The sequence below is a fragment of the Aulonocara sp. 'chitande type north' Nkhata Bay genome, linkage group LG18, assembly GCF_057382095.1.
Source record: "Aulonocara sp. 'chitande type north' Nkhata Bay isolate Kocher_YH1m ecotype deep benthic linkage group LG18, A_spYH_male_GT1.1, whole genome shotgun sequence".
NCBI lineage: Eukaryota > Metazoa > Chordata > Actinopteri > Cichliformes > Cichlidae > Aulonocara > Aulonocara sp. 'chitande type north' Nkhata Bay.
The window spans coordinates 5,646,864-5,761,425 of NC_141361.1; the positions used below are offsets into that span (position 1 = coordinate 5,646,864).

Sequence of the window (114,562 nt, forward strand, 5' to 3'; positions counted from 1 at the left end):
AGTAACTGGAGTAACAGACTCACTGATTCCTCCCCACCTGCTGGACATGAACCAGCTGACTGACACTTGTTTTCATTTTCTCATTCATAAAGTTGCTACCAGTTCAATTCATTTATATTTATATATAGTGCCAAAAAACAACAGTTGCCTCAAGGTGCTTTATATTGTAAGGTAAAGAATGTAAAAACCTCCACAATTGAACAAGCTGAAAAGAGCAAATGCTTGGCAGCAGTGGCAGAAACAGGCTTTCTGTCGTAATCACTGTAAAACACTAATCACTGGTCAGTCATTTGTTCTACAAATTCTACATTTGGATTTCTGATTATTATTTCTGGCTGATTTTCATTAGATCGACCTGAGTAGGGCAGCGACAGATGTGTGCGGTCCAGAAGTAGAAGAAGAAGAAAGAGGAGAGCAGAAATGATGACATTCTAGGCTCGCTTTTCACCTTTGATGTACTCTTAGCAGGAAGACTTTGGTTTGGTGATGTGTTAGAGATAATTTAGTGGTTGAAGCTACTGTGGACTGACCAGATCTGCCATCAGCTCAGAGTGCTGGATATCACCGCAAACCTGAGACAAAGTCATACAGAACAGGTGTGTAAAACTGTGATGGTCACTGTGATGGGTGCATGCAACCACACAACTGAGACACTTAGTAATATTCATTTGGTCTTTTGTCTTATGTTTACGTTATGCTTTAAAGTTTCTGTGATCATAAGTTAACTAATTTGACGTTTTGAGGTTACCTGTAGTGATGTGACGTTCTGTATCGAGGCTTCGGAGCGTGTGTCGGGTAATTGAGGGGGCGTTTCCACGATGCGCGTATCGAGGCTTGCTTCATTTATGGGAGGAGCTGAAAATGATGACGTCCGAAGCCTCGCTGCCCGGCTGTACCACGTGACTGGTTCATGAAGTGGTTCGAACTTTGCCGCGAGATATGACAGCGATATAAACCCTCAGACTTCATTCAAAATGTGGGTGTTTGATGGAGAGTTGCGGTTAGTGAGAGTTTGGAGAGAGTTTGGAGGTTTATGAGAGTGAGGAGAGAAAGTCAGGAGAGAATGGAGCCAGCTAAGAAGAGGAGGATGTCCTCCCCTGTGTGGGAACATTGTGATTTTATTCCTCCCAACAAGGTATGTAAATTTCTACAGAAGATGTATTTTCATAATACTGATGCTGCAATACAATTTATGTTAAGCTGTCTTGACTTTTGTACAAGGTGAAGTGTTTGCTATGTGCCAGGGAGCTGGGATATAACAGCAACACCTCATCCATGCTTAGGCACTACAGAGCTTTGCATGAGAATAAGGGGAACACCGATTGTGGAGCAAGACCAGGTGAGCCATCAAATGCCATGATAATATAGCATGCAGTAATGTTACTAAATGATATAACAATATTATACAACTGTAATAAGTTACATGTGTGATATTTATATTTGTGCTTTGTCTTTATTGTCTTTCCTCAGGAGAACAATCTCAAATAGATGAAGACCTGGTCAGCATGGTGATTGAGGACTCCCAGCCATTTAGCATTGTGGAGGACAAAGGATTCAAAAGATTTGTTAAATCATTAAATCCTAGCTATGTTCTCCCCACTAAAAAGGACGTAAAAGCAGTGAAAATTTAGTTTTTACAGAATAAAATGTGAACAGGCAGGACTGTGTAGCTGTCCATACCTCAACGTTACAACCGCACAACCACTGTCCACACCCCAACCACACCTCACCTCACAGTAAATGATCATTTGCATTTTAAGCATTTCCAAATAATCATTTTCCATACTGCCAGTATAAATATACACAGTATACTGCCATCACTACAATATACATGTTTTACACACTCCTTTTGTTGTTGACATTTACAGGCTGTGTGCAAAAGGCCACACTCTTCAAATTCATGCCAGCTATTATTTTTACGTCCAGTAGGTGTCCTACTAGAGCAAATGAAGCTTCAAGAAGCTTTGCGCTGGGGTGAACCAATTGGATGAAAAGCTTCAGTGCTTCACGAAGCTTCATCTGCCCATCACTAGCATAGACTTTGCTTTGCATTGTTTGTTATTTTATATAGGTATGTTATATTGATTATATTTCTGCTCTTTCTCAGTTACCTGACCTCCGCTCCAGTCCTTCCTGGTTTGGCTGAAAGAGGAGGCTGAGGGTGGAGCTGGTTTAAATGCAGAAGCCAATAAAGTGGACTGGACCATCTATTGTGATCATGCAGGGGGAATGGGGTTCTTCTTGAATGATGGTTATCTGTTATCCCTTTAGTTTTCACCTTTGGTTTATATAATGGTTTATTCATTTGCTATATAACTGGAGCTGTTTCTCATTTGGGCAGGTCAGTTTGAGTTATGTTTTTGTTAAGTGATTTTTGAGTAGCGGTCTGTTAAGGTAACCTCTTTTATGGGCCCACTTGGTTCTTACAAACTTTATTTTTTGTTATTTTGAATTTTTGTAATCATTTTGTCCTTTTTGGGGTATAATAAAACCCATTTTTTTGAAGATTACATTTGTGCCTGTGTGTTCCTGGCGGCTTGGATCATGACAATTGGTGGCAGCAGTGGGATTCAGCCAGTGTAAAAGAAAAAATACACACACAAAAAAGGCACAGGTTTTTTTTGTTTTTTTTTCTCTTTCCCCCCCACTCCTTATCAAACCATGCAGAGGAGCACGGAGTGCGAGAGCAGTCCGAGGAGATGTACCAAGCCAGCAAATGGGCTCAGAAGGACAAGTCGATGGAGAACAGGAGGAGAATGGAACTTCTGGAGGGGTAGACAGCACTGAGGGCCGAGGTAGGGAACCAACGATATCGGATCTGATCTCTCTTCTCCGTTCACATATGGGGCAGCAGGAGGCCAGAGAGGTTAAACAGAAGGAGGAAAGTGCAAAGCAAGAAGAACATTTTAAAGCACTTCAACACCAGTTTCAGTTGTTACAGGTAGAAGTACAAGCCCGCACTTCTCCAGTGCCTGAAGGTCAGGCAGCTGAATCACCTGATCCAGAATCTCTAGATGACGACATTGTTCCTCAAGCTGGTCCTAGTATATCAGCTACTGGTTTATCAGGTCAGTCCCATTTTCTGGAGCCTAAGTTGCAAAAACTTACCAACGAGGATGATATTGAACATTTTTTGATTACCTTCGAACGCATTGCACTGGCCTGTCGGTGGCGGAGACATGATTGGGTTTTTCACCTTGTACCGCTGCTTACGGGCAAAGCAAGAGGTGCATATGTACATATGGATGTTGATGATTCTTTGGATTATGATAAGGTTAAGGCAGCTATTCTTTATAAACATGATATCAATCCTGAGACCTATAGGCAGAGATTTCGATCTCTTGATGTAAACCCTGCAGAAAGCCCTAAAGAGTTGTATGCACGGCTGAAGGAGCTTTATGTAAAATGGGTCCACCCTGAAGATAAAACCGTTCAGGACATTGGGGAAATCATCATTCTTGAGCAATATTTACGAATGCTATCTCCTGAGTTGCAGGTGTGGATAAAAGAGCATAATCCACCCTCTGCTGCAGAGGCTGCAAAGCTGGCTGATGTTTTTGTGGCGGCACGGAAAAAGGGACAGCCTTGGAGCTTTATGACTTGGAAAACGAAGGACAGCCGGAAATCACTCCCGCAGAGACGAGCTGCCAATGTGAGTAGGGCTTCATATAGCCATTCACCCGATGGGTCTTTGAAGTCCCCGGCCAAAACCTTGGTATGCTATCTTTGTGGTATGGAAGGTCATACAAAGCCCATGTGCCCTGAAAACTCAGCTAAATTAACCCAAATGTGCTTTGTGCCCCGAAGCCATGATAACTCTGAGATAAAATTAGACAGAGGGTTAAAGATGACATCAGTTGAGATTAATGGTGATACATTAAAGGCACTAATTGATACAGGTAGTACACAGACTCTTGTACACAGACAGTTTGTCCCCTTAAATAGTATTAATATGACTGAAACGATTCCTGTTTGTTGTGTTCATGGAGATGAAAAGCCTTATCCAACAGCGGATCTATACATCAAGGTGCAAGGACAGGTTTATCTCCTGAATATTGGGGTTGCGGATAATTTGCCATTCCCTGTTATATTAGGCCGAGATCTACCTGTGCTGTTTGACCTTTTGGATTATAGCCACACATGCAATGTTGCAGTAACTAGGGCTCAAGCTAGGAAGCCAGCAGATGCCACTCAGACCCTTAGTGCTCTGCCATTTTATGAGGCAGAATTAGAGACGGCACCCGGGAAATTGCGCAAGTCCCGCAGGGAGAGGAGGCGAGAGAAGTTTCATCATACTATTGTGAAAGCATCTCCCGTCTGTGAACCTGAGATGCCTTTGGACTTTAAAGTCCCAGCTAATATCACTGAGATGCAACACAATGATCCAGTATTAGCACCCTTTTTTCAGAAAGCCAAAAAACAAGGACATGAGATGGAACCAGATATTAACAGCAGTGAGGAATTTTTTCTGAAAGATGGCATTCTTTATCGCCGGCAAAGATCACAGGTACAGCTGATGGTTCCTAGTGGAGTCAGGGAGGTGGTACTGAATTTGGGGCACTCTGTGCCGTGGGCAGGACATTTAGGGAAGCATAAAACCATGGCTCGCATTAGGAAGTATTTCCACTGGCCGGGCCTGCGTGCTGACGTGGCCCAATTTTGTAAAAGCTGCCCTCAGTGCCAAAAGACTTCCATCAAAACCCCCTCCAGGGCTCCACTTCAGCCTTTGCCAGTTATTAGCACCCCATTTGAACGGTTGGGGATGGATGTTGTCGGACCTGTTGAGAAAAGCAGGGCAGGGAACCGTTACATGCTGGTAATAACTGATTATGCCACAAAGTACCCTGAAGTTTTTCCTCTGAAATCTGTAAAGGCCAAGTCTGTGGCTTTTTGTCTGGTGCAATTTTTCTCAAGGGTGGGATTCCCTCGTGAGATCCTGACAGACCGTGGGACTAATTTTATGTCAACTTTATTAAAGCAGGTCCACCAGCTTCTTGGCATCAAAGGGCTAAGGACTACTCCATACCATCCTCAAACGGATGGCCTGACGGAGCGCTTTAACCAGACCCTGAAGCAGATGTTGCGCAAGTTTGTGAATGACACTGGTACTGACTGGGATCAGTGGCTGCCTTATCTGCTCTTTGCGTATAGAGAAGTACCCCAAGCTTCTACTGGCTTCTCACCTTTTGAACTGTTATATGGTCACGAAGTAAGGGGGCCCCTCTCTTTGCTGAAAGAAATGTGGGAGGGTGACCGAAGTGGGGCAGGGGCTACTAATGTCATCTCATATGTTATACAGATGAGGGAGCGACTTGAGAAGATGACTGAGCTAGCCCAAGCTCATATGGGAGCTGCCCAGCAACATCAGAAGGTCTGGTATGATCGGTCAGCTCGGGAGAGGTCATTTGAACCTGGACAAAAGGTACTTGTACTCCTTCCGAGTGATGACCGTAAGCTGTTAGCTAAATGGCAGGGACCTTTTCAGATTCAGCAGAAACCACCTATCGGCTGGCAACTCCGGGTCACTCTCGCTCCAGTAGAGTTTTGCATGTAAATCTCCTGAAGGAGTGGGTGGAGAGGCCAAAGAGAGCAGAAGTTCTTTTGATAAGGGAGATTCATGAGGAGGAAGAGGTAGAGGAGCAGTATCTTCCTTCAGGGGTGCTCCAGCAGGTGGACCTTAATCACCTTTCAGAAGAAAAACAGCTTCAGGTGAAAGAGTTATGCAGCTCTGGGGTGTTTCAGGAGAATCCTGGGGGGACGGATGTTATTGAACATGACATTATATTAAAGGATGGAGCGTCTGTGAGACGTATGAGTTATAGGATTCCAGAGCGGCTGTTAACATCTTTGAGGAAGGAGGTGGATTTAATGTTGTCTCTAGGGATCATTGAACCATCTAAGAGCGAGTGGTGCAACCCAGTGGTTTTGGTCCCAAAGAAGGATAGTAGCCTGCGGTTTTGTATTGATTTCAAGTACTTGAATGCCATCTCAAAGTTCGATTCATACCCTACACCTAGGGTTGATGATCTGATTGAGCGACTTGGGAAAGCCCAGTACCTGACGACTCTGGATCTCTGCAAAGGCTATTGGCAGGTGCCACTTACTCAGCGCTCAAGGGAACTGACTGCCTTCCGGACACCATGGGGGCTATTCCAATTCACAGTCCTGCCTTTTGGTTTGCATGGAGCCCCTGCAACCTTTCAGAGGCTGATGGATCGGGTACTGTGTGGTTTGTCAGAGTTCGCGGCAGCATATCTGGACGATATTGTGATTTACAGCCAAACCTGGGAGGAGCACCTCAAACATCTAGAAAAGGTACTAGAGCGTCTCAGAGAAGCTGGGCTGACTGCTAAGTCGGCAAAATGTGTTTTTGCCAAGGCTGAAACTGAATACCTGGGATTTGTCATAGGTAATGGGGTGATAAAACCACAAGTGAGCAAAATCAGCGCCATTGAATCCTGCAGTTTGCCACAGACAAGGAAACAACTTAGATCATTTCTTGGCATGGCAGGGTTCTACCACAGATTTATCCCTCATTTCTCTGCCAGGGCGTCTCCCCTCACTGATCTAACAGGTTCTAGGTGCCCTAACCAGATTCAGTGGACGGAGGAGGCTGAGGCAGCTTTCCAGGACATCAGGCAATCCCTCAGTAAGACTCCAGTCTTGTATACCCCAGATTTTGAGAAACCTTTTATTCTTCAAACTGATGCTTCTGACAGGGGTCTGGGGGCTGTTCTTCTACAGGGACCACCCAATGAGCGACACCCAGTGGCTTTCATTAGCCGTAAAATGTTCCCAAGAGAGACGAGATACTCGACGGTGGAAAAGGAGGCTTTAGCAATCAAGTGGGCACTTGATTCCCTCAAGTATTACCTCCTAGGCCGGGAATTTACACTGGAAACTGACCACAAGGCGCTCCAGTGGTTGGAGAAAATGAAGGATACGAATGGACGAATTACCAGATGGTACCTTGCGATGCAGCCATTCCGTTTTACCATTCAGCATATCGCAGGCAGGAACAACTGCACAGCGGACTATCTCTCTCGCTGTTCCAGCTCACTGCTGAAGGGGGGGAGTGTGTGATGGGTGCATGCAACCACACAACTGAGACACTTAGGTAATATTCATTTGGTCTTTTGTCTTATGTTTACGTTATGCTTTAAAGTTTCTGTGATCATAAGTTAACTAATTTGATATTTTGAGGTTACCTGTAATGCATGACAGCACTAAACTATAGCCCAAATGGTGGCATAGACTTTGCTTTGCATTGTTTGTTATTTTATATAGGTATGTTATATTGATTATATTTCTGCTCTTTCTCAGTTACCTGACCTCCGCTCCAGTCCTTCCTGGTTTGGCTGAAAGAGGAGGCTGAGGGTGGAGCTGGTTTAAATGCAGAAGCCAATAAAGTGGACTGGACCATCTATTGTGATCATGCAGGGGGAATGGGGTTCTTCTTGAATGATGGTTATCTGTTATCCCTTTAGTTTTCACCTTTGGTTTATATAATGGTTTATTCATTTGCTATATAACTGGAGCTGTTTCTCATTTGGGCAGGTCAGTTTGAGTTATGTTTTTGTTAAGTGATTTTTGAGTAGCGGTCTGTTAAGGTAACCTCTTTTATGGGCCCACTTGGTTCTTACAAACTTTATTTTTTGTTATTTTGAATTTTTGTAATCATTTTGTCCTTTTTGGGGTATAATAAAACCCTTTTTTTTTTTAAAGATTACATTTGTGCCTGTGTGTTCCTGGCGGCTTGGATCATGACAGTCTCAGTGAAATAACACTGACTCATGCAGGACTCTGATAAAAACTCAGCTTGTGGGCTAACAGACTAAAATCAAAGAATGCTTCTCTTTTTCTCTTTTGTTTAAAAACGTTGAACATCCAGTGAGACACAGAGTAAAGTGACTTTCCGAGATTGTTTCTTCTTCTACAGATTCAGATAAATGATGTCATTTTGAGCCAGAAAGAACATTTCCATCATAAAGTAGAAGACTTTTATATTCTTTATTTATTTATCTGGTAAAAAGTCTCATTGACTTTAAAATGTCTTTTTCAAAAGAGATCTGGCCAAGACCAGAAGCTCCAGTTTTTTCCGTTTGCAGCAGAGCAAAAAGGACAGAGAGCAAGGGACGAGAGAAGACACGAGACAAAGACATGAACGGGACCAAATACTAACCAAGACAACCTAAACAACAAATACTGAATAAATTCAAGAGCGTAAGCCCTTGAATTCTGATTTAATAAAGTAAATCAGAATACTTTATTAATCCTGAAGGATTAATAAAGTATTCTGATTCTGATAACTAGGAAACATAAGATACACAGAGAACAGAATAATGATTAAACAAGACTCAAAAAACCACAAACACAAAACACTGGGTCAACGACCCAGGTACCCTAACAGCCGAGGGAAAAGATGACCTCCTATTCACATCAGTATGGTATATTTTACTCCCATATCACTACTCAAAGATCATATTTTATTGTTGTAGGTTGTGGAGGTGACACACACACAAGCTGTAGTTCAACAATGACTTCATTCCTCTATTGACCTATAAAGAGGTCTTGTTACATAAGATTAAAGCTGGAAACTGACACACATAAGCCCAAACACATTGTGTTATTGTGGACGTTGAAGTCACTGCATGTGTTTTTCATGAAGATTAAACTTTCCTGTGCTGTTGGTTCTTTGTTTAATTCTGTTGGTTCTTACTTTTTTGTTCCTAAAGTTTAAACTAAACTCTTGTTGGATACCAGGTGTTCATTTAATAAAGCTGCAGGTTCAAACTTCTAACTGCATGAAAATGTAATGTGTAATGTCATGTGTTTCTAAGTACCATCATTGATTTTGGTCATCAAATCAGCCATTACTCATTTAATTTGATGTAAATTTCCCCTAATTTGCATATTCAGATTCAGTATTCAGTACCACATGTGAAAGTGACCCAGATCAGATTTGAAAATATTGGATTTGTGCCGTTCACACTGTCATAGCATGATCGGATATAGGGTCGCATAGGGTCAAAAAAATCGGATTTAATGCGCTTTCGCCTGCAGTGTGAACGTAGCCTTAGTTAGTTCTTAGAGTTTGGTTTCTGTGTTCCCCTCTATTTAGTGTCTGTACCGTGTCTCTGTGCATTTCCTGTTTTATTGTGAAGGTCCATGTCTTATGTTAGTGTGTTCCGCTCACATTTCCCCTGTCTCGTGTAGTCAATTAGGATCAGCTGTGTCTTTGCCATTCCATGTCTCCCCCTGTGTGTATTTATACTATGTGTCCTCGTGTGCTCCTCGCCGGTTCATCTGTGTTTTTTCCTGCATCATTCTGTGTCGTCTCCCTGCATCTCCATTTTAGGTTTCAGTTCTGTGTTGTGTTAGTTTTTTCCAGTTTAGGTTTCACCTCCTGCTGGCCTCCTTCGCCCGTTCCTAGATGCCCCTGGTCTCATATCGCACTGGACTTCATCACTGGTCTCCCACCATCCTCAGGTAACAGTTATTCTGACCATCATCGATCGGTTCTCCAAAGCTGTGCATTTCATTGCTCTGCCTAAGGGGATTAGGTGCAAGAGTTGTTAAAATGTATAATTAAATAATAGATGGATTCAATAGCAAACTGTGCCTCGTTCTCAGATGGACAGCAAGTGGAATGTGATAGATGAGATGAGGAGATGGAAGGAAGAAGAGAGGCAAAGAGTGATTCACAGGCAGAGCTTAGTTTATTTCCCAGTTTTGTTGCCTTATGGTTCCAAGCGCCGTGACCAATCTTTGCGTTTTATTATTATCTCATAACACTTGTTTAATCAGCTACCCTCTCTCCTGTGGACTGTTTAATCTCTACAGTCTCAGATCAACACAGCCCTGCCCTCCAGCACTATCAGCAGCAAGAGCAGAAGCAACCCCCCAAACAGCAACATTGTACCCCATCAGGTAAAAAATAGGCTACGTTTGCTTTGCATTGTGCCCACCTGATGACAGTGATGTAGTGTGATGTGATTCCATATTAGATTCTTGATGAATGTGGGTTGTTGTTCTTCAGCCTGCTTCTATGTGCCCTTTTTAACTGTGAGCACCCGCCCCTTTAAACATCTCTGCACTGCCCTGACTAAATGTATATATAAACTGTCTCTATGGTTTACAGTCTGAGTCTGACAAGCTGTCAGCTGTTCATTTCTGCTATTTGAATTGTTAAAAGAAACAAACTATTCATTTAGCAGATTAACAAAAAGAATAGAGAGGCATCCAGTTATTGACATTTATATTATTTAGTTAAAGGTTTGAACAAAAAACAATTAAACACAGAGCCTCTTCCTGCTTTCTGGAATGAATCACAGCATGAAAGCCCTTCCTCTTCTTCCTGCTCTCTAGCTCAGCACCTCCTGTCTGTCCATATCGTTCTGTGTTCCCTCCCCTTTAGATCTACATTATGAAGATGGGTGTAACCAACGTGTGTTAGAGCTGGCAGGCCCCATTCACAGCAGCAACACTTGTTGTTCAGATCAGACCAGTTTCTATAATAAGGAAGTGAAACTTACACAGTCACTGACACTGAGAGGAGAAATGGCGCAGAAAAGTGTTCAGCTGGATCGAGAAACCTTCTCTTGTTCGATCTGTTTGGATCTACTGAAGAATCCGGTGACTATTCCCTGTGGACACAGCTACTGCATGAAGTGTATTGAAAGCTTCTGGGATGAAGAGGAAAAGAAGAAAATCTACAGCTGCCCTCAGTGCAGACAGACTTTCACAGCGAGGCCTGTCCTGGTGAAAAGCACCATGTTAGCAGTTTTAGTGGAGCAGCTGAAGAAGACTGGACTCCAAGCTGCTCCTGCTGATCACTGCTATGCTGGACCTGAAGATGTGGCCTGTGATGTCTGCACTGGAAGAAAAATGAAAGCCTTCAAGTCCTGTTTAGTCTGTCTGGCATCTTACTGTGAGAAACACCTTCAGACTCATTATGATTCACCTACATTCAAGAAACACAAGCTGGTGGAGCCCTCCAAGAAGCTCCAGGAGAACATCTGCTCTCGTCATGATGAGGTGATGAAGATGTTCTGCCGTACTGATCAGCAGAGTATCTGTTATCTCTGCTCTGTGGATGAACATAAAGGCCACGACACAGTCTCAGCTGCAGCAGAAAGGACTGAGAGGCAGAGAGAGCTGGAGGTGAGTCGACAAAACATCCAGCAGAGAATCCAGGACAGAGAGAAAGATGTGAAGCTGCTTCAACAGGAGGTGGAGGCCATCAATCAGTCTGCTGATCAAACAGTGGAGCACAGTGAGAAGATCTTCACTGAGCTGATCCATCTCATCCAGAAAAGAAGCTCTGATGTGAAGCAGCAGATCAGATCCCAGCAGGAAACTGAAGTGAGTCGAGTCAAAGAGCTTCAGGAGAAGCTGGAGCAGGAGATCACTGAGCTGAAGAGGAAAGATGCTGAGCTGAAGCAGCTCTCACACACAGAGGATCACATCCAGTTTCTACACAACTACCCCTCACTGTCAGCACTCAGTGAGTCTACAGACTCATCCAGCATCAATATCCGTCCTCTGAGCTACTTTGAGGATGTGACAGCAGCTGTGTCAGAGGTCAGAGATAAACTACAGGACATTCTGAGAGAGGAATGGACAAACATCTCACTGACAGTCACTGAAGTGGATGTTTTACTGTCAGATCCACCAGAGCCAAAGACCAGAGCTGGATTCTTAAAATATTCATGTGAAATCACACTGGATCCAAACACAGCGTACAAAGAGCTGTTATTATCAGAGGGGAACAGAAAAGCAACATTTATGAATCAACAACAGTCTTATTCTGATCATCCAGACAGATTCACTGACAGGTTGCAGGTCCTGAGTAGAGAGAGTCTGACTGGACGTTGTTACTGGGAGGTGGAGTGGAGAGGGAGAGGGAGAGGTGATGTAGCAGTCGCATACAAGAATATCAGCAGAAAAGGAGGTGAATCCCAATTTGGATGGAATGACAAATCTTGGTCATTAGATTGTTACAACAACAGTTTTACATTTCGGTACAACAACATCCAAACTCGTGTCTCAGGTCCTCGTTCCTCCAGAGTAGGAGTGTACCTGGATCACAGAGCAGGTATTTTGTCCTTCTACAGCGTCTCTGAAACCATGACTCTCCTCCACAGAGTCCAGACCACATTCACTCAGCCGCTCTATGCTGGACTGAGGCTTTACTGTAATTATGGAGACACTGCTGAGTTGATTAAAGTGAAATAGACTGAAGTCTTTCATATTGTTGTAAGTTTAAATCTGTATTTTAGTTCCCTTTTAGTTTCTCTCCATCATTATTGTGGTATTTATGTGCTGCACATAAATCAGATGTCAGTCAAACATTATGGGCAGTACCTCGACATCTTCAACATGTTGTCTTGATGTTTTTACGTTTTATAGGTGGAGCTCTTTCCTGTGTCTGTTCAGCCATGGAGACTATCAATGCTTATGGATATTTTTATTTGAAAAATTTCTCCACATGACAACATAAACTTCTCTATCTTCTAAATGTTTACTGAATATTTTTCTTAGGTATTTGTATGTTGTTGTTTCTCTTCACTGATCTTAACAGAGAAGTCTACAGACCTTCCTTTATCACACAGATTTTATTCTCATTTGTACATTTATAAAGAAAACAATTAATTACAGAGCAATAAGAAATTTTAAGAAAGTGCACTATATCATAATTTATAGTAAAGTGTATTAAAGCATCGTTAGTTAGTCACTTATTTAGTTTGGAGCTGTATCATCTGACACTGTAGAAACATTTCCTCCAGCTTCAGCACAGAATGTTAAAAACAGAACTATTAATGAGAACAAACAGTAGGAACACAGTATCAGCAAACATCATGGCTTAAAATGGAGAGTAAAAATCTAAAAAGAAATAAACAAATTAGTAAAAAGGATTTCCTGTTGACATGTTATTGGTCCTATCTTGTCTGCAGCACCTCCAGGATGCTTCTTATATGTTTCTGGTTATTTTTGCACCAATTTTAGTTTTTGTCAGTAGGAAGTTCAAGTTCAACTCAGTGTGTTTGTTTGTTTGTTTTTTTCAAACTGATGCCTGACCTTGAACACCAAACATCTGTCAATAAAGCAATGATATAAAATGCTTATATTAGTACTGAAAAACTGCATATCCACTTTACAAATATAAATAATGATATAAATCCACAGCTGAACTGGAGGAGCAGCTGATCTAGTTCACTCATGTGTTTCTGGACTAAGAGTTGGAGCAAATACCTTATGATTCAGTGATGTTTGTTTTTGTTCAATATTTTGTAGATCCAAGAGTGAGTTTGACTCATGATGATGATGTTCCGAATTAAACAAAGTTGGTCACAAATTCTTCAAAGCTGTTTATTAAGAATATATTCACTTGGACTCATGAGACAGGCTTGTGATCCAAGGGAGCCATCAACTGGACAATTACTGACATGACAACAAAAAAGCTAAGTACAGAGGGGGGAACAGAGGTGAAAATACTTGCTTTAAAGGATTGTAATGTTTCCTTTTAAAATAAGTCTCTAAGGTCAGACAAAGGGACAGAAACTCATAGCTTTCTACCAGCCCAATGACAAAACTATAAGTTGTTTTTTAACATCTACTTTTTCATCTATTTGGCAGTCACAGTGAAAAGTATAAACATTGGCACGCTTTGTCTTGTGATTCTGCTGTTCGTAAAAAATGACCATGCGCAAAGTACCAGACTTTAAGGCTTTGACTTGATGCCAATGGCCTGAGGAGGACAGTATTACCCTTGGACATGTGTAGTCTGCCGTCTACTCAATAGAAGAAGAAGAAGCGCGGAAATGGCACAACTGTCTTCAGTTTCTGGGAGAGTTTAACAATGAGAGACTGATGATGCAGAAGAAATCTCCGTGGTTAAAAACATTAAAAACAGTCGTCCAGGATGATGAGATCCGCCACTGGCTCAGACTGCTGTATATCAGCCGGAGACCCGAGATGAAGTCACGCAGCAGGTATGTAAAACTGTGATGTTCTCAATGAACTAACACAGGAACGATCTGAGCTCAGTCTGTAAGCTAACAGGCTAAAATCAGAGAGCAGCTAATCAAACAAGTGCGTCCGTTTTTTTTAAAGGTCAACTTTTAACAATAGACTTTCATGAGACACATCAAAACCAAACAGGGAGGGAAAGCTTCGGTTTTCTGCACTGTGCCACAGTTCGCTGTCTGCTTCGGTTCACGACGCCTCACTCCGGGGCTACAGACAGTTCTCTGCCGCCTGTGGTGCTCCTCACCTCCGTCTGCACCCACAGACTTCCCGAGGTGGAGGCAGGCCGGCAGGGACTTTGAGAGATGGGCTTTACTTTTAAAAATAGCCCTTAATCAGGGTCTAACTCACTAAAAGATGGCCACATGTCTCTCTCCAACTTAATCTCTTTCTTTTAAGTAATTGTTTTTCATTGAAATGAAATTAATTGTTCAATAAAATGATTACATTTATAATTTAATTAAAGTTAAATGAATCAAGGTGATTTTGACTTTGCTAGTTAACAGGAAGAGAAACAAACTTACACAGGATAAAATGAAATTTGGAGCCAGCAGAAAAAGTCAGATCACAGACAAACAGAAACATTCCTCTTTGGCTAAAATAAAATGCAGATTATTGCTCATCTGCAGTTTTAATCATGGTGAATAATTTATGATTCAGCCAAGTAAGATTCTTCTGTGTGGAGGTTTTTCCCCTGTCAAAAGGCATTGACCATTACCTTCATCTAAACATGGAATTTAAGTCATGTAGTTGCCGTTGTTTGTTTTTAAAGAGGTCATAATATTTTTGTGATGGTAGAAATTTATCTTCAAAGTAATAGTTATAAAGTGAATTAATAAGACTTTCCAACAAAGAGAGGGAGTCACATGGTGCTTCTGAAACATTTGTACAAACCTCTCTCACATATGTGAGCAACATGCTCACAGTGTACAGCCCTGCTGACTGAGGCTGCACCTTTACCTGTCTAATCTTTTTCTTTTTACTTTGTTCCTCAAGTCCCACATCAACATGAAGTGTAAGGAGGAGGAAGATCTGGCTGGCCAGCAGGTCTGGAAGCAGGAGAGGAACTTCAATCTGGACCAGGAGGACACAGATCCCCCACAGATCAAAGAGGAACAGGAGGAACTCTGCATCAGTCAAGAGGGAGAACAGCTTGTAGTGAAACACGAGGATGAAGGCATCGTCGTCTGGAGCGGGGAAGAGCGGCTCAGACAGCTGCATAACATCTGGAAACCTGAGAAAGATTTACAGACCAGCGGTAAAACTGTAATCGCTTTTCTGAAGTGTTAACATTAATATTAAACCTACAGTTTGTATCAGTCAGATCTATTTAATGTGTATTCGTGAAAACATGACAGGGAGTTTTAAATGGACTGGTTCTTATATAGCGCTTTTCTACTCAATCTTGAGCACTCAAAGCGCTTTACAAAACTTGTGCATTCACCCACTCACTCCCATTCGCACAAGCACATTTTTCTTAGTGCTTTCTACCAACATTCAGACACACATTCCACAGATCAAAGAGCAACTTGAGGCAACTTGGAGTTAGTATCTTGCCCAAGGATATTTGAAATGCAGACTAGGTGAAGCCGGGAATCGAACCGATCAGTAGATGATCTGCTCTACCGCCTGAGCTACAGCCACCCCCAATAGTGAAGATTATTTTGAAAAATATCAAGATGTAGATCAGTTTCGAGATCAACTCCAAAATAGATCATCAGTCAGTCAGTAATAAGTGAGTTCTTTTTTGTTTGAAAGGTTTTTTTTACTCTTAATGTTGCTGAAAAATGTCAGAACTCAAGTTCTCATTTGCATCAGAGTGCACAAATAACTTCATTTTTACACACTTTTAATTTCACCTGCAAATGTGAGCAACATGCCCTCATTACAGACTTTAACTAAAACTTTATCTTCTCAGAAGTGTTTTTCTATAATTACATTTTTTTTATTGTTCGTTTAGACCTCCACCAGCAAACTGCCTGTAAGGAGGAGGAGTTTGTCGCCAATCAGCAGGAGAGGAACTCAAGTCTGGACCAGGAGGACCCAGATCCTCCACAGATTAAAGAGGAACAGGAGGAACTCTGCACCAGTCAGGAGCTGGAGGAGATTGTACTGAAGCAGGAGATCAATAGTTTTATGGTGACTTCTAGTTTTGAGGAAAGTGACCTCAGTGAATCAGAACCAAACGATGACCAGCTCCTTGCTCTTAACTTTCCTGAACCAGAGCTTGAGGAACAGGAAGAAAACCAGCATGTGGACTCGGGATCAACTAGAAATGCGGAGCTGAAGAAAAGGAGACGTCACAAAAACCGAACAGATAAGTCTCGGAGTGAAACTGATACAAGTAAAAAATCTGTAAGCTGTGACACTTGTGGAAAAACTTTTCAGTGTAAATCCAACCTGACGAGACACATGAGAGTTCACACAAGTGAGAAGCCACATTCTTGTAGCACCTGTGGGAAAAGATTCATTTGGAAATCAGGATTGGAAACTCACGTAAGGATCCACACAGGCGAGAAGCCATATTTTTGCATCACCTGTGGGAAAAGATTTAATAAGAAATCCGGATTTGAAAGTCACGTGAGAATCCACACAGGCGAGAAGCCGTATTTCTGTAGCACATGTGGGAAAAGATTTGGTAAGAAATCAGGACTAGAAACTCATTTGAGAATCCACACCGGTGAGAAAGCGTATTCTTGCAACGTCTGTAGGAAAGAGTTTAGAGACTTGTCGACTATGAAAAGTCACAGAAGGATCCACACAGGTGAGAAACCATATATTTGTAGCTCCTGTGGGGAAAGATTCAGTTGGAAATCAGGACTGAATTTTCATCTAAGGATCCACCTGAGTGACAAACCAAATCACTGCAGCACCCGAGGTAGAAAATGACCTCATGCTCCAAGTCACGGTACATTTCCTGTCCACAGCAGTGAAGGGCACTCTATGTTGTTTGTTCCAGCCCTGACTTTATGTTTCTCTAAGCTTGATATTTTTTTTATTGGTCTTTAAAGGTGACACAAATATTTATTGAACATGGATGCTCTTTTAATATTTACCACAGAAACTTGTATTTCTTCTTCAGTATAGAAGAAAACAAACATGAAAATGAGTTTCATCACTTGTTCCTTGTAACAACCATGATGTGATTCCTTTTTATCAGCCAATAAATAAGTTTTGATACACAGGACTAAAGATTTAAAAAAGTTCAAGACAAGTATACAATTTTTATTTAAATTAGAGCTGGGCGATAGAACGATAACGATATGTATCGCGATATAACTTTTACTCGATAGAGAAATTAAGCTATCGCGATAGACCTCGCCGCTCTTGTCCTCAAAGAAAAAAAAAAAAAAAGGTCAGCCAATCCAAATTAAGTAGCGCAGAGCCGAACCAATCACAGCCGCAGCGTCACGTCGCGTGGCTTGTTACGTACAGCACAAGTGCCAAGCCGCACGTGTGTTTGTTTGGGAAGTAGCCAGCGGGTAATGGAGGAAATGAGTGTGCCAACTAGAAAAATCAACCGAGCGTGACCGAAGAGAAAAAAGATGATGGTTCCAATGCCGGAGAGATTGTCAAACGGAAGAGCCATAGAAGTTCCGTAGTGTGAAGGTATTTCGGCTATTTCAAGTCTGACAAAAAATAGAGTAGCGTGCACTGTAAATTGTGCCGAAAGCAAGTCTGGAAATACAATAAACTGGAGCATGCGTCACACTGTGCGCCACGTTATTGTTTCGGTGAAATGAATTTCTACAATACTGTTACTGTTAATTCTACTCTCTGCAGTGTTTAAATGCTTACATATACACACAGTTACTGTCCCTCCACACATACAACTCGGTTCTGCTTCTATGCCCCAGCTTTGTTTACTTTTTCCCACCGAGGCTTCTAGACTTCTGATTGGCCAACATTTCGGCACGGTTAGGAATCTAGCGCCACCTGCTGCTTTGGCATGTTCATAGCAGCGTTTTCCTTCATTTCTGCCTTTATGTGTGGACGGGATTATTTTTTAAAACGAAAACGGAAAATCTCAGTTTTCAAAAATACCCGTGTACGTGTGGACGTAGCCTCAGTCTCTGACTGGAAGCGCTAATTCGTCATTCGGCTTTTGTCAGACTAAAGTAACTGTTAAAACTGTTTGAAAAGCTAAGCTATACAACAAGGAGAGATTGAGAATTTCCTTTTAGTGCTCAGTTTATTTGATATTGACAAAAGTTAGTCAGTTTTGTCTGTTCTTCTGTAAAACAAACTAAGATTTATTTTTAGAATTAATATTTTGTTTCTAAGTGGAATTGACAATTTAGTCTGTTTCATTTGTTCTATTTTGAAACTTAAACGCTTTAGCGGCTGCCTTTTGTGTAGTTTGCAATATTTGCCTTTATTTATCTGAAAAAGTCTCATGTTCCATAAGTACATCTACCCTGTTGAACTTATTATGGGAAATAAATATTTAAACAAAAACAAGCTGCTGATTATTTCACATTTTACTTGTGAGCAACGGCACATTTAAATCTTACAAATATAGTTATTTGGCTTATATCGTGATAGATATCGTTATCGCCTGAAATGAAAAAAACATATCGTGATATGAAAAAATCTCATATCGCCCAGCTCTAATTTAAATATGTTTTCTTTGTGATTTATGTTAATGAAGGTTATACTTCAGCATGGCTTTGACCTGGTTATCCTGGTTCTTCTTAGCAACATGTTGCAAGATTTGATTAAAAATGTTTGTGACTAATTTTGTGTATTGTGTAATCCCTGCTAAATAAAAGCAGTTAAATGTGCTATATTGGCTCATGATAAGTGTTTATATCATTTTGCCTAAATGCAAGTAAACTCAATGTTTGCCAACTCTGTGTGTGCAGTTTGCTTCATAAGTACAGTAACAGAACTTGAACTACATGGAGCCTATTTTGATTACATCATTACAGATGTAGATATTATTCATAGTTCATATTTCACAGTGTGCTGCAATCTTCTCCACAGACCTGCATTGCTCTCTGTTCAGACCCGTCATCTTCAAGATGTCCACTAGATGTCGTCAGAGTTCCCCCACTTTCCTCATCTATTGTGTTGCCATTACCTGAGCCTGCTTAAAACCTACAGTCCTTTACATATGGGTTCATTCAGGGTCATGTTTAGTGGGCAGGTTTAGTGCGATGAAGGAAACTCGTTTTCTTTAACTTTACCTCTGAGTAAGTAACTGGAGTAACAGACTCACTGATTCCTCCCCACCTGCTGGACATGAACCAGCTGACTGACACTTGTTTTCATTTTCTCATTCATAAAGTTGCTACCAGTTCAATTCATTTATATTTATATATAGTGCCAAAAAACAACAGTTGCCTCAAGGTGCTTTATATTGTAAGGTAAAGAATGTAAAAACCTCCACAATTGAACAAGCTGAAAAGAGCAAATGCTTGGCAGCAGTGGCAGAAACAGGCTGTCTGTCGTAATCACTGTAAAACACTAATCACTGGTCAGTCATTTGTTGTGTTGCAATCGGTTACACTGAGGGAAAAAATTTCACAACTGGATCTCGGAGATAATGTGAATATTTGTGAAAATATGTGAAGATGAGGCTGAAATAACTCTGAGACTCTAAAACATGATGAAATGCTTACATATTGAAATGTGTGTAGTAACATGACCTACAGCTTGTTTAAGAACTCGTGATTTTTTTCCCCTGTTGGCATAAGGTGAAATCCTGCATAAAGGAGGTGACCTTTGCTCCCTGACTCAGACGTGATAAACATGACCCAAATCATTCACGTTGGTGCCAAATAATGTTTTGTTAAAGTTTAACAAGCTTTCCCAGCCTGAAACTGCCAGACAAACAAATCACCTGTTGGAGATGCTGGTTTAGCTCCCTGGGTAAAGTGGGTGACCCAGATGCTAAAGCCCAGCTATGACTCCTGCCTGAGGACTTTTAGTCTTGGTTTGCATCCAACTTTTCTGCCACAATAGTTCAATTTTCTTAATAAAACACCAAATTACAACAAGTTACCTCAAGGCAGTTTATATTGAAGGCACTTTATTTGAAGGTAAAGATCCGACAATAATACAGAGAAACAACAGGTAGAAGCAATGGAAGATTGAAAATAACGGTTGTCATTACTTTTCATTCAGTCATATATTAAGATACAGAAACACCATCTGTTGTGTGTAAAGATGAACAGTAGGGGTAGGGTGATTTTCACCAGATCAAAGCCATGGATTCACAATTATGGTTTGGTGCTGTTGAGTACCTGGATAGAAAATGCACATGTGGAATGGTAGAAAGTGTTCAGCATGCTTTGATGATCTGCTTCAACTATGCTGGGGTGAGCATTACAGACTGCTTCTTAAATTTAATAACCAAATTGCATCAATGGGGAACTATAAATTCTACATTTGGATTTCTGATTATTATTTCTGGCTGATTTTCATTAGATCGACCTGAGTAGGGCAGCGACAGATGTGTGCGGTCCAGAAGTAGAAGAAGAAGAAAGAGGAGAGCAGAAATGATGACATTCTAGGCTCGCTTTTCACCTTTGATGTACTCTTAGCTGGAAGACTTTGGTTTGGTGATGTGTTAGAGATAATTTAGTGGTTGAAGCTACTGTGGACTGACCAGATCTGCCATCAGCTCAGAGTGCTGGATATCACCGCAAACCTGAGACAAAGTCATACAGAACAGGTGTGTAAAACTGTGATGGTCACTGTGATGGGTGCATGCAACCACACAACTGAGACACTTAGTAATATTCATTTGGTCTTTTGTCTTATGTTTACGTTATGCTTTAAAGTTTCTGTGATCATAAGTTAACTAATTTGACGTTTTGAGGTTACCTGTAGTGATGTGACGTTCTGTATCGAGGCTTCGGAGCGTGTGTCGGGTAATTGAGGGGGCGTTTCCGCGATGCGCGTATCGAGGCTTGCTTCATTTATGGGAGGAGCTGAAAATGATGACGTCCGAAGCCTCGCTGCCCGGCTGTACCACGTGACTGGTTCATGAAGTGGTTCGAACTTTGCCGCGAGATATGACAGCGATATAAACCCTCAGACTTCATTCAAAATGTGGGTGTTTGATGGAGAGTTGCGGTTAGTGAGAGTTTGGAGACAGTTTGGAGGTTTATGAGAGTGAGGAGAGAAAGTCAGGAGAGAATGGAGCCAGCTAAGAAGAGGAGGATGTCCTCCCCTGTGTGGGAACATTGTGATTTTATTCCTCCCAACAAGGTATGTAAATTTCTACAGAAGATGTATTTTCATAATCCTGATGGTGCAATACAATTTATGTTGAGCTGTCTTGACTTTTGTACAAGGTGAAGTGTTTGCTATGTGCCAGGGAGCTGGGATATAACAACAACACCTCATCCATGCTTAGGCACTACAGAGCTTTGCATGACAATAAGGGGAACACCGATTGTGGAGCAAGACCAGGTGAGCCATCAAATGCCATGATAATATAGCATGCAGTAATGTTACTAAATGATATAACAATATTATACAACTGTAATAAGTTACGTGTGTGATATTTATATTTGTGCTTTGTCTTTATTGTCTTTCCTCAGGAGAACAATCTCAAATAGATGAAGACCTGGTCAGCATGGTGATTGAGGACTCCCAGCCATTTAGCATTGTGGAGGACAAAGGATTCAAAAGATTTGTTAAATCATTAAATCCTAGCTATGTTCTCCCCACTAAAAAGGTCATAAAAGCAGTGAAAATTTAGTTTTTACAGAATAAAATGTGAACAGGCAGGACTGTGTAGCTGTCCATACCTCAACGTTACAACCGCACAACCACTGTCCACACCCCAACCACACCTCACCTCACAGTAAATGATCATTTGCATTTTAAGCATTTCCAAATAATCATTTTCCATACTGCCAGTATAAATATACACAGTATACTGCCATCACTACAATATACATGTTTTACACACTCCTTTTGTTGTTGACATTTACAGGCTGTGTGCAAAAGGCCACACTCTTCAAATTCATGCCAGCTATTATTTTTACGTCCAGTAGGTGTCCTGCTAGAGCAAATGAAGCTTCAAGAAGCTTTGCGCTGGGGTGAACCAATTGGATGAAAAGCTTCAGTGCTTCACGAAGCTTCATCTGCCCATCACTAGCATAGACTTTGCTTTGCATTGTTTGTTATTTTATATAGGTATGTTATATTGATTATATTTCTGCTCTTTCTCAGTTACCTGACCTCCGCTCCAGTCCTTCCTGGTTTGGCTGAAAGAGGAGGCTGAGGGTGGAGCTGGTTTAAATGCAGAAGCCAATAAAGTGGACTGGACCATCTATTGTGATCATGCAGGGGGAATGGGGTTCTTCTTGAATGATGGTTATCTGTTATCCCTTTAGTTTTCACCTTTGGTTTATATAATGGTTTATTCATTTGCTATATAACTGGAGCTGTTTCTCATTTGGGCAGGTCAGTTTGAGTTATGTTTTTGTTAAGTGATTTTTGAGTAGCGGTCTGTTAAGGTAACCTCTTTTATGGGCCCACTTGGTTCTTACAAACTTTATTTTTTGTTATTTTGAATTTTTGTAATCATTTTGTCCTTTTTGGGGTATAATAAAACCCATTTTTTTGAAGATTACATTTGTGCCTGTGTGTTCCTGGCGGCTTGGATCATGACAATTGGTGGCAGCAGTGGGATTCAGCCAGTGTAAAAGAAAAAATACACACACAAAAAAGGCACAGGTTTTTTTTTGTTTTTTTTTCTCTTTCCCCCCCACTCCTTATCAAACCATGCAGAGGAGCACGGAGTGCGAGAGCAGTCCGAGGAGATGTACCAAGCCAGCAAATGGGCTCAGAAGGACAAGTCGATGGAGAACAGGAGGAGAATGGAACTTCTGGAGGGGTAGACAGCACTGAGGGCCGAGGTAGGGAACCAACGATATCGGATCTGATCTCTCTTCTCCGTTCACATATGGGGCAGCAGGAGGCCAGAGAGGTTAAACAGAAGGAGGAAAGTGCAAAGCAAGAAGAACATTTTAAAGCACTTCAACACCAGTTTCAGTTGTTACAGGTAGAAGTACAAGCCCGCACTTCTCCAGTGCCTGAAGGTCAGGCAGCTGAATCACCTGATCCAGAATCTCTAGATGACGACATTGTTCCTCAAGCTGGTCCTAGTATATCAGCTACTGGTTTATCAGGTCAGTCCCATTTTCTGGAGCCTAAGTTGCAAAAACTTACCAACGAGGATGATATTGAACATTTTTTGATTACCTTCGAACGCATTGCACTGGCCTGTCGGTGGCGGAGACATGATTGGGTTTTTCACCTTGTACCGCTGCTTACGGGCAAAGCAAGAGGTGCATATGTACATATGGATGTTGATGATTCTTTGGATTATGATAAGGTTAAGGCAGCTATTCTTTATAAACATGATATCAATCCTGAGACCTATAGGCAGAGATTTCGATCTCTTGATGTAAACCCTGCAGAAAGCCCTAAAGAGTTGTATGCACGGCTGAAGGAGCTTTATGTAAAATGGGTCCACCCTGAAGATAAAACCGTTCAGGACATTGGGGAAATCATCATTCTTGAGCAATATTTACGAATGCTATCTCCTGAGTTGCAGGTGTGGATAAAAGAGCATAATCCACCCTCTGCTGCAGAGGCTGCAAAGCTGGCTGATGTTTTTGTGGCGGCACGGAAAAAGGGACAGCCTTGGAGCTTTATGACTTGGAAAACGAAGGACAGCCGGAAATCACTCCCGCAGAGACGAGCTGCCAATGTGAGTAGGGCTTCATATAGCCATTCACCCGATGGGTCTTTGAAGTCCCCGGCCAAAACCTTGGTATGCTATCTTTGTGGTATGGAAGGTCATACAAAGCCCATGTGCCCTGAAAACTCAGCTAAATTAACCCAAATGTGCTTTGTGCCCCGAAGCCATGATAACTGAGATAAAATTAGACAGAGGGTTAAAGATGACATCAGTTGAGATTAATGGTGATACATTAAAGGCACTAATTGATACAGGTAGTACACAGACTCTTGTACACAGACAGTTTGTCCCCTTAAATAGTATTAATATGACTGAAACGATTCCTGTTTGTTGTGTTCATGGAGATGAAAAGCCTTATCCAACAGCGGATCTATACATCAAGGTGCAAGGACAGGTTTATCTCCTGAATATTGGGGTTGCGGATAATTTGCCATTCCCTGTTATATTAGGCCGAGATCTACCTGTGCTGTTTGACCTTTTGGATTATAGCCACACATGCAATGTTGCAGTAACTAGGGCTCAAGCTAGGAAGCCAGCAGATGCCACTCAGACCCTTAGTGCTCTGCCATTTTATGAGGCAGAATTAGAGACGGCACCCGGGAAATTGCGCAAGTCCCGCAGGGAGAGGAGGCGAGAGAAGTTTCATCATACTATTGTGAAAGCATCTCCCGTCTGTGAACCTGAGATGCCTTTGGACTTTAAAGTCCCAGCTAATATCACTGAGATGCAACACAATGATCCAGTATTAGCACCCTTTTTTCAGAAAGCCAAAAAACAAGGACATGAGATGGAACCAGATATTAACAGCAGTGAGGAATTTTTTCTGAAAGATGGCATTCTTTATCGCCGGCAAAGATCACAGGTACAGCTGATGGTTCCTAGTGGAGTCAGGGAGGTGGTACTGAATTTGGGGCACTCTGTGCCGTGGGCAGGACATTTAGGGAAGCATAAAACCATGGCTCGCATTAGGAAGTATTTCCACTGGCCGGGCCTGCGTGCTGACGTGGCCCAATTTTGTAAAAGCTGCCCTCAGTGCCAAAAGACTTCCATCAAAACCCCCTCCAGGGCTCCACTTCAGCCTTTGCCAGTTATTAGCACCCCATTTGAACGGTTGGGGATGGATGTTGTCGGACCTGTTGAGAAAAGCAGGGCAGGGAACCGTTACATGCTGGTAATAACTGATTATGCCACAAAGTACCCTGAAGTTTTTCCTCTGAAATCTGTAAAGGCCAAGTCTGTGGCTTTTTGTCTGGTGCAATTTTTCTCAAGGGTGGGATTCCCTCGTGAGATCCTGACAGACCGTGGGACTAATTTTATGTCAACTTTATTAAAGCAGGTCCACCAGCTTCTTGGCATCAAAGGGCTAAGGACTACTCCATACCATCCTCAAACGGATGGCCTGACGGAGCGCTTTAACCAGACCCTGAAGCAGATGTTGCGCAAGTTTGTGAATGACACTGGTACTGACTGGGATCAGTGGCTGCCTTATCTGCTCTTTGCGTATAGAGAAGTACCCCAAGCTTCTACTGGCTTCTCACCTTTTGAACTGTTATATGGTCACGAAGTAAGGGGGCCCCTCTCTTTGCTGAAAGAAATGTGGGAGGGTGACCGAAGTGGGGCAGGGGCTACTAATGTCATCTCATATGTTATACAGATGAGGGAGCGACTTGAGAAGATGACTGAGCTAGCCCAAGCTCATATGGGAGCTGCCCAGCAACATCAGAAGGTCTGGTATGATCGGTCAGCTCGGGAGAGGTCATTTGAACCTGGACAAAAGGTACTTGTACTCCTTCCGAGTGATGACCGTAAGCTGTTAGCTAAATGGCAGGGACCTTTTCAGATTCAGCAGAAACCACCTATCGGCTGGCAACTCCGGGTCACTCTCGCTCCAGTAGAGTTTTGCATGTAAATCTCCTGAAGGAGTGGGTGGAGAGGCCAAAGAGAGCAGAAGTTCTTTTGATAAGGGAGATTCATGAGGAGGAAGAGGTAGAGGAGCAGTATCTTCCTTCAGGGGTGCTCCAGCAGGTGGACCTTAATCACCTTTCAGAAGAAAAACAGCTTCAGGTGAAAGAGTTATGCAGCTCTGGGGTGTTTCAGGAGAATCCTGGGGGGACGGATGTTATTGAACATGACATTATATTAAAGGATGGAGCGTCTGTGAGACGTATGAGTTATAGGATTCCAGAGCGGCTGTTAACATCTTTGAGGAAGGAGGTGGATTTAATGTTGTCTCTAGGGATCATTGAACCATCTAAGAGCGAGTGGTGCAACCCAGTGGTTTTGGTCCCAAAGAAGGATAGTAGCCTGCGGTTTTGTATTGATTTCAAGTACTTGAATGCCATCTCAAAGTTCGATTCATACCCTACACCTAGGGTTGATGATCTGATTGAGCGACTTGGGAAAGCCCAGTACCTGACGACTCTAGATCTCTGCAAAGGCTATTGGCAGGTGCCACTTACTCAGCGCTCAAGGGAACTGACTGCCTTCCGGACACCATGGGGGCTATTCCAATTCACAGTCCTGCCTTTTGGTTTGCATGGAGCCCCTGCAACCTTTCAGAGGCTGATGGATCGGGTACTGTGTGGTTTGTCAGAGTTCGCGGCAGCATATCTGGACGATATTGTGATTTACAGCCAAACCTGGGAGGAGCACCTCAAACATCTAGAAAAGGTACTAGAGCGTCTCAGAGAAGCTGGGCTGACTGCTAATTCGGCAAAATGTGTTTTTGCCAAGGCTGAAACTGAATACCTGGGATTTGTCATAGGTAATGGGGTGATAAAACCACAAGTGAGCAAAATCAGCGCCATTGAATCCTGCAGTTTGCCACAGACAAGGAAACAACTTAGATCATTTCTTGGCATGGCAGGGTTCTACCACAGATTTATCCCTCATTTCTCTGCCAGGGCGTCTCCCCTCACTGATCTAACAGGTTCTAGGTGCCCTAACCAGATTCAGTGGACGGAGGAGGCTGAGGCAGCTTTCCAGGACATCAGGCAATCCCTCAGTAAGACTCCAGTCTTGTATACCCCAGATTTTGAGAAACCTTTTATTCTTCAAACTGATGCTTCTGACAGGGGTCTGGGGGCTGTTCTTCTACAGGGACCACCCAATGAGCGACACCCAGTGGCTTTCATTAGCCGTAAAATGTTCCCAAGAGAGACGAGATACTCGACGGTGGAAAAGGAGGCTTTAGCAATCAAGTGGGCACTTGATTCCCTCAAGTATTACCTCCTAGGCCGGGAATTTACACTGGAAACTGACCACAAGGCGCTCCAGTGGTTGGAGAAAATGAAGGATACGAATGGACGAATTACCAGATGGTACCTTGCGATGCAGCCATTCCGTTTTACCATTCAGCATATCGCAGGCAGGAACAACTGCACAGCGGACTATCTCTCTCGCTGTTCCAGCTCACTGCTGAAGGGGGGGAGTGTGTGATGGGTGCATGCAACCACACAACTGAGACACTTAGGTAATATTCATTTGGTCTTTTGTCTTATGTTTACGTTATGCTTTAAAGTTTCTGTGATCATAAGTTAACTAATTTGATATTTTGAGGTTACCTGTAATGCATGACAGCACTAAACTATAGCCCAAATGGTGGCATAGACTTTGCTTTGCATTGTTTGTTATTTTATATAGGTATGTTATATTGATTATATTTCTGCTCTTTCTCAGTTACCTGACCTCCGCTCCAGTCCTTCCTGGTTTGGCTGAAAGAGGAGGCTGAGGGTGGAGCTGGTTTAAATGCAGAAGCCAATAAAGTGGACTGGACCATCTATTGTGATCATGCAGGGGGAATGGGGTTCTTCTTGAATGATGGTTATCTGTTATCCCTTTAGTTTTCACCTTTGGTTTATATAATGGTTTATTCATTTGCTATATAACTGGAGCTGTTTCTCATTTGGGCAGGTCAGTTTGAGTTATGTTTTTGTTAAGTGATTTTTGAGTAGCGGTCTGTTAAGGTAACCTCTTTTATGGGCCCACTTGGTTCTTACAAACTTTATTTTTTGTTATTTTGAATTTTTGTAATCATTTTGTCCTTTTTGGGGTATAATAAAACCCATTTTTTTGAAGATTACATTTGTGCCTGTGTGTTCCTGGCGGCTTGGATCATGACAGTCTCAGTGAAATAACACTGACTCATGCAGGACTCTGATAAAAACTCAGCTTGTGGGCTAACAGACTAAAATCAAAGAATGCTTCTCTTTTTCTCTTTTGTTAAAAACGTTGAACATCCAGTGAGACACAGAGTAAAGTGACTTTCCAAGATTGTTTCTTCTTCTACAGATTCAGATAAATGATGTCATTTTGAGCCAGAAAGAACATTTCCATCATAAAGTAGAAGACTTTTATATTCTTTATTTATTTATCTGGTAAAAAGTCTCATTGACTTTAAAATGTCTTTTTCAAAAGAGATCTGGCCAAGACCAGAAGCTCCAGTTTTCTCTGCTTCTGTTTGCAGCAGAGCAAAAAGGACAGAGAGCAAGGGACGAGAGAAGACACGAGACAAAGACATGAACGGGACCAAATACTAACCAAGACAACCTAAACAACAAATACTGAATAAATTCAAGAGCGTAAGCCCTTGAATTCTGATTTAATAAAGTAAATCAGAATACTTTATTAATCCTGAAGGATTAATAAAGTATTCTGATTCTGATAACTAGGAAACATAAGATACACAGAGAACAGAATAATGATTAAACAAGACTCAAAAAACCACAAACACAAAACACTGGGTCAACGGCCCAGGTACCCTAACAGCCGAGGGAAAAGATGACCTCCTATTCACATCAGTATGGTATATTTTACTCCCATATCACTACTCAAAGATCATATTTTATTGTTGTAGGTTGTGGAGGTGACACACACACAAGCTGTAGTTCAACAATGACTTCATTCCTCTATTGACCTATAAAGAGGTCTTGTTACATAAGATTAAAGCTGGAAACTGACACACATAAGCCCAAACACATTGTGTTATTGTGGACGTTGAAGTCACTGCATGTGTTTTTCATGAAGATTAAACTTTCCTGTGCTGTTGGTTCTTTGTTTAATTCTGTTGATTCTTACTTTTTTGTTCCTAAAGTTTAAACTAAACTCTTGTTGGATACCAGGTGTTCATTTAATAAAGCTGCAGGTTCAAACTTCTAACTGCATGAAAATGTAATGTGTAATGTCATGTGTTTCTAAGTACCATCATTGATTTTGGTCATCAAATCAGCCATTACTCATTTAATTTGATGTAAATTTCCCCTAATTTGCATATTCAGATTCAGTATTCAGTACCACATGTGAAAGTGACCCAGATCAGATTTGAAAATATTGGATTTGTGCCGTTCACACTGTCATAGCATGATCGGATATAGGGTCGCATAGGGTCAAAAAAATCGGATTTAATGTGCTTTCGCCTGCAGTGTGAATGTAGCCTTAGTTAGTTCTTAGAGTTTGGTTTCTGTGTTCCCCTCTATTTAGTGTCTGTACCGTGTCTCTGTGCATTTCCTGTTTTATTGTGAAGGTCCATGTCTTATGTTAGTGTGTTCTGCTCACATTTCCCCCTGTCTCGTGTAGTCAATTAGGATCAGCTGTGTCTTTGCCATTCCATGTCTCCCCCTGTGTGTATTTATACTATGTGTCCTCGTGTGCTCCTCGCCGGTTCATCTGTGTTTTTTCCTGCATCATTCTGTGTCGTCTCCCTGCATCTCCATTTTAGGTTTCAGTTCTGTGTTGTGTTAGTTTTTTCCAGTTTAGGTTTCACCTCCTGCTGGCCTCCGTTGCCCGTTCCTAGATGCCCCTGGTCTCATATCGCACTGGACTTCATCACTGGTCTCCCACCATCCTCAGGTAACAGTTATTCTGACCATCATCGATCGGTTCTCCAAAGCTGTGCATTTCATTGCTCTGCCTAAGGGGATTAGGTGCAAGAGTTGTTAAAATGTATAATTAAATAATAGATGAATTCAATAGCAAACTGTGCCTCGTTCTCAGATGGACAGCAAGTGGAATGTGATAGATGAGATGAGGAGATGGAAGGAAGAAGAGAGGCAAAGAGTGATTCACAGGCAGAGCTTAGTTTATTTCCCAGTTTTGTTGCCTTATGGTTCCAAGCGCCGTGACCAATCTTTGCGTTTTATTATTATCTCATAACACTTGTTTAATCAGCTACCCTCTCTCCTGTGGACTGTTTAATCTCTACAGTCTCAGATCAACACAGCCCTGCCCTCCAGCACTATCAGCAGCAAGAGCAGAAGCAACCCCCCAAACAGCAACATTGTACCCCATCAGGTAAAAAATGGGCTACGTTTGCTTTGCATTGTGCCCACCTGATGACAGTGATGTAGTGTGATGTGATTCCATATTAGATTCTTGATGAATGTGGGTTGTTGTTCTTCAGCCTGCTTCTATGTGCCCTTTTTAACTGTGAGCACCTGCCCCTTTAAACATCTCTGCACTGCCCTGACTAAATGTATATATAAACTGTCTCTATGGTTTACAGTCTGAGTCTGACAAGCTGTCAGCTGTTCATTTCTGCTATTTGAATTGTTAAAAGAAACAAACTATTCATTTAGCAGATTAACAAAAAGAATAGAGAGGCATCCAGTTATTGACATTTATTATTTAGTTAAAGGTTTGAACAAAAAACAATTAAACACAGAGCCTCTTCCTGCTTTCTGGAATGAATCACAGCATGAAAACCCTTCCTCTTCTTCCTGCTCTCTAGCTCAGCACCTCCTGTCTGTCCATATCTTTCTGTGTTCCCTCCCCTTTAGATCTACATTATGAAGATGGGTGTAACCAACGTGTGTTAGAGCTGGCAGGCCCCATTCACAGCAGCAACACTTGTTGTTCAGATCAGGTCAGACCAGTTTCTATAATAAGGAAGTGAAACTTACACAGTCACTGACACTGAGAGGAGAAATGGCGCAGAAAGGAGTTCAGCTGGACCGAGAAACCTTCTCTTGTTCGATCTGTTTGGATCTACTGAAGAATCCGGTGACTATTCCCTGTGGACACAGCTACTGCATGAAGTGTATTGAAAGCTTCTGGGATGAAGAGGAAAAGAAGAAAATCTACAGCTGCCCTCAGTGCAGACAGACTTTCACAGCGAGGCCTGTCCTGGTGAAAAACACCATGTTAGCAGTTTTAGTGGAGCAGCTGAAGAAGACTGGACTCCAAGCTGCTCCTGCTGATCACTGCTATGCTGGACCTGAAGATGTGGCCTGTGATGTCTGCACTGGAAGAAAAATGAAAGCCTTAAAGTCCTGTTTAGTCTGTCTGGCATCTTACTGTGAGAAACACCTTCAGACTCATAATATTGTTGCAGTTTCATTCAAGAAACACAAGCTGGTGGAGCCCTCCAAGAAGCTCCAGGAGAACATCTGCTCTCGTCATGATGAGGTGATGAAGATGTTCTGCCGTACTGATCAGCAGAGTATCTGTTATCTCTGCTCTGTGGATGAACATAAAGGCCACGACACAGTCTCAGCTGCAGCAGAAAGGACTGAGAGGCAGAGAGAGCTGGAGGTGAGTCGACAAAACATCCAGCAGAGAATCCAGGACAGAGAGAAAGATGTGAAGCTGCTTCAACAGGAGGTGGAGGCCATCAATCAGTCTGCTGATCAAACAGTGGAGCACAGTGAGAAGATCTTCACTGAGCTGATCCATCTCATCCAGAAAAGAAGCTCTGATGTGAAGCAGCAGATCAGATCCCAGCAGGAAACTGAAGTGAGTCGAGTCAAAGAGCTTCAGGAGAAGCTGGAGCAGGAGATCACTGAGCTGAAGAGGAAAGATGCTGAGCTGAAGCAGCTCTCACACACAGAGGATCACATCCAGTTTCTACACAACTACCCCTCACTGTCAGCACTCAGTGAGTCTACAGACTCATCCAGCATCAATATCCGTCCTCTGAGCTACTTTGAGGATGTGACAGCAGCTGTGTCAGAGGTCAGAGATAAACTACAGGACATTCTGAGAGAGCAATGGACAAACATCTCACTGACAGTCACTGAAGTGGATGTTTCACTGTCACAACCAGAGCCAAAGACCAGAGCTGGATTCTTAAAATATTCATGTGAAATCACACTGGATCCAAACACAGCACACAAACAGCTGTTATTATCAGAGGGGAACAGAAAAGCAACATTAATGAAACAACAACAGTCTTATTCTGATCATCCAGACAGATTCACTAACAGGTGGCAGGTCCTGAGTAGAGAGAGTCTGACTGAACGTTGTTACTGGGAGGTGGAGTGGAGAGGGAGAGTTTATGTAGCAGTCGCATACAAGAATATCAGCAGAAAAGGAGGTAATGAATGTTTGTTTGGACATAATGACAAATCTTGGTCATTAGATTGTTACAACAACAGTTTTATATTTCGGTACAACAACATCCAAACTCGTGTCTCAGGTCCTCGTTCCTCCAGAGTAGGAGTGTACCTGGATCACAGAGCAGGTATTTTGTCCTTCTACAGCGTCTCTGAAACCATGACTCTCCTCCACAGAGTCCAGACCACATTCACTCAGCCGCTCTATGCTGGACTCTGGCTTTACTGTTATGGAGCCACTGCTGAGTTGATTAAAGTGAAATAGACTGAAGTCTTTCATATTGTTGTAAGTTTAAATCTGTATTTTAGTTCCCTTTTAGTTTCTCTCCATCATTATTGTGGTATTTATGTGCTGCACATAAATCAGATGTCAGTCAAACATTATGGGCAGTACCTCGACATCTTCAACATGTTGTCTTGATGTTTTTACGTTTTATAGGTGGAGCTCTTTCCTGTGTCTGTTCAGCCATGGAGACTATCAATGCTTATGGATATTTTTATTTGAAAAATTTCTCCACATGACAACATAAACTTCTCTATCTTCTAAATGTTTACTGAATATTTTTCTTAGGTATTTGTATGTTGTTGTTTCTCTTCACTGATCTTAACAGAGAAGTCTACAGACCTTCCTTTATCACACAGATTTTATTCTCATTTGTACATTTATAAAGAAAACAATTAATTACAGAGCAATAAGAAATTTTAAGAAAGTGCACTATATCATAATTTATAGTAAAGTGTATTAAAGCATCGTTAGTTAGTCACTTATTTAGTTTGGAGCTGTATCATCTGACACTGTAGAAACATTTCCTCCAGCTTCAGCACAGAATGTTAAAAACAGAACTATTAATGAGAACAAACAGTAGGAACACAGTATCAGCAAACATCATGGCTTAAAATGGAGAGTAAAAATCTAAAAAGAAATAAACAAATTAGTAAAAAGGATTTCCTGTTGACATGTTATTGGTCCTATCTTGTCTGCAGCACCTCCAGGATGCTTCTTATATGTTTCTGGTTATTTTTGCACCAATTTTAGTTTTTGTCAGTAGGAAGTTCAAGTTCAACTCAGTGTGTTTGTTTGTTTTTTTCAAACTGATGCCTGACCTTGAACACCAAACATCTGTCAATAAAGCAATGATATAAAATGCTTATATTAGTACTGAAAAACTGCATATCCACTTTACAAATATAAATAATGATATAAATCCACAGCTGAACTGGAGGAGCAGCTGATCTAGTTCACTCATGTGTTTCTGGACTAAGAGTTGGAGCAAATACCTTATGATTCAGTGATGTTTGTTTTTGTTAAATATTTTGTAGATCCAAGAGTGAGTTTGACTCATGATGATGATGTTCCGAATTAAACAAAGTTGGTCACAAATTCTTCAAAGCTGTTTATTAAGAATATATTCACTTGGACTCATGAGACAGGCTTGTGATCCAAGGGAGCCATCAACTGGACAATTACTGACATGACAACAAAAAAGCTAAGTACAGAGGGGGGAACAGAGGTGAAAATACTTGCTTTAAAGGATTGTAATGTTTCCTTTTAAAATAAGTCTCTAAGGTCAGACAAAGGGACAGAAACTCATAGCTTTCTACCAGCCCAATGACAAAACTATAAGTTGTTTTTTAACATCTACTTTTTCATCTATTTGGCAGTCACAGTGAAAAGTATAAACATTGGCACGCTTTGTCTTGTGATTCTGCTGTTCGTAAAAAATGACCATGCGCAAAGTACCAGACTTTAAGGCTTTGACTTGATGCCAATGGCCTGAGGAGGACAGTATTACCCTTGGACATGTGTAGTCTGCCGTCTACTCAATAGAAGAAGAAGAAGCGCGGAAATGGCACAACTGTCTTCAGTTTCTGGGAGAGTTTAACAATGAGAGACTGATGATGCAGAAGAAATCTCCGTGGTTAAAAACATTAAAAACAGTCGTCCAGGATGATGAGATCCGCCACTGGCTCAGACTGCTGTATATCAGCCGGAGACCCGAGATGAAGTCACGCAGCAGGTATGTAAAACTGTGATGTTCTCAATGAACTAACACAGGAACGATCTGAGCTCAGTCTGTAAGCTAACAGGCTAAAATCAGAGAGCAGCTAATCAAACAAGTGCGTCCGTTTTTTTTAAAGGTCAACTTTTAACAATAGACTTTCATGAGACACATCAAAACCAAACAGGGAGGGAAAGCTTCGGTTTTCTGCACTGTGCCACAGTTCGCTGTCTGCTTCGGTTCACGACGCCTCACTCCGGGGCTACAGACAGTTCTCTGCCGCCTGTGGTGCTCCTCACCTCCGTCTGCACCCACAGACTTCCCGAGGTGGAGGCAGGCCGGCAGGGACTTTGAGAGATGGGCTTTACTTTTAAAAATACCCCTTAATCAGGGTCTAACTCACTAAAAGATGGCCACATGTCTCTCTCCAACTTAATCTCTTTCTTTTAAGTAATTGTTTTTCATTGAAATGAAATTAATTGTTCAATAAAATGATTACATTTATAATTGAATTAAAGTTAAATGAATCAAGGTGATTTTGACTTTGCTAGTTAACAGGAAGAGAAACAAACTTACACAGGATAAAATGAAATTTGGACCCAGCAGAAAAAGTCAGATCACAGACAAACAGAAACATTCCTCTTTGGCTAAAATAAAATGCAGATTATTGCTCATCTGCAGTTTTAATCATGGTGAATAATTTATGATTCAGCCAAGTAAGATTCTTCTGTGTGGAGGTTTTTCCCCTGTCAAAAGGCATTGACCATTACCTTCATCTAAACATGGAATTTAAGTCATGTAGTTGCCGTTGTTTGTTTTTAAAGAGGTCATAATATTTTTGTGATGGTAGAAATTTATCTTCAAAGTAATAGTTATAAAGTGAATTAATAAGACTTTCCAACAAAGAGAGGGAGTCACATGGTGCTTCTGAAACATTTGTACAAACCTCTCTCACATATGTGAGCAACATGCTCACAGTGTACAGCCCTGCTGACTGAGGCTGCACCTTTACCTGTCTAATCTTTTTCTTTTTACTTTGTTCCTCAAGTCCCACATCAACATGAAGTGTAAGGAGGAGGAAGATCTGGCTGGCCAGCAGGTCTGGAAGCAGGAGAGGAACTTCAATCTGGACCAGGAGGACACAGATCCCCCACAGATCAAAGAGGAACAGGAGGAACTCTGCATCAGTCAAGAGGGAGAACAGCTTGTAGTGAAACACGAGGATGAAGGCATCGTCGTCTGGAGCGGGGAAGAGCGGCTCAGACAGCTGCATAACATCTGGAAACCTGAGAAAGATTTACAGACCAGCGGTAAAACTGTAATGGCTTTTCTGAAGTGTTAACATTAATATTAAACCTACAGTTTGTATCAGTCAGATCTATTTAATGTGTATTCGTGAAAACATGACAGGGAGTTTTAAATGGACTGGTTCTTATATAGCGCTTTTCTACTCAATCTTGAGCACTCAAAGCGCTTTACAAAACTTGTGCATTCACCCACTCACTCCCATTCGCACAAGCACATTTTTCTTAGTGCTTTCTACCAACATTCAGACACACATTCCACAGATCAAAGAGCAACTTGAGGCAACTTGGAGTTAGTATCTTGCCCAAGGATATTTGAAATGCAGACTAGGTGAAGCCGGGAATCGAACCGATCAGTAGATGATCTGCTCTACCGCCTGAGCTACAGCCACCCCCAATAGTGAAGATTATTTTGAAAAATATCAAGATGTAGATCAGTTTCGAGATCAACTCCAAAATAGATCATCAGTCAGTCAGTAATAAGTGAGTTCTTTTTTGTTTGAAAGGTTTTTTTTACTCTTAATGTTGCTGAAAAATGTCAGAACTCAAGTTCTCATTTGCATCAGAGTGCACAAATAACTTCATTTTTACACACTTTTAATTTCACCTGCAAATGTGAGCAACATGCCCTCATTACAGACTTTAACTAAAACTTTATCTTCTCAGAAGTGTTTTTCTATAATTACATTTTTTTTATTGTTCGTTTAGACCTCCACCAGCAAACTGCCTGTAAGGAGGAGGAGTTTGTCGCCAATCAGCAGGAGAGGAACTCAAGTCTGGACCAGGAGGACCCAGATCCTCCACAGATTAAAGAGGAACAGGAGGAACTCTGCACCAGTCAGGAGCTGGAGGAGATTGTACTGAAGCAGGAGATCAATAGTTTTATGGTGACTTCTAGTTTTGAGGAAAGTGACCTCAGTGAATCAGAACCAAACGATGACCAGCTCCTTGCTCTTAACTTTCCTGAACCAGAGCTTGAGGAACAGGAAGAAAACCAGCATGTGGACTCGGGATCAACTAGAAATGCGGAGCTGAAGAAAAGGAGACGTCACAAAAACCGAACAGATAAGTCTCGGAGTGAAACTGATACAAGTAAAAAATCTGTAAGCTGTGACACTTGTGGAAAAACTTTTCAGTGTAAATCCAACCTGACGAGACACATGAGAGTTCACACAAGTGAGAAGCCACATTCTTGTAGCACCTGTGGGAAAAGATTCATTTGGAAATCAGGATTGGAAACTCACGTAAGGATCCACACAGGCGAGAAGCCATATTTTTGCATCACCTGTGGGAAAAGATTTGGTAAGAAATCAGGACTAGAAACTCATTTGAGAATCCACACCGGTGAGAAAGCGTATTCTTGCAACGTCTGTAGGAAAGAGTTTAGAGACTTGTCGACTATGAAAAGTCACAGAAGGATCCACACAGGTGAGAAACCATATATTTGTAGCTCCTGTGGGGAAAGATTCAGTTGGAAATCAGGACTGAATTTTCATCTAAGGATCCACCTGAGTGACAAACCAAATCACTGCAGCACCCGAGGTAGAAAATGACCTCATGCTCCAAGTCACGGTACATTTCCTGTCCACAGCAGTGAAGGGCACTCTATGTTGTTTGTTCCAGCCCTGACTTTATGTTTCTCTAAGTTTGATTTTTTTTTTATTGGTCTTTAAAGGTGACACAAATATTTATTGAACATGGATGCTCTTTTAATATTTACCACAGAAACTTGTATTTCTTCTTCAGTATAGAAGAAAACAAACATGAAAATGAGTTTTTCATCACTTGTTCCTTGTAACAACCATGATGTGATTCCTTTTTATCAGCCAATAAATAAGTTTTAATACACAGGACTAAAGATTTAAAAAAAGTTCAAGACAAGTATACAATTTTTATTTAAATATGTTTTCTTTGTGATTTATGTTAATGAAGGTTATACTTCAGTATGGCTTTGACCTGGTTGTCCTGGTTCTTCTTAGCAACATGTTGCAAGATTTGATTAAAAATGTTTGTGACTAATTTTGTGTATTGTGTAATCCCTGCTAAATAAAAGCAGTTAAATGTGCTATATTGGCTCATGATAAGTGTTTATATCATTTTGCCTAAATGCAAGTAAACTCAATGTTTGCCAACTCTGTGTGTGCAGTTTGCTTCATAAGTACAGTAACAGAACTTAAACTACATGGAGCCTATTTTGATTACATCATTACAGATGTAGATATTATTCATAGTTCATATTTCACAGTGTGCTGCAATCTTCTCCACAGACCTGCATTGCTCTCTGTTCAGACCCGTCATCTTCAAGATGTCCACTAGATGTCGTCAGAGTTCCCCCACTTTCCTCATCTATTGTGTTGCCATTACGTGAGCCTGCTTAAAACCTACAGTCCTTTACATATGGGTTCATTCAGGGTCATGTTTAGTGGGCAGGTTTAGTGCGATGAAGGAAACTCGTTTTCTTTAACTTTACCTCTCAGTAAGTAACTGGAGTAACAGACTCACTGATTCCTCCCCACCTGCTGGACATGAACCAGCTGACTGACACTTGTTTTCATTTTCTCATTCATAAAGTTGCTACCAGTTCAATTCATTTATATTTATATAGTGCCAAAAAAACAACAGTTGCCTCAAGGTGCTTTATATTGTAAGGTAAAGAATGTAAAAACCTCCACAATTGAACAAGCTGAAAAGAGCAAATGCTTGGCAGCAGTGGCAGAAACAGGCTGTCTGTCGTAATCACTGTAAAACACTAATCACTGGTCAGTCATTTGTTCTACAAATTCTACATTTGGATTTCTGATTATTATTTCTGGCTGATTTTCATTAGATCGACCTGAGTAGGGCAGCGACAGATGTGTGCGGTCCAGAAGTAGAAGAAGAAGAAAGAGGAGAGCAGAAATGATGACATTCTAGGCTCGCTTTTCACCTTTGATGTACTCTTAGCAGGAAGACTTTGGTTTGGTGATGTGTTAGAGATAATTTAGTGGTTGAAGCTACTGTGGACTGACCAGATCTGCCATCAGCTCAGAGTGCTGGATATCACCGCAAACCTGAGACAAAGTCATACAGAACAGGTGTGTAAAACTGTGATGGTGTCAGTGAAATAACACTGACTCATGCAGGACTCTGATAAAAACTCAGCTTGTGGGCTAACAGACTAAAATCAAAGAATGCTTCTCTTTTTCTCTTTTGTTAAAAACCTTGAACATCCAGTGAGACACAGAGTAAAGTGACTTTCCGAGATTGTTTCTTCTTCTACAGATTCAGATAAATGATGTCATTTTGAGCCAGAAAGAACATTTCCATCATAAAGTAGAAGACTTTTATATTTGTAGGAGCCATAATTGAATGTATTGAATTTTGATGATCACTGGGTTTTTATTTGTTTGGTTGTTATGGGAGTCACGTGGGTGCTAGCGGTGACATAAATGGGCGTTGTCACTCTGTCATTCACGGGTTTTGATTTTGACAGAGAGGAGGGCTGGGTAGCCGTAGTTTTTGTTGACCGCTGCACTACATGTTTCGCTTCGTTATATTAGAGCCTGTGATGTTGTAAGAGTTTGAATCAGGAGCCGATGATACTACTCTGTAAACTCTCAAAGCACTTTAATTAAACGAGCAAACAATTCCATCTCTCGCATTATTGCGTAACTTTGACAGCGCGTCAGGCAAATAGGCAGGCTCCATCCCCGGCCTGTAGCGACTGTGGAAGTCGCTATATCAGTCATGCAACAAGCTGTGCTGACTGAATCTTCTCAAAATAAGCATCCTCGACAATATTCAGTTATTCCTTCAAACCCATCTGATGCAAATGGACAAAATCAGAAATCAGAAATCAGAAATCAGAAAGGGTTTATTGCCAAATGTTGAGCAGGTTTACAACATTAGGAAATTGCTGCGGTGCTTCAGTGCAAACATACTGTCATAAAAATATAAAATAAGAATTAAAAGTGCTAAGTAGATAGATATATACATGAGTGCAGGTGGTGATCAGTGCCAAACATGGAATGATGCAGTGAACACAGCGTAGGGTCATGTGTTAGTGGTGGGAACAGTCATACGGTTATTGTTCATGTGTCCGACACCAGAGGGGAACAAACTGTTCTTATGGCGAGAGGTTCTGGTGCGAATGGACCGGAGCCTCCTGCCTGAGGGGAGCAGGTCAAACAGACTGTGTCCAGGGTGAGAAGGGTCAGCTGAGATCCGAGCTGCACGCCCCAGTGTCCTGGAGGTGTACAGGTCCTGCAGAGATGGGAGTCTGCAGCCAATCACCTTCTCAGCAGAGCGCACAACACGCTGCAGTCTCTGTTTGTCCCTGATAGTGGCTCCAGCGTACCACACGGTGATGGAGGAGGTGAGGATGGACTCAATGATTGCAGTGTAGGATTGCATCATCGTCCGTGTTGGCAGGTTGAATTTCTTCAGCTGCCTCAGGAAGTACATCCTCTGCTGGGCTTTCTTGATGACGGAAGTGATGGTGGGCTCCCACTGCCGGTCCTGGGTGATGGTGGTACCCAGGAAGCGGAATGAGTCCACAGAGGTGATGGGGGTGTCAGACAGGATGATGGGGGGGAGTGGGGCTGTGTGCTTCCTGAAGTCCACAATAAATAAAATAAAATGACTGTTATACAAATGGTATGGTGGAACCGGAACCACAAAATGATGTTATTGGAGTAATGACTAAACAAAATGAAATAACAACACTCTTAATCCAACAACAAAGCCTCTTTTCTTTACCAAAGAGAGAAATACCTCATTTTGATGGAGATCCACTTCAATATTATTCATTTGTTAAAGCATTTGAGAATGCAGTTGAGTGCAATACGAAGAATAACAGCGATCGTTTATATTTTTTGGAACAGTACACAAGAGGCCATGCAAAGGAATTGGTGAGAAGCTGTCAACAAATGAACTCAGATCGTGGTTATCGCAAAGCAAAATCACTGTTAAAGGAGCACTATGGCGATGAACAGAAGGTCGCAGCTGCATATCTGGACAAGGCACTTTCATGGCCATCAATTAAAACAGAGGAAGTAAAAGCTCTTCAGAACTACAGTTTGTTCCTCAGGGGATGCTGTAATGCAATGGAGGAGGTGCAGCATCTGAGCGATTTGGACATGGCTTCTAATATGGTGAACATTATTAAAAAATTGCCGTATAAATTTAGGGACAAATGGAGAAGCCATGTTTGTGACCTGCAAGAAAGGCATAAAAGAAGAGCCAAATTTATGGATATTGCAGACTTTTTGGAGAAGCAAATAAGAATATTAACTGATCCTGTATTCGGTAATATTCAAGATTCTCCGCTTTCTTTACCAACAAAAGGAATGAGTAAAGCCAAGTATCAAGGCAGACCTGGAAATAAAGGAACAAGCTTTGCCACCACTATGCAAGTTGTGGAGAGTACACCTAAGCCTGCGGAAATGGAAATGAAAAATAATCAGGTTGGAAGGAACGTCTGTATTTGTTGTGGAGGAAGACATATGTTGGACGTCTGTGCACAGTTGGGAAAAATGGCTCATGAGAAGAAGATAACCTTCTTAAAGGAAAATGGCATCTGTTTTGGCTGTTTGTGTATAGGACACATCAGTAAAGATTGCCGTAAGAGGATTTCCTGTTCCAAATGCAGCTGGAAACATCCCACCATCCTGCACAAAGAAAGTTCACCTTCTGAAAAGACCGACAGGAACATGCAGCCGCATGTGAGCACACTAGTGTCGAGTGGTCTTACAGGGGCTGGAGACCAGGACTGTAAACTGCCCATTGTGCCTGTCCAAGTAAAGTCAAAGAAAGGAAGCAACATTATTACAACATATGCTTTTTTTGGACCAAGGGAGCACAGCAGTTTTCTGCACTGAGAGTCTGATGCGCAGACTTCACCTTGAGGGAAGGAAAGGAAACATCCTCCTCAGAAGCATGGGCCAGGAAAGAGTTGTGAGCAGCAACACTTTATCAGGACTGGAGGTTGCCGCTCTTTGTGGTGACGAATTTCTGGAACTGCCAAAAGTGTACACACAGGAGTCCATGCCTGTACATAAGGGAAATATTACAACACCAGGAGATATTGAAGGATGGGCACATTTAAAACACATAACCCTGCCTCAAATAAATGCAGGAATCGAACTTCTGATTGGAACAAACATTCCCAAAGCCTTGGAACCTCTGGAAGTGGTGTGTAGTGTTGATGGAGGACCGTATGCCATAAGGACAAGGCTTGGCTGGACCATCAATGGACCACTTTCAGGAAACTGTGAAGCTACAAGTGATCAGAAGCATCCACAAGTTACAGTCAACAGAATTTCTGTTGTCACGCTGGAGGAGCTTTGGCAGCAACGGTTCAAGAATGACTTTCCTGAGAGCAAAGTTGATGAGCAGGTTGGATTGTCAAGAGAGGATCAGAGATTTCTGGAAATAGTGACTAACTCTGCCAAATATGTGGGTGGTCATATCCAGATAGCATTACCTTTTCGGAATGCCAGTATCAGTATGCCAAACAATAAGAAAGTTGTTCAACAACGTCTGTGCTTTCTAAAAAAGAGATTTGAGAGAGACACAGTGTTTCATACTGAGTACAAAGTCTTCATGAATGAGCTTCTGGCTAAAGGTTATGCTGAAAAGGTCCCGGAAGAGGAGATCAATCGCAATGATGGCAAGCTGTGGTATATACCACACCATGGTGTTTACCATCCGACCAAGAAGAAACTCAGAGTTGTGTTTGACTGTGGAATGAGTTATCAGGGAACATCTTTAAACTCCCAACTCTTACAAGGACCTGATCTTACAAGCTCTTTAATAGGAGTGATCACAAGATTCAGGAAGGAGCCAGTTGTAATTATGGGAGATATTGAATCCATGTTCCATCAAGTCATGATTCCAGCTGAAGATAAAGATCTATTGAGATTTCTCTGGTGGCCTAAAGGTGATCTGGAACAACCAACATCTGAATACAGGATGAATGTACATCTCTTCGGGGCAACTTCGTCACCAAGTTGTGCCAACTTTGCACTCAGAAAGTGTGCGGATGACTTTGGACATCTCTACAGTGAGGAAGCTGTGAAGAAGTTGTTGCACTGTTTTTATGTGGACGATTGTCTTGTGTCCATTGAAACTGATGAGGAAGCAGTGTTAATGTACCACGAGTTGGTTTCTTTGTGTGCCAAAGGAGGATTTCTGCTCAAAAAGTGGATCACCAACAGACAGGGAACAGTTGGACATTTAACTTGCCGTCACCCCGATGCCCTTGACTCTGTTCTGAACTGGCCCTGCCCAGCACATCATCACCGCACCACTGCGTACCAAGACACCGAGATGACATGCAACATGTCCCCTGAATCCGAGAGAGGAGGAGAGTCATCATTTATTCTTTCACTCGCCTGCTGGAATCAATTCCTGAAAGTCACAGAGCCATAGGAATGAAAGAGTTGAACATGGAATTGGATTCCTCAATGACCGAGCGAGTTTTGGGCGTGGAATGGTGTATAAAATCAGACTCTTTTAAATTCAAGATTGTGCTCAAGGACAGACCGCTCACCAGAAGAGGAATCCTTTCAATTGTCAGTTCTATCTATGATCCTCTTGGAATGCTAAGTCCTGTGGTCTTAACTGCTAAGAAAATCCTAAGAGATCTATGCCAGGAAGGAATCGGCTGGGACAATAATGTAACCGAGCTGTTTTCCAAAAGATGGTTAACATGGCTCCAGCAGCTCCAGCTATTGAGCAAGTTTGAAGTGAGTCGTTGTTTGAAACCTGATGGATTTGGAGAAATCACGAGTGCTCAGTTGCACCATTTCTGTGATGCCAGTGAGGATGGGTATGGAACAGTGACCTATCTGCTGATTGAAAACATCTGTTCAGAACGACACTGTGCGTTTGTTATGGGAAAAGCGCGTGTCGCTCCTCTTAAATCCTTTACCATCCCGAGAATGGAGCTCATTGCAGCAACCATGGCCAGTCGATTGGATGTACTCTGGAGGAAAGAGCTGCAGATGGAACTTCTGGATTCTGTGTTTTGGACAGACAGTGCTTCTGTTCTTAAATACATCAGGAGTGAAACTTCAAGATTCAAGGTTTTTGTGGCCAACAGAGTTTCACAAATCTTAAGAGTTTCATCTTCCTCGCAATGGAGATATGTGGACACTGCCAGTAATCCAGCAGATATGGCCTCAAGAGGAGTGAAAGTCGATGTTTTTATGAAGAATGCAAAGTGGTTGTCTGGGCCTCAGTATCTTCTACAATCTAGGAGTGAATGGCCTGTCTACCCAGATGACATCAGTCTGCTTGCATCTGATGATCCTGAGGTAAAAACAGTTGCCACAGTGAGTGTTGAGCAAGCTGGCGAAAATTCTGTTACTCGCTTGTTTAAACATTTTTCCACCTGGACACGTCTTAAGAAGTCAGTGGCATGGCTGTTAAAATTTAAGGACTTGCTTCTGTCCTTTGCGAAGAAAAGGAGAGAATTGTGTTCAAGCTTACAGCAAGGGGCCCGACCGAGCCACAGGCACCAGGCCCCACCAAGCAGCCGTACCGGGGAGTGAGCTGGTACAGACCTGAGCGTCCAGCCCTGGACACCAAGAACGCACCGATGTCTGAGGGCATCAGCCACCAGCAGGGAGTGTGGTGAGGGGAAATAAGCCTCCATACCTTGGAGGGCCTGAGATGTTCCAAGGGGGTGGAGTGTAAGACCCGAGCTGACATATAGACACAGACGAATAGGCGCACACAGACCTAAACATGCATTCCCACCCTCATGCACACATATACAAATACTCGGCGCTCATCCAACCTGGATACAGACACAAATGGACACTGTACATGTACTGTACAGCACGGCCCCTCCTGAGAACCCTCAATGTCTACATGCATTTAAAACTGAGAGGTGGGCACCGGCGCCAGAGGTGAGGTTGAATACAAAGACTGTCCTCTGGACACCGTATAACATGCCCGATCCCAAGGCCCTATATGTATGTGTTATGAGAGTGTGAGTAATGTGGATGTCTAGGTTGTGGAATAAAATCAGTCTGCTGATAAAACAGTGAGCACAGTGAGAAGATCTTCACTGAGCTGATCCATCTCATCTCATAAAATTGAGGCACAGGTGACCAGGAGGGGACAGAGGGGGAACGACCTTTTATTGCTTTTTTCTACAACAATTTCTTAGTTCAGCTGCAGTATTTGATATCCTGTAATGACTAAAATGATAATTTAAACTAATTTACATAAAAAGATTGTCTTTTAAATGTTAAGGTTATTTAACAACTTTAAAGGCTGAGCAGTGCTATTTTTAAATGAAAAACTCACAGGCTCACATGTTCCAGGATTGAATTAGTGTCTGATAACCCTCCCTCTTCCTGCTCTCTAACTCAGCACCTCCTCTCTGTCCACATGTTCCCTTGTTCCCTCCCCTTCTGATCTGCAGTTTGAAGATGGGTGCAACCAACATGTGGTGACGTATAAGAGCTGACAGATCCCATTCGCTACAGAAACCTATGTTGTTTAGATCAGAGCAGTTTCAGTTCTGAGGAAGTGAAACTCACACAGTCACTGACACTGTTGGGTGAAATGGCGCAGAAAAGTGTTCAGCTGGACCGAGAAACCTTCTCTTGTTCGATCTGTTTGGATCTACTGAAGAATCCGGTGGTTCTTCCCTGTGGACACAGCTACTGCATGAAGTGTATTGAAAGCTTCTGGGATGAAGAGGAAAAGAAGAAAATCTACAGCTGCCCTCAGTGCAGACAGACTTTCACAGCGAGGCCTGTCCTGGAGAAAAACACCATGTTAGCAGTTTTAGTGGAGGAGCTGAAGAAGACTGGACTCCAAGCTGCTCCTGCTGATCACTGCTATGCTGGACCTGAAGATGTGGCCTGTGATGTCTGCACTGGGAGAAAAATGAAAGCCTTCAAGTCCTGTCTGGTGTGTTTGGTCTCTTACTGTGAGAAACATGTTAAGCTTCATTATGAATGTCCTGCATTTGACAAACACAAGCTGGTGGAGCCCTCCAAGAAGCTCCAGGAGAAGATCTGCTCTCGTCATGATGAGGTGATGAAGATGTTCTGCCGTACTGATCAGCAGAGTATCTGTTATCTCTGCCCTGTGGATGAACATAAAGGCCACGACACAGTCTCAGCTGCAGCAGAAAGGACTGAGAGGCAGAGAGAGCTGGAGGTGAGTCGACAAAACATCCAGCAGAGAATCCAGGACAGAGAGAAAGATGTGAAGCTGCTTCAACAGGAGGTGGAGGCCATCAATCAGTCTGCTGATCAAACAGTGGAGCACAGTGAGAAGATCTTCACTGAGCTGATCCATCTCATCCAGAAAAGAAGCTCTGATGTGAAGCAGCAGATCAGATCCCAGCAGGAAACTGAAGTGAGTCGAGTCAAAGAGCTTCAGGAGAAGCTGGAGCAGGAGATCACTGAGCTGAAGAGGAAAGATGCTGAGCTGAAGCAGCTCTCACACACAGAGGATCACATCCAGTTTCTACACAACTACCCCTCACTGTCAGCACTCAGTGAGTCTACAGACTCATCCAGCATCAATATCCGTCCTCTGAGCTACTTTGAGGATGTGACAGCAGCTGTGTCAGAGGTCAGAGATAAACTACAGGACATTCTGAGAGAGGAACGGACAAACATCTCACTGACAGTCACTGAAGTGGATGTTTCACTGTCACAACCAGAGCCAAAGACCAGAGCTGGATTCTTAAAATATTCATGTGAAATCACACTGGATCCAAACACAGCAAACACATGGCTGTTATTATCAGAGGGGAACAGAAAAGCAACATTTATGAAGCAACAACAGTCTTATTCTGATCATCCAGACAGATTCACTGGATCGTGGCAGGTCCTGAGTAGAGAGAGTCTGACTGGACGTTGTTACTGGGAGGTGGAGTGGAGAGGGAGAGTTTATGTAGCAGTCGCATACAAGAATATCAGCAGAAAAGGATGGCGTGAATCTGAATTTGGACATAATGACAAATCTTGGTCATTAAATTGTTACAACAACAGTTTTACATTTTGGTACAACAACATCCAAACTCCTGTCTCAGGTCCTCGTTCCTCCAGAGTAGGAGTGTACCTGGATCACAGAGCAGGTATTTTGTCCTTCTACAGCGTCTCTGAAACCATGACTCTCCTCCACAGAGTCCAGACCACATTCACTCAGCCGCTCTATGCTGGACTGAGTCTTTACTATTATGGAGCCACTGCTGAGTTGATTAAAGTGAAATAGACTGAAGTCTTTCATATTGTTGTAAGTTTAAATCTGTATTTTAGTTCCCTTTTAGTTTCTCTCCATCATTATTGTGGTATTTATGTGCTGCACATAAATCAGATGTCAGTCAAACATTATGGGCAGTACCTCGACATCTTCAACATGTTGTCTTGATGTTTTTACGTTTTATAGGTGGAGCTCTTTCCTGTGTCTGTTCAGCCATGGAGACTATCAATGCTTATGGATATTTTTATTTGAAAAATTTCTCCACATGACAACATAAACTTCTCTATCTTCTAAATGTTTACTGAATATTTTTCTTAGGTATTTGTATGTTGTTGTTTCTCTTCACTGATCTTAACAGAGAAGTCTACAGACCTTCCTTTATCACACAGATTTTATTCTCATTTGTACATTTATAAAGAAAACAATTAATTACAGAGCAATAAGAAATTTTAAGAAAGTGCACTATATCATAATTTATAGTAAAGTGTATTAAAGCATCGTTAGTTAGTCACTTATTTAGTTTGGAGCTGTATCATCTGACACTGTAGAAACATTTCCTCCAGCTTCAGCACAGAATGTTAAAAACAGAACTATTAATGAGAACAAACAGTAGGAACACAGTATCAGCAAACATCATGGCTTAAAATGGAGAGTAAAAATCTAAAAAGAAATAAACAAATTAGTAAAAAGGATTTCCTGTTGACATGTTATTGGTCCTATCTTGTCTGCAGCACCTCCAGGATGCTTCTTATATGTTTCTGGTTATTTTTGCACCAATTTTAGTTTTTGTCAGTAGGAAGTTCAAGTTCAACTCAGTGTGTTTGTTTGTTTTTTTCAAACTGATGCCTGACCTTGAACACCAAACATCTGTCAATAAAGCAATGATATAAAATGCTTATATTAGTACTGAAAAACTGCATATCCACTTTACAAATATAAATAATGATATAAATCCACAGCTGAACTGGAGGAGCAGCTGATCTAGTTCACTCATGTGTTTCTGGACTAAGAGTTGGAGCAAATACCTTATGATTCAGTGATGTTTGTTTTTGTTAAATATTTTGTAGATCCAAGAGTGAGTTTGACTCATGATGATGATGTTCCGAATTAAACAAAGTTGGTCACAAATTCTTCAAAGCTGTTTATTAAGAATATATTCACTTGGACTCATGAGACAGGCTTGTGATCCAAGGGAGCCATCAACTGGACAATTACTGACATGACAACAAAAAAGCTAAGTACAGAGGGGGGAACAGAGGTGAAAATACTTGCTTTAAAGGATTGTAATGTTTCCTTTTAAAATAAGTCTCTAAGGTCAGACAAAGGGACAGAAACTCATAGCTTTCTACCAGCCCAATGACAAAACTATAAGTTGTTTTTTAACATCTACTTTTTCATCTATTTGGCAGTCACAGTGAAAAGTATAAACATTGGCACGCTTTGTCTTGTGATTCTGCTGTTCGTAAAAAATTACCATGCGCAAAGTACCAGACTTTAAGGCTTTGACTTGATGCCAATGGCCTGAGGAGGACAGTATTACCCTTGGACATGTGTAGTCTGCCGTCTACTCAATAGAAGAACAAGAAGCGCGGAAATGGCACAACTGTCTTCAGTTTCTGGGAGAGTTTAACAATGAGAGACTGATGATGCAGAAGAAATCTCCGTGGTTAAAAACATTAAAAACAGTCGTCCAGGATGATGAGATCCGCCACTGGCTCAGACTGCTGTATATCAGCCGGAGACCCGAGATGAAGTCACGCAGCAGGTATGTAAAACTGTGATGTTCTCAATGAACTAACACAGGAACGATCTGAGCTCAGTCTGTAAGCTAACAGGCTAAAATCAGAGAGCAGCTAATCAAACAAATGCGTCCGTTTTTTTTAAAGGTAAACTTTTAACAATAGACTTTCATGAGACACATCAAAACCAAACAGGGAGGGAAAGCTTCGGTTTTCTGCACTGTGCCACAGTTCGCTGTCTGCTTCGGTTCACGACGCCTCACTCCGGGGCTACAGACAGTTCTCTGCCGCCTGTGGTGCTCCTCACCTCCGTCTGCACCCACAGACTTCCCGAGGTGGAGGCAGGCCGGCAGGGACTTTGAGAGATGGGCTTTACTTTTAAAAATACCCCTTAATCAGGGTCTAACTCACTAAAAGATGGCCACATGTCTCTCTCCAACTTAATCTCTTTCTTTTAAGTAATTGTTTTTCATTGAAATGAAATTAATTGTTCAATAAAATGATTACATTTATAATTGAATTAAAGTTAAATGAATCAAGGTGATTTTGACTTTGCTAGTTAACAGGAAGAGAAACAAACTTACACAGGATAAAATGAAATTTGGACCCAGCAGAAAAAGTCCGATCACAGACAAACAGAAACATTCCTCTTTGGCTAAAATAAAATGCAGATTATTGCTCATCTGCAGTTTTAATCATGGTGAATAATTTATGATTCAGCCAAGTAAGATTCTTCTGTGTGGAGGTTTTTCCCCTGTCAAAAGGCATTGACCATTACCTTCATCTAAACATGGAATTTAAGTCATGTAGTTGCCGTTGTTTGTTTTTAAAGAGGTCATAATATTTTTGTGATGGTAGAAATTGATCTTCAAAGTAATAGTTATAAAGTGAATTAATAAGACTTTCCAACAAAGAGAGGGAGTCACATGGTGCTTCTGAAACATTTGTACAAACCTCTCTCACATATGTGAGCAACATGCTCACAGTGTACAGCCCTGCTGACTGAGGCTGCACCTTTACCTGTCTAATCTTTTTCTTTTTACTTTGTTCCTCAAGTCCCACATCAACATGAAGTGTAAGGAGGAGGAAGATCTGGCTGGCCAGCAGGTCTGGAAGCAGGAGAGGAACTTCAATCTGGACCAGGAGGACACAGATCCCCCACAGATCAAAGAGGAACAGGAGGAACTCTGCATCAGTCAAGAGGGAGAACAGCTTGTAGTGAAACACGAGGATGAAGGCATCGTCGTCTGGAGCGGGGAAGAGCGGCTCAGACAGCTGCATAACATCTGGAAACCTGAGAAAGATTTACAGACCAGCGGTAAAACTGTAATCGCTTTTCTGAAGTGTTAACATTAATATTAAACCTACAGTTTGTATCAGTCAGATCTATTTAAGGGAGATTGGTTATGGCGTCCACCTGAGTGGCAGTGAGACTTCGAGCTCCGACCTCAACGTCCTTTGCCTACGCCCAACAGCGGTTAAAATCCAATCTTTTAGCGGCTGCCTCACCGACTTAAGCTTCTGTTCTGATCTAAACAACCAAGATGCCGACCAAACATAGGTCCAAGCCTAAAACAGCCGGAAAGGATGGATCAGACGATGACCCTAACAACGAACCTGAAACCGAGAAAATGGAAGGCGCTAGTGCTAGTGCTCAACAGACCGAGGCGAGTGTTTTGGCCGCAATTCAGTCGTTGAAAGTACATTTCACTGCTCAACTGCAAGAAGTTAAAATATCAAACCAAGAAATAAAAGAGGCGATTGGAGTGTTTTCGGAGAGGCTCACCTCCGCAGAAACTCGCATCAGTAAAGTTGAAGACGACGTCTCTTCCCTCGTAAGTAAAGAGACTTCCCTTCATAAGAAAATTCAGGAACTACAGTTAAAGGTGGACGACCTCGAAAATAGAAGCCGGAGATCTAATCTGAGACTCGTCGGATTGACTGAGAATACTGAACAAGGAGAAATTACAATATTCTTGCAAACTTTCTTAATTGATGTTTTGGGACGAGACGCGCTCCCATCCCCACCTATCATTGAACGAGCACACAGACTACAAGGGCGAAATACTCCAAATGGCCCACCCCGTGTGATCATCATGTAATTTTTGAATTATCAAGACAAGATGAGGGTGATGAGAGCGGCACGTCTGAAGGGAAAAATAACGCACAACGGACATCACATTATGTTTTTTCCTGATCTGTCAACGGAAGTCCAGAAACAACGGAAACAATACAACCAGGTAAAACAACAACTCCGTGAAATGCATATAAACTTCGGACTGATCTTTCCAGCAAAAATGAGGATTCTCCACCATGACAACAGGCTCCTCTTCCACACACCAGCGGAGGTGGAAGATTTCATGCGAAAAGTCCGGCAACAAAACGAGGGATAAACTTCACGCCCACTCAGAAACGCTACATCAAATATATGCAACTCTGATGAACAACTCCAAACCGGACATATAACGGCTGCTGGTGTACAGGTATGATATAGATGGCCTTAGGTATGCTATGTCTAAATCTTTTCATTCAGTTACATTTGTATGGCCACTTCTTTAGTTAATACGGTCGGACCTAAGTTTGTAACTTCAATCATGAGGACGCTCTATCAGCTCCTTCACACGGATCTGATGCATAACCAATCCGCTATGACTTTGGGGGGGAAGGTTTTGAGATCTACACCGATGGAAGATCTCTGGGTTGTTTTTTTTTTTTCTTTTGTTTTCTGGTTTATAAGAGATTGTTTTTAAAGTGCAGTGCTCTTGAAATAACAACTTGTGAGTCTCGACAGGAGAGACGAGATGTAGTCAAACCCAGATTACTAAAGGTACAAACTGTATGAGTAGTTATTCAAATATTGATCTAATTTCCTGGAATGTAAGAGGCCTTAGAAAATATATTAAACTGAAAAGAGTAATGGATAGAATAAAACAATATCACCCAAAGATAGTCTTCATTCAAGAAACACACTTACTCGTGAATGAAACTGACCGGATAAGGAGGAGATGGCCAGGTCAGGTTTTCTTTAGCCACTTCTCAACACATGCTAGAGGAGTGGCAACACTCATTCATAAATCAGTACCCATGTGTATTAAAAAAAACCATATTGGACCCCGCAGGGAGATTCATTATTCTACAATGCTCCGTGCTGAATCAAGATTTAATATTAGTTAATGTATATGGCCCCAATATTGACGACTCCAACTTTTATAATAATCTATTTCTCTCTATTACAGACCTTCACGGTGAGATAATTGTTGGGGGGGACTTTAATTGTACCCTAGAGCCCAGGCTTGATAGATCATCAGGCTTAGACTCTTCCCATCCAAAATCTAGACAAGTCATACAACACTTTATGTTTGAATTGAATCTTAAAGATATATGGAGATTAAAAAATCCAACAGGGAGAGAATATTCTTGCTACTCAGCCAGTCATAATAGCCGCAGTCGCATAGATTATTTTCTTATCTCAAACTTTCTTATCTCCAGAATTAACAGCTGCTCATATAAAAGTGTGCTTATATCTGACCACTCAATAACCACGCTTAACTTCTCAGTCACAGCAGCTTTTAGACGTAACCCTATTTGGCGTTTAAGACCACACTGGCTGCACAATCAAAAATATTTGGAATATGTAGGCAAAAATATTGATGACTATTTCTACTTCAACAAATCCGAAACTACAGCCTCAGTAAGATGGGAAGCTTTTAAGGTCTTTATTCGTGGACAGATGATAGGCTACACCAAAAACAAAGCAAATAAAAACTATACTGAGATGTTGGACCTCGAAGGTCAAATAAAAGAAGTGGAACTTGAGATAAACCTGAATGACTCTAAAGAAAACCAACAAAAACTTTTAAGATTAAGAGCAAAATACGATAAATTAACTACTGAGAAAGCCTCAGCCGGACTATTTAGACTGAGACAGACCTACTATGACCAAGGGGAAAAGGCAGGAAAACTTTTGGCATGGCGTATAAAAACGCTACTGAACGAACAAACAATAAATGAAATTAGAACTGCAGACGAAAATATCACAGATCCTCATAGAATAAGTGAACTCTTTGAACACTACTATTCACAACTATATACTTCAACAGGAGATACGACTCGAGAATCACTAGAATCCTTCTTTGACTCAATAAGTACCCCTTTACTTTCTGAAGAAGCCCGATGCGAATTAGACTCTCAGTTATCGATGAATGAACTCTCCAATGCAATCGATAAATTAAAAATGGGAAAAACTCCCGGCCCAGATGGAATTCCACTAGACCTTTTCAAAATATTTAAAGATAAATTAATATTCCCTCTGTACGACATGCTGGTGGAAAGCTATGATTCAAAAGAGCTTCCCCCCTCCTTGCGAAATGCACTTATAACGGTATTCCCTAAGCCTGGGAAACCGCCTACAAAATGTGAATCTTATAGACCAATTTCACTAATAAACTCTGATGCCAAGATAATAAGCAAAGTACTGGCAAACAGACTTGAACGGTACCTTCATCTTCTTGTTGATAATGACCAAAATGGGTTTGTAAAAGGCCGACAAACGCAGCATGGGATTCGCAGAGTACTGAATGTACTTTACACAAACTCAGAACAACTAGACATGGCTCTGCTTTCCTTAGACGCAGAAAAAGCTTTCGATAGGGTCGAACATAATTATCTCTATAAGGTACTATCTCAATTCGGCTTTGGCAATTACTTCATGACCTGGGTTAAAATATTATATAATAAACCTATAGCCTCAGTTAGAACCAACAATATTATATCTAGACCATTCTATCTAGGTAGAGGTACACGTCAAGGCTGTCCCCTCTCACCTCTTCTTTTCGTCCTAGCAATAGAACCACTGGCTATTGCGATAAGGAACAACCAAAACATCTCTGGCATTAGAACAAATAATATTGAGTCTAAAATTGGATTATTTGCAGATGATATTATTTTAATGCTGTCTAAATTAAAGAGTTCAATTCCTCAGCTACTTAAAACAATTAACTTCTTTGGCAATATCTCCGGTTATAAAATTAATGAATCCAAATCGGCCATCCTCTTTTTTAATCATTCTGAAAGAACTAAACCACCTATTCAAACAACGTTTCAAATTGCCAGAGACAGTCTCACTTATCTAGGTATAAAAATCACTCCAAAAATTAACGCAAATTATTCTCCTACTATCAACTCTGTTGTTGGCTTAATCAATAGATGGTCTATGCTACCAATCTCGATGATTGGACGTGTAAATATTCTCAAAATGAACATCCTTCCAAAATTTCTATATCTCTTCCGAGTCATTCCTCTCAACCCTCCAGATGACTTCTTCACAAAGACAAAAACAATATTCAGTAAATTCATTTGGAATAACAGACGAGCTAGACTGCGTCTTTCGCTACTATATCTTCCGTATGACAGAGGAGGTCTCTGTGTTCCAAACCTCAAATGGTACTACTGGGCTGCCCAACTCTCTGCGGCCTCATGCTGGTTCTCAACAACTACCCTACCCTGGGTAAATTTAGAAAGGTCAAGTACTACCCCCTTACCACTCAGCACTTATCTGTACTCTGCAAAATATAAAGATCTGATGAAAGATACATCAAACCTCTTTGTTAAAAATACTATTCGTGTGCGGTTCGAGGCACTCGAGTTTAAAAATGAAATGCCAGCACTATCCCAATTCTCACCTATCTGGGGCAATAAGGCCTTTAAACCCGGTTGGAAAGATTTGGGCTTTAAAATATGGGCCGACAGAGGCCTGTGCAAAGTTGCAGATCTATTTGACAAGGACACCTTAATATGTTTCAATGGCTTGACTCAGAAATTTGACATTCCAACCAAACATTTCTTTAAATTTCTTCAAATCAGAAGCTTCATTTCAAAACCTCAAAAATCTCTAACACCGCCCACCCTAAACTCATTAGAGGATATAGCAATAAACCATCAGCTGAAGAAGGGTTTAATTTCTCGCTTCTACAATAACCTTAGAGACGGCTCTCAAATATCCTCAGAAAAAGAAAGACGCGCATGGTGTCAAGACTTAGAGTGTAGTATAACTACAGAGGAATGGCAAAAAGCTTGCTTGAAAGCTCAAACACAATCTATAAACACTCAATTTAAACTAATCCAGTACAAATGGTTAATGAGAACATATATTACCCCAACATTATTAAATAAATTTGACCCCAAAACTCCGGACATATGTGTTAAATGTGGGGAAAAGGGCACACTGATGCACTGCCTATGGGAATGCTCAGAAATTCAAAAGTTTTGGAAGGAAGTTTTAGAAATAATTGCACATATTACAAGTGTCAAATTGGATCCATGTCCTAAATTATGCATCCTAGGAATTTTCCCCGCTGAAATCCAGCTGAGCAAAGCTAACCAAAAAACCACAACCTTCTGCCTGCTACAGGCGAAATACAGTATAGCCAAATCATGGAGATCCACTAGTAGACCACACGTGAGAATTTGGTTATCGACATTGTCAAAAACCCTTGCTCTGGAGAAACTTACGTCTATGATAAAGGGTAAACATGCTTCCTTCAAAAAAATGTGGGGAAATTTTTTGTTATTTTTGGAAGGTGAGGAAATGATCGATAATGTACAGAAATGATTCTATCTATTTAACCTGTATGGAGAAGTAACGTCACAGCTGCTAAAGAAAACCTGGGGAACCTGCGATTGCTGGTCTGCTAAATAGAAGGACAGGAGAAGGGACGTGAAATTAAATGGATTGGAAACGGAAGAGGACGCAGCTTATCATTGCAACCACTAATCTGGATGCCTCTCTAACTAACATGATATCCTTGGATTAAACTTCAGCCCGAAACCCTGGAATGTTATACTTGCTTGATTTTTTTTCTCTCTGGAGCACTATCTGTAAACCTTTGCTTCAGGGTCTTTTTTTTTTTTTCTTTTGTTGTTGGGGGGTTATTTTGGGTTGCATATATTTTTCTGAAATAATATATGAATGATTTTCATGGGAGAGTATATATAATATATCTCTGTGTCCTCCTAACATTAATCATTTACGATGTACATAAATCATTATTATATACTCAGTTTTTTGTTTTTTTTTGGTTGATGGAAAAGTAATAAAGAATAAAATTTAAAAAAAAAGTCAGATCTATTTAATGTGTATTCGTGAAAACATGACAGGGAGTTTTAAATGGACTGGTTCTTATATAGCGCTTTTCTACTCAATCTTGAGCACTCAAAGCGCTTTACAAAACGTGTGCATTCACCCACTCACTCCCATTCGCACAAGCACATTTTTCTTAGTGCTTTCTACCAACATTCAGACACACATTCCACAGATCAAAGAGCAACTTGAGGCAACTTGGAGTTAGTATCTTGCCCAAGGATATTTGAAATGCAGACTAGGTGAAGCCGGGAATCGAACCGATCAGTAGATGATCTGCTCTACCGCCTGAGCTACAGCCACCCCCAATAGTGAAGATTATTTTGAAAAATATCAAGATGTAGATCAGTTTCGAGATCAACTCCAAAATAGATCATCAGTCAGTCAGTAATAAGTGAGTTCTTTTTTGTTTGAAAGGTTTTTTTTACTCTTAATGTTGCTGAAAAATGTCAGAACTCAAGTTCTCATTTGCATCAGAGTGCACAAATAACTTCATTTTTACACACTTTTAATTTCACCTGCAAATGTGAGCAACATGCCCTCATTACAGACTTTAACTAAAACTTTATCTTCTCAGAAGTGTTTTTCTATAATTACATTTTTTTTATTGTTCGTTTAGACCTCCACCAGCAAACTGCCTGTAAGGAGGAGGAGTTTGTCGCCAATCAGCAGGAGAGGAACTCAAGTCTGGACCAGGAGGACCCAGATCCTCCACAGATTAAAGAGGAACAGGAGGAACTCTGCACCAGTCAGGAGCTGGAGGAGATTGTACTGAAGCAGGAGATCAATAGTTTTATGGTGACTTCTAGTTTTGAGGAAAGTGACCTCAGTGAATCAGAACCAAACGATGACCAGCTCCTTGCTCTTAACTTTCCTGAACCAGAGCTTGAGGAACAGGAAGAAAACCAGCATGTGGACTCGGGATCAACTAGAAATGCGGAGCTGAAGAAAAGGAGACGTCACAAAAACCGAACAGATAAGTCTCGGAGTGAAACTGATACAAGTAAAAAATCTGTAAGCTGTGACACTTGTGGAAAAACTTTTCAGTGTAAATCCAACCTGACGAGACACATGAGAGTTCACACAAGTGAGAAGCCACATTCTTGTAGCACCTGTGGGAAAAGATTCATTTGGAAATCAGGATTTGAAAGTCACGTGAGAATCCACACAGGCGAGAAGCCGTATTTCTGTAGCACATGTGGGAAAAGATTTGGTAAGAAATCAGGACTAGAAACTCATTTGAGAATCCACACCGGTGAGAAAGCGTATTCTTGCAACGTCTGTAGGAAAGAGTTTAGAGACTTGTCGACTATGAAAAGTCACAGAAGGATCCACACAGGTGAGAAACCATATATTTGTAGCTCCTGTGGGGAAAGATTCAGTTGGAAATCAGGACTGAATTTTCATCTAAGGATCCACCTGAGTGACAAACCAAATCACTGCAGCACCCGAGGTAGAAAATGACCTCATGCTCCAAGTCACGGTACATTTCCTGTCCACAGCAGTGAAGGGCACTCTATGTTGTTTGTTCCAGCCCTGACTTTATGTTTCTCTAAGTTTGATATTTTTTTTATTGGTCTTTAAAGGTGACACAAATATTTATTGAACATGGATGCTCTTTTAATATTTACCACAGAAACTTGTATTTCTTCTTCAGTATAGAAGAAAACAAACATGAAAATGAGTTTTTCATCACTTGTTCCTTGTAACAACCATGATGTGATTCCTTTTTATCAGCCAATAAATAAGTTTTGATACACAGGACTAAAGATTTAAAAAAAGTTCAAGACAAGTATACAATTTTTATTTAAATATGTTTTCTTTGTGATTTATGTTAATGAAGGTTATACTTCAGCATGGCTTTGACCTGGTTGTCCTGGTTCTTCTTAGCAACATGTTGCAAGATTTGATTAAAAATGTTTGTGACTTATTTTGTGTATTGTGTAATCCCTGCTAAATAAAAGCAGTTAAATGTGCTATATTGGCTCATGATAAGTGTTTATATCATTTTGCCTAAATGCAAGTAAACTCAATGTTTGCCAACTCTGTGTGTGCAGTTTGCTTCATAAGTACAGTAACAGAACTTAAACTACATGGAGCCTATTTTGATTACATCATTACAGATGTAGATATTATTCATAGTTCATATTTCACAGTGTGCTGCAATCTTCTCCACAGACCTGCATTGCTCTCTGTTCAGACCCGTCATCTTCAAGATGTCCACTAGATGTCGTCAGAGTTCCCCCACTTTCCTCATCTATTGTGTTGCCATTACCTGAGCCTGCTTAAAACCTACAGTCCTTTACATATGGGTTCATTCAGGGTCATGTTTAGTGGGCAGGTTTAGTGCGATGAAGGAAACTCGTTTTCTTTAACTTTACCTCTGAGTAAGTAACTGGAGTAACAGACTCACTGATTCCTCCCCACCTGCTGGACATGAACCAGCTGACTGACACTTGTTTTCATTTTCTCATTCATAAAGTTGCTACCAGTTCAATTCATTTATATTTATATATAGTGCCAAAAAACAACAGTTGCCTCAAGGTGCTTTATATTGTAAGGTAAAGAATGTAAAAACCTCCACAATTGAACAAGCTGAAAAGAGCAAATGCTTGGCAGCAGTGGCAGAAACAGGCTGTCTGTCGTAATCACTGTAAAACACTAATCACTGGTCAGTCATTTGTTGTGTTGCAATCGGTTACACTGAGGGAAAAAATTTCACAACTGGATCTCAGAGATAATGTGAATATTTGTGAAAATATGTGAAGATGAGGCTGAAATAACTCTGAGACTCTAAAACATGATGAAATGCTTACATATTGAAATGTGTGTAGTAACATGACCTACAGCTTGTTTAAGAACTCGTGATTTTTTTCCCCTGTTGGCATAAGGTGAAATCCTGCATAAAGGAGGTGACCTTTGCTCCCTGACTCAGACGTGATAAACATGACCCAAATCATTCACGTTGGTGCCAAATAATGTTTTGTTAAAGTTTAACAAGCTTTCCCAGCCTGAAACTGCCAGACAAACAAATCACCTGTTGGAGATGCTGGTTTAGCTCCCTGGGTAAAGTGGGTGACCCAGATGCTAAAGCCCAGCTATGACTCCTGCCTGAGGACTTTTAGTCTTGGTTTGCATCCAACTTTTCTGCCACAATAGTTCAATTTTCTTAATAAAACACCAAATTACAACAAGTTACCTCGAGGCAGTTTATATTGAAGGCACTTTATTTGAAGGTAAAGATCCGACAATAATACAGAGAAACAACAGGTAGAAGCAATGGAAGATTGAAAATAACGGTTGTCATTACTTTTCATTCAGTCATAAGATACAGAAACACCATCTGTTGTGTGTAAAGATGAACAGTAGGGGTAGGGTGATTTTCACCAGATCAAAGCCATGGATTCACAATTATGGTTTGGTGCTGTTGAGTACCTGGATAGAAAATGCACATGTGGAATGGTAGAAAGTGTTCAGCATGCTTTGATGATCTGCTTCAACTATGCTGGGGTGAGCATTACAGACTGCTTCTTAAATTTAATAACCAAATTGCATCAATGGGGAACTATAAATTCTACATTTGGATTTCTGATTATTATTTCTGGCTGATTTTCATTAGATCGACCTGAGTAGGGCAGCGACAGATGTGTGCGGTCCAGAAGTAGAAGAAGAAGAAAGAGGAGAGCAGAAATGATGACATTCTAGGCTCGCTTTTCACCTTTGATGTACTCTTAGCAGGAAGACTTTGGTTTGGTGATGTGTTAGAGATAATTTAGTGGTTGAAGCTACTGTGGACTGACCAGATCTGCCATCAGCTCAGAGTGCTGGATATCACCGCAAACCTGAGACAAAGTCATACAGAACAGGTGTGTAAAACTGTGATGGTGTCAGTGAAATAACACTGACTCATGCAGGACTCTGATAAAAACTCAGCTTGTGGGCTAACAGACTAAAATCAAAGAATGCTTTGATTTTAGTTTGTTAATTTGATTTTAGTCTGAAAAAAGGACAAGTGACGGACAAGGTAAGCGACTCATGTTGTAACTGACGTCAGACGCCGGAGATTGTTGGCGGAAAATTAAAGCAAATGGTAGTTTAGATTTGAACAAATTCATTTAAGCTTCAGTAGGGGAGACCGGGGATAGTTGTAACATTTTTGACATTTCTGTCTGTAAATTGGAGCTCTTTTAAGGTAGTGGATTCAAAATGTAATGCAAAGTATTTACATGTCTCTGCTATTAAATAGTGCAGCTATTTTCTCTGCAGCACAATTACTCATTGCATGGTATGGTCTCAAACACGAAGAGTGAAATGTTACAATTAACCCCATAGTCTGGGTTAGTTGTAACATATCCTGGAGTGAAATGTAACACAATGAAATAAGGGTACTAACAAAACATTAACATGTAATCTTTGTTTATTCAACACATGAATGCACTTAGAGCCATTTATGTAATTATGTGTGTGTGTGACAGAATGCAGAAATCCAGCTTTTGAACATATTCCAACCCCCCAAAAAAGACAAATTATGGAATTTTCTGCAACTGAATATTTCATTAATTTTGGTTGGTCTTCCTTGAGTTTGGCCTCATTGGCTCAGTGGGCATTATAACCTACAACTCTTGCACCAATTTTGAACATAACAATGAAGCTGAAAAAATGTAGTTGTTCACCAGCATCGCAATTCCATTACTTTTTATCATGGCTTACCTTGGTGTGGTTTGCAAAGTGCTTCAGAAAGATGAGGAAATCTGTTTCTTGCACCCATCCTGATTTATTTCCACTACCAGTACTTCCTACTGGTCCATCTCTGACACAGTGGTCTGCATAATGTATGTGTGGGAACACAAACAGTGGAGGAATTGTTTTGCCAATGGCATTAACCGCATATACAAAAGCGACCAGTGAACCTCTCTCTGCTGATGTCGTTGCCCCAACTTGTTTAATATAAGTTAAAGTAAAAGTGTGGTAAGTTGTAACATCTGCATTATTGTTACAACTAACCCAGACTGTTGCTGTTACAACTGACCCAGACTCCTATAGCCATGAACTAGCTAACATTACAGCCAACGGCTAAAACATTAGCACTAAAGACCTACACAGAATATATCCCCATAGACATACAAATAACATAATTTAAGTTTGATGACTTTAACTGCAAAGCAGATAATGCTATTAGAAATTGAAATAAAGTAGAAAAACGTACTTTTTTTGATGTTAAATTGTCTGTGTTTGACAAAATGTGCTGATTTTTCACATGTGATAGCAGAACTGAATTGGGCATGCACAGGATGAGTCACATCATTTGAAACTTAGCCTTGATTGGAGAAATTGGAAGTGTTACAACTGACCCACGTTACAACTATCCCCGGTCTCCCCCTATTACCAAATACACTTATCAATTGTCTTATAACTAACAATATTTGTCTAAATAATCTCCAACACCCTGGAGAACAACGGGGAGAGTTTAGAGACTCTCCAAGATTATATTGATCAGTGCTTTCAGGATCTCGTGATGAAGAAGGCCCAGTGTGCAGCTTCCCCGGCCAAAGCTGAGACGCCGTCGTCGAAAAGACAACGCCCGGCAGATTCCCCTGGCTCAACATCGCCAGCCGGCAAAGATATTGCCGACATACTGGAGTCAATCGACAAGCGATTGTCCAGTTTCGACGCAAGGCTGTCCTTGGTGGAGATTCTTCACCGAGAATTTAAATGCTTGCGAGAATCCCTGGAGTACAGCCAGCAGCAGGTGGAAACGCTTGCTGCTGAAAATGCCACGCTAAGGGAGTCGGTGAAATGTCTCACAGAAAATGTTACCCAGCTCAATAGAGAAAATAAAAAAATAAAAGAAACAGTTATTGATCTACAAGCTCGTAGCATGCGTGATAATCTGGTATTTTCTGGTATTCCAGAAGCCGCTGGAGAGGACGCGGAGACCACGGTAAAAAGCTTCATCAAAATCCACCTGAAGCTGCCGGAGGACACTGTGAAGAACATCGTCTTCGATCGGGTACATCGCCTCGGCCCCATTCGGGCTACGGCCGGGAGACCACGTCCTATCGTGGCCAAATTCGGCCACTTCAAACAAAAACAACAGGTGAAAAGCCGCGGCAGGGAATTAAAAGGAACGGACTTCAGCGTGAACGACCAGTTCCCCAAAGAGATCTTGGAACGACGCAGGGTCCTCTTCCCAATCCGACGCGGCTTCATCCAGAAGGGCTCCCGCGCTGTCATCGCTGTGGACCGGCTGTACGTGGACGGACAGCTCCACCGCGACCCCAACATCACTCCGTGGCTGTATTAACCTCACACCAGATAAGAATCAGCTACACCATTTCCCTATCCACTCACACTAACTTGCATTAACATCTGTTTAACTTACTAGTATCAAATCGCATCTTAAAGTGTGATTTCATAGCAGAATTAACACCGTCACTCTCCGTCAGTGATTTAATTGGAATGTTTACGTTTTGTTTTTTGTTTTTTTCTTCTCGTTTTTTTCTCTCTCTCTTTTCCCCCTCTTGCTTTTATGCTGCTCACCCCTGTCCTTGGTTTCTTTCTTTATTCCTTTCACTGCCTCGATCACCTGCTTCGACACTCATCCACAAACAACACCCTTTATTTCGACACATACACACCATGCGCTCAACGGCAGCACATTTACTTCAGTCAGACAGCGCACACAGTCGTTTAGGATACACACACTTAAGCCAAGCCTACTCATATTAGTAACTATGCAAACACATAGTCAGACTCAGGGAGCATCTCGCCACACATTTTTTCTCTCTCTCCTTCTTTTTATTTATGAACAAGTGACGTATTCTCTCCACCTGTCTAAGCGACGCACACAGCATACATCCCTATACACAAACATCTATGGGTACACTGAGGTTCATTACATGGAATATAAATGGAGCTGGCTCCAGAGAAAAGAGGTTAAAAATATTTAACCAACTCAAAAAACTACAGGCAGATGTTGTCCTTTTACAAGAGATCCACAGACCTCTTAGAGGTTCGAACGAACTTAAAACACCTGAGTTTCCTAATATGTTCTCAGCTTGTTATAATTCTAGACAAAGGGGAGTAGCAATTTTAATACATAAAAATATTAATTTCACAGTACTCGATACAGTTATAGATCCAGAGGGCAGATTCTTAATCATTAAACTATCTATACTTGATAAAAAGCTATGTATTGCAAGTGTATATGGTCCAAATGTTGATGATCCCTCATTCTTTCACGGTTTTTTCAGTGCACTCTCTGAACACTTAGATGGCACACTTGTTCTTGGAGGCGACCTCAACCTTGGACTAAATGAAGACATGGATAGGCTCAATACAGCGGGAACTCAGCGTAATTGGCAGTCCACAAATATAATCAAACAGTATATGAGCGACTTTGGTCTTTGCGATGCATGGCGCTCCCTTCACCCCACCAGTAAGGAATATACTTTTTTCTCACATGTCCATCACTCCTACTCTCATCTGGATTATTTTTTGGTCAGCAGCTCACTGCTGAGTGACATTTCAGACACTGAGATTCACCCTATAGCTGTCAGCGATCATGCTCCTGTATCTTTAAAACTAATGCACAAGAATAATACTACGCCAAGTAAAAACTGGAGATTTAATACATCACTACTTAAAGATGAAGACTTTATTAAATATTTTAAAAAAGAGTGGACTTCATATTTAGACTATAATGACACTCCCGAAACATCAGCTTCTGTTCTATGGGAAGCAGGGAAAGCTGTGATGAGAGGTAAAATAATTTCTTTCTCATCACATAAAAAGAAAAAAGAAAACAAAAATATTCAGGAATTAGAAAAAAACATCAAATCACTAGAAGAAGCCTACGCGTCCCACCAAGATCAGGAAACATTGAACCACAAATAAACCCATCTAAAAAAGAAATTGATCAGTTTTTGGACAACATAACTCTTCCAAAATTATTAGACACTCAAGCAATGGCACTGGATTCACCACTGACACCAGGTGAACTCCAGGAAGCCCTGATAAGTATGCCCAATAATAAGGCTCCAGGTCCAGACGGCTTTCCTGCAGAATTCTACAAAGAATTCTGGTCGATTCTAGCACCAGTTTTCTACAGAACGTTGTTGTAAATCAAAGAAAAGGGCAGACTTCCATCAAATATGAATTCTGCAAACATTAATCTCCTGCTAAAACCAGGCAAAGACCCTGTATATCCCTCAAGCTATCGTCCAATATCCCTTATAAATGTAGACCTTAAAATAATCTGCAAAGCTCTCTCAAAAAGACTGGAGAAAATAACCCCCCTCTTAATTCATCCTGACCAAACTGGTTTCATAAAAGGTAGGCACTCATCAACAAATACACGTAGATTACTTAATTTGATAGACTACTCATACAGTAAAAACCTAGAAACTACAATATTCTCCTTAGACGCAGAAAAAGCATTTGACAGAGTTAACTGGAAATTTCTATTTGCAACTTTACACAAATTTGGTTTTGGATCCTCTTTCATAAACTGGTTAAAAATATTATATAATTCCCCAACAGCTTGTGTCAGAACAAATGACCAGACATCCTCCAGCTTCTGTCTCTTGAGGGGCACCAGGCAGGGATGCCCACTCTCCCCTTCACTGTTTGCAATTTTTATTGAACCACTAGCAGCAGCAATTAGACAGAATTCAGTAATTAAGGGCATAAAATGCAAGAACATGGAACATAAAATCAGCCTTTATGCGGATGATGTGTTACTCTTTCTCCAAAATTCACAAACCAATATCTCTGTGGTGATTGAATTGATAAACTCTTTTGCAAGAATATCAGATTACTCAATTAACTGGTCAAAATCTACAGTCCTACCGATTAATTGCTCCCTCCATAATTCCTCTTCAACACCACTGCAATCGGGAAATATAAAATATTTAGGTATTAATGTTTCTCCCAAGCTTGCAGATCTAACTAAACTAAACCACATCCCACTTTTAAAGAAGGTAGAAGGTGATCTGGCTAGGTGGAAATGTCTACCCATATCACTCATGGGAAGGGTTGCCGCTATAAAAATGATGGTCTTACCAAAAAAAAATTATTTATTCTCAATGATCCCAACTAAACCGCCACAAGATTGGTTCAGATCTCTAGATTCATGTATGTCCAAATTGCTTTGGAAAAATAAACCCCCACGTATAAGCTTAAAAACACTACAAAAGACCAAGGATAAAGGAGGATTAGAACTACCTAACTTTCAGCACTACTTCTTAGCCAACAGGCTTCAGTTTATCTCAGGATGGCTAAAACATACCGTCTTAGATGAACCTTGGCTAGATGTAGAACAAGCACTTTGCAATAATCTAGAGATTTCAGATCTACCATTTATCAGCTCAAACATCCAACGACATGAATGCTTTAAAAGCGTCAACATCAGCTCTTCTCTGACAGCATGGTGGGAGTTTCTAAAATTCACGGAGTCTTCATTAATCCCATGCAAACGTACACCTATCTGGAACAACCCTGACATATTACAAAACAATAATATGATAAACTTTTCAGATTGGAGTGGTAAAGGAATCAAATATTTAGAACATATACTAGAAGGAACAGAATTTATTTCATTTGACGGACTAGTTACACAATATGGGATCAACAAGAAAAGATTTTTAGAATATCAACAAATTAAATCCATAGTAAAAAAGAAATTTAAACCGGGTCAAGTTGAACTACAAACACCACCAAGTGTGGTTCAATTTCTTACTCTTAAAACCCCCAAATTACTTTCCAAAATATACAGAATGCTTTCTAAAACAGATGAATCAATATCACTTCCTATTGCAAAATGGGAAGCGGATTTATCAGCTAACTTAGACCAAAACTTCTGGTCTCAGACTTGCTTACAAACCTTTCATCTAATCAGAAATCCCAGTCTTCAATTAATTCAATACAAAATATTACATAGAGTGCACTATACAGGTCATCGGATGTTCAAGCAGGGGCGGAGCGTGGGGGAGGCTTACTGGGCTTAAGCCCGGGTTGTTTTGTCAGAAGCCCGGGGTCTTTTGGAGTGTAATTTTTTCATAGTTAGATGTCTGGCTGACAACTGTATAAAACAAAAAGTACACACAATATTCGAAGCACATAGTGCACACTGTGGGAATTTACGACTGTGCGTGAATCCCCCCCTGATATTGGTATGATCCGAGCTCAGGCACTAAGCAACTGAGCGAGGGGGCGGGGCAGCTGCTGCCTGTGAGTGCACTGTTGGAGAAACGGAGCCAGCCATACTAAGGAGAGCTTAAGTTTGAGCAGGTACCAAAGCAAATCATTCGTACCGTACAAATAATGTAAATATGACGGTGAATCACGAAAGATTGATATCAAACTGATCACTTGACCAATATTACGTTACTTGCTCTTCAAGTGAATCAACAAATGGCGAAATGAAAAGCCGAACAAATGCTATTTTTTTTAGAGAGTCTTAGCTTACGTGTGTTTATTTCATATTTTCAGTTCTTACCCTCCCCGACTAAATCGGTTTCAGTTATGTACTGAAATATAAGAATGGACATTAGAGGCTTCTTTCAAAGAAAAAACTCAGGTAAATGTTATTTTATATATTATGCTTTGTATGTTGTTCAGTATATTTCTATGCAAAACAAGAGGGATTTGAGTACACAGCAGGATATTCACATTTGTAACCAGATATTTACATACACTTTAGGGAGAAAACATAAAACATTTTTACTGTACAACATCAATTTAGAGTAAACTTTTGTTTTAGATAAATATTGAAATATCTTTTGAATTAGTTAAATGTCAGAATAAAGAGAGACAGAGCTGTCTATTTTTTATCACTTTGATCAAATGTAGGAGTACATGTACACTAAGTTTGTTAATTAATAAGAAAACTGCAGACGATTCCATTCTGAGCTGAAGAAGCTTCTGATAGGTTAGTAGAGTCCATGTGAGTAAATTGGTGGCACAGCTGTGGATGCATATAAGGCAAAACACAGAGCCTGTTTCTGTGACATGGGAAAATCAAGAGATGTCAACCAAAACACCAGGAAAAGAACTGTGGAGCTCCATAAGTGTGGCTCAATTTTGAATACAATTTGGTGCCATTTAAAATTAAGAAATACAGATAGTTTCTCTCTTTACTCTTAAAGTTAACAAATATGTTTTTTATATTTATCAATCTAAAAAAATAAACATTTAGTCTGATTTGATGTTACAATTTAAAAAGTGTTTGTGTTTTCTGAAGAGTTTGTAAATATCTGTATATTTGATGATTGTCAGCACAAAGAGAGAGAGAGGAACAGAGAGGGAGAGAGAGGAACAGAGAGGGAGAGAGAGGAACAGAGAGGGAGAGAGAGGAGCAGAGAGGGAGAGAGAGGAACAGAGAGGGAGAGAGAGGAGCAGAGAGGGAGAGAGAGGGAGATGGAGAACGAGGACAGAACAGAGGTGGAACAAGAGCAGGTGAGACACACATGTTAGTCAAATGGTTGTTTACCAAAAGTATCACCGTATCATAGGTCCTCATGTATCTCGTACCTAGTGTTTCTTTTTAGGTTTGTTATTTTTCAAATTCTATATTTATTAAGTTATGCGGGCTTGTTTGCACAACAAGGCTAAATAATTATATAAACTTTTCTCAATCTAAATATTGTACATTGGTAGAATTAAAAAATAAGTGTAGTGCAGGTCTATGATGATTTTTAGTGCTACTATCATCTAGTTCTGATTCTGGTTCTGTCTTGGTTAAATCCTAAGTAGTCCTGATTTTGAACTGTTGTAGTCCTGTTTTAATTCTGGATCAGTTCTGGGTCTGGTTGAATTGGGGTTTAGTCCTCATGTCTTGATACAGCCCTGATTTTGTTCTGCCTTGCTGCTTAAAAACTAGTTTAAGGTGTCCTGCACATGTGATATATATTTTTCCCTATATGAAGTGTTAAGGTTCAAAATATTGGGGATGGAGACAAGAGAAAAAACCACAATAACAACACTGGTCCGGCCGGGTTGAGTCAAACGATGATTTAATGATCACACACGTGGGAGATGGACACTGATGCAGACAGCCTCAAAATCTCAAAATGGTGGAGCATTGCTCAAACTTTTATAACCTCTGGTGCCTCCACCTTATCATAAAAAGCCTAAACATTCACATGCTCTCTCTCACACAGCGCCTAAGCTACGACCTTGGCTCCCTGTTTATCTGCTCCTGCTGAAATAGGGCAGAAAACTCCAGCACACTCTGTTCTCTTCTACTCAGACAAATTAGACAATAACCTTCTGCGAACAGTATTTCTTATAACTCAGCAATATAATGCATCATAAAACAATATCATTCATTCACAACAAGTCAGCAATTTAATGTAATGCAAATCAGTTTAACTAATGCAATAGTTATCAGCTTCTTCTAATTCAGGAGAATAATGCAAACTAAAACTACATAATAATTCACAATCTTTAATTAGGGGTATAACATGGCATAAAATAATATCATAATTTTACAATTCCCCCTGATGAGGTCATTAGAATAATGACCTCACAAACACCCTGTAGCCCAGTGTGGCCGGGTTCATCTCCTCTCACTCCTGAGGTCCTTTGTCCCCCTGAGGGGCAAACCATATGTAAGATGACCTCTGTGTTTGCGCAAGTCAGGTGCAAGAAAAACTAGGATTCCAACAGTAGCAGGTCCAGATGACAATGTCCTTGTCTCCCACTGCTTTATTTGGTGTTCCCTTATACCATTCAGACGTAGACTAGAACCTCTGTCCGAAGAGCTCTTAACCTTTATTTTATTGCTGCAGCTACCAGTGTCGTCCAGTTGGGTGATCCTCTGCTCTTAATTCTCCAACCTTAGGGGTTAGACAACCCTTCAGTCGTAACACAGACCAGGGGATTATTCTGTCTCGATTTCAAACAACGATCTGTGTATTCTCCAGAAAAAGGAACAGGAAGGTGTCCCCTTTTTGCCCAAAAGCCTCTCGAACCTCATTGGTCTGGTGTTCCCGGATTTCCGCCAACCCCTTCATGGTTATTGCTGTGTTTATGGGATCCATCCTTTTGTGGTGACTAGCTGGAGCCCAAACGCCATGACCCTTGGACCCAGTTGATGTCTCGGCAGTCACTGTGTCTGACTCTGCTACGGAGGATCCTCGCATCTCTGTGACCTCGTCTGGTGTCTGTTCCTTTCTCTGTAAGAGACAGAAAACCAAAACACCTCTCTTCCTAACCCTAATAATCTAATGTTCTTATCTACTGACCTTCTAGTGATTCAGAATTGGTCTAAAACATTCAGAATGTCCCAGGGACTTATTCTAATCATATCTTATGTGTGTGTAAGCAGTGTTTGCATTTAGCCCTCCGCACTCAAGGCATTTCTTACACTTTATCAGTCCGGACAGTCACGCCGAACGAAGCTTCTGACCTTCAAAAGGCCGAGTGCCAACTCGTTATAAGCACATTTGCAAGGTGTGTCTGAAGATTATTGAAACCCCTCTTTTTAACAAAAGACAAAAAATTAACAAATCTTCTAAACGCTATTCAGTTAATTTCAATGAGTAATGATTAAACATGAAAGTGATAGTTTATGCTTTTTCACTGATTCTCTAAAAGGTCCGTCTTCTCGGACCGCTATTAGCTTAAGCTTTACCATTCCTAAAGTATTAAAGACACAAATCAAGTTATAAAATGTTCAAATAATCCTTGTTTGATGTTAAAGCTCAACCTTCCCCCCCTTTTTTGACACATTCCAATGTGTCAAATCAACGGAGCTAGAACATTCAAAAAGTTAGGCAGCTACAAAGTTTCCCAGACTCTTAAGGTGATCCGCGTGTAACGTTCTGACTCAGGTATTTAATATTTTAATGAATCTCGTTTAATTAACTGCCACTATTTAAACTAACCTTAAAGACATAATTTAAGAAAAGATCACAAAAAATAACATGATATCAGTGTTTTGTAAGCGCGTGCGGCCTTCTATGCTCGAAGCCTTTCCCCTCAATAGATCAGTCAGACATTCGCGCTGACTGTAGCTTTTAACCCTTATTAACTTGAGCACAACTCTACAATGAGCAACAAGTTGCAATATGTATAAAAATGATCATGGTTACACTTGCAATGAAAAATTATATCATTATCCTAACACCTGTAAATAGAAGATTCATCAGAGGTTATAACAATCACAGGAACACAGATGTTAGTATAAGGTCAAAAACTTCAATAAATGATCATCGATGCAATGCTTGTTGCATGATTCTCATACAATAATAATACTGACATTGAAAATAACAGTATAACACCCCCTTTTGTCCCGTTTCACTTGACACCTAAATGTTTATAAATGCCTCTTTAATTCTTGATTTTATTTCCCCCTTTTCTCCCCTTACTGACCACAGCAGGGGGATCTTAGTTTTGAATCAGCCATGAATCCAGCTCACCTGATTCATCAGTGAGCTCCACCATCACTGGCGTCTGACAGGGTGGCGCTGTATACTCTTCCTTTAATATCACTATTTTCAACCTGTTAATTAGAGTGTTTAAACCTGAAGTCGACTACGTCCACAACAAGTCAATACAGCTGTAAATGTGGCCAATTATCAATCTATTACCAATCAATAACAACAGATAACTTCTATTTTATGCATGCTTTTAATCAACCACTCACCCAGAGGATCTCCAATCCCAGGAAATGCCTTCTCCTCCTTTAATGAGTCTGTCCTCCTTCCATGCCCTGGTAACTGGTCCATCCAGAGCCATATGATCTCAAATATACATACGACAAGCCAAACCACACCTTGGTCACACCAACCCCTTTCCACCCCCAAGATGTCCAATGCCATCCTAGTATGGACTGTCAAAAGTGGCTTTAACGCTGACTGTTCTGACAATCCATTTTATAACGTTCCTGGTCAGATTTGCCAATCTCTGCACCAGAGTTTTAAACGTTTCGCCATTTTCATTAGGTTTTATCTTTTATTTAGTTTCGACTCCAGATTTTCAATTTTTTGCCAGTTGTAATTAGTTTTTACCAATTCTTTGCTAGTTTAGTCTAGTTTTTATTTTCTGAAAATCCTTAGTTTCAATTTAGTTTTATTTGTGTTTTGCAAAAGTTAAGTGTAACAAAATCTCAGTTGCATCATATCAGTCATGCTCTTCTGGTTATCCTTGGGTGTTGAGACTAATAACTATTAACTCTTGCCGCACCGAGTGGTCCTAATTTTGGTTAAAGTGAATTGATAACCTTTTGAAGGCGATTGTTTCACACCTTTATTTAGATGTCCCAGTCCTGTTATCTCGGGATACATCACGCTGCCTTATCTGGGGTTAGCTGTTTTCTTGGGATGCGAGTTAAGTGGGTGAGCTCTTCAACGAGGGGGAGCGTGCTCCCCCTGATGAGGTCTTCTAGGTAAGCTAGGTTAACCTTCTTGTGTGAGCTTTTCAAGTGCACTTTTAAAGTTTGTGGGATTTTTTGTTTTATAAATGTCCCTCAAGACCCCCTGATGACCCAGTAATTCATTTTTGCGCACTGTAGTACACATTTAGTTTTTTGCTTGTAGCTCTCATACTCTACTTGCCACTCCTCTAAGTCCTGATGTTTCTTAGAGAGGGCAACAGTACCTTTAAAATTATGTCACATGTGTGGGGGTGTGGCCTTGCCAATTGTTTTTCCCACCTTTTCAAAATGGCTGGCGTGCCCACAAGCACATTTTATGGAAGAAAGAAAGGTAAGCTTGATATTTACAATTAAAATGTTTTGTTAAACTCAGATTTTTATTTTATTCAAAAGATAAACATCTGGTAAATAATTTCAGGGGTCTTTAAGAATTAGGCTCATTTACTTTCACAGGGAACATGGCTAATTTATTAATGTGTGCTCTACACATTGGGACTTTATATTTATATTTATTTCACTTTTTCCTAATACACAACTTTTGACAAAGGCAGAGAGAATTCTTAACACAATTATTAAGGGAGATTCAAACATAGATTTTTCAAAATATGAGAGGGTCAGGACCCACTAAAAGCCACACAAAGATTATCGAGATGCAGTGGCAGATGTAATAGAGAAAGACACAGGGCCACCTGAAATCTGTCGTCCTATCTGGTGCAAAACCAACATGTAGTAGAATCTGGAATTTTGATTTTGAGTTAAAAATAAAATATGGGTAAAATGCAGAAATGTTTTCCAGTAAAGTAAAAATAAGAGTCGCAATTATAGTTGAATCCATAACACCTAATTGTTTCTACGAGATCACGTCGTTGCTGAGAGTTATCAGTGATCTCAACGTGTGAAAAGAACTCACAGTATCTGGGGTTTAAGCTCCTCTTGGCTGAGAAACCTGGGACAAACATGTGAACAAGACCTGAATAATACCAGTAATGAAGACTTCTCTCCAAAGATCAATAAAAGGAAGCCCCAATCTGATGAGAGTCTAGCAAAATATGGTTCACTCCACTTGCCTGAAATGGTTAGCAGTCCAAGGCATTTCAGTTGTAGAATGATTGGGTACAACAATGAAACAGATGTGAGATGAGGGAAGTGCCAAATGTTCCTTTGTGTCTCCAAATAAAATCAGTACTTACTCAGATATCCTAAATAAATTGACTTTTGTGAAATAGGAAGTTCAGTGCCATCACTTATTCCTAAACCAATAGTTTACAGCTAGTGAAGTGTCAGTGACTTCTGGGTTGGTCCCTGATCTTCATCTTATGAGATTGTTATTTTAATAACACTTGATTCATTTAAAAGAAAAAAGAAAAAAAGAAAAAAGAAAAAACGAAAATAATTTCTCCCTGTTTTTTTCTTATTCTCTGGGTCTCAGGAGGACATTACGTCCCTCTCCACTACAAGACTCTTGTTATGTCTACAAAACAATCATATTAAAATCATCCTCAATTCTATTCTGGCGCTGTCTCCCGACTTTTCCTGACCTGATTCTGCGCGTGAACGGAGCAGCAACACAGACGACTCGACTAACGTACTATCTTAATTTCACTATAGCAGGGCACGCACACATCAATGCAACCAAACACATTTTGCTATAAATCTAGTTAATTTTAGTTAGTTTTGTGAACATTCAGTACAGTTTTAGTTAGTACTTCTTTTTTTTTGATTTTATTGCCGTTAACGCAAATTTTTCCACTTCTACTTTTCGTTATTTCATTTGTTGTCTTTAATAATAATAATCTCCTCTGCACCCTTGAATAAACACCATTAACATGATCAACCTTTTGCTGCTTGTTACTTCACCATCTTATTGAATCAAATACTTCATGCTTATGTGGTTTACGACATTATATTTATCTAAATCTCCACTTTGTGTCTAAATGTTTGAAGAATTTTTGAGGGTCAAATTTTAAGAATTTGACCATAGTGAAAGTTATGGCATTATCAACCCCTTTGGGGATTACCTGTTTCCAGTTTTGATGATATTCCTCCCCGTTCTTTATTTTTTCCAAGTACCCCTCTTCGGTGGCGAGAAACTGTTGGTGTGATCAAGCGGGTGCTGTAAAAACAAAAGCTCAGGACAGAACAGTCACCAGTCATGTACTTCATTCAAAATTAACAAATATTAAGCTTCATATTGATCCTCTGAGTGTAATGGTACATTTTAATTTGCACTTCTAAAAACAATATTTTCTTTATTTTACTCTTGTTCTTGTGCAGCACCACCCCTCAGCACATGCCCCTGTTCTTTTATCTTACTTTTAAATTGTTGACTACTTCAAGAGAGCGCCCAAAAGACGGGGACCAGTGTTTATCATTACATATCTCCATTTTGAGTGTGGCTGTCTATCATTCCCCTCTTATTCATAGACCTCGGTGGAGGGTTTTTTGTTTGTTTGTTTTTTTCTAAAATTAATTGACTCTCTATAGTGACCCACTATGGTTAATAATAACATGCTCAGTCATGAGTGGGATCAAACCTTTTCTTCACTTTAGCATTTAATATTCCCAACAATATAATGTAATACCTTAATTAAAACACAGCTACTAAAACACAATTTCCTTAATGCAAACATCAGTAGCTCAAAATTAGCAACCAAAGGGTTCAGTCTGCAGTTCACACTGCTGTGAAGCTACAGCTCTTTAGTCTCTGTCATTCTTCTGTTCTTGCAGACAAAACAAAGCAAAACAAAACATCCACCCTTCTTTTACAGGCTGGGTGAATTGTCTGTGGACATTCAATAATCCTAAAGTCAGCACCGTTTTTGTCTCAGTATCAAGTCAGTTAAACTTTTAGTCGTCAGTCCATGACTTTTAGTCATCAGTCATATGCATACATCCACACACATTCATACCAAAAGTTGCTGATAATGGAGTCTCACGCGCAGCCTATTCGAGGCTCCATCACCAGCAAGATGACGTCATCATTTTAAAGGAAACAGCTCCTTGTTTGTTTTTCCTTCTTTGGACTGGATTGACTCGCTGCAATCCTTTTAGGCTTCAGGATCAGTGTCCCATATAAGTCAATTTTCTCCCAAGCCCATTATAATCATGGAGAAAAAATACTTTGCGACTGTTTTCAATAAGAATATTTTATAGCGCTTTAAAGTTCAATCTCTCAGGCCTGGATTAAAGAGCTGATTTGTTAAATCAGGAACTCACAAAATACCAAAATATCACCACCGGTGGATCACACCTCTCAGATGTTCTTATCTCAGTGCACTGTAACAAAAGAAAAAACAAACGTAAACAATAAAACACTCATATAATAACAGATACTGGGGCCCATTGCAAACATGTCCAAAGTTCAAACCATCTTTCTCTCTCTTAGAGAAAGAGAACAATCCAAACCTCACTGATAGAATCAACCTAGTGTCAAACAAAACCCAAAGATCAACCAAAACTCCTTTTTGCACCAACAAAACATGTTGGATTTACTTGACTCAATAGTGGACACTAGTTACACACCAACTCTTTACCTTGGCAAAAACGTAAACAACTAAGTTGAATCAACACAACCTTTTCATAATCTCTTCGAAATAAAACTCACACCATTCATTCATCATTTTCGCTCTGTACCACTGCTCCTTGTTAGACTGTGTGAAGCACAGTAAACAATTCAGTGGAGGCTCTGAGCCATAAACAGACATCACGCACAGACATTGTTTTCATTATCAAAGTGCTTCAGACCATGTCCTCTAAATCTACACAAATGCCCTCTGCGTGGCATGAAATACATTTAAGCAATAAATAATCAATCAGTTCTTGCTGTTGTAACCAACTCCGTATTTGGATGTTTGTGTGCAGCACTTGTTAGTAAAGCATTCTTCATTGCATCAGCGTGTGTGTGTGTGTGTGGATCACTTCTCAGTTCATTGAATCAACATTTTAATTTGTGTGTGTGTGTGTGTCATTTCTCCCTCAATCAACGAGTGCATATGTTCATATGTATGTTTCTTTTCACTCTGAGTCGGTGCATGTAGATGTGTGTGTTTGTGTGGGTGTTTGTGTTCATCACTTTCCTGTTGTAGTGTTCTGGGTAAACCACGGCCTGAAGCGTGCCCTGGGTCCTGCCCTCCTCCTTTTCAGTCTGTTTGCATCCATTGGTGCTGCTGCTCAGAGTTCTGTCCATACTGGTTCTGGCCCCAATTGAGGCAGTCCTTTTCTCCAGTGTCCAGCATCTTCTCCTTATTTCGCTCCTCCTTAACTTGACCCTTTTGCTTCGGTCTTCCTTCAGGGTTTTGATACGCAGCTCAATTGTCTGGATGTCCATTTGTTGCTTGCAGAAGTGCGACTGCTGTCCGTTTGTTTGCAGGTGGAACGGCTGACATCCAGAAGGTGTATAGGAGAGTCTGCAGCTTCCACCTCCCCAGTGGAAGACCTCAATCTTTGTTCTGTTAGTTTTACACAGGCCTCAAGGCTCTCTGGGATCCCTTCTTGCACTCTCAAGCCCACGGCTGAGGTCGTAGTCGTGGTCCCATTCCAGGGGAATGGAGTCCATGGTTGTTTGGGTGTCTCGGCCCGAGCGTTCAGTCCAGCGCTGGGCAGCCCAGGACGCTGAGCGATCGGAGGACGGCAGAGGCGACAGGAAGCCATCCCCCTAACGTTCGCTCCATAGCAGACCGGACAAATCACACTGCTCATCTAGCTCCAGGATGCTCCGGCCTGATTTCAAGTCCGGTGTCTAGGACTCCAAGCCTGATGGGTTCGATTTTCAGCTAGCTCCTCCTGGGCCATGCTCAGTTTCTGCTCTGATGCCTCGAGGTCTTATTGAGGGCAGAAACCTCAGAGTCTTTTCCGTAGAAATCAGATTTAAGTCCATTGATGTTTTCCTTGCTTTGCTCCACGGCCTTTTGCGGCTCTGCTGTTCGGCTCTTCTCAGAGGTCAGCTCCTGGCCGAGCCCCGACACCTGTGCCTTCAGCTTATTTTCTCCTGGTGTTTTGTCCATTCTGAGGTGACCTCAGTTACTCCTCCTGTCCCTGGCACGCCCTTTTTGCTGCCCGATGGTCATTGTTGGTCCGTCACTGTCCTGCACAGTTTTAATGCAGAGTGGTTAAGGTCAGCATGGTTTTGCTCGGCCTCACTTTTCATCTGGGCTTGATGGGCGTCTCGTCACAGCTCTGTCAGCTGAAGCTGTCTTTTTCCATATGGCAAGAATGTAAAGAGTGTGTGAGAGGGGTGTGTCCAATCAGGCACAATACTGGTGGCTTTGCGAGTGCCTCGTTTTCCAAATCCAGATGTTTATTTGTCACGTACACAGCAACAGAGAGAACAGTCTGTTGTTGGGATGGCTGAGGTCCTTCACCATCTTCCTGGCCTTGGTCCAGCACCGCCTGCTGTAGATTGAGTGCAGGTCAGGGTGCTCGGAGCGGATGGTGCGCTCAGCTGATTGCACAACCCTCTGTAGTGCTTGTCTGTCCGGCATGGTGCTGTTCCCGAACCAGACAGTGATATAGCTGCTCAGGATGCTCTCAATAGTTCCTTTATATAAGGTGGTCAGAATCGGTGGTGGGAGCCGGGCCTTTCTCAATCTTCTCAGAAAGAAAAGACGCTGACAGAAATCTCCCCGTGTAGTGAAACGGGCCTTGGATTACCGCTCTCCGTCTCTGCTGCATAAGATCATTTTCCTGCAGCACTGTTGACATTTTCAAGTTGTTGTTGCGGGTTCAGCTGCTTTAGCATTTAGTCAGGGTCACATCGAAGATGGTAAAGGAGAGAGCAAAGATGGTAGAGGGGAGAGCAGGAGTCCAGGGTCAGCCTCGGCTTTTCCGGGCCGACAAAGCAGCCTGTAATCAAGCATAAAGAGAAAAAACAAAACAAAACAAAAACAAAAACAAACGAACAGGAAAATCATGTTGTATTGGCTGTGTTACTCAGAGAGGGGAAAAACAACGGGACCAGGCCCTGTGTCAGCCTTCTCTCCCCCTTTTTTTTTTTTTTTTTTTTTCACCATATAATCCTCTCATAACCCACCAAGCTGACAGGACAACACAGGTACATGTTAAAATTCTTAAGATCATGTTTACAGCACAAAAATGGAATTTTCTTTCATTCAGTAATCACTTGTATTAATCAGAAGAAAACATGTCACAATTTGACTTTTATTAACCACTAAATTTGTCGTGTAATCACTGGTTGTGATTTTTTTTTTTTTTTTTTTGAAGTTAAGTTGTTGTCCTGCAACCCAGAGGGTTTATTTGTTAGTAGTGGATAAACTTTATTGTGTAACGGCGGGTGTATGTTAAGTTTCACTGCTTTAAACTTGCTGGAAAATCTTCACGTGTTCATGGGTGTAAGCTGTTTCTTCATTGCGTGTATGTGCGTTTGTACATGGGCTAATTTAACGTTTTTTCTCAAACGAGGCATTTCTCTAGCACGTGCCTCTCTCTCACATTTCTCTGCTTGTGTGTGTTTTTGTTTCACCTTCTTGTTGTGATGTTCCAGGCGCCTTCCCAACCTCCACAAGTGTGTTGGCCGCAATTTTATGTGTAAAACTTCTCTTAATTTCTCCTTTAATTCTCTGCTAGCTGCTGTCTTTTCCACAGCTGCTGATTCTTGCTGATTTTGTGTCCATTACTATAATTTTGCTTCGGCCGCCGTGCTTGTGGGGGCAGTTGGTCCAGCCCCATAGCCACCTGTATCAACACACTGAGAGATTTATTTAATATCATTTTCATCACTGTTAAATAGACTAGCAGGCAAGACGCCCACCTTTGCACTGCAGACTACATGCCAGTCTCCCAACACACTCCTCTCTGAGTTTCCGCTTTAAACTCCAACATCATTCACACCCTAGTCATTCAACACCTTATTTGTAGTATCATAATCAGCAAAATCAGCGTTTTACTTACAGGCATGTATCATTGTTTGCAAATCAAAATTATAAAACTCAAAAACACGCTAAACAGGAAGCAAAGTCCTCTGTGCGCGTCACAGCTCATTTGCATGTTCACACACCGTCTAAAAATAGCTCGCAGCGCTGCAGTGCGCTGTCGTCACACACAGGGTCACACAAAGCTCAGACAGAACTCTTCTATTTTATATTACAAAGACGTCTTATATTTACAATTACTGACAGGCCTGACAGATTCAGCACCTAACAAATTTCGACAAATTTAAGTTAACGGGTCCAACCGAAGAAAGCTTCACTTTTTTGTAATCAATTAACCAGTATCTGTTTCCTCCAGAACAGCCTATGGCCTGATTTCTAAAGAACCTAAACAATTTCGACAAATTTATCATAACGGGTCCAACCGAAGAAAGCTTCACTTTTTTGTAATCAATTAAACAGTATCTGTTACTTCTGGGAACAGTTTCTGACCTAACTTCTAAATCCCTAACTCAATTTAACTTTGTCCAAACAAGCACATGACACCGTTTTAAACGATGAGGAGTCTCGGTAACTCCTAGCTTATTTCGGGATGCCCTGTACCCCACAGTTAAACCAAAACTGAACTACCCCTGTTCGCCGACAGGTCAAGACCGCGCGTCCACGGCCAGGAGGGAGCGTAACCTCCGGGCTATGTGCTTCTTAGCATCTTCCAGTGCCGTCCTATAATAATTTTAACCTAACCGATTTTGAAAAATTTTACCATAACGGGTCCCACCGAAGAAAGATAACTTTTTTACGACCAATTAAACAGTCTCTGTTACTTCTGGGAACAGTTTCTGTCCTAATTTGTAAAACTATTAAACAGTATCTGTTACTTCTGGAACAGTTTCTGTCCTAATTTCCCTACCAAACTACCTGAGCCTTCAGCTCAATATCCAGGGACTCAAACCCAACATTCTCTGTTACTTCTGGAACAGTTTCATATTTCTTCAACTTCATTAAATACTCTTAAGCAACTTTAACTGCATACCACACGGTGATTCTCATCAAAATCAAAACAGACACTCTACCAGTAATTTCAGTGAGTAGACTTTAATTTAGTCATATCCAATTTGGCACATTTTGGAAATAATTCAACAGGTAGTGCCTTACCTTTAGATAAGCCGGCTTTTGTCCACTCAAATCAGACCACTGGCTCGTGCCTGTCCGTTCGACAACCTCGGACCGTCCAAACTTTTAAATTCCACCCCAATACCACAGGACGAGCCCCCAAGCTGTTAAGGTTCAAAATATTGGGGATGGAGACAAGAGAAAAAACCACAATAACAACACTGGTCCGGCCGGGTTGAGTCAAACGATGATTTAATGATCACACACGTGGGAGATGGACACTGATGCAGACAGCCTCAAAATCTCAAAATGGTGGAGCATTGCTCAAACTTTTATAACCTCTGGTGCCTCCACCTTATCATAAAAAGCCTAAACATTCACATGCTCTCTCTCACACAGCGCCTAAGCTACGACCTTGGCTCCCTGTTTATCTGCTCCTGCTGAAATAGGGCAGAAAACTCCAGCACACTCTGTTCTCTTCTACTCAGACAAATTAGACAATAACCTTCTGCGAACAGTATTTCTTATAACTCAGCAATATAATGCATCATAAAACAATATCATTCATTCACAACAAGTCAGCAATTTAATGTAATGCAAATCAGTTTAACTAATGCAATAGTTATCAGCTTCTTCTAATTCAGGAGAATAATGCAAACTAAAACTACATAATAATTCACAATCTTTAATTAGGGGTATAACATGGCATAAAATAATATCATAATTTTACAATTCCCCCTGATGAGGTCATTAGAATAATGACCTCACAAACACCCTGTAGCCCAGTGTGGCCGGGTTCATCTCCTCTCACTCCTGAGGTCCTTTGTCCCCCTGAGGGGCAAACCATATGTAAGATGACCTCTGTGTTTGCGCAAGTCAGGTGCAAGAAAAACTAGGATTCCAACAGTAGCAGGTCCAGATGACAATGTCCTTGTCTCCCACTGCTTTATTTGGTGTTCCCTTATACCATTCAGACGTAGACTAGAACCTCTGTCCGAAGAGCTCTTAACCTTTATTTTATTGCTGCAGCTACCAGTGTCGTCCAGTTGGGTGATCCTCTGCTCTTAATTCTCCAACCTTAGGGGTTAGACAACCCTTCAGTCGTAACACAGACCAGGGGATTATTCTGTCTCGATTTCAAACAACGATCTGTGTATTCTCCAGAAAAAGGAACAGGAAGGTGTCCCCTTTTTGCCCAAAAGCCTCATTCTTTTTTGAACAAAACTCAAAACAGAGCCTATTAATCTTTCAGTCATTTTTACCCCCCCCCCCCCCCCCCCCCCCCTCCCAAAAAAAACCAAAATCCCACATGCATACTACCCTTTTGGGCTAAGCCCCGGGTGTTTCAAATGTCTGGCTCCGCCTCTGTGTTCAAGATGGGCTTTACGTCTACCAACAACTGCTCACACTGCCAAACTAATTCACCGGACAATTACATCCACGCTCTTTGGTTCTGTCCACCAGTTCAGAGGTTTTGGCGCGAGATATGTGAGGACTTATCAAAGTGTCTGAAATGTAACATTCCAACTTCCCCCTTAGTGTGTTTGTTGGGCAGCTTAGATAATGTCACTTCAGAAAAGAATATAGCCCATATGGTTTTCACTGCCCTATGCATAGCCAAGAAAACAGTCCTCATGAAGTGGAAAAATAAAAATAATCTTAATTCTAACCAATATAGAAATTATCTATTAGATTACATTAGTCTTGATACAGCCTCTGCCACCACATCAGATCAATTGCTCTGGGCTCCTTTGATCAGCTCCATCACCTAGTGGGGGTAGGGGGTCATAGTTTGGTCCCGCCTTCACTGCTGTGATTGGTGTGGGGGTAGGGACAGGCTTAGGGCGTCGGGGGGTTCCCCGGAGGCATCTTCCTTGGGGGGCTCAACCCGGGGTAGCGGTCATGTCCGGTTGGGGGCTCTGTTTGTCACGGCGACGGATGGCCGGTACTGAATAGGACTCAGGTGCAGAAACCCAGAGCGGAGACAGTAGATGATTAAATAGTTTATTACGGTTAGGTGCAAGGGGAACAAAAAAAGGGAAACGTGGCAAAGACAGAAAATGACGAGACGTGGAGCCTTGGTGTGGCGTGCCCAGGGGAACGTGGCTAGGGCGAGGGAACGAGGCCTGAGAAGTGGAACGGAGCTGAGTGGGGAACAGTCACACTGAGGGGAGAGGATATAGAAGTTAGGCGGGTAGTGAAGGCAGCTCAGAAGTGGCCAGTATAAGAGCAGCAATTCTTACTTGCAGTTAGGGACCTGGAGTGTTTGAGAGGGGGATGATGAAGATCCAGGGGAGGCTGAGTGGCGTGGAAAGGCTGACCTGAGATCCGGGGCTCCAGATGGAGTGTGACGGCAGGAGGGCAGGCAGGTGAGGCACAGAGGGATTTCCAAAATGATCACTAGGTATACCAAGTCCGGAGGTGGAGTGAGCCAGGGTGGGTACAGCAATGGCAGTGAGTGAACATCGATGTGTGGTTTAAATCCCTCTGGCTTGATAGCCTGCAATAGGCTCCAGGTGTGCAGGAGCTGGAGTTGGCCCTGCCCAGGGGCGGATCCCAGGTCAGTTCAGGAGCCTAATGGAAACTCCAGCCACCCACCGTAGACCATGACAGTACCCCCCCCTCAAGGGACGCCACCCGGCGGCCGACCGGTCCCCAGCCCGCGACGTGACCTGAAAAAATCAGAGACAAGAGCAGGATCAAGGATAAACGAGCGAGGAACCCAGGCACGTTCCTCAGGCCCATACCCCTCCCAGTCCACCAAAAACTGGCGACCCCGACCACGGCGACGGACGTCAACGATCCGCCGAACCGTATAGGCCGGATGACCATCGATGAGCCGGGCGGGCGGGCGGAGGGGGGTCGGAAGGCGGGCACAGCACACTGGACAGCACAGGCCTGACTTGGGAAACATGAAAAACCGGGTGAATCCGCAGACTGGGAGGAAGCTCGAGCTTCACAGCAGAGGGCGAGATGACCGAGTGGATGACATACGGCCCAATAAACCGAGGAGCCAGCTTGCGGGAGGAAACTTTAAGGGGAACATCCTTAGCCGACAGCCACACCTTCTGCCCTGGAGCGTACCGAGGAGCTGGCGACCGTAGACGATCTGCATAGCGGCAGTGGCGGGCAGCAGCTTTCTTCAGTGCCTCCTGGGTCCGAGTCCAGACAGCGCTGGAGATGGTGCTGGACGGAAGGCACAGCCAAATCAGCCTCTTCCTCAGGGAAGAGGGGAGGCTGATAGCCCAGGGACGCTTCAAATGGAGAGAGACCAGTGGATGCGGAAACATGAGAATTGTGCGCATACTCCACCCATGGGAGATGTGCTGACCAGGTAGCCGGGTTATGGGAAACCATGCAGCGGAGCATGGACTCCAGCTCTTGGTTGAGCCTCTCAGTCTGCCCGTTGGTTTGAGGGTGGTAACCAGAACTGAGGTTGGCTCGAGCACCCAGGGCAGAGCAGAAAGATTTCCAAACCTGAGATGTAAACTGAGGTCCCCTGTCAGAAGTGACCTCGGCAGGAATCCCGTGGAGTTTGAAGACGTGGTCAACCATCAGTCTTGCAGTTTCCGTGGCAGTGGGTAGTTTCTCCAGGGCAACGAAGTGAGCTGCTTTTGAAAACCTATCGATCACAGAGAGTATCACTGTTTTACCTGCTGACCTAGGCAGTCCAGTGACAAAGTCCAGGGAAATGTGGGACCAAGGACGAGAAGGTACGGCTAGAGGTTGTAGAAGACCGGATGGTCGCTGATTTCGGGTCTTGTTCCTGGCGCACACGTCACAGGCAGAGACGTAGTCCCGCACATCATGTTCCAGAGTTGCCCACCAGAAGTGACGACGTAGTAGTGCGATGGTGCGGCCGATTCCAGGATGGCAGGAAAACCGGGAGGTATGAGCCCACTTAATTACAGCCGAACGGGTTGCTGTGGGAATGAAGCGGCGGCCCGGAGGACCTGTGCCAGGGTCTGGTTCATCCAGTAAAGCACGCTGGATGGATTCCTCTATGTCCCAGGATAAAAACGCTACGCGGCAGGAGGCAGGAAGCACAAGAGCTGGTTCGGTGGGTTCAGCGTCTGGCTCGTAAAGACGAGACAGGGCATCAGCCTTGGCGTTCTTGGAACCTGGACGGAAAGAGATGGCAAACTTGAAGCGATCAAAGAACAGAGACCAACGGGCCTGGCGGGCGTTTAGACGCTTAGCTGTTTTGAGGTAAGTAAGGTTTTTATGATCTGTGAAGATGGTGAATGGGTGTTCAGCTCCTTCCAATAGGTGACGCCACTCTTCCAGGGCTAACTTAATAGCCAGCAACTCTCTGTCTCCTACATCATAGTTGCGTTCAGCTGACGAGAGTCGACGTGAAAAAAAGGCACATGGGTGTAACTTGGCCTTGGAACCTGAATGCTGTGAAAGGACCGCTCCGACGCCGACGTTGGACGCGTCTACCTCTAGAACAAATGGCTTGGAGTGATCTGGGTGACACAATACTGGAGCTGAAGTAAATAGGCGCTTGAGCCTACTGAATGCTACCTCAGCTTCAGGTGTCCAGATGAACTGTCTTTTGGTGGATGTGAGTGTAGTGAGAGGAGTGGCTACCTGGCTGTAGTTGCGAATAAACCTCCGGTAGAAATTGGCAAAGCCGAGGAAACGTTGTAGGTGCTTGCGTGACGTGGGCGTGGGCCACTCCAGGATCGTGCGGATCTTGGCTGGATCAGTCTTCACCTGCCCTCCTGCGAGTATATAGCCAAGAAAAGTGACAGATTGTGCATGAAACTCACATTTCTCGGCTTTGACGTAAAGTCGGTTTTCCAGGAGGCGTTGGAGGACTGCTCGGACGTGGACATGGTGTTCCTGGGGGGTCTTGGAGAAAATGAGTATGTCATCAAGATAAACAAAGACAAACTGGTTCAGGAAATCACGGAGCACGTCGTTGACCAGGTTCTGAAAGACAGCGGGGGCATTGGTTAACCCAAACGGCATGACCAAATACTCAAAATGACCTAGGGGCGTATTAAAAGCCGTTTTCCATTCGTCCCCCTCCCTGATGCGGACAAGGTGGTAGGCATTGCGGAGATCCAGTTTGGTGAATACGGTGACTTCATGGAGGGGTTCGAAGGCTGAGCTGATAAGGGGTAAAGGATATTTGTTTTTAATAGTGATGTCGTTTAACCCTCTGTAGTCTATGCATGGACGGAGTGATTTATCCTTCTTTTCCACAAAAAAGAAGCCGGCGGCCACTGGAGAGGAGGATGGGCGGATGATACCTGCAGCTAATGACTCGTGGATGTACTTTTCCATGGACTCTCTTTCTGGTCTGGAGATGTTGAATAGCCGGCTAGAGGGAAGCGGAGCACCAGGTAGAAGGTCGATAGCGCAGTCATAAGGCCTGTGGGGTGGTAAGGACGACGCTTTGTCTTTACTGAAAACTTCCTGGAGGTCATGGTACTCAGGTGGGACGAGTGTGAGGTCAACTGGATCAACGCCCGAGGTGTTAGTGTCAGGGGCACCCGGCGATAGGGCAGACTTGAGGCAGTGGGCTAGACAAAAAGGGCTCCAACTAGCGATTTTACTTCCAGACCAGTCTATATGAGGGTTGTGTTTCTGTAGCCAGGGGTAGCCTAGGATGAGTGGTGAATCAGGAGAAGAGAAGGTGAATAAGGTAATGGCTTCATGGTGGTTTCCAGAGGTGACGAGGGTTACGGGGCCAGCCTGATGGGTTATCTGAGAGAATATTTGATCGTTTAATGCGGTAACAGGGATGGGAGGATCGAGAGTCTTGAGTGGCAAATGAAGGCGTCTAGCGAGAGCTAAATCTATTAAATTTTGCTCTGCTCCGGAATCAACGAGATCATGGAGGGGGTGAGAAACCTTATTTAGACACAGGGTGACTGGTAGAATTAACCGGGGTTTGGAACTGAAAGAGGATCCGCCCACCTGTATCCCCGAAATTACCGGCGGGCGGAGCCTTTTGGCCGAACCGAACACTGCGCTAACCTATGCTCCACTGAGCCACAGTAAAAACACGCGCCCGACCGAAGCCGTCGTTCTCGCTCCTCTGGTGTGAGACGAGAGCGGCCGATTAGCATAGGCTCCGGAGCGGCGTCCGTTTCCACGGAAACGGGAGCGGATGCTGACACCGGACGTGACGGTGGAGGAAGTGAAAACGTACGAGGCGCAGGTTTACGATGTTTCTGGTTCTTTTCTGCCTCCCTTTCCCTCAGGCGATTATCTATCCGAAGGGAAAGGGAGACCAAGTCTTCAAAGGATTTGGGCTCATCGCGGGAAGCGAGCTGGTCTTTGAGCTCGTCGTTTAAGGCGCGACGGAACACTCCCCGAAGGGCATGATCGGGCCAATTGGCCTCGGCGGCTGCGTACCGTACCGGAAGTCGATAATGAACTCAGCGACACTCCGGCTCCCCTGTTGCAATCCGAGCAACCTTTCATCAGAACTACCCTCCGATACTGGGTGAGTAAAGGTCTTTTTAAACTCGCACAGAAAATCATCAAACGAGCAGGTTGGGAGCGGGTGAGCCGACAGGTACGCCTCGGCCCATAACAGCGCCTTGCCCTGTAGCTTAGCCACCAGATATGCTACCCGAGCTGATTCGCTAGTAAATGAACGGGGTGAATGCGTGAACGCGAGAGAACATTTCAGTAGAAAGGCCGTACAGCGGCCCCGCTCCCCAGAGTACGGCTCGGGTTCTGGGAATGCAGCATCGCGAAACACGGAGCCCGAAGGGGTCGGAGCTGGGGAAGACTGGGGAGGTTCTGCCACGGGCGCAGGGGACGCGGAGGATGGGCCTGGAGGAGGGGAAAGAGCCGACTGAATCTCCTGCAGGGAAGCTAATATCCTAGCCTGGGTCTCGCCTATGGCTTGACACCGGGTGTCGAGAACCTGCAACGCTTGCTCATGAGCCCCTAAAATGGCTCCCTGCTTGGAGACTGCTGCACGTACTGGGTCTGCTGAGTCCATTTGTTGGCCAGTTCGTACTGTCACGGCGACGGATGGCCGGTACTGAATAGGACTCAGGTGCAGAAACCCAGAGCGGAGACAGTAGATGATTAAATAGTTTATTACGGTTAAGTGCAAGGGGAACAAAAAAAGGGAAACGTGGCAAAGACAGAAAATGACGAGACGTGGAGCCTTGGTGTGGCGTGCCCAGGGGAACGTGGCTAGGGCGAGGGAACGAGGCCTGAGAAGTGGAACGGAGCTGAGTGGGGAACAGTCACACTGAGGGGAGAGGATATAGAAGTTAGGCGGGTAGTGAAGGCAGCTCAGAAGTGGCCAGTATAAGAGCAGCAATTCTTACTTGCAGTTAGGGACCTGGAGTGTTTGAGAGGGGGATGATGAAGATCCAGGGGAGGCTGAGTGGCGTGGAAAGGCTGACCTGAGATCCGGGGCTCCAGATGGAGTGTGACGGCAGGAGGGCAGGCAGGTGAGGCACAGAGGGATTTCCAAAATGATCACTAGGTATACCAAGTCCGGAGGTGGAGTGAGCCAGGGTGGGTACAGCAATGGCAGTGAGTGAACATCGATGTGTGGTTTAAATCCCTCTGGCTTGATAGCCTGCAATAGGCTCCAGGTGTGCAGGAGCTGGAGTTGGCCCTGCCCAGGGGCGGATCCCAGGTCAGTTCAGGAGCCTAATGGAAACTCCAGCCACCCACCGTAGACCATGACAGTGTTGGCTCTTAGGTGACGGTTTCCTCGTGGCTGCGTGCAGCGGGGCTAGGGGAGGGTCTGTGCTGACGGACGTGGGTTACTGACCTGGTAGCCTGTCTGCCCCTGGGTGGGTCCGGGATGGGTGTGAGGTTCTGGGGGCGCTCCGTCTCTGGGCTGGGGCCCTGGCCGGGCCTCAGGGGCTTGGGTCCTGGTTGGTCTGTTGCCGGGGTGGTGGGCGGGTGGGTGCATGGGGGCCTGGCCCTGGCGCAGGGTGCCGCCGGTGCGTCGAGCCACCTGGGGGGCTCTTCAACTGGTGGAGGAGATTGTCACACCTTGCAGGAGCTTTCCTCTCTTCAGGAACTCTCTCTGCAGGAGAGGGAGATACAGGAGAGGTGGAGGAAGATCTCAGCCTGGGCGTCTATTGTCTTATGTAGTCTGGAAGATGAGTGGATGGTGGGGTGGGTGCAGTTTTCTCTGTGGTGGGGTTGGGTGGACTGTCCCGGGCTCTGTGGGGCCGGGCGGTGCTGCTGCACTGGGCCCCGGTCTGGATGGGCCTGGGCCCCCTTTCCCTGGCGGGTCGCAGAGTATGGGGGTGCCTACTGGGGTCAGCGGGGGAGCTGGCCCCAGGGAGGGGTCACTTGCCACTCCCTTCCTTCCCTCCCCATCTCCAGCTGCCTCCCTCTTCCCGCTCCACCACAACCACCCACACATGCAGGGCCTTGGAGTAGGGGTGTGTCACCAGGGTGCAGAGGAGGCTCCCCCCCCCCCCCCCCCCCCCTGTCCCCTTCTGGCTGCCTCTGCCTCAATTTTATCCCACAACTTAGACATTCACATTACTCACACTCTCATTACACATACATATAGGATCTTGGGGGTGGGCACGATACACAGAATCCAAATTACCATCAGGGTGTACAGCCTCTAAACCAGACACTCTAAACCAAGGCACAATGTACATTTCAAATTCCTTTAAATTTAAATATGTTTATATTGTCTCCTGTAAAATAGTCAGATGTCTATTCATATTAATGTACAGAATTCACCTGCTTGCTGCTACTACTGCACATTCACCCAGTGTATATACTATATGTATGTGTGTGTGTGTGTGTGTATATATATATATATATATATATATATATATATGTATATGTTCTTCCTCTACACCACCCCCCCCCCCCCCCCCCCCCAATTTTTGCACATGTCGAGGAGCGTGTCAGGCTACATTTCACTGTGTGTTATACTTGTATAACTATGCATGTGACAAATAAAGAACCTTGAACCTTGAACCTCACCCCTGGCGTCGTTGCCCACCTCTCAATTTTAAATACACGTAGACATTGAGGGCTAGCAGGTGGGACTATGCGCTTACCTGCTGCTCTCTGGCAGGTAGCTCCATGCCCTTCTGGGTTTTAATTGCACCTTAGAACACACATGCATCAACACTACAATGAGCGGGTGGAGGGAGGTTTGGAGTCTTCTCTCACCCCCGTTCTCTGCGGCCTGTGGGAGCGGGGGGGCTAGGAGGAGGAGTTGGCCGTCCGACTGCGGTCTGGAGTGTGGGGCCTCCCTGCTGCTGCGGAGTCGGGACGGTCTGCCTCCCCCCACCGCAGGGAAAAGGGTAACACCACCTGGGTCTGGGTGCAGTTCCCCCCCCTCCAGGGGCAAGGGTACCTAGACCCGGTTCGTAGAGTACGCTTGGGGAGCATGATCGTGTGTACAGCGTCTCTTTATGTCTGTCTCCACGTCGGTTGAGTGTGGAGTAAGTGCATATCGTTAGCTTCATAGCATAAGTGCCTAAGTCATTGACTTAGTCAAATGACTTAGGCAATTATGCTATGAAGCTAACGATATGAGAGCATGAGGGTGGGAATGGATGTTTGTATCTGTGTGTGCCTGTATGTCTGTGTCTATATGTCAGGCTGGGTATCAGACGCCACCTCTCTGGGGACATCTCAGGCCCTCCAAGGTTTGGAGGCCTATCTCCCCCCCCCCCACCACTTCCCTTGCCAGTGGCGGACTCCCTCAGACATCGGTGCGTTGGTGGTTCTTTGTGTCTGGGGATGGGCGTCCAGGTACACGCCGGCTCACTCCTTGGCGGCCGCTTATCGGGACCTGGAGCCTGGGGCTCGCTCGGGCCACTTCGGAGGTGGGGTGCCCCCGACCTCTCGGCCTGGGGCTCGGTCACTCAGGCACGGCTGGCTGCCGGCGGAGCTCACGGGCGCGTCACTGCAACCCCCCCTGGCTTCTGCTCCGCGGCTGCTGAGTGAACCCTCATCTGGGACTCTCCTCAGCTCTTTCTGGGACAGTGGCGCGGCTGCCCCTCTGTGGGTCTTCCTTGGTCTCTTGTGTTCTGGGGGCCTCTGGATGTCTGGAGTTTTGATCTCCTCCATACCTGCTTCATGCCCTGGAGGACGGGGCTGTGGCCCCCCCACACCCTCTAGCAGATCATTACATGAAGGAACCTTTTAAAAACAAGCGCGTCCATGCTCACAGGTGTACACACGGGTGATCACACCCACAAACTACACCCTTTTTGGCTCCTACCTCAAAGCACACTGTGTTCTGTTGATCTTATGTGCTGCACAATAATGTTTAATATTTAGTATTTACTGTCATATTCCCATATATCATTGTGATGTTGTTTATTCTATTACTCTTGTTTTCTTCTGCTTGTTTTCTTTTTTCTTTCTCAACAGGTGATCCAGGTGATCCATAGATGCATTTTTTTTCCTGCCCATTCTGTTGGTTTTTGTCTTTTGCCCTTCTCCCCCGTCCCTCTTCTCAGCTGTTTCTCTTTCCCTCTTTCTTTCTCCCCTTCTTTCCCCCAGTCAAGTCTGTCCCGTATTCAGCAAGTGAAAATAAAATAAACAATAAAAGGTGAATCAAATGGACCATTACGGCAAGGCTGGGATGGTCAATTTGGTAAAGTAAATCCATTGGGCATCTTTCTTTGCCTTTAGACAATAATTCTGATGGCAAAAGAGCCAAACAGGACAGGCAAAAAAAAAAAAAAAAAGATGTGTGTGGTCCAGAAGTAGAAGAAGAAGAAAGAGGAGAGCAGAAATGATGACATTCTAGGCTCGCTTTTCACCTTTGATGTACTCTTAGCAGGAAGACTTTGGTTTGGTGATGTGTTAGAGATAATTTAGTGGTTGAAGCTACTGTGGATTGACCAGATCTGCCATCAGCTCAGAGTGCTGGATATCACCGCAAACCTGAGACAAAGTCATACAGAACAGGTGTGTAAAACTGTGATGGTCTCAGTGAAATAACACTGACTCATGCAGGACTCTGATAAAAACTCAGCTTGTGGGCTAACAGACTAAAATCAAAGAATGCTTCTCTTTTTCTCTTTTGTTAAAAACTTTGAACATCCAGTGAGACACAGAGTAAAGTGACTTTCCGAGATTGTTTCTTCTTCTACAGATTCAGATAAATGATGTCATTTTGAGCCAGAAAGAACATTTCCATCATAAAGTAGAAGACTTTTATATTCTTTATTTATTTATCTGGTAAAAAGTCTCATTGACTTTAAAATGTCTTTTTCAAAAGAGATCTGGCCAAGACCAGAAGCTCCAGTTTTCTCTGCTTCTGTTTGCAGCAGAGCAAAAAGGACAGAGAGCAAGGGACGAGAGAAGACACGAGACAAAGACATGAACGGGACCAAATACTAACCAAGACAACCTAAACAACAAATACTGAATAAATTCAAGAGCGTAAGCCCTTGAATTCTGATTTAATAAAGTAAATCAGAATACTTTATTAATCCTGAAGGATTAATAAAGTATTCTGATTCTGATAACTAGGAAACATAAGATACACAGAGAACAGAATAATGATTAAACAAGACTCAAAAAACCAAACACAAAACACTGGGTCAACGACCCAGGTACCCTAACAGCCGAGGGAAAAGATGACCTCCTATTCACATCAGTATGGTATATTTTACTCCCATATCACTACTCAAAGATCATATTTTATTGTTGTAGGTTGTGGAGGTGACACACACACAAGCTGTAGTTCAACAATGACTTCATTCCTCTATTGACCTATAAAGAGGTCTTGTTACATAAGATTAAAGCTGGAAACTGACACACATAAGCCCAAACACATTGTGTTATTGTGGACGTTGAAGTCACTGCATGTGTTTTTCATGAAGATTAAACTTTCCTGTGCTGTTGGTTCTTTGTTTAATTCTGTTGATTCTTACTTTTTTGTTCCTAAAGTTTAAACTAAACTCTTGTTGGATACCAGGTGTTCATTTAATAAAGCTGCAGGTTCAAACTTCTAACTGCATGAAAATGTAATGTGTAATGTCATGTGTTTCTAAGTACCATCATTGATTTTGGTCATCAAATCAGCCATTACTCATTTAATTTGATGTAAATTTCCCATAATTTGCATATTCAGATTCAGTATTCAGTACCACATGTGAAAGTGACCCAGATCAGATTTGAAAATATTGGATTTGTGCCGTTCACACTGTCATAGCATGATCGGATATAGGGTCGCATAGGGTCAAAAAAATCGGATTTAATGCGCTTTCGCCTGCAGTGTGAATGTAGCCTTAGTTAGTTCTTAGAGTTTGGTTTCTGTGTTCCCCTCTATTTAGTGTCTGTACCGTGTCTCTATGCATTTCCTGTTTTATTGTGAAGGTCCATGTCTTATGTTAGTGTGTTCTGTTCACATTTCCCCCTGTCTCGTGTAGTCAATTAGGATCAGCTGTGTCTTTGCCATTCCATGTCTCCCCCTGTGTGTATTTATACTATGTGTCCTCGTGTGCTCCTCGCCGGTTCATCTGTGTTTTTTCCTGCATCATTCTGTGTCGTCTCCCTGCATCTCCATTTTAGGTTTCAGTTCTGTGTTGTGTTAGTTTTTTCCAGTTTAGGTTTCACCTCCTGCTGGCCTCCGTTGCCCGTTCCTAGATGCCCCTGGTCTCATATCGCACTGGACTTCATCACTGGTCTCCCACCATCCTCAGGTAACAGTTATTCTGACCATCATCGATCGGTTCTCCAAAGCTGTGCATTTCATTGCTCTGCCTAAGGGGATTAGGTGCAAGAGTTGTTAAAATGTATAATTAAATAATAGATGGATTCAATAGCAAACTGTGCCTCGTTCTCAGATGGACAGCAAGTGGAATGTGATAGATGAGATGAGGAGATGGAAGGAAGAAGAGAGGCAAAGAGTGATTCACAGGCAGAGCTTAGTTTATTTCCCAGTTTTGTTGCCTTATGGTTCCAAGCGCCGTGACCAATCTTTGCGTTTTATTATTATCTCATAACACTTGTTTAATCAGCTACCCTCTCTCCTGTGGACTGTTTAATCTCTACAGTCTCAGATCAACACAGCCCTGCCCTCCAGCACTATCAGCAGCAAGAGCAGAAGCAACCCCCCAAACAGCAACATTGTACCCCATCAGGTAAAAAATGGGCTACGTTTGCTTTGCATTGTGCCCACCTGATGACAGTGATGTAGTGTGATGCGATTCCATATTAGATTCTTGATGAATGTGGGTTGTTGTTCTTCAGCCTGCTTCTATGTGCCCTTTTTAACTGTGAGCACCCGCCCCTTTAAACATCTCTGCACTGCCCTGACTAAATGTATATATAAACTGTCTCTATGGTTTACAGTCTGAGTCTGACAAGCTGTCAGCTGTTCATTTCTGCTATTTGAATTGTTAAAAGAAACAAACTATTCATTTAGCAGATTAACAAAAAGAATAGAGAGGCATCCAGTTATTGACATTTATATTATTTAGTTAAAGGTTTGAACAAAAAACAATTAAACACAGAGCCTCTTCCTGCTTTCTGGAATGAATCACAGCATGAAAACCCTTCCTCTTCTTCCTGCTCTCTAGCTCAGCACCTCCTGTCTGTCCATATCTTTCTGTGTTCCCTCCCCTTTAGATCTACATTATGAAGATGGGTGTAACCAACATGTGTTAGAGCTGGCAGGCCCCATTCACAGCAGCAACACTTGTTGTTCAGATCAGACCAGTTTCTATATTAAGGAAGTGAAACTTACACAGTCACTGACACTGAGAAGAGAAATGGCGCAGAAAGGAGTTCAGCTGGACCGAGAAACCTTCTCTTGTTCGATCTGTTTGGATCTACTGAAGAATCCGGTGACTATTCCCTGTGGACACAGCTACTGCATGAAGTGTATTGAAAGCTTCTGGGATGAAGAGGAAAAGAAGAAAATCTACAGCTGCCCTCAGTGCAGACAGACTTTCACAGCGAGGCCTGTCCTGGTGAAAAGCACCATGTTAGCAGTTTTAGTGGAGCAGCTGAAGAAGACTGGACTCCAAGCTGCTCCTGCTGATCACTGCTATGCTGGACCTGAAGATGTGGCCTGTGATGTCTGCACTGGAAGAAAAATGAAAGCCTTCAAGTCCTGTTTAGTCTGTCTGGCATCTTACTGTGAGAAACACCTTCAGCCTCATTATGATGTGGCTCCATTAAAGAAACACAAGCTGGTGGAGCCCTCCAAGAAGCTCCAGGAGAACATCTGCTCTCGTCATGATGAGGTGATGAAGATGTTCTGCCGTACTGATCAGCAGAGTATCTGTTATCTCTGCCCTGTGGATGAACATAAAGGCCACGACACAGTCTCAGCTGCAGCAGAAAGGACTGAGAGGCAGAGAGAGCTGGAGGTGAGTCGACAAAACATCCAGCAGAGAATCCAGGACAGAGAGAAAGATGTGAAGCTGCTTCAACAGGAGGTGGAGGCCATCAATCAGTCTGCTGATCAAACAGTGGAGCACAGTGAGAAGATCTTCACTGAGCTGATCCATCTCATCCAGAAAAGAAGCTCTGATGTGAAGCAGCAGATCAGATCCCAGCAGGAAACTGAAGTGAGTCGAGTCAAAGAGCTTCAGGAGAAGCTGGAGCAGGAGATCACTGAGCTGAAGAGGAAAGATGCTGAGCTGAAGCAGCTCTCACACACAGAGGATCACATCCAGTTTCTACACAACTACCCCTCACTGTCAGCACTCAGTGAGTCTACAGACTCATCCAGCATCAATATCCGTCCTCTGAGCTACTTTGAGGATGTGACAGCAGCTGTGTCAGAGGTCAGAGATAAACTACAGGACATTCTGAGAGAGCAATGGACAAACATCTCACTGACAGTCACTGAAGTGGATGTTTCACTGTCACAACCAGAGCCAAAGACCAGAGCTGGATTCTTAAAATATTCACGTGAAATCACACTGGATCCAAACACAGCATACAAACAGCTGTTATTATCAGAGGGGAACAGAAAAGCAACATTTATGGAACAACAACAGTCTTATTCTGATCATCCAGACAGATTTACTGGATGGTATCAGGTCCTGAGTAGAGAGAGTCTGACTGGACGTTGTTACTGGGAGGTGGAGTGGAGAGGGAGAGAAGTTTATGTAGCAGTCGCATACAAGAATATCAGCAGAAAAGGATATGGCAATGAATGTTTATTTGGACGTAATGACAAATCTTGGTCATTAGATTGTTACAACAACAGTTTTACATTTCGGTACAACAACATCCAAACTCCTGTCTCAGGTCCTCGTTCCTCCAGAGTAGGAGTGTACCTGGATCACAGAGCAGGTATTTTGTCCTTCTACAGCGTCTCTGAAACCATGACTCTCCTCCACAGAGTCCAGACCACATTCACTCAGCCGCTCTATGCTGGACTGTTGTTTTACTATTATTATGGAGCCACTGCTGAGTTGATTAAAGTGAAATAGACTGAAGTCTTTCATATTGTTGTAAGTTTAAATCTGTATTTTAGTTCCCTTTTAGTTTCTCTCCATCATTATTGTGGTATTTATGTGCTGCACATAAATCAGATGTCAGTCAAACATTATGGGCAGTACCTCGACATCTTCAACATGTTGTCTTGATGTTTTTACGTTTTATAGGTGGAGCTCTTTCCTGTGTCTGTTCAGCCATGGAGACTATCAATGCTTATGGATATTTTTATTTGAAAAATTTCTCCACATGACAACATAAACTTCTCTATCTTCTAAATGTTTACTGAATATTTTTCTTAGGTATTTGTATGTTGTTGTTTCTCTTCACTGATCTTAACAGAGAAGTCTACAGACCTTCCTTTATCACACAGATTTTATTCTCATTTGTACATTTATAAAGAAAACAATTAATTACAGAGCAATAAGAAATTTTAAGAAAGTGCACTATATCATAATTTATAGTAAAGTGTATTAAAGCATCGTTAGTTAGTCACTTATTTAGTTTGGAGCTGTATCATCTGACACTGTAGAAACATTTCCTCCAGCTTCAGCACAGAATGTTAAAAACAGAACTATTAATGAGAACAAACAGTAGGAACACAGTATCAGCAAACATCATGGCTTAAAATGGAGAGTAAAAATCTAAAAAGAAATAAACAAATTAGTAAAAAGGATTTCCTGTTGACATGTTATTGGTCCTATCTTGTCTGCAGCACCTCCAGGATGCTTCTTATATGTTTCTGGTTATTTTTGCACCAATTTTAGTTTTTGTCAGTAGGAAGTTCAAGTTCAACTCAGTGTGTTTGTTTGTTTTTTTCAAACTGATGCCTGACCTTGAACACCAAACATCTGTCAATAAAGCAATGATATAAAATGCTTATATTAGTACTGAAAAACTGCATATCCACTTTACAAATATAAATAATGATATAAATCCACAGCTGAACTGGAGGAGCAGCTGATCTAGTTCACTCATGTGTTTCTGGACTAAGAGTTGGAGCAAATACCTTATGATTCAGTGATGTTTGTTTTTGTTCAATATTTTGTAGATCCAAGAGTGAGTTTGACTCATGATGATGATGTTCCGAATTAAACAAAGTTGGTCACAAATTCTTCAAAGCTGTTTATTAAGAATATATTCACTTGGACTCATGAGACAGGCTTGTGATCCAAGGGAGCCATCAACTGGACAATTACTGACATGACAACAAAAAAGCTAAGTACAGAGGGGGGAACAGAGGTGAAAATACTTGCTTTAAAGGATTGTAATGTTTCCTTTTAAAATAAGTCTCTAAGGTCAGACAAAGGGACAGAAACTCATAGCTTTCTACCAGCCCAATGACAAAACTATAAGTTGTTTTTTAACATCTACTTTTTCATCTATTTGGCAGTCACAGTGAAAAGTATAAACATTGGCACGCTTTGTCTTGTGATTCTGCTGTTCGTAAAAAATGACCATGCGCAAAGTACCAGACTTTAAGGCTTTGACTTGATGCCAATGGCCTGAGGAGGACAGTATTACCCTTGGACATGTGTAGTCTGCCGTCTACTCAATAGAAGAAGAAGAAGCGCGGAAATGGCACAACTGTCTTCAGTTTCTGGGAGAGTTTAACAATGAGAGACTGATGATGCAGAAGAAATCTCCGTGGTTAAAAACATTAAAAACAGTCGTCCAGGATGATGAGATCCGCCACTGGCTCAGACTGCTGTATATCAGCCGGAGACCCGAGATGAAGTCACGCAGCAGGTATGTAAAACTGTGATGTTCTCAATGAACTAACACAGGAACGATCTGAGCTCAGTCTGTAAGCTAACAGGCTAAAATCAGAGAGCAGCTAATCAAACAAGTGCGTCCGTTTTTTTTAAAGGTCAACTTTTAACAATAGACTTTCATGAGACACATCAAAACCAAACAGGGAGGGAAAGCTTCGGTTTTCTGCACTGTGCCACAGTTCGCTGTCTGCTTCGGTTCACGACGCCTCACTCCGGGGCTACAGACAGTTCTCTGCCGCCTGTGGTGCTCCTCACCTCCGTCTGCACCCACAGACTTCCCGAGGTGGAGGCAGGCCGGCAGGGACTTTGAGAGATGGGCTTTACTTTTAAAAATAGCCCTTAATCAGGGTCTAACTCACTAAAAGATGGCCACATGTCTCTCTCCAACTTAATCTCTTTCTTTTAAGTAATTGTTTTTCATTGAAATGAAATTAATTGTTCAATAAAATGATTACATTTATAATTTAATTAAAGTTAAATGAATCAAGGTGATTTTGACTTTGCTAGTTAACAGGAAGAGAAACAAACTTACACAGGATAAAATGAAATTTGGACCCAGCAGAAAAAGTCAGATCACAGACAAACAGAAACATTCCTCTTTGGCTAAAATAAAATGCAGATTATTGCTCATCTGCAGTTTTAATCATGGTGAATAATTTATGATTCAGCCAAGTAAGATTCTTCTGTGTGGAGGTTTTTCCCCTGTCAAAAGGCATTGACCATTACCTTCATCTAAACATGGAATTTAAGTCATGTAGTTGCCGTTGTTTGTTTTTAAAGAGGTCATAATATTTTTGTGATGGTAGAAATTTATCTTCAAAGTAATAGTTATAAAGTGAATTAATAAGACTTTCCAACAAAGAGAGGGAGTCACATGGTGCTTCTGAAACATTTGTACAAACCTCTCTCACATATGTGAGCAACATGCTCACAGTGTACAGCCCTGCTGACTGAGGCTGCACCTTTACCTGTCTAATCTTTTTCTTTTTACTTTGTTCCTCAAGTCCCACATCAACATGAAGTGTAAGGAGGAGGAAGATCTGGCTGGCCAGCAGGTCTGGAAGCAGGAGAGGAACTTCAATCTGGACCAGGAGGACACAGATCCCCCACAGATCAAAGAGGAACAGGAGGAACTCTGCATCAGTCAAGAGGGAGAACAGCTTGTAGTGAAACACGAGGATGAAGGCATCGTCGTCTGGAGCGGGGAAGAGCGGCTCAGACAGCTGCATAACATCTGGAAACCTGAGAAAGATTTACAGACCAGCGGTAAAACTGTAATCGCTTTTCTGAAGTGTTAACATTAATATTAAACCTACAGTTTGTATCAGTCAGATCTATTTAATGTGTATTCGTGAAAACATGACAGGGAGTTTTAAATGGACTGGTTCTTATATAGCGCTTTTCTACTCAATCTTGAGCACTCAAAGAGCTTTACAAAACTTGTGCATTCACCCACTCACTCCCATTCGCACAAGCACATTTTTCTTAGTGCTTTCTACCAACATTCAGACACACATTCCACAGATCAAAGAGCAACTTGAGGCAACTTGGAGTTAGTATCTTGCCCAAGGATATTTGAAATGCAGACTAGGTGAAGCCGGGAATCGAACCGATCAGTAGATGATCTGCTCTACCGCCTGAGCTACAGCCACCCCCAATAGTGAAGATTATTTTGAAAAATATCAAGATGTAGATCAGTTTCGAGATCAACTCCAAAATAGATCATCAGTCAGTCAGTAATAAGTGAGTTCTTTTTTGTTTGAAAGGTTTTTTTTACTCTTAATGTTGCTGAAAAATGTCAGAACTCAAGTTCTCATTTGCATCAGAGTGCACAAATAACTTCATTTTTACACACTTTTAATTTCACCTGCAAATGTGAGCAACATGCCCTCATTACAGACTTTAACTAAAACTTTATCTTCTCAGAAGTGTTTTTCTATAATTACATTTTTTTTATTGTTCGTTTAGACCTCCACCAGCAAACTGCCTGTAAGGAGGAGGAGTTTGTCGCCAATCAGCAGGAGAGGAACTCAAGTCTGGACCAGGAGGACCCAGATCCTCCACAGATTAAAGAGGAACAGGAGGAACTCTGCACCAGTCAGGAGCTGGAGGAGATTGTACTGAAGCAGGAGATCAATAGTTTTATGGTGACTTCTAGTTTTGAGGAAAGTGACCTCAGTGAATCAGAACCAAACGATGACCAGCTCCTTGCTCTTAACTTTCCTGAACCAGAGCTTGAGGAACAGGAAGAAAACCAGCATGTGGACTCGGGATCAACTAGAAATGCGGAGCTGAAGAAAAGGAGACGTCACAAAAACCGAACAGATAAGTCTCGGAGTGAAACTGATACAAGTAAAAAATCTGTAAGCTGTGACACTTGTGGAAAAACTTTTCAGTGTAAATCCAACCTGACGAGACACATGAGAGTTCACACAAGTGAGAAGCCACATTCTTGTAGCACCTGTGGGAAAAGATTCATTTGGAAATCAGGATTGGAAACTCACGTAAGGATCCACACAGGCGAGAAGCCATATTTTTGCATCACCTGTGGGAAAAGATTTAATAAGAAATCCGGATTTGAAAGTCACGTGAGAATCCACACAGGCGAGAAGCCGTATTTCTGTAGCACATGTGGGAAAAGATTTGGTAAGAAATCAGGACTAGAAACTCATTTGAGAATCCACACCGGTGAGAAAGCGTATTCTTGCAACGTCTGTAGGAAAGAGTTTAGAGACTTGTCGACTATGAAAAGTCACAGAAGGATCCACACAGGTGAGAAACCATATATTTGTAGCTCCTGTGGGGAAAGATTCAGTTGGAAATCAGGACTGAATTTTCATCTAAGGATCCACCTGAGTGACAAACCAAATCACTGCAGCACCCGAGGTAGAAAATGACCTCATGCTCCAAGTCACGGTACATTTCCTGTCCACAGCAGTGAAGGGCACTCTATGTTGTTTGTTCCAGCCCTGACTTTATGTTTCTCTAAGTTTGATATTTTTTTATTGGTCTTTAAAGGTGACACAAATATTTATTGAACATGGATGCTCTTTTAATATTTACCACAGAAACTTGTATTTCTTCTTCAGTATAGAAGAAAACAAACATGAAAATGAGTTTTTCATCACTTGTTCCTTGTAACAACCATGATGTGATTCCTTTTTATCAGCCAATAAATAAGTTTTGATACACAGGACTAAAGATTTAAAAAAGTTCAAGACAAGTATACAATTTTTATTTAAATATGTTTTCTTTGTGATTTATGTTAATGAAGGTTATACTTCAGTATGGCTTTGACCTGGTTGTCCTGGTTATTCTTAGCAACATGTTGCAAGATTTGATTAAAATGTTTGTGACTTATTTTGTGTATTGTGTAATCCCTGCTAAATAAAAGCAGTTAAATGTGCTATATTGGCTCATGATAAGTGTTTATATCATTTTGCCTAAATGCAAGTAAACTCAATGTTTGCCAACTCTGTGTGTGCAGTTTGCTTCATAAGTACAGTAACAGAACTTGAACTACATGGAGCCTATTTTGATTACATCATTACAGATGTAGATATTATTCATAGTTCATATTTCACAGTGTGCTGCAATCTTCTCCACAGACCTGCATTGCTCTCTGTTCAGACCCGTCATCTTCAAGATGTCCACTAGATGTCGTCAGAGTTCCCCCACTTTCCTCATCTATTGTGTTGCCATTACGTGATCCTGCTTAAAACCTACAGTCCTTTACATATGGGTTCATTCAGGGTCATGTTTAGTGGGCAGGTTTAGTGCGATGAAGGAAACTCGTTTTCTTTAACTTTACCTCTGAGTAAGTAACTGGAGTAACAGACTCACTGATTCCTCCCCACCTGCTGGACATGAACCAGCTGACTGACACTTGTTTTCATTTTCTCATTCATAAAGTTGCTACCAGTTCAATTCATTTATATTTATATATAGTGCCAAAAAACAACAGTTGCCTCAAGGTGCTTTATATTGTAAGGTAAAGAATGTAAAAACCTCCACAATTGAACAAGCTGAAAAGAGCAAATGCTTGGCAGCAGTGGCAGAAACAGGCTTTCTGTCGTAATCACTGTAAAACACTAATCACTGGTCAGTCATTTGTTCTACAAATTCTACATTTGGATTTCTGATTATTATTTCTGGCTGATTTTCATTAGATCGACCTGAGTAGGGCAGCGACAGATGTGTGCGGTCCAGAAGTAGAAGAAGAAGAAAGAGGAGAGCAGAAATGATGACATTCTAGGCTCGCTTTTCACCTTTGATGTACTCTTAGCAGGAAGACTTTGGTTTGGTGATGTGTTAGAGATAATTTAGTGGTTGAAGCTACTGTGGACTGACCAGATCTGCCATCAGCTCAGAGTGCTGGATATCACCGCAAACCTGAGACAAAGTCATACAGAACAGGTGTGTAAAACTGTGATGGTCACTGTGATGGGTGCATGCAACCACACAACTGAGACACTTAGGTAATATTCATTTGGTCTTTTGTCTTATGTTTACGTTATGCTTTAAAGTTTCTGTGATCATAAGTTAACTAATTTGACGTTTTGAGGTTACCTGTAGTGATGGGACGTTCTGTATCGAGGCTTCGGAGCGTGTGTCGGGTAATTGAGGGGGCGTTTCCGCGATGCGCGTATCGAGGCTTGCTTCATTTATGGGAGGAGCTGAAAATGATGACGTCCGAAGCCTCGCTGCCCGGCTGTACCACGTGACTGGTTCATGAAGTGGTTCGAACTTTGCCGCGAGATATGACAGCGATATAAAGCCCTCAGACTTCATTCAAAATGTGGGTGTTTGATGGAGAGTTGCGGTTAGTGAGAGTTTGGAGACCGTTTGGAGGTTTATGAGAGTGAGGAGAGAAAGTCAGGAGAGAATGGAGCCAGCTAAGAAGAGGAGGATGTCCTCCCCTGTGTGGGAACATTGTGATTTTATTCCTCCCAACAAGGTATGTAAATTTCTACAGAAGATGTATTTTCATAATACTGATGCTGCAATACAATTTATGTTAAGCTGTCTTGACTTTTGTACAAGGTGAAGTGTTTGCTATGTGCCAGGGAGCTGGGATATAACAGCAACACCTCATCCATGCTTAGGCACTACAGAGCTTTGCATGAGAATAAGGGGGACACCGATTGTGGAGCAAGACCAGGTGAGCCATCAAATGCCATGATAATATAGCATGCAGTAATGTTACTAAATGATATAACAATATTATACAACTGTAATAAGTTACATGTGTGATATTTATATTTGTGCTTTGTCTTTATTGTCTTTCCTCAGGAGAACAATCTCAAATAGATGAAGACCTGGTCAGCATGGTGATTGAGGACTCCCAGCCAGTTAGCATTGTGGAGGACAAAGGATTCAAAAGATTTGTTAAATCATTAAATCCTAGCTATGTTCTCCCCACTAAAAAGGTCATAAAAGCAGTGAAAATTTAGTTTTTACAGAATAAAATGTGAACAGGCAGGACTGTGTAGCTGTCCATACCTCAACGTTACAACCGCACAACCACTGTCCACACCCCAACCACACCTCACCTCACAGTAAATGATCATTTGCATTTTAAGCATTTCCAAATGATCATTTTCCATACTGCCAGTATAAATATACACAGTATACTGCCATCACTACAATATACATGTTTTACACACTCCTTTTGTTGTTGACATTTACAGGCTGTGTGCAAAAGGCCACACTCTTCAAATTCATGCCAGCTATTATTTTTACGTCCAGTAGGTGTCCTGCTAGAGCAAATGAAGCTTCAAGAAGCTTTGCGCTGGGGTGAACCAATTGGATGAAAAGCTTCAGTGCTTCACGAAGCTTCATCTGCCCATCACTAGCATAGACTTTGCTTTGCATTGTTTGTTATTTTATATAGGTATGTTATATTGATTATATTTCTGCTCTTTCTCAGTTACCTGACCTCCGCTCCAGTCCTTCCTGGTTTGGCTGAAAGAGGAGGCTGAGGGTGGAGCTGGTTTAAATGCAGAAGCCAATAAAGTGGACTGGACCATCTATTGTGATCATGCAGGGGGAATGGGGTTCTTCTTGAATGATGGTTATCTGTTATCCCTTTAGTTTTCACCTTTGGTTTATATAATGGTTTATTCATTTGCTATATAACTGGAGCTGTTTCTCATTTGGGCAGGTCAGTTTGAGTTATGTTTTTGTTAAGTGATTTTTGAGTAGCGGTCTGTTAAGGTAACCTCTTTTATGGGCCCACTTGGTTCTTACAAACTTTATTTTTTGTTATTTTGAATTTTTGTAATCATTTTGTCCTTTTTGGGGTATAATAAAACCCATTTTTTTGAAGATTACATTTGTGCCTGTGTGTTCCTGGCGGCTTGGATCATGACAATTGGTGGCAGCAGTGGGATTCAGCCAGTGTAAAAGAAAAAATACACACACAAAAAAGGCACAGGTTTTTTTTGTTTTTTTTTCTCTTTCCCCCCCACTCCTTATCAAACCATGCAGAGGAGCACGGAGTGCGAGAGCAGTCCGAGGAGATGTACCAAGCCAGCAAATGGGCTCAGAAGGACAAGTCGATGGAGAACAGGAGGAGAATGGAACTTCTGGAGGGGTAGACAGCACTGAGGGCCGAGGTAGGGAACCAACGATATCGGATCTGATCTCTCTTCTCCGTTCACATTTGGGGCAGCAGGAGGCCAGAGAGGTTAAACAGAAGGAGGAAAGTGCAAAGCAAGAAGAACATTTTAAAGCACTTCAACACCAGTTTCAGTTGTTACAGGTAGAAGTACAAGCCCGCACTTCTCCAGTGCCTGAAGGTCAGGCAGCTGAATCACCTGATCCAGAATCTCTAGATGACGACATTGTTCCTCAAGCTGGTCCTAGTATATCAGCTACTGGTTTATCAGGTCAGTCCCATTTTCTGGAGCCTAAGTTGCAAAAACTTACCAACGAGGATGATATTGAACATTTTTTGATTACCTTCGAACGCATTGCACTGGCCTGTCGGTGGCGGAGACATGATTGGGTTTTTCACCTTGTACCGCTGCTTACGGGCAAAGCAAGAGGTGCATATGTACATATGGATGTTGATGATTCTTTGGATTATGATAAGGTTAAGGCAGCTATTCTTTATAAACATGATATCAATCCTGAGACCTATAGGCAGAGATTTCGATCTCTTGCTGTAAACCCTGCAGAAAGCCCTAAAGAGTTGTATGCACGGCTGAAGGAGCTTTATGTAAAATGGGTCCACCCTGAAGATAAAACCGTTCAGGACATTGGGGAAATCATCATTCTTGAGCAATATTTACGAATGCTATCTCCTGAGTTGCAGGTGTGGATAAAAGAGCATAATCCACCCTCTGCTGCAGAGGCTGCAAAGCTGGCTGATGTTTTTGTGGCGGCACGGAAAAAGGGACAGCCTTGGAGCTTTATGACTTGGAAAACGAAGGACAGCCGGAAATCACTCCCGCAGAGACGAGCTGCCAATGTGAGTAGGGCTTCATATAGCCATTCACCCGATGGGTCTTTGAAGTCCCCGGCCAAAACCTTGGTATGCTATCTTTGTGGTATGGAAGGTCATACAAAGCCCATGTGCCCTGAAAACTCAGCTAAATTAACCCAAATGTGCTTTGTGCCCCGAAGCCATGATAACTGAGATAAAATTAGACAGAGGGTTAAAGATGACATCAGTTGAGATTAATGGTGATACATTAAAGGCACTAATTGATACAGGTAGTACACAGACTCTTGTACACAGACAGTTTGTCCCCTTAAATAGTATTAATATGACTGAAACGATTCCTGTTTGTTGTGTTCATGGAGATGAAAAGCCTTATCCAACAGCGGATCTATACATCAAGGTGCAAGGACAGGTTTATCTCCTGAATATTGGGGTTGCGGATAATTTGCCATTCCCTGTTATATTAGGCCGAGATCTACCTGTGCTGTTTGACCTTTTGGATTATAGCCACACATGCAATGTTGCAGTAACTAGGGCTCAAGCTAGGAAGCCAGCAGATGCCACTCAGACCCTTAGTGCTCTGCCATTTTATGAGGCAGAATTAGAGACGGCACCCGGGAAATTGCGCAAGTCCCGCAGGGAGAGGAGGCGAGAGAAGTTTCATCATACTATTGTGAAAGCATCTCCCGTCTGTGAACCTGAGATGCCTTTGGACTTTAAAGTCCCAGCTAATATCACTGAGATGCAACACAATGATCCAGTATTAGCACCCTTTTTTCAGAAAGCCAAAAAACAAGGACATGAGATGGAACCAGATATTAACAGCAGTGAGGAATTTTTTCTGAAAGATGGCATTCTTTATCGCCGGCAAAGATCACAGGTACAGCTGATGGTTCCTAGTGGAGTCAGGGAGGTGGTACTGAATTTGGGGCACTCTGTGCCGTGGGAAGCATAAAACCATGGCTCGCATTAGGAAGTATTTGCACTGGCCGGGCCTGCGTGCTGACGTGGCCCAATTTTGTAAAAGCTGCCCTCAGTGCCAAAAGACTTCCATCAAAACCCCCTCCAGGGCTCCACTTCAGCCTTTGCCAGTTATTAGCACCCCATTTGAACGGTTGGGGATGGATGTTGTCGGACCTGTTGAGAAAAGCAGGGCAGGGAACCGTTACATGCTGGTAATAACTGATTATGCCACAAAGTACCCTGAAGTTTTTCCTCTGAAATCTGTAAAGGCCAAGTCTGTGGCTTTTTGTCTGGTGCAATTTTTCTCAAGGGTGGGATTCCCTCGTGAGATCCTGACAGACCGTGGGACTAATTTTATGTCAACTTTATTAAAGCAGGTCCACCAGCTTCTTGGCATCAAAGGGCTAAGGACTACTCCATACCATCCTCAAACGGATGGCCTGACGGAGCGCTTTAACCAGACCCTGAAGCAGATGTTGCGCAAGTTTGTGAATGACACTGGTACTGACTGGGATCAGTGGCTGCCTTATCTGCTCTTTGCGTATAGAGAAGTACCCCAAGCTTCTACTGGCTTCTCACCTTTTGAACTGTTATATGGTCACGAAGTAAGGGGGCCCCTCTCTTTGCTGAAAGAAATGTGGGAGGGTGACCGAAGTGGGGCAGGGGCTACTAATGTCATCTCATATGTTATACAGATGAGGGAGCGACTTGAGAAGATGACTGAGCTAGCCCAAGCTCATATGGGAGCTGCCCAGCAACATCAGAAGGTCTGGTATGATCGGTCAGCTCGGGAGAGGTCATTTGAACCTGGACAAAAGGTACTTGTACTCCTTCCGAGTGATGACCGTAAGCTGTTAGCTAAATGGCAGGGACCTTTTCAGATTCAGCAGAAACCACCTATCGGCTGGCAACTCCGGGTCACTCTCGCTCCAGTAGAGTTTTGCATGTAAATCTCCTGAAGGAGTGGGTGGAGAGGCCAAAGAGAGCAGAAGTTCTTTTGATAAGGGAGATTCATGAGGAGGAAGAGGTAGAGGAGCAGTATCTTCCTTCAGGGGTGCTCCAGCAGGTGGACCTTAATCACCTTTCAGAAGAAAAACAGCTTCAGGTGAAAGAGTTATGCAGCTCTGGGGTGTTTCAGGAGAATCCTGGGGGGACGGATGTTATTGAACATGACATTATATTAAAGGATGGAGCGTCTGTGAGACGTATGAGTTATAGGATTCCAGAGCGGCTGTTAACATCTTTGAGGAAGGAGGTGGATTTAATGTTGTCTCTAGGGATCATTGAACCATCTAAGAGCGAGTGGTGCAACCCAGTGGTTTTGGTCCCAAAGAAGGATAGTAGCCTGCGGTTTTGTATTGATTTCAAGTACTTGAATGCCATCTCAAAGTTCGATTCATACCCTACACCTAGGGTTGATGATCTGATTGAGCGACTTGGGAAAGCCCAGTACCTGACGACTCTAGATCTCTGCAAAGGCTATTGGCAGGTGCCACTTACTCAGCGCTCAAGGGAACTGACTGCCTTCCGGACACCATGGGGGCTATTCCAATTCACAGTCCTGCCTTTTGGTTTGCATGGAGCCCCTGCAACCTTTCAGAGGCTGATGGATCGGGTACTGTGTGGTTTGTCAGAGTTCGCGGCAGCATATCTGGACGATATTGTGATTTACAGCCAAACCTGGGAGGAGCACCTCAAACATCTAGAAAAGGTACTAGAGCGTCTCAGAGAAGCTGGGCTGACTGCTAATTCGGCAAAATGTGTTTTTGCCAAGGCTGAAACTGAATACCTGGGATTTGTCATAGGTAATGGGGTGATAAAACCACAAGTGAGCAAAATCAGCGCCATTGAATCCTGCAGTTTGCCACAGACAAGGAAACAACTTAGATCATTTCTTGGCATGGCAGGGTTCTACCACAGATTTATCCCTCATTTCTCTGCCAGGGCGTCTCCCCTCACTGATCTAACAGGTTCTAGGTGCCCTAACCAGATTCAGTGGACGGAGGAGGCTGAGGCAGCTTTCCAGGACATCAGGCAATCCCTCAGTAAGACTCCAGTCTTGTATACCCCAGATTTTGAGAAACCTTTTATTCTTCAAACTGATGCTTCTGACAGGGGTCTGGGGGCTGTTCTTCTACAGGGACCACCCAATGAGCGACACCCAGTGGCTTTCATTAGCCGTAAAATGTTCCCAAGAGAGACGAGATACTCGACGGTGGAAAAGGAGGCTTTAGCAATCAAGTGGGCACTTGATTCCCTCAAGTATTACCTCCTAGGCCGGGAATTTACACTGGAAACTGACCACAAGGCGCTCCAGTGGTTGGAGAAAATGAAGGATACGAATGGACGAATTACCAGATGGTACCTTGCGATGCAGCCATTCCGTTTTACCATTCAGCATATCGCAGGCAGGAACAACTGCACAGCGGACTATCTCTCTCGCTGTTCCAGCTCACTGCTGAAGGGGGGGAGTGTGTGATGGGTGCATGCAACCACACAACTGAGACACTTAGGTAATATTCATTTGGTCTTTTGTCTTATGTTTACGTTATGCTTTAAAGTTTCTGTGATCATAAGTTAACTAATTTGATATTTTGAGGTTACCTGTAATGCATGACAGCACTAAACTATAGCCCAAATGGTGGCATAGACTTTGCTTTGCATTGTTTGTTATTTTATATAGGTATGTTATATTGATTATATTTCTGCTCTTTCTCAGTTACCTGACCTCCGCTCCTGTCCTTCCTGGTTTGGCTGAAAGAGGAGGCTGAGGGTGGAGCTGGTTTAAATGCAGAAGCCAATAAAGTGGACTGGACCATCTATTGTGATCATGCAGGGGGAATGGGGTTCTTCTTGAATGATGGTTATCTGTTATCCCTTTAGTTTTCACCTTTGGTTTATATAATGGTTTATTCATTTGCTATATAACTGGAGCTGTTTCTCATTTGGGCAGGTCAGTTTGAGTTATGTTTTTGTTAAGTGATTTTTGAGTAGCGGTCTGTTAAGGTAACCTCTTTTATGGGCCCACTTGGTTCTTACAAACTTTATTTTTTGTTATTTTGAATTTTTGTAATCATTTTGTCCTTTTTGGGGTATAATAAAACCCATTTTTTTGAAGATTACATTTGTGCCTGTGTGTTCCTGGCGGCTTGGATCATGACAGTCTCAGTGAAATAACACTGACTCATGCAGGACTCTGATAAAAACTCAGCTTGTGGGCTAACAGACTAAAATCAAAGAATGCTTCTCTTTTTCTCTTTTGTTAAAAACGTTGAACATCCAGTGAGACACAGAGTAAAGTGACTTTCCAAGATTGTTTCTTCTTCTACAGATTCAGATAAATGATGTCATTTTGAGCCAGAAAGAACATTTCCATCATAAAGTAGAAGACTTTTATATTCTTTATTTATTTATCTGGTAAAAAGTCTCATTGACTTTAAAATGTCTTTTTCAAAAGAGATCTGGCCAAGACCAGAAGCTCCAGTTTTCTCTGCTTCTGTTTGCAGCAGAGCAAAAAGGACAGAGAGCAAGGGACGAGAGAAGACACGAGACAAAGACATGAACGGGACCAAATACTAACCAAGACAACCTAAACAACAAATACTGAATAAATTCAAGAGCGTAAGCCCTTGAATTCTGATTTAATAAAGTAAATCAGAATACTTTATTAATCCTGAAGGATTAATAAAGTATTCTGATTCTGATAACTAGGAAACATAAGATACACAGAGAACAGAATAATGATTAAACAAGACTCAAAAAACCAAACACAAAACACTGGGTCAACGGCCCAGGTACCCTAACAGCCGAGGGAAAAGATGACCTCCTATTCACATCAGTATGGTATATTTTACTCCCATATCACTACTCAAAGATCATATTTTATTGTTGTATGTTGTGGAGGTGACACACACACAAGCTGTAGTTCAACAATGACTTCATTCCTCTATTGACCTATAAAGAGGTCTTGTTACATAAGATTAAAGCTGGAAACTGACACACATAAGCCCAAACACATTGTGTTATTGTGGACGTTGAAGTCACTGCATGTGTTTTTCATGAAGATTAAACTTTCCTGTGCTGTTGGTTCTTTGTTTAATTCTGTTGGTTCTTACTTTTTTGTTCCTAAAGTTTAAACTAAACTCTTGTTGGATACCAGGTGTTCATTTAATAAAGCTGCAGGTTCAAACTTCTAACTGCATGAAAATGTAATGTGTAATGTCATGTGTTTCTAAGTACCATCATTGATTTTGGTCATCAAATCAGCCATTACTCATTTAATTTGATGTAAATTTCCCCTAATTTGCATATTCAGATTCAGTATTCAGTACCACATGTGAAAGTGACCCAGATCAGATTTGAAAATATTGGATTTGTGCCGTTCACACTGTCATAGCATGATCGGATATAGGGTCGCATAGGGTCAAAAAAATCGGATTTAATGCGCTTTCGCCTGCAGTGTGAATGTAGCCTTAGTTAGTTCTTAGAGTTTGGTTTCTGTGTTCCCCTCTATTTAGTGTCTGTACCGTGTCTCTGTGCATTTCCTGTTTTATTGTGAAGGTCCATGTCTTATGTTAGTGTGTTCTGTTCACATTTCCCCTGTCTCGTGTAGTCAATTAGGATCAGCTGTGTCTTTGCCATTCCATGTCTCCCCCTGTGTGTATTTATACTATGTGTCCTCGTGTGCTCCTCGCCGGTTCATCTGTGTTTTTTCCTGCATCATTCTGTGTCGTCTCCCTGCATCTCCATTTTAGGTTTCAGTTCTGTGTTGTGTTAGTTTTTTCCAGTTTAGGTTTCACCTCCTGCTGGCCTCCGTTGCCCGTTCCTAGATGCCCCTGGTCTCATATCGCACTGGACTTCATCACTGGTCTCCCACCATCCTCAGGTAACAGTTATTCTGACCATCATTGATCGGTTCTCCAAAGCTGTGCATTTCATTGCTCTGCCTAAGGGGATTAGGTGCAAGAGTTGTTAAAATGTATAATTAAATAATAGATGGATTCAATAGCAAACTGTGCCTCGTTCTCAGATGGACAGCAAGTGGAATGTGATAGATGAGATGAGGAGATGGAAGGAAGAAGAGAGGCAAAGAGTGATTCACAGGCAGAGCTTAGTTTATTTCCCAGTTTTGTTGCCTTATGGTTCCAAGCGCCGTGACCAATCTTTGCGTTTTATTATTATCTCATAACACTTGTTTAATCAGCTACCCTCTCTCCTGTGGACTGTTTAATCTCTACAGTCTCAGATCAACACAGCCCTGCCCTCCAGCACTATCAGCAGCAAGAGCAGAAGCAACCCCCCAAACAGCAACATTGTACCCATCAGGTAAAAAATGGGCTACGTTTGCTTTGCATTGTGCCCACCTGATGACAGTGATGTAGTGTGATGTGATTCCATATTAGATTCTTGATGAATGTGGGTTGTTGTTCTTCAGCCTGCTTCTATGTGCCCTTTTTAACTGTGAGCACCCGCCCCTTTAAACATCTCTGCACTGCCCTGACTAAATGTGTATATAAACTGTCTCTATGGTTTACAGTCTGAGTCTGACAAGCTGTCAGCTGTTCATTTCTGCTATTTGAATTGTTAAAAGAAACAGAAACTTTTCATTTAGCAGATTAACAAAAAGAATAGAGAGGCATCCAGTTATTGACATTTATATTATTTAGTTAAAGGTTTGAACAGAAAAACAATTAAACACAGAGCCTCTTCCTGCTTTCTGGAATGAATCACAGCATGAAAACCCTTCCTCTTCTTCCTGCTCTCTAGCTCAGCACCTCCTGTCTGTCCATATCGTTCTGTGTTCCCTCCCCTTTAGATCTACATTATGAAGATGGGTGTAACCAACGTGTGTTAGAGCTGGCAGGCCCCATTCACAGCAGCAACACTTGTTGTTCAGATCAGAGGTCAGACCAGTTTCTATAATAAGGAAGTGAAACTTACACAGTCACTGACACTGAGAGGAGAAATGGCGCAGAAAGGAGTTCAGCTAGACCGAGAAACCTTCTCTTGTTCGATCTGTTTGGATCTACTGAAGAATCCGGTGGCTCTTCCCTGTGGACACAGCTACTGCATGAACTGTATTGAAAGCTTCTGGGATGAAGAGGAAAAGAAGAAAATCTACAGCTGCCCTCAGTGCAGACAGACTTTCACAGCGAGGCCTGTCCTGGTGAAAAACACCATGTTAGCAGTTTTAGTGGAGCAGCTGAAGAAGACTGGACTCCAAGCTGCTCCTGCTGATCACTGCTATGCTGGACCTGAAGATGTGGCCTGTGATGTCTGCACTGGGAGAAAAATGAAAGCCTTCAAGTCCTGTTTATTCTGTCTGGCATCTTACTGTGAGAAACACCTTCAGCCTCATTATGATTCACCTACATTCAAGAAACACAAGCTGGTGGAGCCCTCCAAGAAGCTCCAGGAGAAGATCTGCTCTCGTCATGATGAGGTGATGAAGATGTTCTGCCGTACTGATCAGCAGAGTATCTGTTATCTCTGCTCTGTGGATGAACATAAAGGCCACGACACAGTCTCAGCTGCAGCAGAAAGGACTGAGAGGCAGAGAGAGCTGGAGGTGAGTCGACAAAACATCCAGCAGAGAATCCAGGACAGAGAGAAAGATGTGAAGCTGCTTCAACAGGAGGTGGAGGCCATCAATCAGTCTGCTGATCAAACAGTGGAGCACAGTGAGAAGATCTTCACTGAGCTGATCCATCTCATCCAGAAAAGAAGCTCTGATGTGAAGCAGCAGATCAGATCCCAGCAGGAAACTGAAGTGAGTCGAGTCAAAGAGCTTCAGGAGAAGCTGGAGCAGGAGATCACTGAGCTGAAGAGGAAAGATGCTGAGCTGAAGCAGCTCTCACACACAGAGGATCACATCCAGTTTCTACACAACTACCCCTCACTGTCAGCACTCAGTGAGTCTACAGACTCATCCAGCATCAATATCCGTCCTCTGAGCTACTTTGAGGATGTGACAGCAGCTGTGTCAGAGGTCAGAGATAAACTACAGGACATTCTGAGAGAGGAACGGACAAACATCTCACTGACAGTCACTGAAGTGGATGTTTCACTGTCACAACCAGAGCCAAAGACCAGAGCTGGATTCTTAAAATATTCATGTGAAATCACACTGGATCCAAACACAGCGTACAAACAGCTGTTATTATCAGAGGGGAACAGAAAAGCAACATTAATGAAACAAAAGCATTATTCTGATCATCCAGACAGATTCACTTGGTGGTATCAGGTCCTGAGTAGAGAGAGTCTGACTGGACGTTGTTACTGGGAGGTGGAGTGGAGAGGGGGAGGAGTTTATGTAGCAGTCGCATACAAGAATATCACCAGAAAAGGAGATGAATGTTTATTTGGATGGAATGACAAATCTTGGTCATTAGATTGTAACAACAACAGTTTTACATTTCGGTACAACAGCATCCAAACTCCTGTCTCAGGTCCTCGTTCCTCCAGAGTAGGAGTGTACCTGGATCACAGAGCAGGTATTTTGTCCTTCTACAGCGTCTCTGAAACCATGACTCTCCTCCACAGAGTCCAGACCACATTCACTCAGCCGCTCTATGCTGGACTGAGGCTTTACTGTTATGGAGACACTGCTGAGTTGATTAAAGTGAAATAGACTGAAGTCTTTCATATTGTTGTAAGTTTAAATCTGTATTTTAGTTCCCTTTTAGTTTCTCTCCATCATTATTGTGGTATTTATGTGCTGCACATAAATCAGATGTCAGTCAAACATTATGGGCAGTACCTCGACATCTTCAACATGTTGTCTTGATGTTTTTACGTTTTATAGGTGGAGCTCTTTCCTGTGTCTGTTCAGCCATGGAGACTATCAATGCTTATGGATATTTTTATTTGAAAAATTTCTCCACATGACAACATAAACTTCTCTATCTTCTAAATGTTTACTGAATATTTTTCTTAGGTATTTGTATGTTGTTGTTTCTCTTCACTGATCTTAACAGAGAAGTCTACAGACCTTCCTTTATCACACAGATTTTATTCTCATTTGTACATTTATAAAGAAAACAATTAATTACAGAGCAATAAGAAATTTTAAGAAAGTGCACTATATCATAATTTATAGTAAAGTGTATTAAAGCATCGTTAGTTAGTCACTTATTTAGTTTGGAGCTGTATCATCTGACACTGTAGAAACATTTCCTCCAGCTTCAGCACAGAATGTTAAAAACAGAACTATTAATGAGAACAAACAGTAGGAACACAGTATCAGCAAACATCATGGCTTAAAATGGAGAGTAAAAATCTAAAAAGAAATAAACAAATTAGTAAAAAGGATTTCCTGTTGACATGTTATTGGTCCTATCTTGTCTGCAGCACCTCCAGGATGCTTCTTATATGTTTCTGGTTATTTTTGCACCAATTTTAGTTTTTGTCAGTAGGAAGTTCAAGTTCAACTCAGTGTGTTTGTTTGTTTTTTTCAAACTGATGCCTGACCTTGAACACCAAACATCTGTCAATAAAGCAATGATATAAAATGCTTATATTAGTACTGAAAAACTGCATATCCACTTTACAAATATAAATAATGATATAAATCCACAGCTGAACTGGAGGAGCAGCTGATCTAGTTCACTCATGTGTTTCTGGACTAAGAGTTGGAGCAAATACCTTATGATTCAGTGATGTTTGTTTTTGTTAAATATTTTGTAGATCCAAGAGTGAGTTTGACTCATGATGATGATGTTCCGAATTAAACAAAGTTGGTCACAAATTCTTCAAAGCTGTTTATTAAGAATATATTCACTTGGACTCATGAGACAGGCTTGTGATCCAAGGGAGCCATCAACTGGACAATTACTGACATGACAACAAAAAAGCTAAGTACAGAGGGGGGAACAGAGGTGAAAATACTTGCTTTAAAGGATTGTAATGTTTCCTTTTAAAATAAGTCTCTAAGGTCAGACAAAGGGACAGAAACTCATAGCTTTCTACCAGCCCAATGACAAAACTATAAGTTGTTTTTTAACATCTACTTTTTCATCTATTTGGCAGTCACAGTGAAAAGTATAAACATTGGCACGCTTTGTCTTGTGATTCTGCTGTTCGTAAAAAATGACCATGCGCAAAGTACCAGACTTTAAGGCTTTGACTTGATGCCAATGGCCTGAGGAGGACAGTATTACCCTTGGACATGTGTAGTCTGCCGTCTACTCAATAGAAGAAGAAGAAGCGCGGAAATGGCACAACTGTCTTCAGTTTCTGGGAGAGTTTAACAATGAGAGACTGATGATGCAGAAGAAATCTCCGTGGTTAAAAACATTAAAAACAGTCGTCCAGGATGATGAGATCCGCCACTGGCTCAGACTGCTGTATATCAGCCGGAGACCCGAGATGAAGTCACGCAGCAGGTATGTAAAACTGTGATGTTCTCAATGAACTAACACAGGAACGATCTGAGCTCAGTCTGTAAGCTAACAGGCTAAAATCAGAGAGCAGCTAATCAAACAAGTGCGTCCGTTTTTTTTAAAGGTCAACTTTTAACAATAGACTTTCATGAGACACATCAAAACCAAACAGGGAGGGAAAGCTTCGGTTTTCTGCACTGTGCCACAGTTCGCTGTCTGCTTCGGTTCACGACGCCTCACTCCGGGGCTACAGACAGTTCTCTGCCGCCTGTGGTGCTCCTCACCTCCGTCTGCACCCACAGACTTCCCGAGGTGGAGGCAGGCCGGCAGGGACTTTGAGAGATGGGCTTTACTTTTAAAAATACCCCTTAATCAGGGTCTAACTCACTAAAAGATGGCCACATGTCTCTCTCCAACTTAATCTCTTTCTTTTAAGTAATTGTTTTTCATTGAAATGAAATTAATTGTTCAATAAAATGATTACATTTATAATTGAATTAAAGTTAAATTAATCAAGGTGATTTTGACTTTGCTAGTTAACAGGAAGAGAAACAAACTTACACAGGATAAAATGAAATTTGGACCCAGCAGAAAAAGTCAGATCACAGACAAACAGAAACATTCCTCTTTGGCTAAAATAAAATGCAGATTATTGCTCATCTGCAGTTTTAATCATGGTGAATAATTTATGATTCAGCCAAGTAAGATTCTTCTGTGTGGAGGTTTTTCCCCTGTCAAAAGGCATTGACCATTA

At 42.2% G+C, this 114,562-nt stretch overlaps 9 protein-coding genes and 1 long non-coding RNA gene across 13 annotated transcripts; 9 read left to right on the top strand and 1 right to left on the bottom strand.

Moving 5' to 3' along the window:
• The first annotated feature begins 10,545 nt into the window (after window positions 1-10,545).
• LOC147307810 (tripartite motif-containing protein 16-like) lies at window positions 10,546-12,237 on the top strand. Its single transcript, XM_086272966.1, has one exon. The coding sequence runs from the start codon at window positions 10,561-10,563 to the stop codon at window positions 12,235-12,237; it is 1,677 nt and encodes a 558-aa protein (XP_086129092.1). The 5' UTR covers window positions 10,546-10,560.
• A 2,799-nt stretch (window positions 12,238-15,036) lies between these two features.
• Window positions 15,037-17,038, top strand: LOC147307811 (uncharacterized). The gene is made up of 2 exons (XM_086271966.1): window positions 15,037-15,286; window positions 15,947-17,038. Exons 1-2 carry the CDS (start codon window positions 15,037-15,039, stop codon window positions 16,915-16,917), a joined length of 1,221 nt encoding a protein of 406 aa, XP_086128092.1. The 3' UTR covers window positions 16,918-17,038.
• A 13,563-nt stretch (window positions 17,039-30,601) lies between these two features.
• On the top strand, window positions 30,602-32,347 carry LOC147307812 (tripartite motif-containing protein 16-like). The gene has a single exon (XM_086273008.1). The coding sequence runs from the start codon at window positions 30,677-30,679 to the stop codon at window positions 32,345-32,347; it is 1,671 nt and encodes a 556-aa protein (XP_086129134.1). The 5' UTR covers window positions 30,602-30,676.
• Window positions 32,348-35,142: 2,795 nt separating this feature from the next.
• LOC147307813 (uncharacterized) lies at window positions 35,143-37,516 on the top strand. Its single transcript, XM_086273121.1, has 2 exons — window positions 35,143-35,392; window positions 36,095-37,516. The coding sequence occupies exons 1-2, from the start codon at window positions 35,143-35,145 to the stop codon at window positions 36,937-36,939; spliced, it is 1,095 nt and encodes a 364-aa protein (XP_086129247.1). The 3' UTR covers window positions 36,940-37,516.
• A 7,428-nt stretch (window positions 37,517-44,944) lies between these two features.
• Window positions 44,945-46,612, top strand: LOC147307814 (tripartite motif-containing protein 16-like). Of its 2 annotated transcripts, XM_086273010.1 has the most exons (2): window positions 44,945-45,285; window positions 45,457-46,612. In XM_086273010.1, exons 1-2 carry the CDS (start codon window positions 44,945-44,947, stop codon window positions 46,610-46,612), a joined length of 1,497 nt encoding a protein of 498 aa, XP_086129136.1. The 2 variants fall into 2 exon arrangements, with proteins under 2 accessions (XP_086129136.1, XP_086129135.1); XM_086273009.1 differs by having other exon boundaries at window positions 44,945-46,612.
• A 2,795-nt stretch (window positions 46,613-49,407) lies between these two features.
• Window positions 49,408-57,520, top strand: LOC147307815 (uncharacterized). 2 transcript variants are annotated; one of them, XM_086273167.1, is made up of 2 exons: window positions 49,408-49,657; window positions 56,097-57,520. In XM_086273167.1, exons 1-2 carry the CDS (start codon window positions 49,408-49,410, stop codon window positions 56,939-56,941), a joined length of 1,095 nt encoding a protein of 364 aa, XP_086129293.1. In that variant the 3' UTR covers window positions 56,942-57,520. The 2 variants fall into 2 exon arrangements, 1 of the variants encoding a protein (XP_086129293.1); XR_015126206.1 differs by lacking the exon at window positions 49,408-49,657 and adding an exon at window positions 49,686-50,822 and having other exon boundaries at window positions 56,097-56,230.
• A 9,954-nt stretch (window positions 57,521-67,474) lies between these two features.
• LOC147307816 (uncharacterized) lies at window positions 67,475-80,053 on the bottom strand. The gene is made up of 2 exons (XR_015126214.1): window positions 71,136-80,053; window positions 67,475-70,727 (listed from the first exon to the last, which is right to left on the bottom strand). It is a non-coding gene; the product is annotated as an uncharacterized LOC147307816 (long non-coding RNA).
• Window positions 80,054-92,543: 12,490 nt separating this feature from the next.
• Window positions 92,544-94,239, top strand: LOC147307817 (tripartite motif-containing protein 16-like). Its single transcript, XM_086272967.1, has one exon. The coding sequence runs from the start codon at window positions 92,563-92,565 to the stop codon at window positions 94,237-94,239; it is 1,677 nt and encodes a 558-aa protein (XP_086129093.1). The 5' UTR covers window positions 92,544-92,562.
• Window positions 94,240-97,034: 2,795 nt separating this feature from the next.
• Window positions 97,035-99,491, top strand: LOC147307818 (uncharacterized). The gene is made up of 2 exons (XM_086271974.1): window positions 97,035-97,284; window positions 97,945-99,491. Exons 1-2 carry the CDS (start codon window positions 97,035-97,037, stop codon window positions 98,913-98,915), a joined length of 1,221 nt encoding a protein of 406 aa, XP_086128100.1. The 3' UTR covers window positions 98,916-99,491.
• Window positions 99,492-110,378: 10,887 nt separating this feature from the next.
• LOC147307819 (tripartite motif-containing protein 16-like) lies at window positions 110,379-112,064 on the top strand. Of its 2 annotated transcripts, XM_086272973.1 has the most exons (2): window positions 110,391-111,197; window positions 111,893-112,064. In XM_086272973.1, exons 1-2 carry the CDS (start codon window positions 110,394-110,396, stop codon window positions 111,947-111,949), a joined length of 861 nt encoding a protein of 286 aa, XP_086129099.1. In that variant the 5' UTR covers window positions 110,391-110,393; the 3' UTR covers window positions 111,950-112,064. The 2 variants fall into 2 exon arrangements, with proteins under 2 accessions (XP_086129098.1, XP_086129099.1); XM_086272972.1 differs by having other exon boundaries at window positions 110,379-112,064.
• The last annotated feature ends 2,498 nt before the right edge of the window (window positions 112,065-114,562 follow it).

Coding starts and splice junctions, on each gene's coding strand:
- LOC147307810 (XM_086272966.1), top strand. CDS start 10,561: ATGGCGCAGAAAAGTGTTCAGCTGGATCGAGAAACCTTCTCTTGTTCG.
- LOC147307815 (XM_086273167.1), top strand. CDS start 49,408: ATGAAGTGTAAGGAGGAGGAAGATCTGGCTGGCCAGCAGGTCTGGAAG. Junction 49,658..56,096: donor GAAAGATTTACAGACCAGCG/GTAAAACTGTAA, acceptor TTGTTCGTTTAG/ACCTCCACCAGCAAACTGCC.
- LOC147307819 (XM_086272972.1), top strand. CDS start 110,394: ATGGCGCAGAAAGGAGTTCAGCTAGACCGAGAAACCTTCTCTTGTTCG.
- LOC147307812 (XM_086273008.1), top strand. CDS start 30,677: ATGGCGCAGAAAGGAGTTCAGCTGGACCGAGAAACCTTCTCTTGTTCG.
- LOC147307818 (XM_086271974.1), top strand. CDS start 97,035: ATGAAGTGTAAGGAGGAGGAAGATCTGGCTGGCCAGCAGGTCTGGAAG. Junction 97,285..97,944: donor GAAAGATTTACAGACCAGCG/GTAAAACTGTAA, acceptor TTATCTTCTCAG/AAGTGTTTTTCTATAATTAC.
- LOC147307813 (XM_086273121.1), top strand. CDS start 35,143: ATGAAGTGTAAGGAGGAGGAAGATCTGGCTGGCCAGCAGGTCTGGAAG. Junction 35,393..36,094: donor GAAAGATTTACAGACCAGCG/GTAAAACTGTAA, acceptor TTGTTCGTTTAG/ACCTCCACCAGCAAACTGCC.
- LOC147307811 (XM_086271966.1), top strand. CDS start 15,037: ATGAAGTGTAAGGAGGAGGAAGATCTGGCTGGCCAGCAGGTCTGGAAG. Junction 15,287..15,946: donor GAAAGATTTACAGACCAGCG/GTAAAACTGTAA, acceptor TTATCTTCTCAG/AAGTGTTTTTCTATAATTAC.
- LOC147307817 (XM_086272967.1), top strand. CDS start 92,563: ATGGCGCAGAAAGGAGTTCAGCTGGACCGAGAAACCTTCTCTTGTTCG.
- LOC147307814 (XM_086273009.1), top strand. CDS start 44,945: ATGGCGCAGAAAAGTGTTCAGCTGGACCGAGAAACCTTCTCTTGTTCG.